Source organism: Schistocerca gregaria, chromosome 4, assembly GCF_023897955.1.
Source record: "Schistocerca gregaria isolate iqSchGreg1 chromosome 4, iqSchGreg1.2, whole genome shotgun sequence".
In the NCBI taxonomy this organism is placed as follows: Eukaryota; Metazoa; Arthropoda; class Insecta; order Orthoptera; family Acrididae; genus Schistocerca; species Schistocerca gregaria.
In genome coordinates this window covers 761,457,786-761,601,964 of record NC_064923.1, presented here as the reverse complement: position 1 = coordinate 761,601,964, position 144,179 = coordinate 761,457,786, and the positions used below count along the sequence as shown (strand labels likewise).

At 42.8% G+C, this 144,179-nt stretch overlaps 1 protein-coding gene across 1 annotated transcript; it reads right to left on the bottom strand.

Annotated features, from left to right (window-relative positions):
- Positions 1–40,142: 40,142 nt before the first annotated feature.
- Positions 40,143–127,998, bottom strand: LOC126267910 (heart- and neural crest derivatives-expressed protein 1). The gene is made up of 6 exons (XM_049973220.1): positions 127,952–127,998; positions 119,172–119,254; positions 118,481–119,017; positions 90,871–90,997; positions 53,020–53,234; positions 40,143–42,587 (listed from the first exon to the last, which is right to left on the bottom strand). The coding sequence occupies exons 3-6, from the start codon at positions 118,896–118,898 to the stop codon at positions 42,478–42,480; spliced, it is 870 nt and encodes a 289-aa protein (XP_049829177.1). The 5' UTR covers positions 118,899–119,017; positions 119,172–119,254; positions 127,952–127,998; the 3' UTR covers positions 40,143–42,477.
- Positions 127,999–144,179: the final 16,181 nt, after the last annotated feature.

Sequence of the window (144,179 nt, the reverse complement as noted above, 5' to 3'; positions counted from 1 at the left end):
AAAAATGCTCCTATCGGAGCACAAAAAAGGCACATAAGCCACTGCTTAAAACACTCTGACTGAAAACTGGGATATGAGCAGACTCATTCTATCTTCTTCAGAATATTTAAAAAAATTCTCAAAAATTTTGGCATGTGAGCATTTTTGCACTCTTTATAACATGCAACTCAACCCTCACTCCCACAAGCTGCCCATACTGTAACTGTCCAAAAATGTATGTTAGCAGACAGTATAATATCCCCTAGTAACAATCCTTATAACTTCCCTTTAATAATGTTGCCAAAGAAATTGGATGTGAGTGGACAACAAAAGTGGAGAGTGGTAGTAGACTACAAAAAGTTAAATGTATTGACAAAATACCAGACAGCTTAGAAAAGCAAAATACTTTTTCGTGTTGGACCTGACAAAAGGATACTACCAAGTGCTTATTGTCAAAAAAGATCATGAGAAAACCATGTTTAGCACACCCACAGGTCACTTTGAATATAATAAAATGGCCATGGGACTAAAGACTGCATTATCCACATTCCAAAGACTGATGAACACTGTATTGACAGGGATACAGAGTAACCAAATTTTCATATATTTAGATGATAAAGTCATCATGGGAACTTTGAGGAACATAATGCTTGATTAGAGGCAGTGTTTGAACAACTGACACAAAACACTTCAAAGCTGCAGATAGACAGCACTTGGTCACAACAGTCAAGATTAGGTATTTTGTGTATGATAAATTTATTAACAGGCATAACAATGTTTCATTCTGGCAGCATAATAATTCTGTAAATATTAGCAGTTGCAGTTTACTGTAATGTAATCACCTATTATGACAATCTCCTTACAAATGACCTGGGTAGTAAGTATTATATTCAAATGTTTTATGTTTTTTATGTTATACTTTTTGACATGTTCCACACCCACAAGAATCTTCTCAATTTTGCTCTATGGAAGTAAAACTGAATCTAATCTAATCTAATAGATAAGTGCAAATTTCTGAGAAAAGAAATCACTTTTTTGTGTCGCATGTTGACGGCCAAGGGACTTCAGCTGGATCCATCCAAAGTGGAAGCCATCAGGAAATACCCACAACCTCAAACGACAACACAGCTGAAAGCATATTTAGTCCTGGTGGGGTACTACCAGCATTTTTTAAGCAACTACATTGAGACAGCCAAACCGTTGTATGAACTGTTGAAGAAGGGAATTCCGTATAGCTTGGGGATTTAACAGAAAGGAGCTTTCCAACAGTTAAAGGAGAAAACAATTAGTCCACCTATGGCAGATATGATACGCGAATTGGGATGGAAGTCATTACAGCAAAGATGTTTTTCGTCGTGGCGAGATCTTTTTACGAAATTTCAGTCACCAACTTTCTGTTCCGAATGCGAAAATATTTTGTTGAGCCCAACCTACATAGGTAGGAATGATAATCAAAATAAAATAATAGAAATCAGAGCTCGAACAGAAAGGTTTAGGTGTTCGTTTTTCCCTCGCGCTGTTAGGGAGTGGAATGGCAGAGATATAGTATGATTGTGGTCCAATGAACCCTCTGCCAAGCACTTAAATGTGAATTGCAGAGTAGTCATGTAGATGTATATTACAGTACCCAGATTTTGAACAAGAGCATATAGTGACCACAGACGCAAGCCTATACGCTATCGGTTCTGTACTCAGTCAAGGACCAATTGGCAAGGATCTACCAGTAGCCTTTTTATACCAAACACTCAACAAAGCTGAACAAAATTACAGCACAGTGGAGAGAGAACTACTTGGGCCATGAAGTGTGCTCCCTGCCGCCGTTGGATAAGCAGCTGCAGCAGCAAGTCTTATACTCTTAGCTCACTTATTTGTTACATAGTTTAATTCTTAATTTCTTTGCATGTTTTTGTTATTTGCATTGTTTAATTCACAAATTTCAGGCGTATTACAGTATTTGAGAGTTGTAGCATCGCGTTTTAGTACCTGAATAGTATAAAATCGTGTAGTCTCCTTCTGCCGCCGAGCAGTGTGTCAGCAGTGCGCAAGTAGCAGCATTACTGCATTTACTAGGCAATCTTGTATTTTAATAATTGTTTCAATTTTGTGTCGAATTGTTTGTGCTCTCTGTAGATTAATTCAAACATTCTTTGCACAACAGTTTTTAGCATGGATAGGGACTGCAACTGCTGTGTTCGGATGCAGGCTGAGTTGGCATCCCTTCGCTCCCGGCTTCAGGCAGTGTTGGCTTCGGTCACACAGCTTGAGGCTGTTGCCAGTGGGCATCACTGTGGGGGTCTGGATGGTGGTTTGTTGGGGATGGCCAGCTCGTCCCTCGCAGCCCCCGATCAGGCTACGACGGTGGCTGCCCAGGATACTGCCCACATTGAGGCTGATCCCTCACCTGCGGTAGAGTGGGAGGTCGTCTCAAGGTGTGGCAGGGGGCGAAAGACATTCCAGAGGGCTGATCCAGTTTGTCTGACGAACCGGCTTCAGGCTCTGTCTCAGGCTGATACTGATCTTCGGCTGGACATGGCTGCTTGTCCTGTTCCAGAGGTTGCCCCTCAGTCTGCAAGATCCGGGCGGTCACAGAGGGTGGGCTTACTGGTTAGTTGGGAGCTCCAACATCAGGCATGTAATGGGGCCCCTTAGGGATATGGCAGCAAGAGAGGGGAAGAAAGCCAATGTACACTCCGTGTGCATACCGGGGGGACTCATTCCAGATGTAGAAAGGGCCTTCCGGATGTCATGAAGGTTACAGGGTGCACCCATCTGCAGGTGGTCGCTCATGTTGGCACCAATGATGTGTGTCGTTATGGATCGGAGGAAATCCTCTCTGGCTTCTGGCGGCTATCTGATTTGGTGAAGACTGCCAGTCTCGCCAGTGGGATGAAAGCAGAGCTCACCATCTGCAGCATCGTCGGCAGGACTGACTGCGGACCTTTGGTACAGAGCCGAGTGGAGGGTCTGAATCAGAGGCTGAGATGGTTCTGCGACCGTGTGGGCTGCACATTCCACGACTTGCGCCATAGGGTGGTGGGGTTTCGGGTTCCACTGGATATGTCAGGAGTCCACTACACGCACCAAGCGGCTACACGGGTAGCACGGGTTGTGTGGCATGGACTGGGCATTTTTTTAGGTTAGATGGCCTTGGGCAAGTACAGAAAGGGCAGCAGCCTCAAAGGGTGCGGGGCAAAGTCAGGACATGCGGGGGCCAAGCAGCAATCAGTATTGTAATTGTAAACTGTCGAAGCTGCATTGGTAAAGTACTGGAACTTCAAGCGCTGATAGAAAGCACTAAAGCTGAAATTTTTACAAAGGCACAGATGGTGTTTAGAAAGGATAGATTGCATGCAACCGACCTCCCGACTCAGCAGCATTAGTGGCAGAACAACTGAGAGAAAATTTGGAATACATTTCACATAAATTTTCTCAGCATGTTATAGTCTTAGGTGGAGATTTCAATTTACCAGATATAGACTGGGACACTCAGATGTTTGGGACGGGTGGTATGGACAGAGCATCGAGTGACATTATACTGAGTGCATTATCCGAAAATTACCTCGAGCAATTAAACAGGGAACCGACTCATGGAGATAACACCTTGGACCTACTGATAACAGACAGACCCGAACTTTTCAACTCTCTAAGTGCAGAACATGGAATCAGTGATGATAAGGCCATTGCAGCATCCCTGAATATGGAAGTTAATAGGAATATAAAAAAAGGGAGGAAGGTTTATCTGTTTAGCAAGAGTAATAGAACGCAGATTTCAGACTGCCTAACAGAGCAAACGAAAATTTCTGTGCCGACACTGACTATGTTGAGTGAAAAAGTTCAAGGCAATTGTAAAATGCATTTTAGACAGGTATGTGCCGAGTAAAACTGTGAGGCATGGGAAAAACCCACCGTGGTTCAACAACAAAGTTAGGAAACTATTGGAAAAGCAAAGAGAGCTTCACTCTAAGTGTAAACGCAGCCAAAACCTCTCAGACAAACAGAACCTAAACGATGTGAAAGTTAGCGTAAGGAGGGCTATGCATGAAGCATTCAGTGAATTCGAAAGAAAATTCTATATACCGACTTGACAGAAAATCCTAGGAAGTTCTGGTCTTACGTTATATCAGTAATTGGCTCGAAACAGCATATCGAGACCCGCCAGGATGCTGATGGCATTGAAACAGAGGATGACACGTGTAAAGCTGAAATACTAAACACCTTTTTCCAAAGCTTTTTCGCAAAGGATGACCGCACTGCAGTTCCTTCTCTAAATCCTCGCACAAATGAAAAAATTACTGACATCGAAATAAGTGTCCAAGGAATACAAGGAATAGAAAAGCAGCTGGAATCACTCAACAGAGGAAAGTCCACTGGAACTGACGGGATACCAATTCGATTCTACACAGAGTATGCGAAAGAACTTGCCCCACTTCTAACAGCTGTGTACCGCAAGTCTCTAGAGGAACAGAAGGTTCCAAATGATTGGAAAAGAGCACAGGTAGTCCCAGTCTTCAAGAAGGGTCATTGAGCAGATGCGCAAAACTATAGACCTTTATCTCTGATGTCGATATGTTGTAGAATTTTAGAACATGTTTTTTGCTCGCATATCATGTCGTTTTTGGAAACCCAGAATCCACTCTGTAGGAATCAACATGGATTCCGGAAACAGCGATCGTGTAAGACCCAACTCACCTTATTTGTTCATGAGACCCAGAAAATATTAGATACAGGCTCCCAGGTAGATGCTATTTTCCTTGACTTCTGGAAGGTGTTTGATACAGTTCCGCACTGTCGCCTGATAAACAAAGTAAGAGCCTACGGACTATCAGACCAGCTGTATGGCTGGATTGAAGACTTTTTAGTAAACAGAACACAGCATGTTGTTATCAACGGAGAGACGTCTATAGACATTAAAGTAACCTCTGGCGTGCCACAGGGGAGTGTAATGGGACCATTGCTTTTCACAATACATATAAGTGACTTAGTAGATAGTGTTGGAAGTTCCATGCGGCTTTTCGTGGATGATGCTGTGGTATACAGAGAAGTTGCAGCATTAGAAAATTGTAGCGAAATGCAGGAAGATCTGCAGTGGTAGGCACTTGGAGCAGGGAGTGGCAACTGACCCTTAACATAGACAAATGTAATGTATTGCAAATACATAGAAAGAAGGATCCTTTATTGTATGATTATATGATAGCGGAACAAACACTGGTTGCAGTTACTTCTGTAAAATATCTGGGAGTATGTGTGCGGAACGATTTGAAGTGGAATCATCATATAAAATCAATTGTTGGTAAGGCGGGTACCAGGTTGAGATTCATTGGGAGAGTCCTTAGAAAATGTAGTCCATCAACAAAGGAGGTGGCTTACAAAACACTTGTTCAACCTGTACTTGAGTATTGCTCATCAGTGTGAAATCTGTACCAGATCGGGTTGATGGAGGAGACAGAGAAGATCCAAAGAAGAGCGACGCATTTTGACACAGGGTTATTTGGTAACTGTGATAGTGTTAAGGAGATGTTTAGCAAACTCAAGTGGCAGACTCTGCAAGAGAGGGGTTCTACATCGCGGTGTAGATTGCTGTCCATGTTTTGAAAGGGTGCGTTTCTGGATGAGGTATTGAATATATTGCTTAACCCTACTTATACGTCCCAAGGAGATCACGAATGTAAAATTTGAGAGATTCGAGCGCGCACGGAGGCTTTCAGACAGTCGTTCTTCCCATGAACCATACGCGACTGTAACAGAAAAGGGAGGTAATGACAGTGGCACGTAAAGTGCCTTCCACCACACACCATTGGGTGGCTTGCAGAGTATAAATGTAGATGTAGATGTAGATTTAGAAGTACTTCAGACCTTATCGTTTGGAAGACATTTCAAGATAGTGACAGATCAGAAGCCATTCACATGGCTCAGTAGCATCTCTGATCCTTCTTCCCACTGATAAAGTTTAGACTGAAATTAGAAGAACATAACTTCCAGATTTTGTACAAAGAAAGCAAACAAAATAAGGCTGCAGACTTCACATGAAGCAGAGAGTGACAAAGCGACTAGAGCAATGGGAAGCACCATGAGTGGAGAAGATAACACTGTAGACACAGGCAGTGCGACAGACACAACAACCCAGGCCACCAGTGATGACTCACAGATAAGGCGAGGAGACAGCAGTGCCATCTGACTGTCAGAAACTCTGGCAGGGGAGCCGCGAAAAGGAGTAAACAAGGCCGATGTAAGTAATGAGGAGAAGCTAGTGATAATGAAGCAAATATACATCTCCAATTGGAAGACACCAGGGTATGGGTAGAAAATATGAGAGGGTAAAGCAATATTGTAGCTGGCTGAGAATGAAGGCAGACATAGCGACATTTATTCATGAATGTGAAAGTTGCCTGAAAAATAAAATTACACAGACGAAGACTAAGCAACCATTAGAGATAACATGCACTCCAGAATTTATATTTGAGAGATGTGATGTGGACATAGTGGGTCCATTGCCACAGTCACAGGCTGGTAACAAGTACCTTTTGACATTTCAGGATTCCCTGACAAAATTCATTGTGGCAGAGCCACTGGACAAACAGATACCATTGTGAGGAAGTTAGTAGAGAACATTATACTAAAATTCCGTATACCAATCACACTGCTGAGTGATGTGAGCTGTAATTTTGTGAGCAGCACAATGAAACATGTATGCAAACTGTTAAGAACTGGGAGGCTGCAAACAATGAGCTATGACTTGCAAACAAATGGAGCTCTGGAGCAAACACAAAGAACATTAACAGAAATGCTAAGACATTACGTAAACAGAGATCAAACTGACTGGGAAACGTACGTACCATTTATAACATCTGCATTCAATACAACCCCCATAGTGCTACAGGATATACGCTGTTTGAATTATTATTCACGAGAAAATGCAACCTACCAGGACTTTTGCAAAAGAAACTGGCAAATGTTATCTATAACTACCATGATTACATCACAAAGATATGCCAGAGGATTCAATTGTTACACCAAGAGGCCTGGGCAGCCACACAAGAAAGTAAAGAAAGGAATAAGATTCAGTAAGATAGAATGCAAAATCCAAAGACATTTAAGGTTAAAGACTTAGTGTTATTGTATAATGAGAGTTTTCAAAGGGGCAGATTGAGGAAATGAGACAGCCAATGGAGAGGACCCTATCAAGTGGTTGCTGTGAATGGACCAAATGTGATAATTAGGATAAAGGGACAGAAATGTAAGAAGGTATATGCAAATAGGCTGAAGGAATTTTTCTAATTACAATTGGCAGGAGTATGAGACTTGTGGGGATGGATAATCATTGGCAGTATGGTAACCAGCATAGTGCGACAAACAGAGATAGTGAGGGACATATGGTCACAATGATTTTAGTCTGCACCTGGGATTTATTATGACAACCAAAGAAAAGTTTGTTTGTACAGTACTACTTGGCATATAGTGACGTATTTTAACTTGAAGGACATATATGATAAGTTTGACAAGACCTGCCAAGCCACCAAGCTAGCAGTGTAAACCTGCATAACAAGATTACATACAGTAGATGTGGCCACAGTTGAGTGTGAACATGTGCACCAAGCCATAAAGTGGCATGTACAAAAAATAAGTAGAGTGAAAGAATTGATAGGGCAGTTAGCGAGATATGAAACCATCAGATGGAAAAGAGAAATTTTAAAAGATTTTGTTTAGCACTTTAGATGAGAAGGATGTGTCATTTTTCAAGGCTAACCTAGATGGTCTGGAGGAACAATAAGGGAATTACTAAGGCTGTCCAAGGACCAAGTGACTAGTTAAGGCCTCCCTAGTGAGTTTTAATCAGACAGTCAATGTGGTCGTGAAGCATGAGAAAATAATCACTGAAGGAATTCAAAAGATAAGTAAACATGTGGAAGATTATGAAAATAGTACATCTGAAAAGTTACAGCAAGCCTTAATTCTGATAATGGTGACTGAACAGTTTGTACAATTCACAGCAATGTGAATGTGGAAAGGGAATATGATTTGCTAAATATGGTCATAGTGAATACACAGAAAGGGTTGTTAGAGCCTTAATTAATAAACCCAGTACAGGTAGTGTGATACCCAGAGTTAATGAAAGATGATATGAAAGACAAGAGGTTCCCCATTGCGCTAACTGAGGGCCAGGTTTACCAACTGACACGTGTTGTGGATTTAGATTATTTTTTGCCGGCAGTACTTTAAGCTATGTTCTAAATGTACCACTAGTGGATAGCAATGAGTTTACTACATATAAGTTATGGTCATTACCTGCAGAAGTTGATGCAGCTAAGAGATTGTTTACATATATTACTCCCACAACAAAATTCTTAATAATCGACAAAGCCAAAAGGCAGTACACTCATCTGTCTCTTAAGCAATAAAATGTAAACGCATTAATAATAAGCATAATATATGTAAGCAGAGTTTTGCACTTACATCTACCTACGATCATGAGAGGTGCGAAGCATGAATGCTGCAGCCGGTTCAAAAGGTACCTAAGGATTGCAATAAAAAATACATAATTCTGAACAAAAGTATCTGGATGCAGATACAGGAGAATGAATGGTTATTCATGGCTCCCAAGGATGAAGGATTAACCATTTTGTGTAATGAGTTATAGCTGACCGATGTCATAGTATGCGGTACCAGCAAGTTAAAATGGAAAATGTAAGGGCTATGGAGCTCAGATTATGCTGCAAACAGAGTGTATGCTATGGACCAGTATAAGTAATGTAAATACAGTACCTGCCTTAAACATAGAAGCAGACTGTTGTATTACAGAAGATGAAAAACAAAACATCAGAAATACCTGTAATCTTACCTTTAGAGCTTGTAGTTTGTCAGCTGCAGGGCATAAGATTGATGAGTTGCAAGATGAAATTAATCATTAGCAAAGAGTGACCTTCAAGCGATGGTCAATGAGTGAGTATTCCACCCGGGGATACTCAGGATCCACTATATTATGTATAATTATAATTTTGTGTTGCCTGTGTGTTTATTGCAGATGTTGTAAGACTTATGGTAAGAAATTGTGTCAAATAGCCAGTACAGATTCTTGTACTAGGATTTGTGTAACAAATTCCATTGTTAATGAATTTGCCCCAGACACAAGTTTCAGACATAGCCCAACTTGGCAAACTGATTTGAACTGTGAGGAGAATGAGCTGGGCTCTTACAACACTAGGTTAATCCAGTATCCTGCATAAGGTGAACAATGACTAAGAAGGGCTACTCATTGTCTGCCAAGGAGGATTAGGGAGAATGATTCCCTCACCCCTATACCAGATTCCCCACAATTACGCACCGATAAATGATAAATTCCCAGCACAAACTGGACAATGATGTTTGCAGCATTAAAGTGCTGAATTATTTTATAAATTTGCAACTATGTTTTAAATGAAAAATAAGACCAGCTATACTTCTAATGATGTAAAAATGTATGTAATGTTGCCTAATCCTGTTGACAATGGAAAAACTGAATGATCACATGTAACAAAGTATATCATGTTGCATAATTCTGCTGACAGTACAGAATGAATATAAGAAATGGAACCAGTGATCTGATGGCACTACTGATGATGCAAACAGAGAATTTTACAGTCCCTGAGGACAGGTTCTAAAAAATTTTTTCAGGTGGGTGGGAGGTGTCAAGAAATCCACTAATAAGAGATGGAATATGGCATTAAATTCAAAGTTCCAAGCAAGGGAGGAAGACAGTGGAGGAGTTGTCACAGTGTGGCATTTATATAGTGACAGACTGGCGGCAGTAGGTACACAGGCTGAGTGCACGTCGAAACAGCCTCTGGTCAGCCAGCACATGCCGAGCTCACGTACAGCAACTCATGACAGTGGCACAAGCGCGTCGTGAGTCTTCCATGTGTGGTAATGTACACTCCTCATTGGCTATGAGTGTCAGAGGGAATGTTCTAGAAACACGATGAGAGTTATAAAAAGGGGGGGTTGCAGTTGGTAGTTATGTGGGATGCTATCCCTGTGCTGGGCAGAAGAGTTAGGGTCATGTCGGGATCGAGATAATACTGAGAAGACAGTCCCAGAACCACGAGATAGAAGGCAGTTGACAGAGTTACGTGAAGCTGCACATCATAACATTGTGCATTGAATAGAAGAAGCTAAAGTCAGTAGTGCCAGAAGTTAACTTCCAATGAACTATATTAGTCTGAGATCGATTAGACCTGAGTTTCCTTGTGCTGTACACCGAGTTCTGTGTCCCTGGACACCCTCTTTAGCTTGTAAATTCTTTACAGGGTGGAGTTCTGCAAGCTGCTTACATGAAATTCACCTATTGATTACATCAATCGAGGTAAGCCCTTGTAATTATAACTTGTCCTCCTCGCTCCCTCTCAGGAGGGCTCCTAATTGTGGTGTGTAACATGGTATTGTGTAACATAATTATGATGGTGCGTGAGGAACAGTGTGCTGTAATCAAATTTCGAATTCAAAGTTGTTATTCACACATGGACCTCCCTCTTCTTCAGCATGACACTGGCAGACCACACACTAGTACTGAAACATTTGCAACAATCCGATGCCTTGGTTTCACTGTCACTGATCATCCTCGATACAATCCCAACTTGGCATCATTCTATGTTTATTCATTTCCAAAACTTACAGAATACATTTGATGAAGTGGTACAGGCAGAGGTGAGGTTGTAGGTCCATGAATGAAGTCAATCATTCTACAGTGAAAGTATCGATATACTCATATCTTGGGAGAAATGTGTTCATCACCAGTTTGACTATGTTCAGAAATAAATATGGAGATGTGATGAGAAATGATGTAGAATGTTAATAATATTTGCTTAAGAGTTGTCACACAAAAATTTGATGGAATTTCTTTTCAGCACACTCTCATAGAACTGCATTCATCACACTGTAATCACCAGCCCACTGAAAACAAAAGCAGCAGAAGTGAGAGCCAGCCATATGAGTGGACTAACAGCAAATGTTGCCCCCTGTTTTATCACACTTGTCACCACAAGTAAGTGAGTGCTGTTGCTTCATAGTCGAAAAACTGTCACATGTACCAAAGAAAATAAATTATATCCCATCAAAACAGAGAAATGTTTCCCATATAGCACATCTCTTATAGCAATGAGTAGAAAAGCTATTTAAACTCAACATGGAATTGATCCATGCATAGAAAGCCTGCACATTGACCCCTCAAAAGGCCAGCAAAAATGTCCCTGTTAATGATGTTTGAAGCTATAGTTTATAGCAGTATATTGTATTTGCAGAAAATTTTCTCTCCCTTCTTTAAATAGGTCTAAAATACAAAAAGTACCAATTTTTCATAATATTTCAACTAATAATTCCTCTTCTGTGTGTTCTTGATGTAATCCAGAAAAACAACATGATGCATTTCGCTCGTATCAGTGCTTCACTGGACTTGGACTGCAGTTTTCTGCTGCCACTTCTTGTACTTTAAAGTGTACACCTCATCTGAAATTTAATGCCACCACCATGTAACTCAAGTTCCCGGCCAAACCAGTGTTTGACATTCTTTCTGCTGTGTCTTCTGTGAATCAGCATCTCCGCTATATGGTTGTAGTAATCTGTCATTTTCATCATATTGTCATTACTCCTTTTACATTATGTAAGCAATCCAAAGTCTCTTTTGATAGGATGCAGGTGTGGTTATGGATCACTTGTGAAAGATGATGCTGATGTTATGGTATCTGCAATATTCTACAAATATATGTTGCAATTTCTTAAATTTGGAGCAGTTTCCTTCACGTTTTCTATTCTCATGTCAGAAACATATGTGTTATACCTAGTTATGGCTATATTACTTTTTACCCACACTTGGCCACCTCCAATGCATTTTCTGTTCGTCAGAAACATATGTGTTATACCTAGTTATGGCTATATTACTTTTTACCCACACTTGGCCACCTCCAATGCATTTTCTGTTCGTTGATGAAGTTCATCTTCCATGTAGGAAGCTAGACAGAGTTGCCCAGTTGGTATTGATGCTGCTTTTCTCCAAATCATATGAATATCATCTTGATCAGTGTAGCCCCATCTTGCTAATTCAATCTTCGATCTACCAGATCCAGATCTCACTCTATTCAGGAACTTCCAAGTCGTTCATTCCTCATTGTAGCCACGAGGTAAAGTTTGAGAAACTCTTTTCCAGCCCTCCATAGTTGCAACCTAGCTTTTTCACCAGTGGGTCTAAGTGCTGCCGATGTTCTAAGGACCTCCTCCGTGACCTGAGATTGGTGCCCATGATGAGGATGGGTCCTCTCTGGTTCCACTATCTTTCTTTCATCATTTGCTGCTGTTTCTCTTTGAATAGGAGTTGGTGCTATTCCTGTGAGGGTGAAGCCATTCAAATGAAATGGATTTCAAGGAACGTTTCAGGTACCATAGAGAACTGTGCTCAGCTCTTTGCATGTGATGAATTACACCAAACAGGACATGCATACTCTGCTGCAGAATTGCATAATGTCATTGCAGAAGTTTATATAGTTTCTTGTCGACTACCCCACTGCCATTAAGCCATCTTCATTAGAAGACTTCCTGGTGGAAACTTTTGACTTGCAGTTCATGCAGTTCTTCTTGAAACTAAGAGATCTATCAAGTGTCACTCCAAGATGTTTTTAGGTCTCTCAGTGTTTCAGTTCAACATCTTTAATATATGACTAGCTTGCCTGTTTCTCAAATAAAAAGCACACACTTGTGTGTTTGAATAATTTGGTTTCATTAGGTTTGTGTCGCAGTATATGAAAAGTTGTTTATGGGCATTCATGAACATGTTCTCCACTGATTCACATACTGTGCTCTGGATGGCTAGAGTGAGGTCATCAGCATACAAAAAGCTTGTGCTACTGGATGCTATAGTTTGGTCATTCGTGTACATATTGAACACAATTGAAGCCAGCGCACTTCCCTGCAGAAAGCAATTTTTCTGTAATTTCCATTGACTACACAGTTTCTGAGTGATGGTAAAAAACCTGTGATTCTACAAAAGAGTGACAATGGGTCTAGTTAGGTTAAAATCCTTTATCAGGCTGTAGAGCTTGACAAGTAGTAACTGGTGACTGAAGATATCATATGTTGCTGCTAATCCAACAAATAGAACTACTGTCACATTATGAGCTTCAAATCCTTCTTCTATAAACTGTGTGAGATTTAGCAACTGTCCAGTCTAACTTTTTCCAGGTCAAAATCCAGATTGCTGAGGTATGAGTAAAGGGTCAATTACAGGCAATAGGCAATTTAAAATCCGTCTTTCCATCTAGGTGAAATAGTAAAGTTCTTTAGATTATTTCCTTCTTTGACAGATTTCAGGAAAGCAATCACTCTGCTGTTTCACCATATCTTTGAGATTTGGCTTACACAGCTGTCAAAAAGTTGGAGCAGAAAAGCTGTTAAGCCAAAGTGTTTGATTTATTCAGTTTGTATATCATCCAGTCCAACTGATTTTAGATTTTCTCTACATCTGGTAGCCTTCTCTAATCCTTTCAATCTGAATGATGTTGTTAGGTCACTACTCTCCTTTTGCTCTTTTTCTTTACAGTTTTGGTTTTTGTGATTTTTTGGTTGTCTTCCCATTTCTCTGTAACTGGTGTGCTACTTGACTGGTGATATTATAATGTGCAATGCCATTATTCAGATAATTTCTTAGGCATCTCAGAAGTCTCCAAACATTATGACTCTCTTTTTAAATCCAAATTTTCTATGGTTTTCATCCACTTATCCTTTTTAGTCTTCCTTATAGAGGAGACCTGACTGCTTCTTTGGAAGGATTTTCTTCAGGTAAGTTGCTGTATTCTGGGAGTAGAGTGGCTTGGTCTGACATAAGACCACTGATTTAAGATGTTTGACAGCTGCAAAGAATAGACATTCTCATGCATCTCTTTACAGCCATGGTGAATGTGTCATAGTATGCGGATACTGGTTCTGTAAAAGATACTTCAGTGTCTAGCAATTCTGCAAATCCTGCCCCGTTCGACTTCTTAAAATTAAATGTGCTCCGGAAAGATACTGCACAAAGTCTTAGATACAGAAAATAATTGGCACATTATTGGTGTATACAATGAGTTGGGTATTGCGAAAAAGGAAGATTTTACACATTGTTGGCTGGTATTGTTACTGATAAGTATGAGGTCAGGATTATATGCGTGCCTCTACCTGCTGCTGTTAAAAGATCCAGGTAATTTTGCATCATGGATTATGGTCAGGTGACACATTACTACCCATTGTTGCACTGCTGTCCCATTCTTGTCTTCATGATCATAGCCCCAAACAGTACTACGACTGTTGAAAAGGCCAATCATAACCTGTATGTTTATTTTGAAAATCAGATGGCTTGTTAATGGTGGTTTATAATGGGATGAAATGGTGGAATTAATATTGCATCTCCAGATAACTATTGACCAATATCACTTATACCCATAATATCAAAAATAATAGAAATATTGGATGCATAAACAGATGAGTCAAAATTTTGAACATAATGATATACTCACCTCCTCACAGTATGGTTTCAGATCCAGACTTTCTGCACTCAAAGCAGTTGAGAGTATGGTATCAAAAATATACAATTGTTTTGAAAATAAAGATATTATCTGTGCAACACTGTTGGACATCAGGAAAGCTTTCGATATGGTCTCCCACAATATTCTCATAAAAAAAACTCTACTACTAAGGAGTGAGAGAGAATACTCTACGCCTAATGAAGTCATGCTTGGACAATAGAAAACAGTTAGTTAAGGTAAACAATCAAATGTCAGAAAGTCTCCCAGTTGTAAAGGGCATACCTCAAGGATCTGTTCTTGGACCTTTCCTTTTCATTATTAATATAAATGACTTATTTGCAGTTTTATCATGTGATGCAGTGCTATATGCTGAGGACACAACACTCATCATGTGATTCCAATCTTGAAAATGTGCAATGCTGCATGGCGGTGGCAATGAAGAGGTGCACTACTTGGTTTGAGACAAATGTACTGCAGAATAATGATAGTAAAACAAGCTATTGTATACAATCTGAATGCTCCCAGTCATGATAATAAAACAGTAAAATTATTAGGATTTCATATAGATCAAAAGGGCTGGGATACCCACACAAAGAAGATATGTGCCAAAGTGGCACGTGCCATATACATTTGCTGTACAAGCTGAGGAGCAGTGTCAGTAAAGAACTTCTGTTATATGCATATCTTGCATCCTTCCACTCGCACCTGAGTTATGGCATATTATTATGGGGCAATTCCATAGGCTCAAAATTAGTGTTTAAATGACAAAAGAAAGCCTTAAGGTGCATAACCATGTCGACGTTATTTTAAGAAACTAAATATAATGACAGTGCCTGGCCTGTATTTTTACAACTGCCTTGTCTTCGTTAAAGAGAATCTGAGTAAATATGACTTAAGGAGAATACTTCATGACTACACATAAGAAGTGGACATACAATTAATATGCCATATACTAGGCTTGCAAAGACACATAACAGTTACAAATATCTTGCTCCTGTCTACTTCAACAAATTACCTGAAAATGCCTACAAAGTGCTGGTAAATAGATTTAAAACTAGTCTTTCGAGGTGGATGAAAAAAAAAGTACTTTACTCTGCTCAAGAGTTCCTTGAGTATGGACAAATAACCCACTTTCCTTATGAGAATGAACTATAAATTAACTGCAAACTATACATGTGCCACCCTGTGCAAGTATTTTATTACTTCTTCATGAGCTTATTGTTAATTAACTGTTTGATTATTTAATTGTCATTCACTGACATATGTAGCTCATTTATCTTGTAATTGATCTGTTAGGAAACTTCTTGTTGTTATTGACATTTGTACAAATATGTATTATAACCATCTTGGATTATTATAGCGTTGTTAATAATGTTTGTAATGTTTAAGTTTATATTATTACTATTGTTATTATTATTGTGTTAATACTGATGACACCAGCACTTCTGTTAATATGCTCATTGGTGGAATGATGTGCGGATGCATATGTGTGTGTGTGTGCGCGAGAGTATACCCACCCTTTTTTCCCCTTAAGGTAAGTCTTTCCGCTCCCGGGATTGGAATGACTCCTTACCCTCTCCCTTAAAACCCACATCCTTTTGTCTTTCCCTCTCCTTCCCTCTTTCCTGAAGAAGCAACCGTTGGTTGCGAAAGCTTGAATTTTGTGTGTATGTTTGTGTTTGTTTGTGTGTCTATCGACATGCCAGCACTTCTGTTTGGTAAGTCACATCATCTTTGTTTTTAGATATATATTTGTATTTAATGTGACAATTTCAATGTTGTTTTCCTCCATGACTGCTGTGGATACAGTCTGGACATCTTGGTGAGCAAACATAACACTTCCATATATGTTATGTGGTCACTCAATGGTGAGAAACCTTCCATATATTTTTGGTCTGCAAATGTCATAACTTCTAATCAATAAATGTGGGTAGTGACAGATACTGTTGATTTTCTGTGTTTTAGTCATCATTGCATTAGGAGCAGAAACCCACATTGGTGACTCTGATTTATTGCTTCTTCTGATCATCAAATATGTGTGGTCTGCTGTGTGTATGCTACAATGAACAATTGAGACTCTGCTGCTAGATAATTCTGATCATGTGTTGCCTACTTGCCCTGACATTTGACTGTGAATCACAGATGCTGTTAGTGACACAGAGGGTCAAGTGGTTTATCCCACCATATTTACATCTTGGGCCTGTTGCCCTTCCATTCATTGAAACTATGAAATTCTTGGGGCTCATGCTAGATAGGAAACATTCTTGTCCCTCCCATGTTTCTTACCTGGCAGCTCACTGTACGTGGTTCCTCAATGTCCTACATGATGTACTTCCTAGGGTGCCAATCAAACAACCCTCCTCCATTTGTACCGGTCCCTTTTCTGTTTGAAACTCGACTATGGGTGCTTTGTTTATGCATCTGCATGTCCATCCCTCTTACACCATCTCAACACCATCCACCATCATGGGATCCATTTGGGCACGGGCTGCTTTTACACTAGCCCAGTTGAGAGTCTGTATGCTGAAGCTGCTGAACTACCACTGTCCTACTGCTGTGACTTTCTCCTCAACAGGTATGCATGCCGTTTTTCTGCCATGCATGGCCACCCATCCTATGCCTCCTTCTTTGAAGATTCCTTGAGATGCCAGTATGGGGCATGTCCCTGTTCTCTGCTGCCTCCTGGAGTCCGCTTTTGGCACTTTCTATGGTGGCTTAACTTCACACTACCTGCAACTTTCCCAGTGAATCCTTCACCACCTTGGCTTCATGAAGCAGCCCATGTTAACCTTGGCCTTCATTCGCTTCCTAAGGACACTACTCCAGCCTCACTCTAGTGCCTTCAGTTTCATGACCTTCAAATTGAACTTCATGATAGTATCTTTGTTTACATTGATGGCTCTTGGACTGACCGTGGAGTCGAGTGTCCCTTCATCAATGGCACCCGTGTCTTTCAATATCGGTTTCTGGCACACTGCTCAGTATTTACAGCCAAGCTCTTCAACCTGTATCAGGCCATGGAGTATGTCCGGTGACACAGACAACTGTGTCCTCTGCTCAGACTCACTCAGTGCCCATCAAAGCCTATGTGCGCTGTACACCCCCGTTGCTTAGTGCAGAGGGTCCAGGAAAACTGTCTCTCACTCTTGGTGGAGCCACTGTGGTGTTTATGTGGGTTCCTGGTCATGTCGGTGTGCCAGGAAACGAGGCTGCTGCCAAGGCTGCAGTCCTCGTACCTCAACCTGCTAGTTCCTAGATTCCCTCTGATGATCTCTGTGTTGCCATCTGTCAGGAGATGCTGTCCATTTGGCATCACCAATGGTCCTCTCTTCATGGGAATAGGCTCCGGATTATTAATCCTCTCCCAGTGGCTTGGATTACCTCCTATTGGTCCTCCCACCAAACTGAGGTCATTTTAACTAGGTTGCGATTGGGCACTCCTTTTTTAACTATCGTCATTTGATAAGTGATGTTCCTCCTCCACTTTGTACATATTGCACCCAAGTTTTAACTGTCCACCAATTCCTGATGTACATTTTTTAACCTCTTACGTTCCCACTTGGATTTGCCATCTGAGTTATCAGACACTTTAGCAAATGACACGCAGGCTGCTGACCATGTTTTACTTTTTATCCGACAAAGCAAAATGGGAAAGGCCATTTAATTTTAAGTTTTGGACCTCTGTTTCTGTATGGTGTCTTTTTGGCCTTTCCTCCACATCCCTGTTTTTAGCTTGTCTTTTCTCTTATGTCATTTGTCTCTGACGTATAGTCATTTATTTATTTATTTATGCATTTATATTACCTGGCAAGATTAGGGCCTTCCGGCCCTCTCTTACACCTAACCAGGTATACTCAGATTGAACGAGTTACAGTTTCTACAGAACATTACGGACATATAACGTATTATGCAGTATTGATGTTAAAGAAAAAAAATAGAGATCATAACAGTAGTACAATGATAACTATAACAATAAAAAATAATTATAACAATCAAGAATAATATTGATAATAATAATAATAATAATAATAGTAATGACTATGTACATGAAAGTAAACATACTTTTCTTTTGTGAATGTCAGTCCTATTGTTAGTTGGGAATTTTCTCGTTATGTTCTTGCAGCTTGTGAGTTATTCTCATCGAGCAGAGACATAAGACGATAGAATGGGGTAAAAGAGATATATAAGAGATAGACAGCTTAGAGGAAGAGAAATAGAATGAAAAAATTCGAAGCTGTGATGGAGAGGAGAAAGAAAGAGATGAGAGGGGCACAACAATGGTGGCTATACCATCCCTAATATGTAATGTTTTGAGTTCCCTCTTGAATGTTGAGTAGTTCTGGATAAGACGCAGATCACAGGGAAGCGCGTTCCATAGTCGTATGGCTGAGATGGAGAATGACATGGAGAAAGATTTTGTGTTACGTAAAGGTACAGCCAAGATGCTAGACGTATCCGATCAGGTACTGTGATTGTGGAATGATGATAGGTGTTTAATGTGAGAGGATAAGTATTGGGGGCACCAGTGGCTAAGAAATTGATGAAGTAAGCACATCGTGTGGAGATCGCGTGCCTTATGTGGGCGTATCCAACCTAGCTGAAAGTATGAAGGACTGATATGATCATACAACCGAATCTTGCACACGTATCTAACGCAAGCATTCATCACTAGCTCGAGGCATCCAGAATTTTCACTATTTTTGCCGTGTTGAACTACATCACAGTAGTAAAGATTAGGCAAGACTAGTGTTTGGACTAATTTTTGTTTAACTAGAGTTAGAAATATTTTTCTAAATTTTTGAATTGCATGTAGGGAGGAGAGCGATTTCCGGCAAGCTGTGACTGTTTCTTCTTCCCAGTTTAGGTGTTCATCCAAGATTATTCCAAGGTCTTTTACTGTTTTTTGGTATGGTAGTTGGGTACCATTGAGGAGTATTTGAGGGACTGTTTTGCAAAAGTACTGGCTGATTAACTTTGGATGAGATATAAGTATGACCTGGGATTTCTTGGAGTTTAGTTTCAGACCTAGGTTCTGTGCCCATCGAGAAACAGAGCAAAGATCTGCGTTCATACTCGCTACTGCGTCAGCAATGTTTTTGGGGCTTGCACTTATGTACAGTTGGATGTCGTCGGCATATAGATGGTAGTTGCAGGAGTGAATCACTGAAGAAATATCATTAATGTACAGTGAGAAGAGTAGTGGACCAAGGATGGAGCCTTGGGGTACTCCAGAGCGCACGTTTTTCCATGATGACTTTTCTGACCCACAAATGACTTGATGACTTCTGTTTTTAAGGTAGCTGTCGAACCAGTGTACTGCGCTGTTTGAGAAATTCAGCTGTTTCATTTTAATTAGTAATATATCGAAGTCAACTGTGTCAAAAGCCTTGTTAAAGTCAAGCAGTGTTAGGATAGTAGCTTCACGTCTGTCCATAGCATGTTTAATGTCATCAGTTACTTTGATTAATGCAGTTGCTGTACTATGGTGCTTTTGAAAGCCTGACTGATATTCGTCATGGATGTTATGAGTTTTGAGGTAATCCGTCAGCTGTTCATGGACGATGTATTCTAGGGCTTTAGATATTGCAGGTAGTATGCTGATCGGCCTGTAGTCACCTGGCGACTTAGGGTTGTCAGTCTTGGGTATAGGTTGAATTAAACTTTGCTTCCACTCAGTAGGATATGTACTACTGACAAGAGACAGGTTGAAGATGTCTGTGATAACTGGAATAATAGTGTCTACGACGTTCTTAATCATGCCAATGCTCACTCCATCATTTCCTACTGCCTCGGAAGAGATTTTCATAATTGCCTTGTGTACTGTTTTAGGAAAAACTTGTCTCTCGAGAGATTGATATCTTGGGGCTGGTAATTTGTCGTTGCGTGGCAGTTTACAGCTGTTGGGAAGAAATCGTTTAATTCTTCTGCAGATGCTTGATAAACAGCATCAGATCTTCGCTTCCCTATACCGAAACTGCGCGGCTTTTTCCATAGTGCAGCAGGTTTTGATATGCCGCATATGACAGAGCGGGCATGTCTGATTTTGGCATTCCTCACGCTTTGCTTGGTTCTGTTTCTGAGTTTCCTATAAGCTTCGTACGCCTCGGGAGTTGGGTTACGCTTGAAGGCCCTATGTGCAGCATCGCGTTTATTCATTAACTGGCGTAATGCAGTGGTGAGCCACGGAGCGGTAGCTCTTTTTACCTTGACAGTGCGTTGAGGAGCATGTTTATCATACAGTGCAATAATTTTGCGATATAATTGCCGAATTTTTCTGTCTAAAGTCGGTTCATTGCTTATATCATGCCAAGGGATGTCTGAGTAATTCTTTTGAAGAGCGTCATGGTTAACATTTTTTAAGTTTCTATAGGTTACCAGGTGAGATTTTTCTTTGGAAGTATGCATTGAGTAATTTAAGAATATCACGTAATGAGCAGAGAGTCCCGGAGCGGATGTCTGATTGGCGCGGATTATTTTATCTGGTCGCTTTGTTGCTATTATATCTATGATTGTGTGGCTGTGTGGCGTGGGATGAGTTGGGTCCAGCGGTGTTAAACTCATATCATTGGAGTGGAACAGTCGCCTTAATTTTTCGGCAGAGGGAGATTTTAACTGTAAGTCGATGTTTGTGTCGCCCACAATGATTATGTGTTCATACTGTGTCACGAGTGAGGACAGGGCAGACTGAAAGGAGGACATGGCACCGACGTTTGGAGGTTTATAGATTACTCCAATTAGCAGTTTCTGATTTGATGTATTTATTTCGAAAAACAAGAACTCTGCTTCTCCTTCGGCCTTTGCATCCGATGTGCATAGTACAGTAGGTGTCAGATCAGAGCGAACATAGGCACCCACACCATCCCCGCATCTACCCTTAGGAGAGAGTAACCAGTGATTCGGATAGCGTCTTCGTGTTCTACAGTTTTGACTTGGGTGCCTATGACCCCAGTTTTTTTTTTTGCTCCCTAAACCAAAACAAAACCAATCTAAATTGCTATGTAATATTTGTACTTCCTCAGGCTCAAATAAACATAATACAATGACAGGAGAGCTAATACAAAAAAAGAAAAAAAAAAAGCTTCCTAACTTATAGTCAATCACCATTGCTCAACTACTGATGCTGTGTTAATATTTGTGTGATTCAAGTGATAATGAAAATAATCACAGTCATCAATGTCTTCTTCCATTCATTTGCTTTGATTTTATTCTGCAACATCAAGCTCATATTCAGCTCTGGTCAGATCTGTCTTGGATTTGTTTAAGTGTGACACAATGACAGTACTTTTGCATCTGAGGGCTGATGCATTACTTTGTACTTTATGTTATACATTTTGATGACTGCATATTACACATTTTTCCATATTTGTGAAGGTGTTTTCACATAGACAGAGTTTATTAGACTAACAAGCTGAATAAATCATAATCACAATATTATTCTGTGCTGAGCCGTAGAAGACCGTGGATCATTATACAAAAATATTCAGAAAATGTCTGTGAACAACCTCTGAAATTTTGTTGGTGCAGTCTGAGTTCATCTTGTACATGTAAATGATCTAGTGGATGATATGGGAAGCTTAGTAAGGCAGTTCTCGCATGGTGCTGTTGTATTTAAGGAAGTCAAAGTGCCAGAAATTTGTAGCAACATGTAAGAAGACCTGCAGAACATCAATACTTGGTGCAGGTACTGGCAACTGACCATCAACATACATGAATGTAATGTATTTTACATAAATTGATGACAAGATCCATTATTCTTTGAATTCATTACTTGTGATAATTCATTGTAAACAGTAAACTCTGTAAACTATCTAACAGTATCCACCCACAGTGAAAATATGTGTAAAAATAGTTTCAAGAAAAGCAGTTGCCAGGTTGATATTCATTGGAAGAATGCTAAGGACGTGTAATTCACCCAATATAGATTTTGTTTAATTGTTGTGCTCATTAGGCAAGCTGTGACATAATATTGGCTGTCCATCTGCCGTCCACCATTTGCTTTTCCATTACATAACTCTTTTGACTTTCACTTTATCTACAAACTAGTAGAGTTTCCTCTATCTTTTCTGTTCTCTTTTCACTGATCCCTCTGATGGATATGACATTAGGCTTTGTCCTACTTGACAGTGCCCTAACCACGTCTTTATTCTCTTTAATGTCTTCTTTAATATTTTCTTTTTCACCAACCCTCTAAACTCTTTCTGTCCAGCTTGCCTTCTTCATCCTCTTCTGTATTCACATCTTGAAGGCCTCCAGTCATTTTTCATCTTCCTTTCTTAATGTCCCTGTTTTTTCACTGTATAAAACCACATCCTACAGAAAACATGTTTTTTAGCTGTCTATTCAGTTTCCACACAATAACTTATTCTTCTAGTTGAATGCTTATTTAGCAACTGAAATTCTGATTTCAGTTTCTTTGGTTCATGGCATTTCTCCCTTTACTCAGATGGAAAAGTATTTGCAACTTTTTTACTTGTTCAGTTGTGGCCTCTTGTAATATTATGGTTCTCTTCTTTCACTGTGAACCAATAATAACACTCTTGATTTTATCACCCAAGTGGACCAAAACCAGCAAGTCCAAGCTAATAACCATGTGAAGATGATCAGTGGCTCTGAAAATGGAAGAGGTGGAGGGATCATTATCTCCTGGCATTGTCTGTACTGCAGTGATGTGACTGTCGGCACAGTCCGCTCCGTAATGGATGACTGAAATCAGCTGAGTATCTTACTGCCTATGTAGAAAGAAACAGGAAGCTGCCACAGGTGATGAATCCTCAATGCAGCATCCTGGCTGCCATGTTTTTCCCCCACTGGCAGCCAGCTGGCGACAGTGCTAGCAGGGAGAATATTTGTCCTCTGCCACGAGGCATTTATTTATGTAGAAATCTTGTGCAGGTATCACATGTTTGTATGTCATCATACATTTCATCAACCTCTTTGTCATCTGTGGACCTAGTTGGCATACAAACTTGTACTAGTAGGTATGTGTGGGCTTCATGTCTATCTTGGCTACAATAACGTGTTCAGTATTCTGTTGATAGTAGCTTACTCACATTCCTATTTTCTTATTCATTATTACATCCACTACTGGATTGCTCTTATTTAATTTTGTTTTATATCCCTATATTCACCCGACTGACATCCTGTTCCTATTGCTACCAAACTTCACTAATTCCCACTATATGTAACTTTAACATATCCACTCCCCTTTCTAAATTTTCTAACCTACCTGCCTGATTGAGTGAGCTAACATTCATTCCATGCTCCTCCTGACTAGTCCCTGTCCAGAGATCTGAATAGGGATCTATTTTACCCCCAGAATATTTTACTTAAGAGGGATGGCATCATCATATAACCATACAGCAGAGCTGCATGCCCCCAGGAAGAATTATACCTATCCCTATGAACCATGGACCTTGCCATTGGTGGGGAGGCTTGCATGCCTCAGCGATACATATGGCCGTACCATAAGTGCAACCACAATGGAGGGGTATCTGTTGAGAGGCCAGACAAACGTGTGGTTCCTGAAGAGAGACAGCAGCCTTTTCAGTAGTTGCCAGGGCAACAGTCTGGATGATTGACTGATCTGGCCTTGCAACACTAACCAAAATGGCCTTGCTGTGCTGGTACTGCGAACGGCTGAAAGCAAGGGGAAACTACACCCGTAATTTTTTCCAAGGTCATGCAGCTTTACTGTATGGTTAAATGATGATGGCGTCCTCTTGGGTAAAATATTCTGTAGCTAAAATAGTCCCCCATTCGGATCTCCGGTCGGGGACTACTCAGGAGGACGTCGTTATCAGGAGAAAGAAAACTGGCGTTCTACGGATCGGAGCATGGAATGTCAGATCCCTTAATCAGGCAGGTAGGGTAGAAAATTTAAAAAGGGAAATGGATAGGTTAAAGTTAGATATAGTGGGAATTAGTGAAGTTCAGTGGCAGGAGGAACAAGACTTTTGGTCAGGTGAATACAGGGTTATAAACACAAAATCAATTAGGGATAATGCAGGAGTAGGTTTAATAATGAATAAAAAAATAGGAGTGTGAGTAAGCTACTACCAAGAGCATAGTGAACGCATTATTGTCGCCAAGATAGACACGAAGCCCATTCCTACTACAGTAGTACAGGTTTATACGCCAACTAGCTCTGCAGATGATGAAGAAATTTATGAAATGTATGATGAGATAAAAGATATTATTCAGGTAGTGAAGGGAGACGGAAATTTAATAGTCATGGGTGACAGGAATTCGAGAGTAGGAAAAGGGAGAGAAGGAAACATAGTGGGTGAATATGGATTGTTGTTGTCTTCAGTCCTGAGACTGGTTTGATGCAGCTCTCCATGCTACTCTATCCTGTGCAAGCTGCTTCATCTCCCAGTACCTACTGCAACCTGCATCCTTCTGAATCTGCTTAGTGACTCATCTCTCGGTCTCCCTCTACAATTTTTACCCTCCACGCTGCCCTCCAATGCTAAATTTGTGATCCCTTGATGCCTCAAAACATGTCCTACCAACCGATCCCTTCTTCTAGTCAAGTTGTGCCACAAACTTCTCTTCTCCCCAATCCTATTCAATACCTCCTCATTAGTTACGTGATCTATCCACCTTATCTTCAGTATTCTTCTGTAGCACCACATTTCGAAAGCTTCTATTCTCTTCTTGTCCAAACTAGTTATCGTCCATGTTTCACTTCCATACATGGCTACACTCCAAACAAATACTTTCAGAAACGACTTCCTGATACATAAATCTATATTCGATGTTAACAAATTTCTCTTCTTCAGAAATGCTTTCCTTGCCATTGCCAGTCTACGTTTTATATCCTCTCTACTTCGACCTTTATCAGTTATTTTGCTCCCCAAATAGCAAGACTCCTTTACTACTTTAAGTGTCTCATTTCCTAATCTAGTTCCCTCAGCATCAGCTGACTTAATTCGACTACATTCCATTATTCTCGTTTTGCTTTTGTTGATGGTCATCTTATATCCTCCTTTCAAGACACTCTCCATTCCGTTCAATTGCTCTTCCAAGTCCTTTGCCGTCTCTGACAGAATTACAATGTCATCGGCGAACCTCAAAGTTTTTACTTCGTCTCCATGGATTGGGAGAAGGAAATGAAAGAGGAAGCAGTCTGGTAGAATTTTGCACAGAGCATAACTTAATCATAGCTAACATTTGGTTCAAGAATCATAAAAGAAGGTTTTATACATGGAAGAATCCTGGAGATAATAGAAGGTATCAGATAGATTATATAATGGGAAGACAGACATTTAGAAACTAAGTTTTAAATTGTAAGACATTTCCAGGGGCAGATGTGGACTCTGACCACAGTCTATTGGTTATGAACTGTAGATTAAAACTGAAGGAACTGCAAAAAGGTGGGAATTTAAGGAGATGGGACCTGGATAAACTGACTAAACCAGAGGTTGTACAGATTTTCAGGGAGAGCGTAAGGGAACAATTGACAGGAATGGGGGAAATAAATAAAGTAGAAGAAGAATGGGTAGCTCTGAGGGATGAAGTAGTGAAGGCAGCAGAGGATAAAGTAGGTAAAAAGATGAGGGCTCGTGGAAATGCTTGGGTAACAGAAGAAATATTGAATTTAATTGATGAAAGGAGAAAATATAAAAATGCAATAAATGAAGCAGGCAAAAGGGAATACAAACGTCTCAAAAATGAGATTGACAGGAAGTGCAAAAGGGCTAAGCAGGGATGGCTACAGGACAAATGTAAGGATGTAGAGGTGCATATCACTAGGGGTAAGATAGATACTGCCTACAGGAAAATTAAAGAGACCTTTGGAGAAAACAGAGCTACTTGTATGAATATCAACAGCTCAGATGGAAACCCAGTTCTAAGCAAAGGAGGGAAACCAGAAAGGTGGAAGGGGTATATAGAGGATCTACACAAGGGCGATGTACTTGAGGACAATATTATGGTAATGGAAGAGGATGTAGATGAAGATGAAATGGGAGATACGATACTGCGTGAAGAGTTTGACAGAGCACTGAAAGACCTGAGTTGAAACAAGGCCCCGGGAGTAAACAACATTCCATTGGAACTACTGATGGCCTTGGGAGAGCCAGTCCTGACAAAACTCTACCATCTGTTGAGCAAGATGTATGAGACAGACGAAATACCCTCAGACTTCAAGAAGAATATAATAATTCCAATCCCAAAGAAAGCAGGTGTTGACAGATGTGAAAATTACCGAACTATCAGTTTAATAAGTCACAGCTGCAAAATACTAACACGAATTCTTTACAGATGAATGGAAAAACTGATAGAAGACGACCTTGAGAAAGATCAGTTTGGATTCCATAGAAATGTTGGAACACCTGAGGCAATACTGACCCTATGACTTATCTTAGAAGAAAGATTAAGGAAAGGCAAACCTACGTTTCTAGCATTTGTAGCCTTAGAGAAAGCTGTTGACAATGTTGGCTGGAATACTCTCTTTCAAATTCTAAAGGTGGCAGGGGTAAAATACTGGGAGCAAAAGGCTATTTACAATTTGTACAGAAACCAGGTGGCAGTTATAAGAGTCGAGGGGCACGAGAGGAAAGCAGCGGTTGGGAAGGGAGTGAGACAAAGTTGTAGCCTGTCCCTGATGGTTTTCAATCTGAATATTGAGCAAGATGTAAAGGAAACAAAAGAAAAATTTGGAGTAGGTATTAAAGTCCATGGAGAAGAAATGAAAACTTTGAGGTTCGCCGATGACATTGTAATTCTGTCAGAGACGGCAAAGGACTTGGAAGAGGAGTTGAACGGAATGGACAGTGTCTTGAAAGGAGGATATAAGATGACTGTCAACAAAAGTGAAACAAGGGTAATGGAATGTAGTCGAATTAAATCAGGTGATGTTGAGGGAATTAGATTACGCAACAAGACACTTATAGTGGTAGATGAGTTTTGCTATTTGACAGCAAAATAACTGATGATGGCTGAATGAGAGAGGATATAAAATATAGATTGGCAATGGCAAGAAAAGTATTTATGAAGAAGAGAAATTTGTTTGCACTGAATATAGACTTAAGTGTTAAGAAGTCTTTTCTGAAGGTGTTTGGCTGGGTGGAAGTGAAACATGGATGATAAACAGTTTAGACAAGAAGGGAATAGAAACTTTTGAAACATGGTGTTACAGAAGAATGCTTAAGCTTAGATGGGTAGATCAGATTATTAGTGAGGTTGTTGTTGTTGTTGTTGTTGTTGTTGTTGTTGTTGTTGTGGTCTTCAGTCCTGAGACTGGTTTGATGCAGCTCCCCATGCTACTCTATCCTGTGCAAGCTTCTTCATCTCCCAGTACCTACTGCAACCTACATCCTTCTGAATCTGCTTAGTGTATTCATCTCTTGGTCTCCCTCTAAAATTTTTACCCTCCACACTGCCCTCCAGTACTAAATTGGTGATCTCTTGATGCCCCAGAACATGTCCTCCCCACTGATCCCTTCTTGTAGTCAAGTTGAGCCACAAACTCCTCTTCTCCCCAATTCTATTCAGTACCTCCTCATTAGTTATGTGATCTAACAAGTGAGGAGGTACTGAACAGAACTGGGCAGACAAGAAATTTATGGCAAAACTTGACTAAAAGGGGGGATAGTTTGAGAGGACATCAAGGGATCACCAGTTTAGTATGGTGGGAAATGTGTGTGTTGAGGGGGGGGGGGGGGGAGGGGGGACAAGTCAGAAGGATTTAGTTATTCAGAGATGAAGAGGGTCACACAGGGTGAATCAGCACAGAGAGCTGCATCAAACCAGTCTTCACACTGAAGACTGCAACAACAACAACATGTTGAGACAGCTACAAAATTATTGGAATTAAAATGCTATAAAATAACTGCAGTGGGAGAACTTAAGCTGGATGACCCTGCAAAAAGATTGTGATTTTGTGAATGGATTATGAATAAGGTGCATGACTGAGAGATTGACCAGCATCTAACTTTCTTTTTGGATGAAGTATGGTACCATGTAAGTGGACATGTTAATTCACAAAATAACCATTATTGGAGTTCAGAATAGTGTAATGTAATACACAAGCCACCCCAGTATGATAAAAAATATCAGTATGGTACACTATTAGCAGTGATGTAAAAAATTTTTTGGCCTTTCTTTTTTTGTCAGCTGATTGAGAGAGGAGCTGCTTTTATGACTTGTCAGCAGGACTCTACAGTGACACATGCTGACAATTTCTCATTCCAGGAAATTTATGAAGTGTTGCAACTTAGAATTATCACTAACAGCATACAAATGTTTTGGATAAGTAACTTATTTTGTAGCAAACCAGTGTTTGTGGTTCATAGTTCAGCCAAAGAACACATTACCCCTGAATTTCATTTTACATCAATGAAAATAAACATGCGTTTTCGAGAATTTTCGTAGGTACTATTGTCCTTTGTATAATGTATGGGAAATTTGTAGCATATTGGCATTAGTGACTTAGTTACTGTAGGAGATTTTATAACTAACATATTGTGTTACATCTAGTTTTACCTTAATGAGGAGTAGCCCCATATATTATCTGCATTTATTATAAATAAACTCTTTTTTTTTAGTTTGCTAACAAGTATAATTAATATAAAAACATTTTAGGAACCTAGAACCTTTTACCACAGATTTTTGTGTTGCCTTAATAGAAATCTGGTTTTGTGCATGTGATTCAATTCTTATAGGGAATTATTAACTTTTTAGCTCAATGGATTAAAAGATAATCGACAGCCTTCATTTAAAGTTATTTGTTCACTGTCTTGTAATATATTGCACCAGCCAAAATGCAACCCCAATGTGAATGCTGTTCTCAAACAGTGGATGAGTTGGTTGACATCCGTAAACTGCTAGAAATCATCCTGACTAATGTCAAACGATTGGCAACTGCTGCGAATCGATTTGTTGTAAGAGTTCCCAAGGGTCGTGTACCTGTGATACCTGTATCAGAGGCACCTGAAGCTCAGTCCTCTCTTGTGGATCCTGTCCCCTCTGCAGAAAGTACAGTATCTATCATTACTCATCCACTTGACTGCAAATGGTGTGTCAATGGTAGATCTAGGCGTCCTGTACAGAATGGAGGGGGACCAGGGAGAACTCAGGGTGTTGTACCGATACTTCTAACCGGCAAGTTTGAGACACTGTCTTTCCCTGAAACTGAACCAGTGGGACTCACTTCGCCTGCTTTTTGGAAACCTGTTAAATTTGGTGTCAGGAAGAGGCAAATGCAAAAGTGTAGGGGTCTATTAATCATTGTCAGGTCAAACATACAGCGAATAATGGTACCCCCTAGTGAAATGGCACCAGGGGCAGGAAAGAACAACATGATGAAAAGGCAATTCCGGCAGCCATTGAGGAACAGGTGTAACCAATTGCAGATTATGGCACACATTGGAATAAATGATGCCTGTTGCCTGGGCTCTGAGGTCATTCTTGGGTCATTCTAGTGACTGGCAGAGAAGGTTGAGAAGACCAGCCATGTGCATGGAGTTTCAATGAAGCACACAATTGGCAGCATTGTCCCCAAAACTGATAACAGCCCTTTGGTTCTGAGTCTAGTGGAAAGAGTGTATCAGAGACTTCAAAGTTTCTGTGACAAGCTCGGCTGCTACATCCTGGACTCCACCTACAGGGTTGAGAACTGTAGAACCCCCTAAATGGCTCAAGTGTGCCCTACCCATCAGAGTGTGTGGGGTGCACACAAGTGATTTTTAGAATAGGTGACTCTCCATCCAATCCAGATTTATCAATGTAAGATCAAAAGAAATGCATCCCTCAGGTGAAAATATTAAAACCCTAATGGTAAACTGCTGAAACGGTCACAACAAAGTGCCAACCTTTGAAACGCTCATTAAAAGCAATGAAGCTCACATAATACTAAGTACAGGAAGCTGGTTGATATCTGAAACTGACAGCAGTGACATTTTTGGAGAAAATTTAAGTGTATATCAAAAGGGTAGCCAAACGCGTAGTGGTGGTGGTGTATTTGTCGAGTAGACAAGAAACTCAAATCCACTGAGATAGAAACTGAAGTTGCACATGAGAATGTTCAGGCAAGACTCAGTATCAGGGGTGGGTGTAAAATGATAATTGAATCCTTCTATCGCCCACCAGACTCATCTCCTGATGTAACCGACAACCTTACAGCAAATCTTAGTCCACTAGTATGTAAGTTCTCCAGCCATTCTGTAATCATCAGTGGAGGCTTTAATTATCCAACAGTTAATTGGGAAAATTATAGTTTTGTTAGTGGTGTACATGATAACATATTCTGTGAAACTTTACGGAATGCTTTCTCTGAAAACTATCTAGAACAGATGGTTAGGAACCCTACCCATGATGGAAATATATTGGATGTAACGGCAACAAACAGAACTGACCTCTTTGAGGATGCCCACATCAATTCTGGTATCAGTCAACAAGATGTTGTTGTGGTAACAATGATTACCAAAGTACAAAGGACAACTAAAACAAGTACAAAGACATACATGTTCCATAAACTAGATTACAAATCAGTAGTGTCATATCTCAATGAGGAACTTCAAACTTTCAGCACAATGTCGGACCATGTAGAAAAAATCTGGCTGAAGTTTAAAAGAGTAGTTGACCATGTAGTGGACAGATATATACCCAGTAGAACAGTTTGTAATGGGAGGGAATCTCCATGATGTACAGTCACTGTAAAGAATCTTCTAGAGAAACAGAGATTACTGCCTAATAGGTGTAAAACAAAGAGTAGGACTATAGATAGAGATGTTGAATGAAACATGTTTAGCTGTCAAGACAGCTATGCATGATGCCTTCAATGACTACTGTAGCAGAATATTGTCAAGTGATCTTTCACAGAACCCAAATAAATTCTGGTTGGATTCAAAGGCTGTTAGTGGCACCAAAGATAATGTCCAGCCTCTAGAAAATAAGACAAGAAATGAAATTGAGGGTAGCAAAGCAAAAGCTGAAATGCTTAACTCCATTTTAAAATGTTCCTTTACAAAGAAAAACACGGGAGGATTGACCAAATTTAATCCTCATACCACTGAAAAGATGAATGAAATAAGTATTAGTGTCAGTGGTGTTGCGAAACAGCTAAAATCATTAAAATTCAACAAAGCTCCAAGGTATGATGGAATCCTTGTCAGATTCTACACTGAATTTTCCCCTGAGTTAGCTCCTCTTCTAAATATAATCTATTGTAAATCCCTCAAACAAAAATTCATGCCCAGTTCTTGGAAGAAGGCACAGTTCACACTCGTCTATAAGAAGGTTTGTAGAAATTATCCTCAAAACTACCGTCTAATATCCTTGACACTGATTTGCCATAGAATCTTAGCACATCTTCTGACCTCAAACAGAATCAGGTATGTTGAACAGAATGACGACGTCAATGCCAACAAGCATGGATTCTGAAAACAGCGATCGTGTGAAACCCAACTCACACTTTTCTCACATGACATCCTGAAAGCTTTGGATCAAGGCTTTCAGGTGGAAGCAGTATTTCCTGATTTCCAAAAAGTATTTGACTCAGTACCACACCTACCTTATTGTCAAAAATAAGATCATATGGGGTAGCAAGTAAAATTTGTGACTGGATTGAGGACTTTTTGGTAGGGAGGACGCAACATGTTATCTGGGATGGAGCGTCATCGTCAGATGTAGAAGTAACTTTGGGTGTGTCCCAGGGAAGTTTGTTGGGACCCTTGCTGTTCATCTTGTATATTAATGACAACATTAACATTAACAGTAAAGTCAGGCTTTTGCAGATGATTTAGTTGTCTATAATGAAGTACTATCTGAAAGAAGCTGCATAAGTATTCATTCAGATCTTGATAAGATTTCAACATGGTGTAGAGATTAGCAACTTCCTCTAAATGTTCAGAAATGTAACACTTTCCACTCCACAAAACGAAAAAACGTAATGTCGTGTGACTGTAATATCAATGAGTCACTGCTGGAAAAAAATTTGGAAATTTGTGGTAAGATATTATGGGACCAAACTGATGAGATCATTAGTCCCTAAGCTTACACACTATTTAATCTAACTTAAACTAACTAAGGACGACACACACACCCATGCCTGAGAGAAGACTTGAACCTCTGACGGGGGAGTTGTGCGGACCGTGAGAAGACACCTCAGATTGTGCGGCTACTCCGCGTAGCTCTGCTGGAATCAGTCAACTTGTACAAATACCTTGATGTGACACTTTGTAGGGATATGAAATGGAATGATCACATAGGCTGAGTTGTGGGTAAAACAGGTAGTAGACTTCAATTTATTGTTGGAATACTGGGGAAATGCAATCAGTCTACAAAGGTGATTGGTTACAGATCATTTGTGCAATCAGTTTTAGAATATTGCGCAAGTGAATGGAACCTGTACAAGATAGGACTAACAGGGGATATTGAATGTGTACAGACAAGGCCAGTATGAATGGTCACAGGTTTGTTTGACTCATCGGAGAGTGTCACAGAGATACTGAAGGAACTGAACCAGAAGACTCTTGAAGATATACGTTAATATCCCAAGAAAATCTATTAACAAAGTTTCAAGAGTCAGCTTTAAATGATTATTCTAGGAATATACTGTGGTGTCAACAAGTATGAACAACATATCTCCACCATTGCAAGATCTTTGGCTCTTTTACCTAACGGCCCGCACCATCTTGCTTATTCAGTTGACTAGCTGTAATGAGGACATTTGTACTTACCAATATGAAATATATCAACTCTTACAATATCAAGTGTGTTTCCCTTGGGCTGCAACCAAACAAAATTACCACAGAGGTGACCCCGCTGGCTTTGTTTACGCCTTCATTCATTCCATTTGGCCATGTATCGTGCCTCACAGCACGTGGATATCAAAGCGCCTGCACCTACAAGAGGACATTTCGTTGCTTCACCACCATCTGGATTCCACAACACCTTTCCTGCAGTTTTGTTGCCTCAACACATTCGCCACTTGACAGTGCAATATGCGACTGTAGACTCAGGCTTTGCCTCTCTAGTGAGTGTGCGTCGACCCATGAATTTTGCAAACGATAACGAGGTGAGCAAAGTCCCTGCATTTCATCATGCTAACATGGATTCTGCATTTCATGCACAAACTATGTATTGGATGCTGGCTGCCTGGGCAACTGTTACAACAGTGCCGTGTGCAACCTCGCCTTTCTAAGGACACTTTTTCATCTAATGGAGTCAAGATTAACACCGACAAACTGCAACTACACCAACAATCTGTCCTGTTCTTGGGGTATACCGTCTCAGCCACTGGTATATTCCCCCCCTCCCCTCCCCAAAATCGAACTTGCTATCACTCTTATCCATGCCACTCCCTACCACATACAAATGTCTCTGTTAGTTCCTGGGAATGATAAACTACTACCATCATCATTTGCCTGCACCAGCCGTCACTCAGGCCGCCCTCAGTAATGCCCTTGCTGGCAAGCAACCTTGAGGAATGCGCCCCATTCCATGGATCGAGCCAATGCGTGCAGCCTTCCAGGCCCTGAACTCTCTTACATGAGCTGTCACCTTCACTCAGCAAATCTTGGATGCTGAACTCTTCATCACCACAGATGCCAGTGACTCTGTGGTAGGCACAGTCCCACAACAATGCCACAACAATGTGATCATGCCACTTCAGTTCTTTTCGAAGAAGCTTTCACGTGCCCAACAAAAATACACAGCCTTCAACTGCGAGCTTTTAGCAGTTTATGAGGCAGTGAAACAATTCCACCCTGATATCGAGAGCTGACCTTTCCACATCTTGACCGACCATAAACCCGTAGCAGATGCATAAACAACTCCCCTTTCGACCCTCCCCCCTTCGCTTTTGGCATTTTGATTTCATCTCTCAGTTTTCTACTGACGCCTGCCATATCAAAGGCCCCAACAACATCATTGCAGATTTCTTTTCCCACATTAGTGCCACCCCAACAGTCATCGACCTTTCCAACCTTGTGAACCCACAGAACCAAGGGAAAGGATACACAGCAAGTCCTAAACAGCACCTCCACTTCACTGTCTTTCACCAAAGCAAAATTCGCTGGCGTCCTAGAGGAGGTCTGGTGGTGCAACTTCTCCACCGGCACACTACATTCTCTAGCACATCCTGGAATTAAGTCATCGTCACGGCTCATATGTGAACGATTCGTGTGGTGAGACATGAAGCACGATTCTCAGATCTGGGTCTGGAACTTCATCACCTGCCAGTGCAACAAAGTCACCAGGCACTCTGTTCCATCTCTCCACAAATTCATCAACCCATCTGGCCACTTTCGCCACATACATCTGGACCTCATCGCCCCCTTCCCCCCTCAGAGGGCATCCGTTATGTTCTTTCTTGCATCGGTGGGTAGAGGCCGTACTTCTCACCGACATAACCGCCTAAACCGTGGCAGAGGCTTTTGTTTCTTCTTGAATTTCCCGCCTCGGCTGCCCCGCTACCATCACCACCGAGCAAGACTGGCAGTTTGAATCAGCACTCTTCACCCAACTCGGCCAGCTGATGCAGATGTGGATGCAGAAATGGAGCCCTCATTCTTCCAATTTAACGCCACACATTTTTTTATATTTGGGAGCCATTAAAAGAAGAAGTCAGGAAATCAAATCCATGCACTTTAGATGAACTCAAGACTAACGTTCGTTAAGAAATGGCTGCCGTTTCTCAGAGTGAACTGCAGAGTGTAATGAGTAATTTTTTAAACTGGTGTGAGAAATGCTTGAACAACTAAGGGTGTCAGTTTCAGCATCTCCTTGCTTAATATACATGGGTAATTTACTTTTCTGACTCGCTGTAATGTGGATATTTGAACTTACCAATACAAAATATAATTAACTGACACAACAAACCATACTATATTTATTGCTGAGCCCCTGTCACCAGCGCCACAGTCATAGTACCTGGCCTCACTGGCAGGTCACACCATGAAAACAGTTGTGTTAACAACTGGTCACCACATATTCAGGGTGATTCACAAAAATATGCAAATATTTTAATATGTTATTCTACAAGTAAAAGTAAAAAAAAATGTTCATATAAACATGGGTCCGCAAATTTTTGGTTACAGAATTATGGCTAATAAATTTAGCAACTTCACTAATATGAAGCCATCACAAAACTGTACAAGGTTAAAGTAAAGCACGATTTCCCTTTATTTTGTTGTAATTCGGCATGTGAATCTAATAAAACATGTCCCAGACGTGTATCTGCAGTAATTTTCCAGAACATCCAGAGGAGCAAAGATGATTATACAAGTTAAACTTTTTATTTTCTGTTAAGAATGTAGAAACGTTTATGTCATTGTTGGCAACTGTTAGTGAGTTGTTTCAGTCGTTTCTTAACCTTGAAACGAGTTAGTTCTCTGTATTTTTCCGGGAAAGAACATAATAACAACAGTGTATTTAAGTGAAACCACATAGTAACTGTTGCAGCTTGTAGATTATTTATTAAATATGGATGCCTTTCAAATTTACAACAGAGGAATATGCCAATGTGATGTTTATTTATGACAAACGTGATGGTAATGCTATGGCTGCAGTTAACGAGTATTGTGTATGTTATCCAACTCGGAGGTTCCTTAATGCATGAACCATTAGTGGAGTATTTTCAATGTTATGGGAGACAAATTCTCTACCTAGAGTGGAAGAAGCGCAGTCGTAAGTGTATAGTATCTAATTGTGATGGTTTTGAAGGAGATAATATTAATATAGGCGAATAAATAAAAATATTTCCAAAAAACGAAAATTTCCGATACTTTTTCAACAAACCCCGTATTCACCTTAGAGAGCTCTTGTACCTTATTAAACCATTCTCAACCTCTCCTGGCAGAGAGTATCGTGTATCTGCTTGCAAATACTCTACTGTCACATTTTGGTGTATTTTTCATGGCAAGATAATACATGAACATAATTATTTCCAATTTATGAAGCATTCTGCAACCTCTTGTGAGGGCTAGCTTTTCCTGTTGTTCCATTCCAACTTTCTCTGTTGTAAACTTTCTAGTTCTAAAGCTTAAGGCCGTTGTAATACTCGGGGAAGCAGCTTGCACACTCCTGCTAATTTGTAGCAGATGATACCGTGCAGCATCTGAAAGAAGAATTCTAATCTGACAAATACACAATATGTGCTCTTATTAATTGTGGGGAGAAGAGAAAATAAATAAATGGTAATACTGGTATACATTTATTTCTTCCTTAAATGTTACAACGACATTACATAAAACGAGATATAATTTTACCCTGGATCATGAAAAACAAACAAGTAAAAAAGAGAACAAACGTACAACAGGTCAGCAGCATTTTTCATTCAAGGAACACTGCAGACCTCTTTCACAAGGCAAACATGTTCCTTTCCCGTGAAAATTCTATGTACATATATAACTGACAGACTCAAAACAAAAAATCTTTTTGTTTGCTGGCAATTAATCAGCTGAAGGTAAAACACTGAAACATGAAATCAGAACTTAAGCCATTCTGTGAAAAAATATGTGTTGGTACTCAGTTTGAGTCATTTGCTGTGGCTCTTCTACGATGTGAAGAAAAGACCGCTGTAGGCCTTCGTATATAACAAAACAACGCTATTGCTCTCAGAACGCTTTATGACTGAAGTGCTAATTTTCGATATATTTGGTTTCCTACTATAGTACAGATATCTTACATCTTTAACTGGCAGACAGAAACACTGCAAAATGGTTCAAATGGCTCTGAGCACTATGGGACTCAACTGCTGTGGTCATTAGTCCCCTAGAACTTAGAACTACTTAAACCTAACTAACCTAAGGACATCACACACATCCATGCCCGAGGCAGGATTCGAACCTGCGACCGTAGCAGTCGCACGGTTCCGGACTGCGTGCCTAGAACCGCGAGACCACCGCGGCCGGCGAAACACTGCAAAAATCTCGCTAGATGCTGGCGGGGTACCGTATTCACATACCGTACCTGCGCTACTACGCTTACCTATTGCGGTGGACACAACAGAGGCTGTGATCCCACTATTGCACACATTTCTGTATCGAAGCGATCGATAGTCTATAAATATTTACTGTACAAGCAACACACAGTTGGGAACGACGTCCAAGGTTGTCCCGATAATCACTTACTAATCAGAGCGCTTTTCTCTAGAATTATTCAAAAATTAGATGTGTGAAAGTTTATTTACGACGATTAAACATTTAGATGCGTAAACAGTCACTTCGAGTGAACGTTAGGGTTGCAGAACTCCATACGAGATGATTAGGAAGAAAAAGAGCTAGCTTGGCGATGTTTTTCAGTCACTAGCAGCGACGCAAAGATCTGAGATTTGCTGTCAAGAAAATCTTGGAACTATAAGTGGTGCATGGAAGTTGTATGTAAAGTGCTCAACCGAAGCGACTGGGCTGTGCGTGCCCCGCTGTGTTTGAAAACGACTGTACTACAGTCTCAATCAGTTAGCAGGACACCTTTACATGCTGCGAACGTTGGGACCGATGACCTCGCTGTTTGGTCGTCGCCCCCCTCCCCCCCCCCCACTCCCCTCCGCCCCTCACCCCTACATCACCAAGTCAACTAACTAATCAAGCTGTGAAATATTGATCCAAACATCCTATGTCAGTGATGTGAAGCTCTTGGGTTTCTAGTCGTTTGGCATCGTTAAGATACCCTTATCTTCTGGCGAAGGTTATATTCTTCCATCAGTGGAGCTCGTCATCATAGTGAATGACACTGTTTAATTCATTTATTAATTGTCCAGCTTTAATGAGAGATGCTTTGATAATCACAGACCGAGTATATCGGACAGATCTGAAATATGCGTAGCAGCTATAACAGGCAAGCCATGTAGAACAAGTGAAATGATATACACTCATGCTCATAAGTGAAGGATAATGCTGTTACTTGGTGAAACAACGCTCTGGTGGGCGGTTTGCGGGTTTAAATCACCTCACGGTATGACCATGCAGTGCATTTGACCTGCGATCGCCGTACGGTGGCGCTGGCAGCAGTCCACATATGCGGAGGTGTGTTGGTGCATGTCACAGGGCAGTGCAGCGAGTAAGTGTGCAGACGTTTTCAGACGTGCTAACGGTGACCGTGTGTTGAAAATGGCTCAAAGAGCACATATTGATGATGTTATGAGGGGTAGAATAAAAGGGTGACTGGAGGCTGGTCAAACACAGCAGGTCGTAGCATGGGCCCTCCGTGTGCCACAAAGTGTGATCTCAAGATTATGACAACGATTCCAGCAGGCAGGAAACGTGTCCAGGTGCTACAGTACGGGACGTCCACAGTGTACACCGCCACAAGATGACCGATATCTCACCATTAGTGCTCGCTAACGTCCATGGAGTACTGCAGGTAGCCTTGCTCGGGACCTTACCGCAGCCACTGGAACAGTTGTCTCCAAACACACAGTCTACAGATGACTGAACAGACACGGTTTATTCACCCGGAGACCTGCAAGGTGCATTCCACCGACCCCTCGTCACAGGAGAGCCTGTAAAGCTTGGTGTGAAGAACACAGTACATGGTCATTGGAACAGTGGTCCCAGGTTCTGTTCACAGACGAGTCCAGGTATAGTCTGAACAGTGATTCTCGCCGGGTTTTCATTTGACGTGAACCAGGAACGAGATATCAACCCCTTAATGTCCTTGAAAGGGACCTGTATGGAGGTCGTGGTTTGATGGTGTGGGGTGGGATTATGATTGGTGCACGTACACCCCTGCATGTCTCAGACACGACTATCACCAGAGTTACTAGAAGCAATCTTATGCAGATGGAGTGAATAAATATTTGACCAGTCTAGCAGCTATTATGTTCAGTAAGCCTATACTTCGTGATTCAGCTGCCCCTACCTATAGGCTTTATGCAACTCCCAATGTCTTAAATACCACGAGCAGTATTTTCATATTCTGTCCCCCGCTACACGCAGACTACCAGCGCTCCGGAAAAATAAACAGGACTTTTTTGTAAGTAATTTAATGTATTAAAATTTTGTGTTGGGATAGGTTTCCGGTAGAGGATGTGGTTTTAGACTTATTCAAGAAAATCTTATAAAAGCGACCTTCAAAATCGTTTTTCTTGAATAACTCTAAAACTGTGTCCTCCAGCGAAACCATATCCCAGTACAAAATTCAGCTACATTAAATTTCCTACCAGAAGATCCTCTTCACTTTTTCTGCAGGACTGATAGTTGGCGCGTAGGGAGCTAGTGAATATGAAAATCTCGCATGTGGCTTTTGAAGGCATTGCGGGTTGCATAAAACCCACAGCTGGAGGACTGATAGTTGGCGCGTAGGGAGCTAGTGAATATGAAAATCTCGCATGTGGCTTTTGAAGGCATTGCGGGTTGCATAAAACCCACAGCTGGAGGCATCTGAATCACCCTTTATGCTCGTATTATAGACACAGCCGTTAATATCCACAGAATGCTTCAGTAATCACCTTCAGACACTACGTGTTCAATAGGAAGTTGTAGATAACAATGAATGGGTTATCGAAAGGAGGGAACTGAGCGGCCAACTGCCAAAAAAGAAGGCGAAGAAAGAAATAGCAGGATTTAATGTTTCATTATGACGTGGTTATTACAGGCGGGACACACGCTCGAATTGGAGAAGCACAAGGGTGGCAATCAGCCTTGACTTTCTCAAAGGAACCGCCCTGGCATTTGTCCTGAGTCATTTATGAAACGCACCACCTCTCCCAGTAAGAAGAAAAGAATTTCTAGTCGACGCTGTTCGATCTAAGAGGCAGTGCAACCCTTATGTAGTTCATGGGGATAACGTCTGAGGCGCTTTAGGGCGACGAAATATGAGTTTCTACAGTCCAAAATGCCTGTTACATGAGGTATATTACCCATCTTTCAAATGGTTCAAATTTCTCTGAGCACTATGGGGCTTAACATCTGAGGTCATCTGTCCCCTAGAACTTAGAACTACTTAAACCTAACTAACCTATGGACATCACACACGTCCATGCCCGAGGCAGGATTAGAACCTGCGACCGTAGCGGGCTCCAATCTTTCAAAAGACATATTTCAGCACTGTAGTGTTCGAAAGAACAAAGGAGGGACAAATATACGATCGAAATTAGAGAAAGAGCATTGCTTTAAGGGGAAAATATATGGAAGGAAGTCAGCTCTTACTCCCTTGCTTGCCAGAAATGAAGTGATTCAGAGAAGCAACAACTAGTCTAAATGAGGAACCGCGTGTGTTGCTACAGATGTAAAACGCTGTACTAACTTTACACGACAGCTGTACAAATCGCTGTCCGTCCAGTCACATTCAGGTTTTGGAGATTTCCCTAAAACGCTTAACGCAAATGCTTGGATGGTTACTTTGGTAGGGCGCGATCTTGAATCCTAATCGTTGTTCCTGAATCAGAACTGTTAGGCTGGGACGAAAAGTTTCTTCCATCCAAGCTTAAATGATAGCCTGTACACAAATGACAAAATATACCGCTTCCAGGTACATAGCATTTATTTCCTATCTAGTATCGTCAGGAAGTAGAGTTTATGGCCGACTGGGAAACTGTTGGGTACTATGAAGCAACAACTGCAATACCATATTAATGTTTGCGTATCAGTGCCCCGTTTGTTTCGACAGGTGGAAGTTAACAGTGTGTCAAGGCGAGAAAAGAGCACTATGTAGAGAAAATACCTGCCCATATTCATTGTAGGTATAACGATAAACACGCTGCTGTCTGTCGTTTCAGTACTGAGTGCTCAAGGGCGCCCATACCTTGGGGCAAAGGAGGGTCGCCCCCTCCCCCTGCCACCTCCCCCATACCTTTCAGAGAGAGGAATAAATATGCAGCAGTGGTGTTTTTCTTTCAAGAAAATTGTTTAAAAGTAGCTAGTACGCAGGTATTTAACAGGGTAGGAACTAGACTTTTGTAATAGCTACTTGCAAGTTGCTATTCGACTTGCAAAAGATTACGAGTACTCCAAGCCCTAAGGTCTTGCCTCCCCATTCTTTCCTCCCCCTCCCACCCATACCACCCCCATTCCCCCGCCCCACTACAAACTAACTGTACGGGCGCTCTTATGAGCGATGGAAGCATAATATTAACAGCTGAAGCATTTGTGGATCAAATTACAGTTCTCTGGCTTATATATGCAGTACAGAATATTGCTAATTTTTGAAATGGAACATTTAACTATGAACGACTAAACTACTCTAGAAACCGGATAAACTAAGCGTTTGCGTTTGTGTCACGAGTGTGGTAACTACGCTTTATCGATACTGCAACGAACTGACCAAGTTTTTTGGGAAGAAATGGCAGTACGTAGGATGGCACATAAACTCATTCATTTGGTAGCCGTAACATGCAATTTAACACGACAAATGTGCGTATCGGAGTATATCACTATGATGGTGTAAGCAAGACTACATTCTGGCTAATACTCCGTGAGTCTTCCTCCGTAGTCATAACGCGACACTACAGGAAACTATATTTTCACAATTTCGTTTACGGATATCACAGATTTTCTGTAACTGATATTTACTGATCTGTTCTGTTATTTTTGTGGCTTCGAAAAGTCTAATTACAACTGTTGACTTTGCTACTGTGTATTTCAGAAGTTTTAGTAATGTTTCAGCGTCCTTATCACTGCTCGAGGAGCCTGTAGAGTGGTTCAAATTTCGGTCAACAGTCGCATACTACCGGAGACACACATGCAATGTGGCTGGAGATGCCACACAATCAGAGCGATCTCTTATTTGGACAAGAAATATGTTTCAGTAATTTTCTTCCGTTGTCTTAGGAGGAGCGATTTCAAATGGCAGCCAGTGACGAACGGTGTTGACAATCCGTCTGTCTTCCACACGGCTATAAGAACAACAACAAAAAAGTCTTGACAGTCAAAAGTACTTCACGCGGTACTCCGCGACTGCTCGCTGGGGCATCTCGCTCGGCTGGAGTGCTGCTCGCCGGCCACGCTCAGCGGTCGCTGGGCGGCCCCGACAGGCGCCACACGGCGTCGACGTCCGCGTCGTGGAGGCCGTCGGCGGCGAGGCGCGCCGCGGGTCAGTGCTGCAGCGAGTCGGCGCTCAGGGTCAGCGTGGTGAGCACGCCGCGACGAGACGGGTTCACGCCCAGGTTCTCCCAGTTGATCCACGACAGCCGCGCCGTCAGGTCTGCAACGGTTACGTACGAATACTGCTACACTCGTCTACAGCAGCTAACAAAAACTATAGTCGGAGTCACGAACGATGGCGGTCGAGTTTAGGCCTGTTCTGCGCACCTACGTCACGTAGGTCCCCGACAGCCAATGAGCGTTCAGTGCGTTCTGAGCGCTCTGCTGTGAATGGCGCAGCTAATGCGAGCATTAAACGTGACCGCAGCGAGTTGTTTAGTGAATTTAGATTCCATTCGTTGCGAGTTGCTATTGCTGATTGTGGCGGTAAGTGATAAATTCTGCATAAGTAGGTGAAGTAGTAAAGGAGTTTTGCTATTTGGGGAGCAAAATAACTGATGATGGTCGAAATAGAGAGGATACAAAATGTAGACTGGCAATGGCAAGGATTGCCAAGGAAAGCGTTTCTGAAGAAGAGCAATTTGTTAACATGGAGTATTGATTTAAGTGTCAGGAAGTCGTTTCTCAAAGTATTTGTATGGAGTGTAGCCATGTATGGAAGTGAAACATGGATGATAAATAGTTTTGACAAGAAGAGAATAGAAGCTTTCGAAATATGATGCTACAGAAGAATGCTGAAGATTAGATGAGTAGATCACATAACTAATGAGGAGGTATTGAATAGAATTGGGGAGAAGAGGAGTTTGTGGCACAACTTGACAAGAAGAAGGGACCGGTTGGTAGAACATGTTCTGAGGCATCAGGGGATCATAGATATAGCATTGGAGGGCAGTGTGGAGGGTAAAAATCGTAGAGGGAGACCAAGAGATGAATACACTAAGCAGGTTCAGAAGGATGTAGGTTGCAGTAGGTACTGGGAAATGAAGAAGCTTGTACAGGATAGAGTAGCCTGGAGAGCTGCATCAAACCAAGCTCAGGATTGAAGACCACAACAACAACAAGTAAGCGAGGGACATAATTTGCAGGTATACGCTTCATGCGGAAAGCACGCGCATGCGCGAACGCAACTGTTGCTTGGAATCGTCAACAATGCAATCCCACCGTCTGTGCTCCAACATGCGCGAAACGCCATCGTTCGTGGATCGGGCTATAACAAAAGCAGAAAGCTAACTGTGGCGATTCGGGTGAAGGGTAATTAATTTCTTTGCACTGTGTGGAAAGTTTTTTGTTATTAATGAGTTACATAATTAATTGATTGTTTGTTTATCTGCAGTCAAGAAACGAACAAATATTCCAAATCCACAGTACTGTTAGCACGCCTGTAGGGGAAGTAGAACAAGCTGGTGCAGCGTATGGACACCCACAGAGACTCTGAAATAGCAATTTTTATAGTAAGTCAGCTGAGCTGCTCGAGACGTATTATACAACAAGAACTAAATTTTAAAGGTGTCACTTAAAAGCTTAATATGCGGGGGTTGGGTGAAAAGTAGTGGCAACCTCTAATTCTTATATCGATTAGGAGTAGGTTTGTTTTAAGCAACTGTGTATCTGCAACTTATGAAGTGTGCATTCTGTGTTGCTTGAACTCCTTGATGTGTGGCAAGAAAAGTACAATTTTGTAATGTGCTAACTCTAAAAGAAATGCACACTATTTTTGCAAAAATACGGTTTTCATTCTGCATGTGTGAAAGTTTTACAGTGCGTAGATACATCCTTCCCGCTTGTTTTCAAACTTAGTTCAACCTCTTCCCATGAGTGGCGCGATCACAGCATGTCTTCAAGATGGCTGCTACACTTGACGTTGGTCAGAAGCGACGTGCTGTCATAGAATTCCTGTGCTGTGAAAACGAGACAGTGAAAAACACCCACAAGAGTTTGAAAAAGGTGTATAGAGATGCTGCTGTCGATCGCGGTACAGTTGGTCGGTGGGCAAGCAAGTTACGTGATGAAGGTGGGCTCGGGAATATTGAGGATTGTCCTCGCAGCAGCAGGCCTCGTACTGCAAACACTCCAGACAATGTGCAGGCAGTTAACAAACTGGTGACTGCTGACAGACGCATCACAGTGAACGAATTGTCACGCTACATTGGGATAGGGGAAGGAAGTGTTTGCAGTGTTGTCAGTAAAAGTAAAAAAAAGAACGAAACAAAACAAAAACCATGGAAGCGATCACAACACTTGGATGGACAACACTGAAACACCCGCCTTACATTCCTGACCTGGCTCCATGTAACTATCATGTCTTTGGGAAACGGAAATACTCTCTCCGTAGAACACGGTGTGAAGATGATGACTCCCTTGTGTACGCTGCCAAACAGTGGCTTCAACAGGTTGGTCCAGCATTTTACCGTGCCAGTATACAAGCGCTGGTTCCAAGATGGCGTGACGCAGTTAAGAGGGATGGAAATTATGTGGAGAAATGAAAATATTGTTCATAAAGTATGTATCTACACACTGTAAAACTTTCAAACATGTAGAATAAAAGAAGATTTTTTTAAAAAAAAACAGTGTGCACTTCTTTTGGAGTGACCCTCCTATATATGAAAAAAGCAAAAGAACATGTGGAAATTTTAAATTAATATAATATGAATATGTTTATGAAAGAAGTATGTTTGTTAAAAGCTAATTTATGCTTAGGGCACTTGTATTTGTGACATGTAAACGCTGTACGGAAGTCCCCCCGCAACGAAAGTGGCATGGCGCGATGTAGAAGGTGGGCTTGGGGGTCGAACTGAGCGGCTCCTTTGTGTGAGCGGCACGCAGTGTGTGGCTAGCCGTAGCACGGTACACCTCGATGCAAGCAATTGGAAGCTGCATTAGAAGGGATTTGTTTCGGATGAGGATCTGGCTATTATTTGGTATTCACGGAATAATAGAATGGCTCTAATATGTTGAAAATCCGACGCCAAGAAGAGAGTTTTTAGAGCATTCGCAACATCAAGAGCCGTGTGTACAGTTAGCCGCCATTTCGCCTGCCACTAATCTTCGCCACTGCTTCACAGACTTCATATGTTCAGTTAAGTAATATATATTGGTGTAGACCAGTTAATTTGTGTGTTGTTCCAATAACAATCACATAAAACCTAAATTCGTGTTCGAAACCGTAACTTCAATCCCGATCACGATCCTGCTTAAGATCCTCACCCAAGTGCTACTAAAACCGAGCAGCCTGACTTACATGAACAATTCTGGCACTCATGTGTTTAGTAGTGATTTTTTTTGTCTAAAGTAAAAGGAGTAGCAAAAGTTAAAGTAAGAGAAAAATTTGGATGCTTTGTTTATGGACTACTGGCTAATGGTTCAAATGGCTCTGAGCACTATGGGATTTAACGTCTGAGGTCATCAGTGCCCTAGAACTTAGAACTACTTAAACCTAACTAACCTAAGGACGTCACACACATCCATGCCTGAGGCAGGTTTCGAACCTGCGACCGTAGCGGTCGCGCGGTTCCAGACTGTAGCGCCTAGAACCGCACGGCCACTACGGCCCGCGTTTATGGACTACTCCAAGTGAAATTGTTAAGGTAGGAAGTTTAAGTACAAAAATTTAAAGATCAGTCAATAGGAAAGTGAAAACCTTAATTATTTAAAAGCTAAAACCATAAAAGTGAAGTTGGATAGGCTTTTGCTTATCCCTAGTTTATTATAAAAAGTAGTTTTGTAGGTTTACAGTGCAAGATTGCGTAAATATTATTGCCAAGGATACCTGCTTCACAGGTGATTACAGTACACGTACATATAAATCTTTAATGAACCAATTTGCAGTAGTACTATTAGAAGTGAAGTTACGCACATTTTCAAAGATAGTGTAGTTTTGGTACCCATCATGAATGGTTCCTTTTGAAGTTAATTAAGCCCAGTGTTGGATTTTATTATCTTGCAAAGTAAAATAAGCGAATGATTAGCTTTTAGAGATAGGTTTTTCTTTTGCAATAATCAAACAGCCTTGGCTAATGAAACTATACTAGTGTATGAGTCCCCATTTTATTGTCGTCCTATTAAGAAAAAAATGAACTATTACTGTTGCTAATGAAAACTGCGATATGTAGAGGAGCTTAAACAGTGTAGTTAAGATGTTATTCATCTTTATTTGTGGTATTCATGCCAGTCAGGATAGAAGCCCCTCATGTCAAAAATTAGTTCTGCACTTCATACAGTGATGTTTCAGTATTTTGATTAAGTAATACTATTGACTGTGCCCTTCATTAGTATGAGCTCAGTGCAATTTTGTTCCCCATAATTTACTGGTGTGTGTGTGTGTGTGTGTGTTATTGGTAACTGCTGCTACACACAGAACAGACTGCACTGTGTCAGTTTGCATCCTGTTTGCTATTCAAAGGGAAATCTCAACAAAAGTAACTTTAATAAGGACTACCCAATTTTCTCAAATATGTATTTCCAAATTGTGTGTAATATTATTGGACTTAACTGCTAAGGTCATCAGTCCCTAAGCTTACACACTACTTAACCTAAATTATCCTAAGGACAAACACACACACACACATCCATGCCCGAGAATGGACTCGAACCTCCGCCGGGACCAGCCGAACAGTCCATGACTGCACGGCCTGAGACCGCTCGGCTAATCCCGGGCGGCATATATTTCCAAATTGATGTGCCTACTTAGGCTGGCGACCGTTTATTATTTTTTCATTCACTTATAATTTTACCACTTCTGTTAACTCCCAAGGTTAAGGCTGGTTTGGTTTTACTGTTAACTTCACAAAATTCGAAATTATAGTCCGACACCCTTTTTTCCATTATACACACGCACGGTCGAACTTTGAAATCCTCTCGGAGGGCGTGTTTCACGGCACGTTAGTGTTATACGTAGCTTTTCCCGTGACAGAACTAAAGATTCAGCTATTAGGGAATAGAGTTATAAACACTGCCGTAACTTGAAGGATGTGCGCCAAAAGGCAGGGGCGCTGTCTGTAGCTAATAGCAAGTCAGTTGGGGCTGTGTTTGAGTCAGCTGTAGGGTGCACTGTCTGAAAGTGCGGGAGGTCAGTTCAAGCGCCTTAACAGCACGTTTAAGGATACACGAACAACGTGCGTGGATCAAGACAGAAGTGGCACGAGGTCGGAGTGCACGACATTGTTATCAGGGACTGTATGTGGTGCGTGTGTGGGACGCAGCGTTGCCTTATCGTGTAGTGGCGAACTCCGTGCCGGAGCTCCCGAGTACGAAGGGGGTGGAGATTTGGAACATCCACCGTATTCACCCGACAGAGCCCGGGCGATTACGACCTGGGAACCTCTTCATGATATGTGCTACGACACAAGAGAAGACGACATTCGCGCCATAGGGCGGTTCTTGCGAAACATCGACAGAGGCAGGGGAAGAATATCGAGATGCAGGGCAATTATATTGAGGGCATGTGGTACAGCGGACGCCTGTCAATAAAGTCTGATATGAATTATAGCAGTGTTGCCACTACTTTTTATCCAACCCATGTATACCACAGAACTGAAGGTCATCCACTCCGTAATTGTTGTAGGTAGATTGGCAATTAAAAGATAAGTATGATTTCACGATTATCTTCAAAGTTCATCTTTTTGTACACTATCTGACCAAGAGTATCAGGACACCTGTTACCCGACCTTAATATGCGGTGTATATGACGGCTTGAACTCTACTGGGGATGAAATTCCTTTACTTCAAGTCAATGATCACAAATGTTTTCATCATCAGACCTCCTGTTTCGGTCTATAATGCCAATCTTCAGACCTGTTTTATAAAACATGTCATAATATGCAGGAACCATAGTGGTATCGTCAAATGCTAAACACTAAATCAGCGCCAGCATCGTCAAATGTACATAAATATCAGTGTTTCGGCACCTTGTTTTAAAATGTGCACTTACTGTATTTCATTTTACATTTTATTATTACTGTTTTTAATTACCAATGTAAGAAGTGATCCATTGTATATCTAAAAACGTCAATTTATTTTTCATCTTTAAGTTTTAAATTCGATTTAAATATCTCCACTATCTGTTTCTTGTTTTTTCCCCTAATTTATTTTTATTGTGAACTGGCGGAAGAGCTCGCTGCCTGTACTAGGACTGCTGATATTTTAAAAAAATATCTGGAATCGGATATATCGATTTAAAAAATATGTAATTATCGGCCTCCCATACATGCCTCCGATATATCGAGAATAGCGTCGGTGACATCGACACCGACAGCAAAGATATCGACGTGACTGCCTATAAAATATCGGATGCACATTGTAAGCATACTGCCGATTTAAAGCTGTATATTTAAGTATTGATTTATTATTAGATATTCTGTACATCAACGAGTTAGCACCCTGCCTTTTCCTCTTAGAGCAAGAATTGAAAGGAAAACGATGCACTTTCATGCTTGGCGATAACCACTGTGCCAACAATGGTAAGTGCATGTAAGTGGCGCAATAAAAGGTGTCCGGTGGGTCCGTCGTTCGGTTTCGCCACATATCGGGTTTGTCTGGAACACTTCATGTCGACTTGCCTGTTTTTTTTCATTTTTTTTTCATTTCTGCCGATGCCAGCGACCTAGCAGTTGTACGAGTAGTGTCTAAACTGCGTGGTGAAGCTAAACGTTGCAGTTTCATGTTGGTAGCACCGAGCGCCGACTACGTCATCATTTCCCCCCCACACGTCTCCGCCAAAGACCAACGCTGTCATTTAGATTTTTGTTCATCATTTTCAGCAACTGTTTTCTAAGAACGCCGATGAGAAAAAAAGTAGTAGTGCTATTCTTCATATTGGAAAATCTTGTTATTCCATTCACACCCCTGCATCCCTTCCCCCCTCCCTCTTCCACTGCAATTGGACTTCTTTTGTGCCCAGGTACACTTTCTTCACGCAGTCAAAGAGAAAGATTGGACGTGATGAAATCTCGAAAAGTGGTAAGACTCCTTCACACTGTGAAAGTATAACTGGGCCTAGTTATGCAATAACGGCCCAACCACCATTTTCTGAACTTTTGCATTTATGTCGGAAAATGTGCCTGAAGGTGTGTACCATGTTATGCAAAATAGAACCAACTACTTTCTGTAATGTGCTGCCATCTAGAGAGTGCAAAACCAACTACCAGCGCTAGAATCAAAGGTGCAGTGATTTGCCATACGGGACAACGTCATGTCTACTGGTCCATAGGATGCAAAAACATGAGTTTAAAGGAACTGCACAACTTGGAAAGAGTAATGTTAAAAGCAAAGAAGACATATATTAGAACAAAGTAACCTTGCTGCAACTCCGTCAGATTAGAATCTTGAAGAGCAAACCCTTCTCTGTATTTATGAATACAGAATTAGGTCGGAAGTTTGTTGAAGTTGATGTCAGGAAAAGAAGAGCTGGCAGCTCAAAGTCTGCAATAACTTCTCATCGGTCCTGTTACCTTTGTGGCCTATTGAAAAACCTATATCACAGCCAAAATTGGGCGACATCGCATCCATTATGCATCTCATTCCGAGTGATGCTACCACGTTTAACAGTAATCTTTCAGTAGATTGTGGTATTATGGACGATATTGATGGGGGACGATGGGGAGCTGGACTTCACCTTTGAATAACATCGGATTCATTGTACAAAATGTATTATTTTTCTTGCCATTGTACTGTCTTACATTCATATTGTTTGGTAAATAATTGATTATGATGTTCGGTTTGTGGGTCGCTCAACTGCGCGGCTATCAACGCCCGTACAAATTCCCAACCGTTGCTGTTCAATCTCGCCACTTTCATGAATGATGATGAAATGACGAGGAAAACACAAACACCCAGTCATCTCGAGGCAGGTGAAAATCCCTGACCCCGCCAGGAATCTAACCCGGGACCCAGGGCTCGGGAAGCTAGAACGCGACCGCGAGACCTCCAGCTGTGGACGTAAATAATTGAAATTTAACGTATTAATGCAGCTAATATCACTATTGCCGGGTTTTTCACGCTCTTGATGCACACTGCCCGGTCCCTCAAAATACAACGCAAAAGATCCAAGCGCCATTTTAACATATTGAAGTAAGCAATAAGGAACCAACTCCCATTTGGGGCCTTTCCACCTACGGAAATCTATATTTATACATTTCTTCATTTTAAATGTTGGTATGTAAAATGTGCACTGTAATGACATTATCAGCTTGTCTACATTGTTCTTGTAGAATTTTATTTTCAATATTTTGCAAAACATGATGTAGCACAAAAATACGAGGGTTGGAACTTTACTAGTGGCAACTATTTATTTACAGCTCGTACAAAATAGATACGTGTTTCAAAGTTTTACTGACCTTCAAAGTAGTCACCAGTATTGTTTATAACCGGTTGCAGCGATTTGGAAGTCGTAGGATACTCTTAGCAGGGCCAGTTGTGTCGACAGTTCGAGCGGCGCGGTCTATTGCCCGACGAATTTGTAGCAGTTCTGAAGCCAATACCGTGAAGTGTTTCCTTCAGTTTAGAAATCGAGTTGAACTTGCGAGGGCTTAAGTCAGGGGAGTGCAGAAGGGGGTATAGCACTTTGCAGCTCCATCAGTCAAACAAATCAGTAACAGCTTGCACTGTACGTGTTTCCTTCAGTTTAGAAATCGAGTTGAACTTGCGAGGGCTTAAGTCAGGGGAGTGCAGAATGGGGTATAGCACTTTGCAGCTCCATCAGTCAAACAAATCAGTAACAGCTTGCACTGTACGTGCTTGAGCATTGTCCTGCAAAATGATGGTCAGGTCCTGCAGAAAGTGCCATCGTTTCTGTCTCTAAGCTGGTCGTAGGCTGTGTTCCAAAACTGAACAGCATAGAGGCAGAAGTGATGACACTTTCTGCAGGACTTGACCATCATTTTGCAGGAAATGCTCAAGCACGTACAGTGCAAGCTGTTATTGATTTGTTTGACTGATGGAGCTGCAAAGTGCTATACCACCTACTGCACTCCCCTGACTTAAGCCCTCGCAAGTTCAATTCGATTTCTAAACTGAAGGAAACACTTCACGCCATTCGCTTCAGAACTGCTACAAATTCGTCGGGCAATAGACCGCGCCGCGCGGACACAAATGGCACTGCTAAGAGTATCCTACGACTTCCACATCGCCGGCAACGGTTTATACACAATGCTGGTGACTACTTTGAAGGTCAGTAAAACTTTGGAACACATGTCTATTTGGTACGAGCTGTAAAAAAATAGTTGCCACTATTAAAGTTCCGAACCTCGTATAAATTTGTAGTTGGTTCCATATTTCATAACTGGGGCCAATTATGTTGTAAAGCTATCTTAAAAGACCAGCTACAAATATTTACCAAAAGTTTGAAAAAAATATAAAATGAAAATATCGACACGCGATATTGTCATTTTTACATCGATATATCGGGGAGAAAGACTTGGAGAAAGCTTTCGACAAAGTTGACTGGAATACTCTCTTTCAAATTCTAAAGGTGGCAGGGGTAAAATACAGGGAGTGAAAGGCTATTTACAATTTGAACAGAAAGCAGATGACAGTTGTAAGAGTCGAGGGACATGAAAGAGAAACAGGGGTTGGGAACGGAGTGAGACTGGGTTGTAGCCTATCCCCGATGTTATTCAATCTGTATATTGAGCAAGCAGTAAAGGAAACAAAAGAAACATTCTGAGTAGGTATTAAAATCCATGGAGAACAAATAAAAACTTTGAGGTTCGCCGATGACATTGTAATTCTGCCAGAGAAAGCAAAGGACTTGGAAGAGCAGTTGAACGGAATAGACAGTGTCTTGAAAGGAGCATATAAGATGAAGATCAAGAAAAGCAAAACGAGGATAATGGAATGTAGTCGAATTAAGTCGGGTGATGCTGATTAGGAAATGACACACTTAAAGTAGTAAAGGAGTCTTGCTATTTGGGGAGCAAAATAACTGACGATGGTCGAAGTAGAGAGGATATAAAATGTAGACTGGAAATGGTAAGGAAAGCGTTTCTGAAGAAGAAAAGTTTGTTAGCATCGAGTATAGATTTAAGTGTCAGGAAGTCGATTCTGAAACTATTTGCATGGTGTGTAGCCAAGTATGGAAGTGAAACATGGACGATAAATAGTTTGGACAAGAAGATAATGGAAGCTTTCGAAATGTGGTGCTACAGAAGAATGTTGAAGATTAAATGGATAGATCACATAACTAATGAGGAGGTATTGAATAGAAGTGGAGTTTGTGGCACAACTTGACAAGAAGAAGGTATCGGTTGGTAGGAGATTTTCTGAGGCATCAAGGGATCACAAATTTAGCATTGTAGGGGAGCGTGGAGGGTAGAAATCGTAGAGGGAGACCACGAGATGAATACACTAAGCGGATTCAGAAGGATGTAGGTTGCAGTAAGCCCTGGGAGATGAGGAAGGATAGAGTATCATGGAGAGCTGCATCAGATTCAGTCGCAGGACTGAAAACCACAACAGCAACAACACTTCGACGTTCTTGGAAAAAGTATTCGCCAACAGCCGTAGTCTGTACCGCTGACAGGTGTCCCGCCCACGGGGGGGATACAATGACAACAACAACAATAGGTCAATGAAGGGGGTGGGCGCCGCCGCCGACTGACCGCTCGTGTTCCACTCAGCGCGGTCGGCCGCCTTCACCTCGCCGCGCAGGCAGCGCTCCACGTAGGTGAGCGGGTCGCAGTCGGCCGCCAGCACCTCCCGCAGCAGCGCGATGTAGGCGATGGCCAGCCGGAGCGTGTCGATCTTGCTGAGGCGCTTCTCGTACGGGAACGTGGGCACGTGCACGCGCAGTTCGTCGAACGCCGAGTTGATGCTGCTGAAACCACAACAGGGGCCGAGCACAGGTTGATGGCGTGCGTCCCTCCGGCGCCAGCCACTTACACTCTACCCTTACCGTTAGCTTACTAGCGTCTAGCGGGCGCGAGAGCCACTCTGGGGCGCACCTGAAACTGTACAGAGCCGCGGGTGGTAGCTTAACCGCTCTCCACTGGAGCCTATTCCTATCCCTCGACAGCATTCCTACTGTATGTAACCTGACTGAGGTCGTGTGGCATCGGATGTTACGTGACCTCGGACGTCAGGAAAGCAATTCATATTCGTGAAGTCTTTTGCTACTGCGTATTTGTATCAAGGTAGACACGGAACCGACTCACAAAATTCCGCCGGTTGTTTAGTGATATTGTCTGAGTATTTTAGAACAAGTAAGGGGCCCGTGGTGCCTCGTTGCACAGTACTAATGTAATTAAGACTCATTCTATTCAAGAAAGATTTAGGGCTTGCAGCCGGTCGTCGTTAGCTTCTATACACGATATTTCGACTGGACAAGTGCCAGCCATCCTCAGGTGAGCCACCGAAGACTGACGAAGACGCCCTCCGTTCCGTAATATACAGCGTGCAGCGAGTATTCCGCGCATGCGTCAAAATCATATGTAGAGACGAACCACACCGCCCGCCAGCAGCGCCCTCGCCGGTGGAACTGCAGAACTCAGCTGTCTTCGGCATTGTCAATTGCCGCGGCCATCGGAGTACTCTGACGTCTTCGTCTAGAGCAGATCTTAAGAGATGACGCGGTTCCACGCATTATCTAGCTGGTAGCCATTGTCACGGCTGATAAGATTGTCTGTCATGCGAATTTCCACTGATTCTTTTATGACGGAGTCCCAAAAGGATGTTGCTGTGGACAAAATTTTTGTCTTGTCATACTCCATTGAGTGTCCAGTGGAAATGCAATGTTCAGCAATTACAGACTTGTTAGGTTGCGAAAGGCGAGTTGTGATGACCTCAACCCACAGGAAAAATAATTATCAAAATCTGAACTGTGAAATCATCCAAAATTCTAGTTGGAAAACCACATTCTTTCTTGTACTTCTCAATTAGTCACGATCCCACTTTGTTTATGAACTGAAAACTCTATTATTCTCTTCTTCAGAAACGCTTTCCTTGCCATTGCCAGTCTACATTTTATATCCTCTCTACTTCGACCATTATCAGTTATTTTGATCCCCAAATAGCAAAACTCCTTCACTACTTTAAGTGTCTCATTTCCTAATCTAATTCCCTCAGCATCACCAGACTTAATTCGACTACATTCCATTACTCTCGTTTTGCTTTTATTCATGTTAATCTTATATCTTTCTTTCAAGACACTGTCCATTCCGTTCAACTGCTCTTCCAAGTCCTTTGCAGTCTCTGACAGAAATACAATGTCATCGGCGAACCTCAAAGTTTTTATTTCTTCTCCATGGATTATAATACCTACTCCGAATTTTTCTTTTGTTTCCTTTACTGCTTGCTCAATATACAGATTGAATAACATCGGTGAAAGGCTGCAACCCTGTCTCACTCCCTTCCCAACCACTGCTTCCCTTTCATGTCCCTCGACTCTTGTAACTGTCATCTGGTTTCTGTACAAATTGTAAATAGACTTTCGCTCCCTGTATTTTACCCCTGCCACCTTTAGAATTTGAAAGAGAGTATTCCAGTCAATATTGTCAAAAGCTTTCTCTAAGTCTACAAATGCTAGAAACGTAGGTTTGCCTTTCCTTAATCTTTCTTCTAAGGTAAATCGTAAGGTCAGTATTGCCTCACGTGTTCCAGTATTTCTATGGAATCCAAACTGATCTTCCCCGAGGTCGGCTTCTACTAGTTTTTCCATTCGTCTGTAAAGAATTCGTGTTAGTATTTTGCAGCTGTAGCTTATTAAACTGATTGCTCGGTAATTTTCACATCTGTCTACACCTGCTTTTTTGGGATTGGAATTATTATATTCTTCTTGAAGTCTGAGGGTATTTCGCCTCTCTCATACATCTTGCTCACCAGATGGTACAGTTTTGTCAGGACTGGCTCTCCCAAGGCCATCAGTAGTTCCAATGGAATGTTGTCTACTCCGGGGGCATTGTTTCGACTCAGGTCTTTCAGTGCTCTGTCATACTCTTCACGCAGTATCGTATCTCCCATTTCATCTTCATCTACATCCTCTTCCATTTCCATAATATTGTCCTCAAGTACATCGCATTTGTATAGACCCTCTATACACTCCTTCCACCTTTCTGCTTTCCCTTCTTTGCTTGGAACTGAGTTTCCACCTGAGCTCTTGATATTCATACAAGTGGTTCTCTTTTCTCCAAAGGACTCTTTAATTTTCCTGTAGGCAGTATCTATCTTACCCCTAGTGAGATAAGCCTCTACATCCTTACATTTGTCCTCTAGCCATCGCTGCTTAGCCATTTTGCACTTCCTGTCGATCTCATTTTTGAGACGTTTGTATTGCTTTTTGCCTGCTTCATTTACTGCATTTTTATATTTTCTCCTTTCATCAATTAAATTCAATACTTCTTCTGTTACCCAAGGAGTTCCACTAGCCCTCGTCTTTTTACCTACTTGATCCTCTGCTGCCTTCACTACTTCATCCCTCAAAGCTACCCATTCTTCTTCTACTGTATTTATTTCCCCCATTCCTGTCAATTGTTACCTTATGCTCTTTCTGAAACTCTGTACAACCTCTGGTTCTTTCAGTTTATCCAGGTCCCATCTCCTTAAATCCCCGCCTTTTTGCAGTTTCTTCAGTTTTAATCTACAGTTCATAACCAATAGATTGTGGTCAGAGTCCACATCTGCCCCTGGAAATGTCTTACAATTTAAAACCTGGTTCCTAAATCTCTGTCTTACCATTATATAATCTATCTGATACCTTTTAGTATATCCAGGGTTCTTCCATGTATACAACCTCCTTTCGTGATTCTGAAACCAAGCGTTAGCTATGATTAAATTGTGCTCCGTGCAAAATTCTACCAGGCGACTTCCTCTTTCATTTCTTAGCCCCAATCCATATTCACCTACTACGTTTCCTTCTCTTCCTTTTCCTACACTCGAATTCCAGTCCCCCATGACTATTAAATTTTCGTCTCCCTTCACTATCTGAATAATTTCTTTTATTTCATCATACATTTCTTCAATTTCTTCCTCATCTGCAGAGCTAGTTGGCATATAAACTTGTACTACTGTAGTAGGTGTGGGCTTCGTATCTATCTTGGCCACAATAATGCGTTCACTATGCTGTTTGTAGTAGCTTACCCGCATTCCTATTTTCCTGTTCATTATTAAACCTACTCCTGCATTACCCCTATTTGATTTTGTGGTTATAACCCTGTAGTCACCTGACCATAAGTCTTGTTCCTCCTGCCACCGAACTTCACTAATTCCCACTATATCTAACTTCAACCTATCCATTTCCCTTTTTAAATTTTCTTGCCTACCAACCCGATTAAGGGATCTGACATTCCACGCTCCGATCCGTAGAACGCCAGTTTTCTTTCTCCTGATAACGGCATCCTCTTGAGTAGTCCCTGCCCGGAGATCCGAATGGGGGACTATTTTACCTCCGGAATATTTTACCCAAGAGGACGCCATCATCATTTAATCATACAGTAAAGCTGCATGCCCTCGGGAATAATTACGGCCGCAGTTTCTCCTTGCTTTCAGCCGTTCACAGTACCAGCACAGCAAGGCCGTTTTGGTTATTGTTACAAGGCCAGATCAGTCAATCATCCAGACTGTTGCCCCTGCAACTACTGAAAAGGCTGCTGCCCCTCTTCAGGAACCACACGTTTGTCTGGCCTCTCAACAGATACCTCTCTGTTGTGGTTGCACCTCGGTACGGCTATCTGTATCGCTGAGGCACGCAAGCCTCCCCACCAACGACAAGGTCCATGGTTCATGGGGGGGACTTCAAAGACATCTAAGACAATATCTGAAAGGAATTAGAAGAAGTGACAAAATTTCGTGAACCACGCACAATACTGTTAATAATCGCATGAACACTGGGGGTTTCACCATACATCTACCCACTTTTGAGTATAACAAGTGTCTCTTAATACTATGACTCGTAGCAATACAATATCAAAAACTTTTATTACTGGGTAAACAGTCCCTACGTGATTTGACATCTGGCATTTATAATTCCCGCTCACGTCAGGAAATGCACCAATACGGGAATAGCAGCTTTTACGTTATTGGTCAGAACGCAAGCAATTATGGCGGTCGCCGTAATTTTCGCGCGAAGCCATATTTCGCGACAAAATACTCTTATTAGTCACTGTCATATATCTAGTCTCATAACAATACATAAAACTACATAAAATAACTACAATAATTTTGACATGCAAAGAGAATAGGTTCTAATGAGAGGAAGAAGTTTATATTTACTGTTCCAACAATGACTACCAGCCATTTTTTAATTCAGTGATTGTAATTTTATTTTCGTTAGCACAAACCAAACATAAACTAAACAAACAATTTATTTGAATAGAGTTTGTAATTCTTATACTTTTAATAGAGAAAGAAAGTTTCTAGGTCAGGGGATAGGGTTCGGCGAAATCTCTTAACTTTTTGTTGCATACGAAGCGTTGCGTTGGGCAGCACGATGTCGGTGTGTTACGATGATGAGAGCAGGGTACAGACAGTTCCGCTGGTTAATTTACTCCGGCGAAACGCAAATAAAGTTCCGGCACAGCTGTATCATTAACCCCGGGTGATTAACAAACCACAAGACGCCAGTATACGACCGTTGTAGACATGTCCTCTCTTTCAAAGTACATTACGTAGACATCGCTCGTTGTTACACTTTATGCACTGTCCGTGACGCTATAGTCCATAATTACACAGTTCGTCACATTCATATAGTCTTAGCCACAAACACACAGTTCATAGAATTGTTCTTGTGTGTGAAGCACACCGTAAACAATGTCCACTCTGTTCTCGCATTTCAAATTTTGACAAGGTGTTCACTTTCACGACTTGATATAATGTGATATACAACAGTTCCACCACCCAAAAGCGATACCAGTAAAGTTCATTCGCATAAAAGCACAGTTCGTGTCGGCCACAACAAAGTAATGTTAGCGGCACTTTCACAGTCCGGTTTATTCGCTCTTAAAGTTCGCTGGCGATGGCATTACATACCGCAGTGGTAAAGAGAATTAACAATCTGATAGTTCGGTATCACTGTCCATACAATTACGTATGCTTTTCATAAAACACAGTACTATTTTCCCGAGCACGCTTCACAGACAGACCATCCACCGTCCCCTCTACTACACAACAACTTTTCGACTATCGATATCACTATCGATGTCCCCTGTCTATAGATGTTATATCGTTATCGTAAATTACATAAATCTTTATAAATGTTATTGACTGCCTTTTTCGCAATTAATAATATTCCAAAAGAGAACTTTACAAACTTTACCACAGGTACAAAGCAAGAAACATACTTATCCATTGGCAAACGAAATAATCACAATTACATCTTTACATTTAAAAACCACAGTAGAATGTTCCATAATCACAATTAGAAATGCCCATATGAACAATAGAAAATGAATCGAAATCTAAAGAAAACCACGAAAAAAATTTTGTATTCGTAATTAACAATACCTTCACAGAGTACAGCGTTGATGTTCAGTGCAACTTTCTCCTACTGTTCGCAATGTTTGTCCTATACATGACATGCCACACTGACAAGGTATTTAATAAATTCCCGCCTTCCGCAATACCAGATCGTCTTTCACTGATCCCAGCAGGTCGGAAATCTTCGATGGTGAACGGAAAATTACTTTCACTTCGAAACCGTGGAGGATTCTTACAATTTTGAAGGAAATGTTGCCAAAAAGGGAAGAAAAGCTAAAGATTTAGTAGGTGTGCTCTCTTCTTTCTCCACTCCCTGTTTTTTTTTTTTTTTTTGCTTAATTGCAAGTGCCTTGCTAATTTGCCGGGTAGAATGTCCACCCCCATGAAAACTGTCTTGGCCACAGCAACATCCTTTTGGGACTCCGTGATAAAAGAATCAGTGGAAATTCGCATGACAGACATTCTTATCAACAATGACAATGGTTACCAGCTAGATAACGCGTGGAACCCTGTCATCTCTTAAGATCTGCTCCAGACGAAGACGTCAGAGTACTCCGATGGCTGCGGCAATTGACAACGCCGAAGACAGCTGAGTTCTGCAGTTCCACCAGCGAGCGCGCTGCTGGCGGGCGGCGTGGTTCGTCTCTCTATATGATTTTGACGCATGCGCGGAATACTCGCTGCACGCTGTATATTACGGAACGGAGGGGGTCTTCGTCAGACCCCCCCCCCCCCCCCCCCCCGTTACCCTTCACCCTCTTGGCAAGTCCCCGGACTGGCACTGGCACACGCTACGTGGACTTTCGCGCGCCGGAGATCATCGCCATGTGTCTCGTGTGTGCCGTCGTGTTTAGTGTTCAGTGTTCACCGTCGTACTCCATCGTTCACCTGTGCCATCACCACTTTCAGTGTTTGTGCGTCGTGTCAACAGTTTGCAGTGTGAATTATCGTCGAGTGTGAACGGCTCCGTGTTTGTCTTTATGTGTCCACTGTTTTATTGCCCACCGTTCTGTAACTTATGTGTATTCTTTCTGTTTTTTTCTCATTGTGTATTCTATGGCTGACGTAGCATGCTGCTGACAGCCTGCCTGTTGCACAGGTTTTAAAATAACAATAAAGAAAAGAAACAAAAGTGTTCGTCAGTCTTCGATGGCTCACCTGAGGATGGCTGGGATTGTCCAGTCGAAATATCGTGGATGAAAGCTAACGACGACCGGCTGCAAGCCCGAAATCTTTTTGAATATTTAGTTCGCCGGGAAAATTTTAAATTTCACACAAGATTTATTCTGTTAGTTGCCACAATTGCCTTCGTTTCTGTAAAACCATCTACACAGCACTGAGAAACCAACATTTAAACGTGCAACACAAAACACACAGAGCCGTGCAACAGCGGCCCTCACGTGCTAGAATACTAAGCCGATTCTTCACCAGTAAATCTCCTCTGACGTGCAACTAACGCTGCTGGAAAAGCAAACCCGAAACTGAATCGAAGACTACCGAATACAAGCTCGAAGGAAAAGAATGAAGGAGGGGGGGGGGGGGGTGTTCGCGCTGTCAACAACAGGTCCCCAGAGTCAATGAAACAAGTCTGTTTTCAAAAGAAACAGGTAGCATATACAGGGTTGCAATTATTGACCTGTATGAAATAAAGTCGTCATAGCTTCTGAACGGTTCGCGTTAGGACGTTCACACTGCACGGTTGGCCGCGGGGCATGATGGGTATTGCACGGTTTGGTTTTGCGACGAAGCCCACTTTCATTTGGATGCGTTCGTCAATAAGCAAAGTGGCTCATTTGCCGGACTCACAATCCGCATTTGGCGATCGAGATCTCTCTTCAGCCTCAACGGGTGAGTGTGTGGGGAGGAATGTCCAGTCACGGAATAATCGGTGCGATATACCTTGATGGCACGGTGACTACTGAACTGTAAGTGAAGGTTCTGGAAGATGATTTCATCCCCATTATCCAAAGTGCCTCTGATATCGTCAAGATGAGGTTCATGCAAGACGGAGGTCGACCCCATCGAAGCGGGAGAGTGTTCGATGTCCTGGGGACGACATTCTGCCTCCTGTGTACCCAGAGGCCACTCGAATGTGCTTCGATTGGCCGCCATATTCTCCGGATCTGAACACATGCGGCTCCTTTTTGTGGAGCTATATTAAAGACAAGGTGTACAGCGACAACCCCAAAACCAATGCCAAGCTGAAGACAGTCATTCAGGAGGCCATCGACACCATCGATGTTCCGGCACTTTAACGGGCGATGCAGAATTTCGAATTCGTCTGCGCCTCATCATCGTCAATGATGGCAGGCATGTCGAACATGTCATAACCTAGATCTGAATATCTGTAGTTACGCTTACATGTTGGATAAAGCGTGTGCACGGCGCAGTTTGTAACGTTTTCTTTCATATAGCTTAATAACTGTCTCTCTGTACCATCGACATTTACAGTGTTGTGCACATATTTTCAGTGCAATACACGTGCAAAGATAAATGGGGGCAAGCAATTAAAACGTAACGCAGCTACTTCCTTGCGTGTCCTTGGTGACTACTCTTCGCTTGTACCACAATACTCGGAAAATATCCCTGATAAACGTACGAAATTTTCTCAGTGGGGTTCGTGATCGCCTTCAGTATACAAATGACGCTATACAGACCTCAGTGATTCAACATGTTGCAGCCACTGCAGAAGCAGCTACTTGCGTTCTGCAGACAAAGCTGAGCAATATACAGGGTGTAACGGAATGAGTGCAGACATTTCTATTGGTGATCGGCATATACGCCAGTATTTATGGCAGTGTTTACGACATTTGCAGACCAATGATTATAGCTACTGCAAGTCGCGGGTTTTTTGGTTGGTTACTACCTCCAGTATGTGTGCCAACAGCGAGTCATTAATGCTTATTTTTTCCCTGGAAACGGTTCAGCTGTTGAAGTGTGGTCGCACGGGAACAAAACGGTTAGTCTATACCGACAGGTATAGTCCACTTACAAATGGAGCAGTTACGACCATGCAGGAAACATCAGGACATAAGGTTTGTGACGTGTTTATGGGTAGGAAGGCTGCCCGACGCAGAGAAAAAAAAAAACCGACACAGTGATGTGTGTACGTATCAAGGCGCTACATATAAAAATGGCTGCACTTGCACCCGTTACACCCTACATATCGAAAAGGTACACGAAGGACATTTAAGTGAACAATAACAGCATGGCATGGATAACGAAATGAAAAGGAACCCTTTTGTTTTGAGAAAAATATATCACGTTTCTTGTATTTAATCTGACGACAGTCACTAGTCTTAGAATTAACCAGTTTGAGATGTGCCCCACATCCATTGCTTCTTTTATCTCGGTGGGCGACAGTCACTGGTTTTAAACTAGTGGCACCAGCTCGTCCACACGCCGCTCTAAAACACACTGACCACTCAGCTGCGGACGTGGACGCTTAAACAAAGAGAAGTCTAAAAATCTGTTTCAATCTTCATCTTTCATTACGACTGTCAGATAAAAGATTTGTTTGCATACTTACAGAATAATTTAGGAGGCAGCACACTAAAATGAAAAAAAAATCGTGAAACTGCACTGTAATACTATCCATTAAAAAGTCACGTTCATAATTCAGATTATCTAAGCCAGAAGGCTTGCGAGCAAAGCCTTCCGTTGTTTCCATGGTGTGAAATACACTACTTCCAGAAAACACTTTCTAACACATTTACAATTGAACGTTAACAGATTTTTCTTTTTCATGCGACTGCCACTGCGCATTTTACATCCACTTAATTTCCGTATTGTCAGTTTTTGTGGCTGCTCAAATGCAAAAAGTCATCTACTACTTTCAGTGCCTCATTTCTTGTCCTAATTCCCTCAGCATTCAGTTCAACTACACTCAACTACCAATTTGTTTCTCTTTTATGTTCATCTTGTAACCTCCATTCAAGAAAGTGTCCATTCCCTTCAAATGGCCATTCCTGTCTGTGGCACAATTACAGTGTCATCGACAAATCAAGAGATTCATATGCCTTCGCTCTAAACTTCAATTTTCTTTCCAAATTTCTCTTTAGTTAATACTGATTGCTCTACGTACCGATTGAGCAACTCGGGGGATACGTTACAATCCCATCTCACTCATTTTTCAATTACTGTCTTCTTTTCATATCCTTCAACTCTTACGATTTGAGTCTCGTTTCAGTACAGGTTGTAGACAGCCTTTCACTGCCTGTACCTTATCCCCTATAACGTCAGAATTCTGAAGGGAGTATTTCAGTTAATACTGTCAAACGTTTTTTTCTAAATCTCCTAGTGCTATAAACCTACGTTTGTCTTTCATCAGTCTGTTTTCTTAATTTACTCGTGGGGTAAATATTATCTCGCGCGTGGCACGTTCTTCTGGAATCCAAGCTGATCTTTCCCCCGGTCTGTTTCTATCAGTCGTACCATTCTGTAGATAAGTTTTCTTAGTAGTTGTCAAACGTGACTAATTGAACTGGTGGTTTGATAATACTGACACCTCTCAATACTGCACTCTTTGGTTTTGGTATTATTACATTCGCTTTAAATTCTGAGGGTATTTCGCCTTTCACTTATATCCCGAATATCACCTCGAACAGTTTTTGTGATGCTGTCTCCAAGAACTAAAGGCTTGTGTCCATTAGCAAGTAACTTCCGCAAGTAACTTCTGCACCTAGTTGCTCAGATGTGTACACCAGAACAAAAATTTGAGTGCGATTACTTCTGGACGTCCCTTCGACAAGTTGATTTCAGGAACTAGCAGAGGTGTTTGCACTAGAGGTGCGTCATGAGATAGGCAAGTGGAAGGTTACAGTGTCGTGGTTAAAAATAGAGCAGCCGCCCCGTTGTTGCGTTATGTTATAAAAGAAAAATTCCGACGAAAAACAAAAAGTTAAGGGAAAAAGGTAACAGTTGGTTGAAAAAATGGATGTGGAGGCGTAGATATTGAAGCTGTCAAGTCGAAGGATTGCTCTCTGATTAAAAAATTCTTGAGATATTGTATGCGAATTTGGAACATCTCTTGTCTGTCGTAGAATCAAATGTTCGAAAACAGGGTACAAAAATGCGGCAAGCTATATCAGCAAGAGTTGGCCTTTAATAGCTCTTCAAACTGGGAAACAATGTTTATTACTTTCATTCCAAATGTGATGCATTTATCTTCAAGCTAACATTAAAAATATCTGGTATAATTTAAAGATCTCTGTACTGCCATTCTACTTCCCCTTCAATCGAATCAAAGTAATAGGCAAATTCATTTCGCACTGCCTTGACTGTCGAAGGGTTAGGGGTTCCAATGGTACATTTCTTTAGGCCCATCAGTCTTTGCGTTACTGAACACACAAAACTTCTGCAACTTCGAGAAAAACTTTAGCTCGGGAAGTACTTGCGGCAAGATGCATGAAACTGATTCAACCAACTTGCGGAAGTTACTTCTATAAGTTGACAAAACTTGGGGAAGTCGACTTTCTGTGGGAGTTTCGAAGTCAAATAACTTGCAGAAGCACACTGCTTGAGAAAGAAAGTGAAGCAGCCAGAAGACATGGTCGGATGACAACGCAATTTCGTACATATACGAGTACACGCAGTCGGCGTATAAGTAAATGATAAGAAATGCAATTGTCTGTGAAAGGTAGAAAGGCCGCCGAGGTGCGTTAGCGTAGTTCGTGTTTAGTGTTGTTACCACGCCCGGTAGGACAAGATGTCGTGCGATCACTGTGAAGGACGTGAAGACGCATGCCACTCGTGTGAGACAGCGTTATCAGCACTCGAGAGAGTTTGAAAGTGGCCTCATAGTCGGTCTCAGTTTTTCCCAACTAGTCGAATCGTGCAATATCCAGATTTCTGGGGCATTCGGACGTGGCAGTGGCCCGATGTTGGACTGCATGGGAACGCGAGGGCAGACATACTCGTCGTCAAGGTTCCCGCCTACCACGTTCGTCCGCCACAAGGGAGCATCGACATATGAGCACCGAGGACACTGTAGCCGCTCCACATCTGCGCCTGCTATCCGAGAACAATTAATGAACCCCCTGCAAAGTTCTGTGTCAGCCCGCACGGTTGGCCGAATGTTAACAAGATCCAGACTAGTGAATTACTGACCCTCACGTAGGCCGGCGATTGCACCGCTACAGGAGAGGCTGCGTCTGGGGTGGTGCCGTGACCTTAAGGCTTGTGAGTTGGTGAATGGCATCGCACTGTGTTGGGCGATGCATCGCGGCTCTGCAGCACCAGGGACGACCATTGATGCTGGGGACCATTCTTCAGCGTTTCGGAGGGACACAGATGTGTTAGGTCTACCCCTGACGTCACGGTCTACAGAGTCATCGGGTGTGACTTCGGGTCACTGCTGCTAGTCATTGAGGCGACCCTGACAGCACAACGGTATATCTCGGACATCCTGCCTCCTGGTGTGTTACCTGTCGTGTGAAAGTCTCTAACCAGCTGCAATCGCTTACTAGTGGAAAGGCTCCGGAACCAGATGACATACATATAACATTCTATAAAGATTATGCGAAAGAATTTCCTCCCGTTCAAGCAGTAATTTATCGTAGACTGCTTGAGCAACGTAAGGCACCTGACGACTGGAAAAAAGCGCACGTCGTTCCCGTTTTTAAGAAAGGCGGTAAGACAGATCCACACAATTATACACCTATGTCGTTGACGACAATATGTTGTACAATTATGGAACATATTTTATGCTCGAGAATTATGATATTCTTGGAAAATGAACATCTCCTCTGTAAAAATCAACATGGATTCCGCAAACAGAGATCCTTCGAAACTCAGTTCGCTCTGTTCCTCCATGAGATCCACAGCGCAGTGGGCAACGGCGCTCAGGTTGATGCCGTGTTCCTTGATTTCAGTAAGGCATTTGACGCCGTCCCGCATTGCTGTTTCGTGAAAAAAATACGAGCTTACGGAGTATCGGAGCAGACCTGCGATTGGATTCAAGACTCTCTTGCAGACAGAACTCAACACGTCGCTCTTAACGAAACTAAATCGACAGATGCAAAGGCAATATCCGGAGTACCACAGGGAAGTGTGATAGGACAGTTGCTGCTTACAATATATATAAATGATCTAGCAGAAAGCGTCGGATGATCTTTAAGGCTATTCGCAGATGATGCAATAGAGTCTATACGAAAGTAGCAACGCCAGAAGATAGTAAGAATTTGCAGAACGACCTGCAGAAAATTGATGAATGGTGCAGACTCTAAAAGTTCATCCTGAACGTAAATAAAGTAACATATTGCACATACATAGGAAAAGAAATCCACTGCTGTACAGCTACACTATTGATTACAAACAGCGGGAGACAGCGTCTGCCGTAAAATATCTAGGCGTAACTATCCAAATGGTTCAAATGGCTCTGAACACTATAGGACTTAACGTCTAAGGTCATCAGTCCCCTAGAACTTAGAACTAATTAAACCTAACTAACCTAAGGACAACACACACATCCATGCCCGAGGTAGGATTCGAACCTGCGACCGTAGCGGTTCCAGACTGTAGCGCCTAGAACCGCGTAACTATCCAGAGCGACCTTAAGTGGAATGACCATATAAAACAAATAGTGGGAAAAGCAGACACCAAACTCAGATTCATCGGAAGAATCTTAAGGAAATGTGACTCAACCACGAAAGAAATGGCTTATAAGGCGCTTGTTCGTCCGATTCTTGAGTACTGTTCGTCTATCTGGGATCCCTCTGAGGTAAGACTAATAGAGGAGATAGAGAAGATCCAAAGAAGAGCGGTGCGTTTCGTCGCGTGATCGTTTAGCCGGCGAGAGAGCGTTACGGAGATGCTAAACAAACTCCACAAGAGAGGCGTTGCGCATCACGGAGAGATTTACTACTGAAATTTCGGAACAGCACTTTTCAGGAGGGGTAAACACATATTACATCTTGAGTATTGACCACGAGGAGAAAATTCGAGAAATTACAGCGAGTACGGAGGCTTACCGACAATCATTCTTCCCACGCACTATTCGCGAGTCAGATAGTGATACCGAAACTACCCTCCGCCACACACCATTGGATGACTTGTGGAGTATGATGTAGATGTAAGTGACATTCACCAACAGGACAATGCTCTTCCACACATGGCATGTGTGTCTATGAACTCCCGTGGCCACCTAGATCACTAGATCTCTCCCCGATAGAACACGTGTGGCAGCAGCTCGGACGTTACCTTGCACCAACGCCAACATACAGCATACCAGTTGTGGACCATTCTGCCTCAGAACAGGATACAGGAGATTCTTGATGCGATTCGGAACTGGATCAGTGTATGCATCCAGGTTGGGTTCAAATGGCTCTGAGCACCATGGGACTCAACTTCTGAGGTTATCAGTCCCCTAGAACTTAGATCTACTTAAACCTAACTAACCTAAGGACATCACACACATCCATGCCCGAGGCAGGATTCGAATCTGCGCCGTAGCGGTCTCGCGGTTACAGACTGTAGCGCCTAGAACCGCACGGCCACCCCGGCCGGCTATGCATCTAGGCCAGAGCAGGTAAAACACATTGCTGATAAGCGCTCTCATACTGCCAAGTTCTTTCTAAATTTTATCCGAATTTGTAAACACGGAAATAACATCAGACACACTCTCTCAGATTGTGTAGTTTCATTTCGTTACATGCTTCACTTTTTTTGAAAGGGAGCATAGCTTCTGCAAGTGAGTTGCGCAACTTTACTTGGTAGTGGACACACGCCTTAAAGCCCTAGGGTAGGTGGAATAAAATAACGCGTGGGGAAACAGTACGTATCAAGTTTTAGGGTGCCTAAAGCAGAAGTTCACAATTTTGCCACCAGTCAGCGCATACGTCATCATCCCCTCAGTCCTATTCTGGAACCTTGTGGCAGTCGGACACTTTCACCTGGAGAAAATGCGGCAAGTAACTTTTCTAGGTTTTAGATTTAAAATTTGTGTAGCTTTGGTTGAGTGTTAGGTGAATTTAAATCTATTTAAAGGTTAGATAAATCCCATGGAGAAAGACACCAAGCATGGTTAAAGTTTCAAACACACAAAACAGAAGAAAATACCATTAACCTCAAAATGAAAGGAAAAAACTCACACAAAATATTAGGAGAATTAAGTAAGGATTCCATAAAGACACAATGAACTCTATAGGATATAATTACCACAAAACCGATTCCAGGAACTACTATAAAATCTTTGAGAAACAACTATAACTGTATGAACACCCGACGCTAATACTAAAATATGAAGATGGAAGAATGGTACACAGCAACAAAGAAAATGCTGAAATCATGGAAAAAGCATTTAATAAACATTTTAGTTGCTACAAGCCCAAAGAACTATTACAAATCGACGTAAATACCCCAATTAAAACCGAACCTAAGAAATTAGGCTCCACAACTTTCCAACAAGTGTAAGAGTCCTCAAAGGGCAAAAAAATTATAAGGCGTGGAGAAGATCAGGTTTTTGTTGAAAAGTGGAAATATTCAAGCGACAAAGTCAGGATCTCCTTACACAAAGCCCTGAACATTGGACCACAGCCACCATGCACCCACTACACACGAAGGGTGATAAGAGCAATCCAGATAACTACAGAACAATCACTCCCTAGACTGCAGACACAAGATTTCATCCAAGACCATACCTGGAAGAATCAGCGAAGAGCTACAACAGGAGTTAGGGAAATACCAGGGAGGTTCCAGATCATGAAGAAACTGTGCAGAGCAGATCATTAGTTTAAAATTGATTATGACATACTACATGAAACGGAAAAAAATTCTTGCAATAACATTTGTAGATTTTAAGAAGGCATATGACTGCCTCCATTGACGTACTCCTTCCAAAGCTAATTAGGTGAATAGGATTTTCTTTTGCCAAAGCGAAGGTTCAGTTTAGGAAGAGAAATTTCTCGACCATTCCTTATAAAAACAGTCTTAAGACGGTTGAACTGTGCTCTGGAATACCTAATAAGAGACTGGCACAAGAATAACCCAAAGAACATGAGAATTGCAAGAGCTAAAAATGATATCAATTTGTACTACTTGGGATTTGCTGATGAGCTTTCTCTCGTAGCGAACAATGTACAAGAAACCAGGCAAGAAGTTAAATCACTACAAGACATAGCACAGAAAATTGACCTCAGGATATCATTTGGAAAAAAAAAAAAAAATCCTGGGGTATTGAAACTTCGTGGCAGATTAAAACTGTGTGTGGATCGAGACTCGAACTCGGGACTTTCGCCTTTCGCGGGCAAACGCTCTACCATCTGAGCTACCCAAGAACGACTCACGAGCCGTCCTCACACCTTCAGTTCTGCCAGTACCTCGTCTCCTACCTTCCAAACTTTAGAGAAACTCTCCTACGAACCTTGCAGAACTAGCACTCCTGGAAGAAAGGATATTGCGGAGACATTGCTTACCCACAGCCTGGGGGATGTTTCCAGAATGAGATTTTCACTCTGCAGAGATATTGCTACCTGACCCACCACTTGCAAAGAAAATTGCAATAGGAGAACAAGAAATCAAATTTGTGGATAAATTTAAACATTTAGATGAAATCGTAACTTACAATCGAGATGTGAATCCATCATGCCAAAAGTAGAAAAAAAAATGAACAAAGAAAATTACATTACCAAAAACGCATACAATAAAAAGCCTATCCATAGATGCAATATTAAAACATTATAAAACAGTTACACAACTAGAAATAACTTAAGCAACTGAAACCATCTTCAAAACAACTAATACAGCATAAATTGACAAAATATTAAAGATAGAAAGAATAATAATTAGGACATGCGTAAATAAACAATACCAAGTAAATGGCGTTTGGAGAATAGCTTCAAATGAAATAGAACCAGTAATGAGCACGATCAGTGAGAAATATGTTTCATTCTTTGGACATCTGATGAGAAAACCAGGAAACAGAATTAGTAAGGGAATAACAGAAAAATTGTGGAAAAATAAGAGCAACTACAAACGGATTACAGAAATTTGGGAAGATACACGAAAACTCCAAATTACAATAGACGACTTAAAAAAAACAGGATAGAGGAAACTAGAATACTGCAAGATACACAAACCAGGCTACAAACGAAGATCAATGAAAGGGCTACAGGAAGAGTGATCTCGAGCGTAGAAAGAAAGAAAATATCTGAAAGAATGAAGAAATATTGGGCAAACAGAAGAGCAAAACACCATACATGTAATAACAAATTATAACAATCCCTGCATAACTACGCACTATTGAATTTCTTATTGAATTATTATTGAACTGTATTGTACGATTGAATAGTAACAACCTGTATGCACTTTTTCATAACTGACTAGAGTGGTCAAAAGAAGGCCATAAAATGAAAATAATAATAAAAGTTAGATAAACTCGGTATTGGAAATGGTGCCTATGAGCTTCCAATTTCCTTCTTAATCTCCATGATTTTTGATGTTTGTGTTATCTGTATATAGTCGAAAAAGAACTAAAGCAATGGGGTAAAAGTACGCTTGTCCAGTGGGATAGAAGTTCACAGTGCGCAGTTTTGCCCTATCAGGAAACAACACACGTCAAAAAAAGTTTTGCCTCACCCCGGTTCCCAGAACTCCTGAAGACAGACGTTAACTGTGGATATTGTATCACAGACACAGTGCCTAAGACTATTCAGAGGGGTCACTAAAACCGCCCAAAGATGTAAACAACCATGCATGAACAGCGCCTATTAGACGAAGGAGGTCCGACAGCCGATCATTTCCAGTCATTCCACCAAAAGGAGGTACACTGCTCGTGTTGTCTGTAGTTCAACCATGCCTAGACGCTCAATACCACCGTTCAATTGCGTCCGCATTGTTACTTTGTGCCAGGAAGGGCTCTCAACGAGGGAAGTGTCCAGGCGTCTCGGAGTGAACCAAAGCGATGTTGGTCGGACAAAGAAGATACAGAGAGAAAGGAACTGTCGATGACATGCCTCGCTCAGGCCGCCCAAGGGCTGCTAACTAAGTGGATGACCGCTACATGCAGATTATGGCTCGGAGGAACCCTGACAGCAACGCCACCATGTTGAATAATGGTGTTCGTGCAGCCATAGGACGTCGTGTTACGACTCAAACTGTGCGCAGTAGGCTGCATGATGCGCAACTTCACTCCCGACGTCCATGGAGACATCCATCTTTTATACCACGACAACGTGCAGCGCGGTACAGATGGGCTCAACAACATGAAGAATGGACCGCTCAGGATTGGCATCACGTTCTATTCACCGATGAGTGTCGCGTATGCCTTTAACCAGACAATCGTCGGAGACCCGGTTAAGCTGAACACCTTAGACACGCTGTCCAGCGATTGCAGCAAGGTGGAGTTTCCCTGCTGTTTTGGAGTGGCATTATGTGGGACCGACATACGCCGCTGATGTCATGGAAGGTGCCGTAACGGCTGAACGATACGTGAATGCCATCCTCCGACCGATAGTGCAACCATAGCGACAGCATATTGGCGAGGCATTCGTCTTCACCGACGACAATTCGCGCCCCCATCGTGCACATCTTGTGATTGACTTCCTTCAGGGCAACGATATCGCTCGACTAGAGTGGCCAGCATGTTCTCCAGAATGAACCCTATCGAACTTGCCTGGGACAGATTGAAAAGGGCTCGTTATGGACGACGTGACACACCAATCACTCTGAGGGATCTACACCGAATCACCGTTGAGGAGTGGGACAATCTGGACCAACAGTGCCGTGATGAACTTGTGAATAGTACGCCACTACGAATACAGGCATGCATCAATGCCAGAGTACTTGCTACTGGGTGTTAGAGGTACCGGTGTGTACAGCAGTCTGGACCACCACCTCTGAAGATCTCCCTGTATGGTGATACAACATGCAATGCATGAGCAATAAAAAAGGCGGAAATGATGTTTATGTTGATCTCTATTCCAATTTTCTGTACAGGTTCCGGAACTCTCGGAATCGAGGTGATGCAAGACTTTTTCGAAGTGTGCATTTGAGAACTTTTACCTCATCACCTGTACTTTGACTCGTGTAGTTCCTTCTAGCGTATTCAAGAATTTCTACTGGTGTTTACTTACCTTACATGACTCACTATTCACATTAGAGAACTTATATTAAGTTTTATTTCCTGTAATTTTTCTTTCGCGGGTAGTGATTTTTTTTCAAACATACTTACCTCTTAAACACACTTCGAAAATAATCGCGTCTCCCATGGTTGCAACTTTTTCTAGAATCCGACCGAGAACACCAGTTCGACAGCCATTACTGAAAATGGGAGCTCAAACGACAAGCATCCAAAGCTAACAGGTTCTCAGAGTCTGCCTAAAGAAAACGTTTTAAAACCGGTAAAGCTAGTGAGCACATCGAGGGTTCACAAAAACTTTTTTTTTGTAGGCCGAGAAAGCAGTACTACAGTACTGCATTTCCGTCGGTAAACGTTTTTTCGGCCTTACTCTCAGATCATTGCGACAGTTACTTTTCGAATTCGCCGAAAAGGAAAAGTTCCTAATTTGTTTTTTCACGTATTTTTTAGTAATTTGTTTTATTGCCTTCAGTAACCACTGCATACTCTTGCCCCAGACTGAAATACTTTTGCCCGACAAGATGGAGTAAGAGTGCGCAAAATTATTTTTTAGGAATACTTTTGTTACTTCTCTAATAGTAACTTTATAAGAATGAAACCCTTATACAATGTTACCAAGATGAGAAACTAGGTTTTGCGTGAGCAACTGCTGAAATATTGCTGCAAATTTTTTAAATATTTAGTCAAACAAAAATGCGTACTTTTATTACGCTCTTATGTGCAGGAAGCGCGGTTTACTTCAGAATATACACGACACAGTCACACTGATGTGACCACCTTTTATGTTCGGCGCCAACGTGCAATAACCACCCACAGGCGAGAGTTGGCAGCACCAGCAGAGGAGGGAACATAAAGCGTGTCGGGGGACACGGGGAACAGAGCGGCCGTTCTCGTAATGCGCAAAAGGCGCGATTTATCTGACGTCCAAAAGAGCAGATGGCCGTTCATGTGCAACGTCTGAAAGCAAACGCCGTGCAGCAATTGTCGAAAGGGCATTCCCTGAGTGATCTCGTCATTCCGGAAGGCATATTGGACCAACACAACTATACATCTACACTTGAGGACCATGACTACCGCTACATACAGTTTGTTTCTCTCGACACGATGGTATCTACCAGCAGGACAATGCAACGTGTCGCACCGCTCGCAGAGTACGTGCGTGGCTTGAAGAGCATGTTCTGCGTGAGATTCACAATTTGTAATTCGCCTGTACTTTTGCAAGGCATTCGGTTATTACTGCGGTTTGAAAGAAGGGTTATGTGTGGAAATTTGTATGTATGATAACACATATATATTTTTTTGTAGTATCGGTTCTGGGACGATAGCAGCGGAACGTGGGAGCGGTCGGACTTCATATAAGACCCGCTCAGCGGCAGCCGTAGCCGCCATCGGCAAAGATCGTGCTAAGAGCGGGAGCTGGCCAGCATGGAGAACACAGAAGGCTTCTCAGAAGAAAAACCCTATTGTCACGGGGGTAAACAGCGTGGTACATCTGTTTGTACGATGGTTCCTTGGCAGTTTAATATGAGACGTATAGGCAGTTGATTATTGTGTCGTGATCTGTCAAGTTGCAAATATCAGTCCTTGACCAACTTGGGTCTACACCTATGGGATTCCGAGTTTGTAAGTTAAGCAGTGGATTTTAATCGGGGAATCCGTGTAGGAGGTCCTGAACAGCATCGTAAAATGCTAGTTTGGATATTAATCTGAAGTTTACGGTTACTGACTAAGTTTCAAAAGTTGGGAGTCGAAATAGAGTCGTCCAATCTAGTAATTTCGCGCTGTGTTAAATCAGTAGCCAGCATTTGGAAAATTATTTGAGAGAGAATTATTTTACGAGCTGTGGATCATCGAAAAAATTGCTACAGTGCGTAGAAATCGCTGATTTAAGACCGGAGCTTATAGTAGAAACCTTGTCGGACAATTATCGATGTTGGGTTGAGTCTCTAATATTGTAAACAATGGTCCGTTTCTGTTCTATTGAAATTGGCAGTGGGAAATGCACTGACTGGTTAGCCCCTTACTAGGCGAGTGATTGCAATTTGTTGAGTTAAAGCTGCGTGCACTGAGATAAAAGTGCTGCTTCATGGTCTCTGTTAATTTATAATTGTGAGTGAGCAGTAAGCTCGATATAGTGATAAAAATGAATCTCGATAACTGCTAAACCGAAAGGTGGCGAACCTGCATCTTACAGCGAGATAAGCCCAGAAGACGTGAAGATTGGACTTATTGGTAAACACTGGACGTTACAGGAACCATTGTAGTAAAGTTGAAGAAAAGAGTGGCCACGCTGCTGCTCCCTTATGTTCATGTGACGAGTGACCTTTTATTTTTTTGCCAGATGGGGACTAAAGTGGATTTGCCATACGTCCACACCTGGAGACGCATAGTTTTGATTTGTTTAAATTAAGGATCATCGTGCTAATGACATTTAGGATTTTTGTCTCAGTTATTTCTGCATGCATTACCGATTCGTATGGGTATAATTTTGAAAGCACTCGATCATGCATGATCTGCTGTATTGTTGTTGAAGAAAAAATGTTGCAATAAAACCAAGGTAAAAAAATTGATTCCCCTCTTTTAATCACCATTGAGATCTTTTGACCCCCAGGGACGAACTATAATCCTGAGCCTATGATATAAAAATAAAAAAGAAGGACAAATAAATACAGCACAATGAGATTATAAAGATTTTAATGACTTTTAAAATTGAAGAATGGTGGTAAAGTTTGTAATCGAGAGTTATGGAATGTACGCCTTACGGCAGTAAGATTAAAGACAGTGAAAGCATTGATTAATGTCCTAAAGAGATTCTTTGTGGAAACAGTTTGATATTAGGATACATAATCGCTGATAAACATTGCGAGCTTATCGTTGATTGGCAACGAATTACAACTCTGTTTATAGAGACAAGCTCTAAAACATCGAAAGTAACATGAGGAAAGGTAATTTTACAATTGAAAGTGTGAGATTAGTTATTTACTTAATTGGTATTGCTGATATATTTTATAATATTATAACTCTGTGGATGATCATACATTTTTTACTTGTTTTGCGAAGTTTGTTTTATTAGTTGTGCTGAATATATTCTTATAAATATGTTGTAAAGTTAGAAATGCTATTTGTTATTTAAGAAAGAGAGTACGCATGGAATGTTAACATTTTGTAAGTAGACACGCTGGTTTAGTCCACAGAGTAGAAATATCTCTGGAGTGAGCTTTCAGAAACGCAGAATTGATTTTGTGTTGTCAACATACGTTGCCACAATGGTCACATGATCTCGGGATGCCGTAGATTTGTCCGACATTTGTCCTATAAATTTTGAATGTTGTCGTATCGCTATTGATATTAGGATACATAATCGCTGATAAACATTGCGAGCTTCTTAAGTGCTTCCCTTCGTAAGTGCTGTGGATTTAGTACAGACGTTTTGCAGGCACCATAGCAGTTTAGCCCTGATATTTGAAATAAATTGGGCTCTTAGATTTGTAGAGCAAAATGAACGAGCATGACGTCACAAAAGCTTCACGTCAGCATGTATTTACAATGTCTTTCACGTCACATCTCGTCAAGTCGCTAACACAGTACTGAACGGCGAAATTGGGGTTTAGAGTGACTATCCCCAATATGCATAAAATGTTATAGTATCAGAACTGAGGAGCTGACAACGACAAAATTTGTCAATGGCCGAAGCTAACTTTATAACCTATGTTCTTGATCAATTATGTTTGGTAAATTACTGATAAGTGAGACAACGTTTCAAAACATCAACAATTATTTGCTAGGGAAAATATGTACATTCATAAACATCAAAGAAAGCTTCAAACGAATTAATGAAGCCTGTTAAACTTATCCATTATGTTTTTTTCTTACGTAATTAATAACGTCATAAACAACTGTATTTTACTCCTTCATTAAAGCTGACTTTTTTGCTTAAAATGTCATATGGTGGAATTTGCTTCGTCTACTTATGTTCTTATACATATACATTGTGGGCGTCAGCGCCATTGTGTTTTCGTAAAACCTAAATAACTTTTCGCCTTCAGATATACGACCTCGGTTGTGTAAGAAAGTGGAAAAAATATCCCAGTCGTCATGGAACATCTCCAATTTGTCACTAAAACAAAGCGCTATTATAAAATAAGGATTATGAAGAAACAACAGTACAAAATCCACTATCATAAGGAGAATAAGCGCGGCGAAAATAGGTTAACTTAAGATGTTAACAGACTGGTACCGTTAAAATTTTCTTCCCGAGAAGCCTTGAGGTACCGTGAAATGACGTGACGTTCCGTTAACGCCCTTTGCGAATGCCTCCATTCGAAAGGTATTGTAGAATGTTTTGGTGTTATGTGACGAGATGTGACGTTACCTGATGGCGGACGCGAATTGGCGCTAAACAATCGACGTCGTCCCTAGATCACGTGACAATTCCAGTTTAATGTTGACAACATGCGCAGGACGCAATGCTCACTCCAAAGATATTTCTACTCTATGGTCTAGTCAGGGAAGATATATTGTCAAAGAGTGTAATAAATTGTGAATGCGTTATCGCTGGGAGTGCGTGCGCGTCAAAAAAGTAGCAGTTTGGAGTCGCGAGAAGACGATCGGTGTCGTTGGTTGTGTGTATTCGCCAGAGTGACTATGCAGAAGTGCGGAAGTCTGTTTCCGAAGTGCGGAGCAGTGAAAACTGAAATGGTTGGTTTGACGGATGTTTAATATGGGCTATGTGTATGGCATTTATTGGGTACGGTACAAATGCAGCAAGAGTAATTCACGTAACATCAAGACTACCGTGAGCCCTTGTTATTGGCTATGGTGTGGTAAGAAGATCATCCTGTGCCCTATTTTACTGCTAAATGAAGCAATTCGACAAACCAAAGGCATCACGAAGTGAAGTAAGATCTACACTTCTTATAACTAGAAGTTTAATAGGCTGACCAGCGTAGTTGGAATTTTATTGCTTAAATGACATTGTTGTCGTGCATATTGTTACGTAAATAATTTTTCTAAGTCATCATCCAAGTAGTATCCATCCTATTTCTTTGTATGAACCGAGATAATGAGAAAATGAACTGAAAATGACGTGAATGTTAAATTATTAGATTATCAAACCTAATTTTTACAACTTTTGGACAATTACATAATTATGAAATCTTTGACTGTAGTATGAATAATGCCAGAAATAGAATGATGCAAAAGCCAGTATCAGTTCATATGACAAATTGCCTGTTGGCATCTGTCTCGGGCTCTTCGGCCGACGTTCGTCTGGTGATTTTTCTGACGTTTCGCTAGCACTTCATGAGTATAAACATCTAGTTGTGTTTCACAAGAATGATGTTTTCTAAATCCATGTTGACTGTGTGTCAATAGACCGTTTTATTCGGGGCAATTCATAATGTTCGAACACAATATATGTTCCAAAATCCTGTTGCATATCGGCGTTAATGATATGGGCCTTTTTTTTCATCAGGACAACGCACCGGTGAACAAAGCCCTCGCAACATTGGAAACCCTGCGTCACTGCGGGCTCGAATTGTTACGTCATCCACTACGTTCTCCAGATTTGGCTCCATCAGACTTTTTTCTTTTACCAAAGCTAAAAAAAGACCTCAAAGGACGACGATTTGACGATGATGCAGTGACTGATGCTGTGAACGCTTGGTTGGACTCGAAATCGAAGCCCTTTTATTTGAATGGTTTTTAGAAGTTATCTGAACGTGCCTGCAAGTGTATTAGTGTACACAGGTATTGTGAGGGTAAGTCAATTTTTATACGCAATTTAGTTATATTTTTGTTTATTTTGGTAGTATGGTCGTTTTGCGTTGATGACGTATGTTTTGTTTATTTTGTGTTATATCTTTGCAATTTTCAAGCTGCTAGGTTAGTTGCATTATCGCTGCCGTGCTGTTAATCATGGCTGCCCCGCTGTCTATTTGCACCAAAGAAGAGCAACGTTCAGCTATCCGTTTTTTGTGGTCGGAAGGTGTATCAGGGGCCGAAATTCATCGAAGACTTTTGGTACAGTACGGGAAGAATGTTTTGCCACAATGGAGTGTCTACGAATGGATTTAAAACTTCCGAAAGGGTCGCAGAAGTGTTACGCACGATGAAGGAACCGGACAACCGTTTACCACCACAAATGAAGAAACCATTCAGCGTTCACGGGAAATGATTCTCTTAGACAGACGATTTTGACGAAGTGGCACATCGTCTGCAAATTAGTCACGGTTCTGCCTACGAAATCATCTACAACAGACTTGGGTTTCATAAAGTTTGTGCAAGATGGGTCCCAGAACAACCCACACAGTTGCATTAAGAAACGCACTTGGACATCTGCAAAAAATATTTGGACCGCTACGGTAACAAAGGGGACAACTTCTTAGACAGGATCATTACTGGTGACAAAACGTGGATCCTTCATTACGAGCCGGAGAGTAAACGGCAGAGTATGGAATGGAAAGATCCAAATTCGCCGTGCAAGTAATAGTTTAGGACCCAACCGTCCATAGGAAAACTGATGCTTACGGATTTTTGGGACGCACAAGATCCGGTAATGGAATATTATGGGGAAAGGTGATCAACAATAAATAGTGTACGTTACAGTGAGATGCTTAATGCCAAGCTAAAGCCTGCAATTCGAAGCAAACGCCGAGGATTGCTGTCAAAAGGTGTTGCACTGTTGCTCGGTAATGCCCGTCCGCATACTGCTGCCCACACCGCTGAAACGCTCCAGAACCTCAAATTTGAGGTAGTGGACCAGCTTCCCGGCCAATAATGCCATACGATCATTCATTTCATTTCATCCTCCATGTAGTTCCGATCTTTCCCCTTCTGACTATCGCTTATTTGGTTTACTCAAACAGTCATTTAGGGGCTGTCGATTTGCTGACTCGCAGCTCAATCGAGAACCTTCTTTTATAACGGCATCAGGAAGCTTGGACGACGATGGACCAAGTGCGTTGAAACTAAAGGAGAGTATGTCGAAAAATGATGTTCCTGTAAGTTCCCTATTTGATTACAAAAAAATTTATAACTACTTTGCGGATAATAATTGACTTACCCTCGTATATTTAAAAAGTAATTGGTATTATGAAATTTCTATCATTATTTATTTGTTAGGCTAGAAACTTTTCGAACCCCCCCCCCCCCCCCCTCCTCCACGTATTGTGCTGTCAGCCGACTGGCGGCGCGTCCTCTGCACGGAGGTAGCGGGCAGCGATGCGAAATTAATGTCAGTAGCGGGCTGTCCGTGACAGGAACACGGCGCGCCCGCTGCGTGGGAGTGCCAGGCAGCTGGGGGTGGGGGAGGTGGCGCCGGCGCCTGCGTGTGATGGCCCGTCGTGGCAAGGCGCGGCGCGGCTGGCAGTCCACGCCCCTCTGCTGGTATTGATTTCCTGCTCCCCACATCCAGCGCAGCGTTAATTACAACTCTCAAACTACGGACGGAGCCACAAAATGGTGTCCAGTGCTGGTGAAGCGTGGCCCCCCTACAGACCTCAAATACGATAACAATATAAAAAGTTATGGATTTGGCATACAAATGGCGATGATCTTCCTCCTCCTCTTTGCGTTGGCGTCTTCTTAATCCTCCGTTGTTCTTCCCTTTTCTTCCGATATTCCTTCATTGTTTCTATATGTTTCTTTTTCCTGTCTTTAGACCACTTTGTTTAAGTTTACCTTTCCTTCCTGACTCGGAGTCCTTTCCCCTGAAAAACTCTCTTTCGAATACTTATCTTATGTTATTCCTTTCCGAGTCTTTTCCGATCCTCCTGAATCAAGATGGTTGTTAATATCTTTTCTCTGAGATATTTGGAGATCGGCTTCGAGAGTCTATTGTCATCCATAGAAACTAGTACGTTGTCCTCGATGGTGAGTGTTCATCGGAGGTGAGGGTATCATCTGGAGTGCTCCAGGGAAGTGCGGTAGGTCCGCTGTTGTTTCCTATCTACATAAATGATCTTTCGGATTGGGTGGATAGCAATGTGCGGCTGTTTGCTGATGTTGCTGTGGTGTACGGGAAGGTGTCGTCGTTGAGTGACTGTAGGAGGATACAGTATGACTTGCACAGGATTTGTGATTGGTGTAAAGAATGGCAGCTAACTCTAAATATAGATAAATGTAAATTAATGCAGATGAATAGGAAAAGGAATCCTCTAATGTTTGAATACTCCATTAGTAGTGTAGCGCGTGACACAGTCACGTCGATTAAATATTTGGGCGTAACATTGCAGAGCGATATGAAGTGGGACAAGCATGTAATGGCAGTTGTGGGGAAGGCGGATAGTCGTCTTCGGTTCATTGGCAGAATTTTGGGAACATGTGGTTCATCTGCAAAGGAGACCGCTTATAAAACACTAATACGACCTATTCTTGAGTACTGCTCGAGCGTTTGGGATCCATATCAGAACGAATTGAGGGAGGTCATAGAAGTAATTCAGAGGCGGGCTGCTAATTTGTTACTGGTAGGTTTGATCATCACGCGAGTGTTACGGAAATGCTTCAGGAACTCGGGTGGGAGTCTCTAGAGGAAAGGAGGTGTTCTTTTCGTGAATCGCTACTGCGGATATTTAGAGAACCAGCATTTGAGGCTGACTGCAGTAGAATTTTACTGCCGCCAACTTACATTTCGCGGAAAGACCACAAAGATAAGATAAGAGAGATTAGAGCTCGTACAGAGGCATATAGGCAGTCATTTTTCCCTCGTTCTGTTTGGGAGTGGAACAAGGAGAGAAGATGCTAGTTGTGGTACGAGGTACCCTCCGCCACGCACCGTATGGTGGATTGCTGAGTATGTATGTAGATGTAGATGCAGATTCTGCAAATATGTGTAAAAAGTAGTAATCTCCTTTTCCTTATTGTTTATAATGTGAAACTAGTGGACTATAGCTCGAAAAAATATCATTTCAGACCACGGTTGCCAGGTATCCCATTTAGGTGCGATTGTCCCGAATTCCCGGCTGAAAACTCGATTCCCGTTTAAACCGTTCGGTATAGGTAAAAATCCCGGTCACACAAAAAAGGTCAATACTTCATATGATATTATGGTCTCCACCTGAAACTGTTCATTGTGATTTTAAAATTGAGGAGTAGTCTTGTAAAATATACTTAAATATGAAGTTCTGCTTTTAATTTTAGTCACAGAGCTAAGCTGACAAGCTTGATTCAACAGCTGTTCTTTTCCAGTTGCGAGTCAGAAGTGTTTAATGGTTCTCTTGAAGAACAACTGTGTAGTGCTGTGCAATTTCCTTTCTCTATGACATCCTAGGTTGTCAGTAAAAAAAGATCGTGTCAGATAATCCAAAAGAGAAGCGGCCAGTTACTTGCAGCTTGATTTAGACTGTTTTGACAAATGAGTTGACTTTGAAAAGAGCGTGTACAAAGCTTTCAAACCATTTTAGTTAACAGATAAACAGTGTATAATTTCAGAATTCAAAGAAGTGACTTCTCCATATGAACTTCATGTAGACGAGGATTTGATATTCGAAAATGCGTGCAATCAAACATCTTTTTCAAGAAAGAAGAGGAAATTTTTTTAAGATGGAACAGACGATAAGTGGATGAAATAAAATGGTTCAAATGGCTCTGAGCACTATGGGACTTAACATCTGAGGTCATCAGTCCCCTAGGACTTAGAACTACTTAAAGCTAACTAACCTAAGGACATTACACACATCCAAGCCCGAGGCAGGATTCGAACCTGCGACCGTAGCGGTCGCGTTGTTCCAGACTGAAGCGCCTAGAACCGCTCGGCCACTCCGGCCGGCAGATAAAAATAGTTACACTGCCAGCAAGGCATTGAAGAAGAGACTCTTTACACACCAAAGATTTGTTCTCGAGTGTTCAGGAACGGATGAGTTAACCTTTTCGTGATTAATTAATTATAATATCACACATTGTCGTAAAATCTGGTTTTCTGCTTTTGGAATGGATACCAAGTGAGGCCATGTTGCTGAATTTCGATTGTTGTTCATAGCTTAGTAATTATTTTACGATGCACGTCAATGTTTCCCTGGACTCAAGGAGGAATAGTTGGTTCCATAAATTTATTCCTTCTCGAGTCCAGCGAAACGTATGCGTCTCCTTTAAAAAGACTTTTCTACTAGGGATTAGAATCTGTAAAAATAAGGAAGTAAGTATCATCATTATGTCGAACAAATTCCAAAATAATAAATCAGTTACAGTTTTGTCAACTGTTCACCACACGAAAGGTATAAAATTCGTCACAAGAAAAAACAGAGCCGCTACAACCTACCCCGCCCCCATAGCAGAGAACACAGCTGGGATGGGAGCCGTAGACCAGTTTGACCGGCGGAATGAAAGATATGCTACTAGCAGTAGGTGGTTTTTGGCATCGTCGTTTTCATTTGGGCTCTGCGATAGCAGAGAGATTCATTATGTAGAACTGTAATAATGGAGGAAAATGTGAACAATTTACTTTTCACCTTGCGTTTGTGAGGCAGACCTCAACTGGAAGAAATATAAAGATACGGGGAAACCAAGCATTCGTCACAAAACAAACCACGAGTTTGTGGAGTTTTTCATTTCATGTCGAATGATAAAAACAAAAAGAGTAATGGAATGTAATCGATTGATGTGATGCTCAGGGAATCAGATTAGGAAACGAAACACTTAAAGTAGTTGATGAGTTTTGTCATTTGGGCAACAAAATAACTGATGATGGACGAATTAGAGAGGATATAAAATGTAGACTGGCAATGGCAAGAAAAGCGTTTCTGAACAAAAGAGTAGTTAATATTGTGTATAGATTTAAGGGTTACGAACTCTTTCCTGAAAGTATTTGTATGGAGTGTAGCCATGTGTTGAAGTGAAACATGGATGATTGGATGACGAGTACTTTAGGGAAGAAGGGGATGGAAGCTTTTGAAATATCGTGCTACGGAAGAATGCTGAAGATGAGATGGGTAGATCATTAATGAGGAGGTATTTAACGGAATCAGGGAGCAAAGAAATTCGTGGCACAACCTGACTAGAAGAAGAGACCGGTTGGCAGGACATCAATGTATCACCAATTTAGTACTGGAGGAAAGCGTGGGGGTAAAAATCGTAAATGGAGACCAAAAGATGAATACAGTAAACAGATTCAGAAGATGTAGGTTACAGTAGTTGCTCGGAGATGAAGAAGCTTGCACAGGATAGAGTAGCGTGGCGAGTTGCATCAAAGCAGTCTCTGGACTGAAGACCACAACAACAACAACATCAAATCAAGGGAAATGAAATAACATTACAGCACCGAATAAAATATACAAATGTAAAAATTTTGACACAAATATTAACAAAAGATAAATAGAAATTACCTACACGCACTGACCGTAACGCAACACCATTAAATGAATTTCAAAGTGTTATATCAATAAATATGTGGACAAATCTGTATTTTAGTAGGAAATAGTGTAAAAAAGACAAGAAATACCTTTAGTGAGCTTATCTATTGCAGACGGTAAAAAATTACAAAACCGCCGAAATAGAAGGTGCACAATGCACAACTGAAACAATTAAGCGATATCTCGCGCATTAGGTGCCAAATAATGAGCCTGTTGTCTTCAAACAGTTGATATATTCGACCACAGACCGCAGTACCACACAGACATGGGACTTTCATATCTCTTTGAACCCAGGGAAATAATTATGTAGGACACATATGTCTTACTGATAACGAAACGATTAACTCAAGCGTGGCTGCTTGACCCCTGAAGATGATCTACCATCGATCGTCTAACAACGACAACCGAAGAAAAAAACGTCTAAAACAGGAACAACATGGAAACCGAATGTCGTTGATTAAAGGTTTACAGTGTAGATGACGCTACTGCTAAATCAGAAGCAATGGACCACTAAGTTTTATCGTTTAGGAAACTGTGAGAAACTTCTGGGGCCTTAGTCCCAAGAACTTGCACTTCATATACACTTCTGTAATAAGACTTATGATAATTCCTCGGGCTTCAGTACGGTGGAATAAAGTAGAACAAAAGATGGTTGCTAAGGACCTCGAGAAGGTGCAGAGATTGGTCTACATAGACTTAATAGGCGGTATTAGCAGCACGCCCACTGCTGGACATGCATCCATGACATATTTGAGCTAGAATGTAGGCAACAACAGGGTCATTCGTATTAAAAACTGGAAATCTGTAGGATATCAAAAATCCCGCACTAATAGAATGAATGTAAGTACAGGAATGATTGTAGAAATGCAGGCGGACTGCACAATGACTTCCAGCTGCTTCGATAAATATTTCAGTGTAACAACAGGAAGTAGGGGGCAGGCGAAGAAGGAATCATGACATCTTTCAAGTGGCATACTCTGGTCTACTGGCGGGTCGGAAACAGAAGACGGTATGATGGTTACAGTAGCTGCACCTACCCGCCGAGCCATCTGCAACCGCTTGCACATTTGCGTTTCGCGGGTAGTCTAGCTTCAGGTATCGTCCGCAACCGACCAGGCGTTCATCGTTCCTGTGTGCACGTATATCATTCGGACACACAGATACTGTACTGATGAATTCTAAAGTACGTTGCTCGATCAGGGGGCAGCCTGCAGAACATTCGATTTAATCTCAATAACGACACAAAGCAAGCTAATGGTGCCAAAATGTTTAAAGAGAAGTTGTGTAATCCTAGGCTACCCTCCTCTCCCCCTCTCTCTTTACCTATCATCTCCTCCTACCCTCCCTCTCTCTGCAGATCACCTCCTTCCCCCCCCCCCCCCACCACCCTTTCTGTTCATTTCCTCTCCCCTCTTACCCATACCCCTGGCCTTCAGCCTTGTTCAATGTTATTGCAAACGAAACCTTCCTTGAGAGTTGAAGTCGCTTAAAATGAATGGGTAAATCAGCCTGAATCATTGATATACGGGGTATGAGAGAGAGACCTCTCCAGCTGCTGAAACTTTGAGGGTAGTAGCTTCAATTACAGTTTTTCGCAAAGATTTAAGCTTTGAATGAGTACGATTAGAAAGTTTTGGACGGATTGGATTCCGTAGCGGTATTCTAATCATAATCCGCAAATATACGAGGGTTGGAACTGTAATAGTGGCAACTAGCTATTTACAGCTCGTACAATGTAGATACGTGTTTCAAAGTTTTACCCAGCTTCTACGTAGTCACAAGCATTGTGTATAACCCGTTGCCAGTGATGTGGCAGTCGTAGCATACTCTCAGCAGTGCCAGTTGTGTTGACAGTTCGAGAGGCGTGGCCTATTGCCCGACTGATTTGTAGCAGATCTGAAGCGAATGCCGTGAAGTGTTTCCTTCAGTTTAGAAATCGAGTTGAACTCACGAAGGCTTAAGTCAGGGGAGTGCAGTAGGTGGTATAGCACTTAGCAGCCTCATCAGTCAAACAAATCAGTAACAGCTTGCACTTTACGTGCTTGAGCATTGTCCTGCAGAATGATGGTCAGGTCATGCAGAAAGTGTCATCACTTCTATCTCTAAGCTGGTCGTAGGTTGTGTTCCAAAACTGAAAAGCACATCGTGTGAAACAACAACAGAAATCAATGTGCGACGCACAACGAACGTATTCGTTAGGACAGTGCGACGAAATCTGGCGTTAATGGTCTATGGCAGCGGATGTCCGACGCGAGTGCCTTTGCTGTCAACACGACATCCCCTGCAGCGCTTCTTCTGTACTCGTGACCATGTCGGTTGGATCCTAGACAGCTGAAGAACCGTGGCTTGGACAGGTAAGCCCCGATTTCAATTGTTAAGAGCTGATGGTAGGATTGTAGTGTGGCGCAGACCCCACGAAGCCATGGACCCAAGTTGTCATCAAGGCACTGTGCAAGCTGTTGGTGGCTCCATAATGGTGCGAGCTGTGTTTAGATGGAATGCACTGAGTTCTTTGGTCAAACTGAACCCATAATTGACTGCTTATGTTCGGCTTCTTGGAGACCATTTGCAGCCGTCATTGACTTCATGTTCCCAAAAAACGATGAGACTTTTATGACTGACAATTCGCCATGTCAACAGGTGACAACTGTTAGCGTTTGGTTTGAAGAAAATTCTAGACAGTTAGGGTGAGTGATCTGGTCACCCAGATCGCCTGACATGAATGGGACGTAATCGAGAGGTCAATTCGTGCACAAACTCCTATACCGGCAACATTTTCTCAATTATGGACGGCTATAAAGGAACCATAGATCATCAGTTCTGCGGGTGCTTTCCAGCTGCTGCAGTACGCCGGTCAAAAGGAGATCCGATACAATATTAGGAGGTGTCCCATGAGTTTAGTCGCCTCAGAATATGTAGCCTTTTTCCGTTCGAATGTTCACCAGAGTACCGTGTACAAATTTGAAGGAAGTTGATCAAGAGATTTTCGAGGTTTTTGGTAACAAATTTTCCCCTGTATATGTTACGTATGTACTTAAGTATTTAATTGATGAAAGGAGAAAATACAAAAATGCAGTAAATGAAGCAGGCAAAAAGGAATACAAACGTCTCCAAAATGAGATCGACAGGAAGTGCAAAATGGCTAAGCAGCGATGGCTAGAGGACAAATGTAAGGATGTAGAGGCTTATCTCACGAGGGGTAAGATAGTTACTGCCTACAGGAAAATTAAAGAGACCTTCGGAGAAATGAGAACCACTTGCATAAATATCAAGAGCTCAGATGGAAACAGAGTTTTAAGTAAAGAAGGGAAAGCAGAAAGATGGAAGGAGTATATAGAGGATCAATACAGGGGCGATGTTCTTGAGGACAATATTATGGAAATGGAAGAGGAGGTAGATGAAGATGAAATGGGAGATATGATAATGCGTGAAGAGTTTGACAGAGCACTGAAAGACCTGAGTCAAACCAAGGCCCCGGGAGTACCATCTGGTGAGCAAGATGTATGAGACAGGCGAAATACCCTCAGACTGCAAGAAGAATATAATAATTCCAATCCCAAAGGAAGCAGGTGTTGACAGATGTGAAAATTACCGAACTATCAGTTTAATAAGTCACAGCTGCAAACAACTAACGCGAATTCTTTACAACCGAATAGAAAAACTGGTAGAAGCCGACGTCGGGGAAGTTTGGATTCTGTAGAAATGTTGGAACACGTGAGGCAATACTGACCCTACGACGTATCTTAGAAGAAAGCTTAAGGAAAGGCAAACCTACGTTTCTAGCATTTGTAGATTTAGAGAAAGCTTTTGACAATGTTGACTGGAATACTCTCTTTCAAATTCTGAAGGTGGCAGGAGTAAACTACAGGGAGCGAAAGGCTATTTACAGTTTGTACAGAAACCAGATGGCAATTATAAGAGTCGAGCGGTACGAAAGGGAAGCAGTGGTTGGCAAGGGGGTTGGACTCTCTCCCCGATGCTATTCAATCTGTATATTGAGCAAACATTAAAGGAAACAAAAGAAAAGTTCGGAGTAGGCATTAAAATCCATGCAGAAGAAATAAAAACTTTGAGGTTCGCCGATGACATTGTAATTCTGCCAGAGACAGCAAAGGACTTGGAAGAGCAGTTGAACGGAATGGACAGTGACTTGAAAGGACGATATAAGATGAACATCAAAAAATGAGACACTTAAAGTAGTAAAGGAGTTTAGCTATTTGGGGAGCAAAATAACTGATGATGGTCGAAGTAGAGAGGATATAAAATGTAGACTGGCAATGGTAAAGAAAGCGTTTCTGAAGAAGAGAAATTTGTTATCATCGAGTATAGGTTTAAGAGTGAGGAAGCCGTTTCTGAAAGTATTTGTATGGAGTGTAGCCATGTATGGAAGTGAAACATGGACGATTAATAGTTTAGACAAGAAGAGAATAGAAGCTTTAGAAATGTGGTGCTACGGAAAAATGCTGAAGATTAGATGGGTTGATCACATAACTAATGAGGAGGAATTGAATAGAATTGGGGAGAAGAGGAGTTTGTGGCACAATTTGACTAGAAGAAGGGACTGGGTGGTAGAACATGTTCTGAGGCATCAAGGGATCACCAATTTAGTACTGGAGGGCAGCGTGGAGGGTAAAAATCGTAGAGGAAGACCAAGAGATGATTACACTAAGCAGATTCAGAAGGATGCAGTAGGGTTTTGGAGCATATACTGTATTCAAACATTATGAATCACCTCGAAGGGAACGATCTATTGACACGTAATCAGTATGACTTCAGAAAACATCCCTCTTGTGCAACGCAGCTAGCTCTTTATTCGCACGAAGTAATGGCCGCTATCGACAGGGGATCTCAAGTTGATTCCGTATTTCTAGATTTCCGGAAAGCTTTTGACACCGTTCCTCACAAGCGACTTCTAATCAAGCTGCGGAGCTATGGGGTATCGTTTCAGTTGTTCGACTGGATTCGTGATTTCCTGTCAGGAAGGTCGCAGTTCGTAGTAATAGACGGCGAATCATCGAGTAATCCTGAAGTGATATCAGGTGTTCCCCAGGGAAGCGTCCTGGGACCTCTGCTGTTCCTGATCTATATAAATGACCTGGGTGACAATCTGAGCAGTTCTCTTAGATTGTTCGCAGATGATGCTATAATTTACCGTCTAGTAAGGTCATCCGAAGACCAGTATCAGTTGCAAAGCGATTTAGAAAAGATTGTTGTATGGTGTGTCAGGTGGCAGTTGACGCTAAATAACGAAAAGTGTGAGATGATCCACATGAGTTCCAAAAGAAATCCGTTGGAATTCGATTACTCGAAAAATAGTACAATTCTCAAGGCTGTCAATTCAACTAAGTACCTGGGTGTTAAAATTACGAACAACTTCAGTTGGAAGGACCACATAGATAATATTGTCGGGAAGGCGAGCCAAAGGTTGCGTTTCATTGGCAGGACACTTAGAAGATGCAACAAGTCCACTAAAGAGACAGCTTACACTACACTCGTTCGTCCTCTGTTAGAATATTGCTGCGCGGTGTGGGATCCTTAGCAGGTGGGATTGACGGAGGACATCGAAAGGGTGCAAAAAAGGGCAGCTCGTTTTGTATTATCACGTTATAGGGGAGAGAGTGTGGCAGATATGATACACGAGTTGGGATGGAAGTCATTACAGCATAGACGTTTTTCGTCGCGGCGAGACCTTTTTACGAAATTTCAGTCACCAACTTTCTCTTCCGAATGCGAAAATATTTTGTTGGGCCCAACCTACATAGGTAGGAATGATCATCAAAATAAAATACGAGAAATCAGAGCTCGAACAGAAAGGTTTAGGTGTTCGTTTTTCCCGCTCGTTGTTCGGGAGTGGAATAGTAGAGAGATAGTATGATTGTGGTTCGATGAACCCTCTGCCAAGCACTTAAATGTGAATTGCAGAGTAGTCATGTAGATGTAGATGTAGATGTAGGCTGCAGTAGGTACTGGGAGATGAAGAAGCTTGCACAGGATAGAGTAGCATGGAGAGCTGCATCAAATCAGTCTCAGGACTGACGACCACAACAACAACAACAACAACAACAACAACAACAACAACATGTACTTATGTATAAGACGTGTATGGAAAATGTGTAACCGGTGTTCATCCAAATATTCATTAGAGTATCGTGTAAATCGACCAATAACTTTTCGGCGTCTTCGGTTACATTTCCCGTTTATATACCACACATATATTTATATATCACGTGTGTAATGAAAAATATATCACCTTTGACCGTCTGAATGTCCATTTGAGTATCGTGTAAAAATTTAAAGTGAATCGGTCAAAAACGTTTCGAGATTTTTGGTGAAACTGTTCCAATTTATACATTACATACGTACTTATATGTTACAGATATTTAAAAAATATACAAACTGTGTCCGCCCGAATTCTCATTAATGTTCAGTGTAAAAATTTGAAGTAAATACATAAATTACTTCTCGAGCTTTATGGTAACAACGTTAAAGAAAGACTTGTCTTTATATAACAGCAAAAATTAAGGGGATCCGGACGTGTTTCACCGTACTAACGTTGCTACACATTTATCAAAAACTATTTGTTCAAACCAAATGAAATTTGAAACTTGCATAAGATGTCATACTTTCTTCAAAGTGTATTACTTATTTAACTGTAGCATTATTATTTCAGTAGAAAGCCACAGAAAAGTACGTGTCATAAAGAACTAGCATTTGAAAGTATATAAATATTTGTCACAACTTTCATTTGATTGCCATAATTCTAGTACACTTAGATGATAATGATGTAATTACTTTCTGTACGAAGTTTCACTAAAAAACAGTATACGATAAGTTCCTGAAATCATGTGTTTACTTGAAAACACCTCAAGCACGTAAACAGAGCGCTGAAGTAACTTACCTGCACTCGGTTAGCACAAGGGTTACCAATTTAATGAACAGTGGCCAAAGACAAAGCCGCGATAAAACAGCTGAACTGACAGCAGGCAGACGGGAGCCTGTCATTGTTTGGTTAATGTTTTCTCTTTCCGAACATTATGCGTCAAAGAAACAGAAAAGGTAGACATTGTTGTTCGGAAAGGACTAGGCTACAGTTTAACACAATAAAAAAATTCGTTACTTCGACGGATTATCACTTCATGGATCCCCCTTTATTAATCAATTTTGTATACGAACTTCTTCATTGCTGATAGAAGGCATATTAGGGACTTTCTTGTTACTTTAATAAACCAAAGAACACGAAAACGCTGAGATGACGCAGTAAAAGGTGGGTGGACGACGTTAGAAAACTTGCTGGAGCAACTAGGATGAGTGTAGCTGAATTCAAAATGCGTGTAAAGTCTGCAGGACGTCCTTATCCAGTGGTGCAGATGAAAAGGCTCACATACCGTACAGATGTTTCCAAAGCACCAGTACAGGTGCAGGGACTAGAGGGATGCTCTCTACTTGGTTGTCTAAAATATTATATAATTTTTGTTGTGCAAATGTTTACAAGTGCATTGCGAATGTAGCTACGTTTCTCATAGAGAGCTGGCAAGCGAAGGCAATGGTAGCAGCAGCAGCAGCAGCAGAGCGACACAAGCGAGATTCTGAGGGCGAGAAGTGCTCCTCACTTTTTGCCGCCTGACCTCAACATGCGCTTGCGCTCCCGGATGTTGGCGGCGTGCCGCTGGATGCGGTACGGGCTGCCGCCGCCGCCCCCGCCGCCCCCGCCGCCCCCGCCCGCCGCCGGGTAGAAGCCGCCGCCGCCGCCGCCCGCGGAGACCGAAGAAGGGCCGCCGGGGTCGTCGCCGGCGCCCTCGTCCGCTCCTGCGGGATCCCCACACACTCTGCTGTACATCCACAAACACTTCCGTTACAGCACCGGGCAGAAATCGTGGAAATTATGTGGTGTGCGAAACGTAGGCACGAATGTAACTTTCACACGATGTACGTCATGCGAAGGACAATCAAGCAATTTAAAATCCAAGACGTTACGATAGTCTATATTAAACCGACTGAAAGTCCAGATCCGCATTCGCTGTTTACTATGTTTTTTCCTGTTTGACAACCAGTTTCATACTCTGGTGGTATATCTACAGATCATATCTACATATACACAGAGTCGCCAAAGAAACTGGTATAGGCATGCTTATTCAAATACGGAGTTATGTAAACAGGGAGAATATGCCGCTGCTGTCGGCAACTCCTATGTCGGACAGCAAGTGTCCGGCGCAGTTATTAGATCGGTTACTGCAGCTACAATGGCAGGTATCAAGATTTGAGTGAGTTTGAACGTGGTATAGTCGGCGCACGAGCGATGGGTGACAGCAACTCCGATGTAGGAATGAAGTGGCGATTTCCCCGTACGACCATTTCACGAGTGTACCGTGAGCATCAGGAATCCAGTAAAACATCAAATCTCTGACATCGCTGCGGCCGGAGAAGATCCTGCAAGAACGGGACAAACGACGACTGACGAGAATCAGTCAACATGACAGAAGTGCAGCCCATCCGCAAATTGCTGCAGATTTCAATGCCGAGCCATCAACAAGTGTCAGTGCGCGAACCATTCAACGAGCATCATTGATATGGGCTTTCGGAGCCGAAGGCCCATTCGTGTAACCTTGATGTTTACACGACAAAAAGCGTTACGTCTCATCTAGGCCTTTCAACACCGACGTTGGAATGTTGATGACCGGAAACATGTTGCTTGGTCGGGCGAGTCTTTTTCAATTGTATCGGGCGGATGGACGTCTACGGTTATGGAGACAACGTCATGAATCCATGGACCCTGCATGTCAGCAGGGGAGTGTTCAAGGCGGTGGAGGCTCTTTAATGGTGTGGGGCCTGTGCAGTTGAAGTGATATCGGACCCATGATACATCTAGATACGACTCTGACAGCTGACACGTTAGTAAGCATCCTGTCTCGTTACCTGCATCCATTCATGTCCGTTATGCGTGTGTTGAGCAAAGAATCTGCATCAAATTTTGTCAAAAGCTTGGTGATTCTGAAAGCGAAACAATTTGTAAGATTCAGCAGGTGTTTGGAGAAGATGCATTGGGTGTAACATAAATTAAGGAGTGCTTCAACCGATTCAAAAATGGCCGCACATGAGTGAAGACTGGCCAGCGTTCTGGCAGGCCCCAAACTGCTCGGAGTGCAACTGTTGTTGAGAGGGTGCAAGATTTGGTGACGGCAGATCGTCGTTTGACTATGCGGGAGATTGCCCAAGAGGTCGCAGTGAGTAAAGATTCTGCACATGCATTGTTGTGTGATGATATGTACATGCACGGAGTGGCTGCGAAATTCGTGCCCACGTTGTTGTCGCCGGATCAAAAAGACCTCTGTTTTGATGTTGCACAGGACTTTCTGGACACCACCAACATTGATCCTGGGTTTCTGAACACCGTGATAACCGGAGAAGAGTCATGGGCGTACGGGTACGACACAGAAACAAAAAGACAGTCTTCGCAATGGAAGCATTCCAAGTCTCCAAGGCCGAAGAAAGCGCGTCAGGTGCGAAGCAAAATCAAGGTGATCCTGACTGTCTTGTTTGATGTTCGGGGAATTGTGGATAACGAAGACGCACTGGAAGGACAAACAGTGACAAAGGAGTACTATCAAGTTGTTCTCCGGCGACTCCGTGACGCAGTTCGGCGCAAAAGACCAGACATGTGGGCGGCGAAAACCTGGCAACTGCATCACGACAGCGCCCCGGCGCATTCATCCCACTTGATCCAAAATTTCTTGGCCAAACATGGAATTACAGGCGTTCGCCAACTTTCCTACTCTCCAGATATGGCTTCTTGCGATTTCTAGTTGTTTCCAAAATTGATGACGCCACTGAAAGGATCTCGTTTTCAGAGTAGAGAAGAGATAATGCGGAACACGAGGACGGAGCTGAACACCATTCCACAAGAAGACTTCCAGAGGTGTTTCCGGCAGTGGAAGGGTCGGTGGGCTGAGAGTGTGTAAGCACAAGGGGCCTACTTTGAAGGGGATTAGGGTCCGAACCCCGTCAAGTATTCGAAATATTTTTTCTGGCCAAAGATCGGATTCTTTTTCGACAGGCCTCGTAGTTTCATTCTGTATGTAGATATGGCCTCAAGATATACACTCCTGGAAATTGAAATAAGAACACCGTGAATTCATTGTCCCAGGAAGGGGAAACTTTATTGACACATTCCTGGGGTCAGATACATCACATGATCACACTGACAGAACCACAGGCACCTAGGCACAGGCAACAGAGCATGCAGAATGTCGGCACTAGTACAGTGTATATCCACCTTTCACAGCAATGCAGGCTGCTATTCTCCCATGGAGACGATCGTAGAGATGCTGGATGTAGTCCTGTGGAACGGCTTGCCATGCCATTTCCACCTGGCGCCTCAGTTAGACCAGCGTTCGTGTGGACGTGCAGACCGCGTGAGACGACGCTTCGTCCAGTCCCAAACATGCTCAATGGGGGACAGATACGGAGATCTTGCTGGCCAGAGTAGTTGACTTACACCTTCTAGAGCACGTTGGGTGGCACGGGATACATGCGGACGTGCATTGTCCTGTTGGAACAGCAAGTTCCCTTGCCGGTCTAGGAATGGTAGAACGATGGGTTCGATGACGGTTTGGATGTACCGACACTATTCAGTGTCCCCTCGACGATCACCAGAGGTGTACGGCGAGTGTAGGAGATCGCTCCCCACACCATGATGCCGGGTGTTGGCCCTGTGTGCCTCGGTCGTATGCAGTCCTGATTGTGGCGCTCACCTGCACGGCGCCAAACACGCATACGACCGTCATTGGCACCAAGGCAGAAGCGACTCTCATCGCTGAAGACGACATGTCTCCATTCGTCCCTCCATTCACGCCTGTCGCGACACCACTGGAGGCGGGCTGCACGATGTTGGGGCGTGAGCGGAAGACGGCCTAACGGTGTGCGGGACCGTAGCCCAGCTTCATGGAGACGGTTGCGAATGGTCCTCGCCGATACCCCAGGAGCAACAGTGTCCCTAATTTGCTGGGAAGTGGCGGTGCGGTCCCCTACGGCACTACGTAGGATCCTACGGTCTTGGCGTGCATCCGTGCGTCGCTGCGGTCCGGTCCGGTCCCAGGTCGACGGGCACGTGCACCTACCGCTGACCACTGGCGACAACATCGATGTACTGTGGAGACCTCACGCCCCACGTGTTGAGCAATTCGGCGGTACGTCCACCCGGCCTCCCGCATGCCCACTATACGCCCTCGCTCAAAGTCCGTCAACTGCACATACGGTTCACGTCCACGCTGTCGCGGCATGCTACCGGTGTTAAAGACTGCGATGGAGCTCCGTATGCCACGGAAAACTGGCTGACACTGACGGCGGCGGTGCACAAATGCTGCGCAGCTAGCGCCATTCGACGGCCAACACCGCGGTTCCTGGTGTGTCCGCTGTGCCGTGCGTGTGATCGTTGCTTGTACAGCTCTCTCGCAGTGTCCGGAGCAAGTATGGTGGGTCTGACACACCGGTGTCAATGTGTTCTTTTTTCCATTTCCAGGAGTGTACCTCCAGGGTATGAGACCGGTCGTCAAACAGGGGTAAACATAATAAACAGCTCATGCAGATTTGAACTTGCACTCAGTTTAATATAGACTGTTTTACCATGTTATATTTTAAACTGTTTGATTGTCCTTTGCATTATGCACAAGTTCTTTAGCTGCAGTTGCCGAATCTATAAAGTTATTTGTTTGACATGACGTGTCACTGCCACGTAACATAGCTCGGTGAAACTTGGACCATACAGTATAGTACAGAAGGTAACTGAAAGAGTACACAATGAGGGGAAGAGAAATGACAGTTTTATTCAGAGACAATAATTTCAGTCAAGTCGCCGCGATTTATGACGGCCCGTGGACATTACAAAAGGTGGGACACGGGTCTGAATAGGGTGTTTGATCACTGTGGAAGGCAATCCATTCCCTGCACCCTGCTCCTACGCTGACAGCAAGGCTGGTAAGCTGGTAAGGAGTTGTTGTGGTACGGCGTTCCATTCCTCCACCAGCACAGTAGACAGCCGCCGGACGGTCTTCGGTGAGTGTGGTCGTGCTGCAGTACGTCTCTGCAACGCAATCGACGCGTGCCTCGTGGAGCTTAGACGGGGTACGGGCAGGGCAGTCCACGCGTCGTATTTCGTTCCGACGGATACCTCCGACTGCACCAGTGAACTCCCGCACTGGCGTCCACAACAGTGACGTCACGGTCTTAAGCACCCCTGAAAAGAGACCCGTGGGGAGTTACAGCGGCGCGAAACTGCTGGCCGGTGAGTGGCCCGTATCCGACGACTTGGGGCTCAGTACACCCGTGCTACGTTACGCCGCCGTAACATGTGGACCACACAAACGACCACGTTGGACAATATTCCTTAGCTCATTACGTGGAACGCTACCCGGACTGAATCTGCTCTCATCCGACGAGAGCACACGGCGCCACTACTCGTTAGCCCAGTGGCCGTGCTCTCGGCTCCAACGTAAACGGTGCCGCCGATGTCTGGCTGTGAACGCAACACAACGTACTGGTCACAGGGCAAAGACATTATCCCCAGCCAGCCGGGGTGGCCGAGTGGTTCAGGGCGCTACAGTCTGGAACCGCGCGGCTGCTACGGTCGCCAGTTCGAATCCTGCCTCGGGCATGGATGTGTGTGATGTCCTTAGGTTAGATACGTACAAGTAGTTCTAAGTTCTAGGGGACTGATGACCTCAGATGTTAAGTCCCATAGTGCTCAGAGCCATTTGAACCATCATCCCCACGTTATCGCCGTGCCACTGTCGAGCGTGAGATTACGGGCCTTGCAGTGCTATTAAATGTTGTTGCGATTGCACCCGCTGTTTGACTTGCATTCCTTCTGTGCTGTTGCAGTTAATATTCTGTTGCAGTCGAACGTGTTCGAGCGTCTACCCTTCTTCGGGTAGTAGTGCCTGTGGTTTGGAGGGCTCCCCACGCACGTGGGACAATGTTGTGAGCAATACCAAACTCCAGGGCTACAGTCGCCACACCTCGTCCCTCTTCCAGTTTCCCACTGAGTCTTCCCCGGTTGGTCATCCAAATCTTGTCTCCGGGCATGTTGTAGGAAGGACACTATCGCGGTACACCATAACCGCTCACTGAGTCACACACACACACACACACACACACACACACACACACACACACACACACACACACACACAAAGAGTCCTTTCCCGTTCCTTTAAGTGCCTCGTACTGTGGGGACCGCCTCATTCGGAACTACAGTCACGCTCATCTCACGCCATGCCACTTACTTTATCTATATCGTCCTAGAGTTTTTCAGAGCAGTGTAATATAAAACTGCAGGACCCCAAAAATTAAATACGACATTGCAACAGTACTTCCGGTTGGTTTAAATGTTTTAACAAAAAATAAGTGGCGCTAAATAATAAAGCTGGAAAGTCAAAAATCGGTCAGAATCTGAAAATGTATGTTAAAATCACTTGTTACAAGTTTCAACATGATCGGAGCAATATTTTGCTCAAAATCAGAGATTTTACGAAAAATCGAGGTATTTGACTTAGAAACATGAAAATTCGAATGAAGCGTCAGTTTGATATAAAACCCTAAGTATGTGACACCATTAAGCTACCTCCAAAAGTTTTCGAGTTTTACTGAAAGCTAAATTTGGAACAAAAATGTCGCTATTTGTAATAGATTAAGTATAATTTACATTAATGATAGAAATTTTTGATTATAGCACCTTACGAAACCCACTCAATAACAGAGCCAGACTTTGATGCACATGCCAAACAATACAAGGTCACTTAAATATATAGCTCAGAGTTCGTGTTCTACTGTAGGTTCCGATCTAAAAATTCTAGACGTCAACGTTTACATGTAGGTGAGCTAAAACTTTTTCTGTGATTAAAGACTACTTAAATCCATTCATACAAAAATTACGAAGATTCTAAATTAATACACAAGAGTGTTATAAAAGCGGCCATTTTGAGGCTACTACCGGGACATAGAGCGGACGACGGCAGGTGCTCTCTTGGCCGTCCGCTGCGCCAAGTGTATAAATACGGCCTGAGAGGCAGCGACTTCACGTCGCACCCAGCTACTGCACGGTCCGCGTTAGTCAAACGCCGGCTTACGAGCGGCCTCCGGTGACGTCACAGCCAGGCTGCAACTAAACGCATATTTACAGTGTAAGTAGGATGGGAACTCGCGAGGATTGTACAGCGTCCTGGATCGCTTAAATTTCGCTGAAGTAACTGTTTGTGCTCCGCTCGCCATGTTAAAAAACCGCGTGGCAAGTGGTGACTTTATTTTCCACTTTTCTGGCGAGCAATTAACTTTGACTATCAGAAGTCAGGGCAAAGACCATTTAATGGGAACTTACCGTAGAGGCCGCCGCTGAACTGCTCATAGTGCTGTTTATGATAGAGATATCATATTTATTATTAGCATTATCATCAGGAATATTACTGTGTTGTGCATGTGAAAGTTTATGGAACTCAAAATCTTCATTTATAATCATAGTTCCTGATCCCGCTGAATAAATAGAGAATAGAAATATGTCTTTCAGTGGGCAAGACAAGAATTTAGACTTGCAGACTGGAAACTTGGGTCAGTATGTTCTCCATCGCTTTCCGTCTGACCACGTAAATAGTTTTCAGGCTCTTGTAAAAGACGGCCCGGCCGAAGTGGCAGAGCGGTTCTAGGCGCTTCAGTCTGGAACCGCGCGATCGCTACGGTGGCAGGTTCGAATCCTGCCTCGGGCATGGATGTCTGTGATGTCCGTAGGTTAGTTAGGTTTAAGTAGTTCTAAGTTCTAGGGGACTGATGATCTTAGAAGTTAAGTCCCATAGTGCTCAGAGCCATTTGAACCATTTTGTAAAAGAGGGCGCCGCCGCCCCACAGGGCAGTATAAAGGTGAATGACGTTAATGTTCCTTCACTTAGTGATTTCCCGTGATTAAAATGATATTAAGAAAGAGGTCCTGAAAAAAAGCAATTATACTAGTCACGAGGGTGAAGCAAATTTTTTTTCACGTCTTGAGATTTAGAATTGTAATGTAAGCATATTCGTCCAAAAGTTAGTTCCCCCTTTTCCCCCATCCCCCAGATACGCCACTCTAATAGCGTCTCACATAGCTTCAGGAGTTGATAATAGCTTCGTTTCGACGAGGAAGACGGTCCACAAGTTTCTTCAATTATACCATACCCAATTGAAGCTACTCGTTGACTATTGAACCCTGTAAGTCTACCAGATTGCTGGGATGTTGACCGGTGCGTTTTATCCGCTCTTGCAAGTAATTGCAGACATTTTCTATGGCAGTAACATCTGATGATTTTGCGGTCTAGTCGAGATGCGATAGGATGGGCGTGTGACTGTCAAACCGGAAATGCATTTTTGCTGCCCTGTGAACACGGCTGTTATCACCTTGGCAGAAGGAGTGTTGCCAGCTTACTCATCATGAACACCGAGAAGACTAGGCATCACTCGGACGCCAGGAACGTTGAAATGAACATCGTGATTCACGTTTACGAAAAAAAGCCCGAAATATCGCAAAATCGCATCCAGCCAGAATTACACTCCGTACAGGCCTCACTGGGCCGCCGGTGTACTCGACCCGTTGCCTTCTTTGACAAAAGGATAATAGCGGCTTGTCGGACCACACTAGGTGCCCCCAGTCAACTAGTCTTCAGGTTCTGTGTTCTTTGGTCCGCTGAAGATGTGCAACTTTACGGGTCGGTATGAGCAATGGCATCTAGCGAAGTGCCCGCCTCCAAATGTCCACTGTATGCAGTTCTCTTCAGAACGTTCGCTCGGTAACTGGTTGTGATGGACAGTAGCCCTTCCTGTCGGGTTTCAAGCCGAGTGCCTTGGACGAGGCGTGACACTTGCCTCTGGCCCCTGTCGGTTAGGAACACTTTACGACCGCTGTTCCTACACGCCTGCGAGCGGTGTTCTGTTCCTTCTCGATACGCAGGGCCAGTGGTCGTAGAACAGCGGGCAGCATGCGACCCATATCGGCTATTCGTGCTGCCCGCGGTTATCAGCCGTATTTTATAATAATATGCATTGAGCAACTAACAGACGAATCCAAGAACCTCAACTAACGTCAAGAGCTTCTTAAGAGTGTAGTTTTCGGGCACAGCAAAAAACAAAATTACACTGGAGAGCCAAAAAAATTGATATACGCATGCGTATTCAAATACAGAGATACGTAAACAGAATACGGCACTGCCGTCGGCAACGCCTGTATAAGACAACAACTGTCTGGCACTGTTGTTAGATCGGTTACTGCTGCTACAATAGCAGGTTATCAAGATTTAAGTGAGTTTGAACGTAGTGTTATAAATCAAATCTCCGACATCGCTGCGGCCGGAAAAAAGATCCTGCAAGAACGGGACCAACGACGACTGAAGAGAATCGTTCAACGTGACAGAAGTGCAACCAGTCCGCAAATTGCTGCAGATTTCAATGCTAGGGCGTCAACAAGTGTCAGCGTGCGAACCATTCAACGAAACATCATCGATATGGGCTTTCGGAGTCGAAGGCTCACTCGCGTAACCTTGATGACTGCATGACACAAAGGTTTACGCCTCACCTGGGACCGTCAACACCGACAATGGACTGCTGATGACTGAAAACACGTTGTCTGGTCGGAGGAGTCTCCTTTCAAATTGTATCGAGCGGATGGACGTGTATCGGTATGGAGACAACCTCAAGAATCCATGGACCCTACATGTCAGCAGGGAACTGTTCAAGGCGGTGGAGACTCTGTAATACTGTGGGGCGTGTGCAGTTGGAGTAATATGCGACCCCTTATACGTCTGGATACGACTCTGATAGGTGACATGTACGTATGCTTCCTGTCCGGTCACCTGCATCCGTTCGTGTCCATTGTGCATTCCGACGGGCTTGGGTAATTCCAGCAGGACAATGAGGCTCCACACACGTCCAGAATTGCTAGAGTCGCTCCAGGAACACTCTTCTGAGTTTAAACACTTCCGTTGGCCACCAAGCTCCCCATACACGACCATTATTGAGTATATCTGAGATGCCTTGCAACGCGCTGTTCAGAAGAGATCTCCACCCCTTCGGTTTATGGACAGCCCTGCAGGATTCATGGAGTAAATTCCCTCCAGAACTATTTCAGATATTACTCGAGTGCATGCCACGTCGTTTTGTTGCACTTCGGCGTGCGTACGGGGGCTCTATACGGGATATTCAGCGTACGTACAGGGACAGTAATATTTAGATGTGCTTAACTTTAATTGACATTGGTGAAATCGGTCTGAGCGAAATAAATCTGGCCGCTTATCTCTCGGGCAGATGGGTAAGTAGCGCAGGATTTGAGAGAGGGAAAGTTTGACTGTCTTTCTAACTCAGGGTCGTGCGGGACTCGTACCGACCTTCTGCTTTGGTACCGATTTCGACACGGAAGTTATATGGATTCTTTAATTAGATAGACAGTGATCTAAAGCGATAATTACTGTAATTGTGGCGAGGAATATGAAATTAAATTTTGGTTACTGTAACACAATGCAATGAGTATAAGAAAAATTACATTTAAAACAGTTAGCAAAATTTGTGATCGTCTGTCATGCTGCATAACGCATTTAAATATAAGTGCAATTTCTGCTATTAATCAGTAATCAGCCGCTCACACAGACAACACGACAACAGTTCGTCAGGCAATTACAGCAGCACAGTTCTCGGGTCACTGAGCGTGGCAGCAATCTGAAACACAGAACAGTCAACACAGTGTTCCGAATGGTACCGACTTTCAGTTATTAGTACTTGGGCGCTTCTATTGTGGGGCCGAAACATACCAAATTTATTGGATGTGAGGTCCGCCAGTTATGCAAAACACCGTTTCTTCTCAGTACCTAAGCATGTTTCGGCACCACTGTGCCATCATCAGTGGGTTTTCGTTTTTATTTATTCTGCAATATCAACATTTTTGTTATATGATTATAAAATTATGCGTATCTTTAGTTAAAATAACAGATCGATTCCTTTTGTAAATACTTTTACATTTGTCGTGCATGAATTTTCTGGATCACTTGTGTGTTAATTACAACAGGTAGCTTGTCATCTGCAACCAAACGATGTTGATAAGAAAGCTTTTGTTGGGTGTTAAACTATCTGCTAGAATATAATTTAGTTTGTCGCGATGTTTTCGCGCCTATATTCGTTTTTACTTACGTTTTCGTGTGGCATGCACTTCCATTCCTCGCATCATACTGAGGTTTTGTGATGCATACGTAACCATAACAAGTATTTTCCACAAATAACGTAGTAAAACGTTTTTCACCTCACCAAAACACAGTGTGATTGTGGTACTGTGGTTTGTTATGTGTCCCAGGCCAGTCAGTGTTCATTTGTTCACCCAAGTGCCACGCGTCAAGGCTGCCTCCATTTAGCCCAGAATGCTTTAAAAAGATAACACACAAGTTTCTGGTGAGTGGGCACCGTTTTCTGACCTACGACAGATATTTGGCAACTGTAGAGAAAAGAAGAAATGTAAACACGGCCTTTGTTGCTAAAGATTTACACAAGACTGTTGAATAAGCTATATCTATGTATCCTTTTCCTGCAATTCCAGTGCAGACGACTGACTTGTTTGATTTTAAAGGTGCAGCTGAAACATTGTTGCCTCCGCAGACGTATAGATTTCCAAATGCAAAATCACCAAAGCGTTCCGTACTCATCTACCTGAAACAGCTACATAAAAATCCTTACTCTAAAGACAAGAATGCAAAAATGTCAATGTATGTAAAAGAGGATAGACTGTGGCAGATGTATGCCATGTCGTAGTTCATCTGAAAGAGCAGCCATGTTTATCAGTTGCAAAACAGGGAGAAAAATGTCACCATTTCTTCCTCAGCACAGGGAGTTTTAAAGTAAACTTAAGAAACGGGCCTCGATCCTGAGAGAGTTCTTCTTGAATTTAATTGTGTTATTCTTTTGTAAAAATCATAAAATAAATGTGATCCGCGCGGGGTAGCAGCGATGTCTCAGGCGTCTTGTTACGGTTCGCGCGGCTCCTCCCGTCGGGGTTCGAGGCTTCCCTCGGTCACGTGTGTGTGTTGTCCTTAGCGTAAGATAGTTTAACCGAGGTTAAGTAGTGTGTAAGCTTCGGGACCGATCACCTCAACAGTTTGGTCCCTTAGGATCTTACCACAAATTTCCAAAACAAATGTGGAATGCAGTTTGTTGACTACAGTTCTAGTAGTTAAAATACTACTGCTATATTCCTGTACTCGTATTACCAGAAATAAAACCTATGCCTGTGTATCAATGCCATTTGAAACCAAAACCAGATAAAAAAGTTCTTAATAAATTATTCATTTTCTAATTTGCAGTTATGGAGTCGGAAACATAATTCCGTAGTATCAGAATACCGTCTCAGTTTGATGTGATTTGATTCTTCCAACAAATCTGAGATGTGGCACTTGGAACCTTTCCAGTTTCCATTATTCAATTAATAATAACAATGTACCAGCTGTTAGTTGATTTCTTCGTAACATCAAGCTTTTCAACAGCTGTGGATGCATAGAATATAAATCAAATTAGTTGGTAATAATAAGACTTGTACATATGGGTCCCGAGGTGCCTCCCGACACTCGGTATTGGCTCTGGAGCAAAAACTTTCACGATTGCTGCGTTGAATAGTCCGCGTAGAACACCAACAAGTGGAGAAACTTCAATCAGGATATGTACATGGCCACGATCAAACGCAGTAGCTCCTTCCAGCCTTTCTACACTACTGGCCATTAACATTGCTACACCAAAAAGAAATGCAGATCATAAACGGATATTCATTGGACAAATATACTATACTAGAACTGACAAGTGATTACATTTTCATGCAATTTGAGTATATAGATCCTGAGATACCAGTACCCAGAAAAACCACCTCTGGCCGAAATAACGGCCTTGATACGCCTGGGCATTGAGTCAAACAGAGCTTGGATGGCGTGTACAGGTACAGCTCCCTATGCAGCTTCAACACAATACCGCAGTTCATCATGAGTAGTGACTGACGTATTGTGACGAGTCAGTTGCTCGGCCACCATTGACCAGGCATTTTTCAATTGGCAGAGATCTGGAGAATGTGCTGGCCAGGGCAGCAGTCGAACATTTTCTGTATCCAGAAAGACCCGTACAGGACCTGCAGCATGCGGTCGTGCATTATCCTGCTGAAATGTAGGGATTCACTGGGATGGTTCGTTCAAATGGCTCTGAGCACTATGGGACTTAACGTCTGAAGTCATCAGTCCCCTAGAACTTAGAACTACTTAAAACTAACTAACCTAAAGACATCACACACATCCATGCCCGAGGCAGGATTCGAACCTGCGACCGTAGGGGTAGCGCGGTTCCAGACTGTAGCGCCTAGAACCGCTCAGCCACTCCGGCCGGCTTGCAGGGATGGAATGAGCCACGGGTCGTAACACATCTGAAATGTAACGTCCACTGTTCAAAGTGTCGCCAGTGCGAACAAGAGGTGACCGAGACGTGTAACCAATGGCACTCGATACAATCACGCCAGGTGATAGGATGCCTGTCATCTCGACTGCTAGTGATACGAGGCAGTTGGGATCAAGCGCGGCGTTCCGTATTACCCTCCTGAACCCACAGATTCCATATTCTGCTAACAGTCATTGGATCTCGACCAACGCGAGCAGCAATGTCGCGATACGATTAACTGCAATCGCGATAGCCTACAATCCGACCTTTATCAAAGTCGGAAACGTGATGGTACGCATTTCTCCTCCTTACACGAGGCATCACAACAACGTTTCACCAGGCAAGGCCGGTCAACTGGTGTTTATGTATGAGAAATCGTTTGGGAACTTTCCTCATGTCAGCACGTTGTAGGTGTCGCCACCGGCGCCAACCTTGTGTGAATGCTCTGGAAAGCTAATCCTTTGCATATCACAACATCTGCTTCCTGTCGGTTAAATTTCTCGTCTGTAGCACGTCATCTTCGTGGTGTGGCAATTTTAATGGCCAGTAGTGTATCACGTCTCCACGTCTGGCGATCTTACTGCGCTGCTTCCTTACAAGTGACTGGCGCACACACGACACTTCACTGCCGTAACGTACGTCGGTGTTGGGGGGGGGGGGGGGTCACATTTCCGCCTAGTACCGTTTCTACGTCATCTACAGCACTAAAAAGCGACAAGTATGCTATCTTGGGGGGGGGGGGGGGTAGCTTGTATTTTGTATGGTGAGCGCAGCAAGGCTACAAAGACATTACATCAGTAATAACGGGATCCCCCATCGTGGGTGTCGAGTTACTCGGAACAGTGCGTGCAGTTTGCAGCTGCAGTGCCACTGGCGGGGCCCATCTGCCGCGCGTGCTGCGGGTGGCGGCAGCGAGGGGGGACGCGGGGCGACACCTGCCACCCGCTACCTGCTACCAGGCAGCGGGGGCAGCCGGCGACCGGCTCACGTCACTCCCTCGTCAGTTCCCCGTGTTGTTGTTGCGGTGGTCTTCAGTCCTGAGACTGGTCTGATGCAGCTCTCCATGCTACTCTATCCTGTGCAAGCTTCTTCATCTCCCAGTACCTACTGCAACCTACATCCTTCTCAATCTGCTTAGTGTACTCATCTCTCGGTCTCCCTCTACGATTTTTACCCTCCACGCTGCCCTCCAATGCTAAATTTGTGATCCCCGTGATGCCTCAGAACATGTCCTACCAACCGATCCCTTCTTCTTGTCAAGTTGTGCCACAAAAACCTCTTCTCCCCAATCCTATTCAATACTTCCTCATTAGTTACGTGATGTACCCATCTGATCTTCAGCATTCTTCTGTAGCACTACGTTTCGAAAGCTTCTATTCTCTTCTTGTCTAAACTATTTATCGTCCATGTTTCACTTCCATACATGGCTACGCTCCATACAAATTCTTTGAGGATCGACTTCCTGACACTTAAATGTATACTCGATGTTAACAAATTTCTCTTCTTGAGAAACGCTTTTCTTGCCATTGCCAGTCTACATTTTATATCCTCACTTCGACCATCATCAGTTACTTTGCTCCCCAAATAGCAAAACTCCTTTACTACTTTATGTGTCTCATTTCCTAATCTAATTCCCGCAGTATCGCCCGACTTAATTCGACTACATTCCATTATCCTCGTTTTGCTTTTGTTGATGTTCATTTTATATCCTCCCTTCAAGACCCTGTCCATTCCGTTCAACTCCTCTTCCAAATCCTTTGCTATATTCACTAAATTGCCATAATAAACGTTAACAGACATAATGACAGCAACGTTACTAAAAATATCGTGAATGTGTGGCACTATAATGCGGATGTGCTACTTAGAATTTCTCCTATTCTTTATTGTAAATGTGATAAATATGTCTTATTCTATACATCTTCATATATTACACTGAAGAGCCAAAGAAACTGGAACACGTGCTTCATAGCGTGTAGCCCTCCCCCCCCCCCCCCCCACCCCCCCTCGAGCACGCAAAATGGTTCAAATGGCTGTGAGCACTGTGGGACTTACCTTCTGAGGTCATGAGTTCCCTAGACTTAGAAGTCCTTAAACCTAACTTACCTAAGGACAGTGCACACATCCACGTCCGAGGCAGGTTTCGAACCTGCACCGTAGCGGTCGCGCGGTTCCAGACCGAAGCGCCTAGAACCGCTCAGCCACGCCGGCACGGCGCGAGCACGCAGAAGGGCTCGCCTAATGTCTAAAGTAGTGCGGGGCGGAACTGAAGCCATGAATCCTGCAGGGCTGTCAATAAATCTGTAAGAGTGCGAGAGGGTGAGGATCTCTTCTGAGCAGCACGTCGCAAGGCATCCCAGTTATGATCAATAATGTTCACGTCTGGGGAGTTTGGCGGGCTGTGGAAGTGTTTAAAGTCACAAGAGTATTCCTGGAGCGACTCTTTAGCAGTTTTGGGCGTGTGGGGTGCCGTATTCTCCTGCTGGAACTGCCCAAGTTCATTGAAACGCACAATGGACATGAATGGATGCAGACAGGATGCTTACGTACATGTCACCCGTCAGAGTCGTATACAAACTGCACACGCCCTGCACCATTACAGAGCCTCCACCAGACTGAAAAATCCCCTGCTGGCATGCAGGGTCCATGGATTCAAGAGGTGTCTCCATACCTGTACACATCCAAACGCTCGATATTAAAATGGTTCAAATGGCTCTAAGTACTATGGGACTTAACATCTGATGTCATCAGTTCCCTAGACTTAGAACTACTTAAACCTAATTAACCTAAGGACATAACACACATCCATGCCCGAGGCAGTATTCGAACCTGCGACCGTAGCAGCATCGCGGTTCTAGATTGAAGCACCTAGAACTGCTCGGCAACAGTGGCCGGCCCCGATCGATATGAAACGAGACTCGCCCGAACAAGTAATATGTTTCCAGTCATCAAAAATCCAATGGCGGCGTTGACGGACCCAGGCGGGGCGTACAACTTTGTGACGTGCAGCCATCAAGGGTACACGAATGGGCCTCTGGCTGCGAAAGCCCATATCGATAATGTATGGTTGAATTGTTTGCACGCTGACACTTGTTGGTGGCCCAGCCTTGAAATCTGCATCAATTTGCGGAAAGGTCGCACTTCTGTCACGTTGAACGATTCTCTTCAGTCGCCAGAACAAAAACATCGATGTGCAGACACCTGACGTAACTGGATTGAAATGCAGAACGCGGATAATTCTCTTGTGTCAAAAATCATCAAGGGTGGCGAAACTCGGTGTTATCAATACGAATCTACAAGAAAACGACAAAGTGTAGAAATTCACATGAAGGCTCAACACTTTGTCGACATAACCGACGTTCAAGACAGTGTAAGGCGTGAGCTGAACACCACCCCACAGAAGAACTTTTCTGACGGTTTCACCTGCTCGTATGAACGTTCTGTGCGTTGTACCCACGTTATGTCCGATTATGTAGAACACATGAAGCATTAAACCTACCATCTTAATTTTTCTCAATTTTTTATTAGTCCAGCCTCGAAATTTTTTGGATTGCTGGATTATGCGCCCTACGCGAGGGCTGTGGTGAGACGAAGTACCCCGCTCACAGCCGTCTCAATGTTAATGTGGTAAGCGGGCCGGAGTGGCCGAGCGGTTCTAGGCGCTACAGTCTGGAACCGCGCGACCGCTACGGTCGAAGGTTCGAATGCTGCCTCGGGCATGGATGTGTATGACGTCCTTAGGTTAGTTAGGTTTAAGTAGTTCTTAGGGCACTGATGACCACAGCAGTTAAGTCCCATAGTGCTCACAGCCATTTGAACCATTTTGTTAATGTGGTAAATAGGTCAATGTTGATAGGTCAGGCCATAGTATTGGCACCAACTGACGTCCATCCAATCTGCTGCGATCTGTCCTGGCGCTGGTGCAGTGTGGTCGCTGCATGACATGTCCACCGTCAGACCGTTTAATGCGCTGGTAAGAACAAAAATGCGCTGTGCCTGTTCACAGCATAAGTAACGCAGTCCTTTTAGATCTACATCTATATTTACGTCTGTACTTCGTAAGCCACTGTGGCAGAGGGTACATCTTACTAATATAATCGATTTTCTTTCTTATACCATTCAAGTATTTCGCTTATGTTGATGATGTTGACAAACTGTGTAACTAGGCTCTGTTTGTTACATGAGTAAATATTCTTTACGCTGTAATTATAATATGAACTGAAAATGTTATTCTGTATCTAACATGATGCAATGATCCAGTTAGAGATATGTTTTATCTATGTCAAATTTCGTCAAGACAAAGGAGTTCATGTTACCGAAACAAGAGAATGTGAATAGCCGTATTGGCAAGAAGACGCTCAGGTGTTGCAGACGCAATGTGTAGAGATTTTTACAGTGAAGTATTTTGGTGACGAATTAGGGCTTGGTCTGTGAGGAATTTCGGATGTGGTTATTCAGAGATCCTTTTGGTTGTACTTCGATATGTGAAGACGGCGTGAAGTCTGTCAAATAGTAGTTTTGTACGTCGCAGTGTTACTTAAATGGAGCTTGTTGCTTTGTTAAACACGAAGGTTGTTAAAAGATTACGGTCATGAATCGTGGAATACGGAAGTTTAATAAGTGAGAATTTCTTATAAGAACTGTGAACTGTGGTAACTGGATGCTGCAGTGTATCGAACTATGATTTGTTCTTCTCGGACGAGTTAAGAAGAGATTAAGATTTAAAACAATGGACTTAAGTTTAAATAGACGGAAGCGAACCGACTGTACAGCCCATTCTAACATTTTGTCCGTTGTTTGTGTGGAATAAAATAAATTTTCACGCTCTGATGAAATAAACTTGGAACGGGAATGTACTGTTAACTTTATTAACCGTCTATTGTAGCGTCCGTCCCGTCGCTGTTGAGACTTTCAGCACATCGCAAATTGTAGAACGGTGCACTTAGAGCGTGAAATCCATAACGCCGAATTTTAATTTGTTTTTAAATATGGGAGGTACGACGTTACCAAGATCGTCCATTTTGTCTTGCTGTAGCGGCGGTCGCAGATTTTATTGCAACACCAGCGAGGCTACGTCATCCCAAGGTACGTGTTCTCTGATATCTCTCTCCTCTTTGACGAATCTCAGCCACAGCTTTTGGGAACTTTATACGTAAATATGTATTTACGGAAAGAAGTTGATAGATACTAAAGCTGAATCAGAATTAAAGCTAGTAAAAGAGTAAAAAGGTTATCACTTTCGAGAAAAACTGATTTGTAGTTAAAGATAAAAAATAACTCATCTACTGAGGAAGGTTACGTGACATGTCGAGAGCGAAGTGTGTGGTTGACAGATGGGCAACAGCATTCGACAACCACTGAAACTGAGTAGCATGCAGTATCGTTAATTTTTCCATGCCGATATCTAAAACAGAGACGAAAATTGCTACTATTAATCAAGAGGTTTTGAAGTGACAGATACTGAAAATCGTACAGAATTACTTCCGGCAACCGTCTGCTGTCACTAAGGGCCGGCTACTGTGGCTGAGCTGATCTAGGCGCTTCAGTCCGGAACCACACTGCTGCTGCGGTCGCAGGTTCGAATCCTGCCTCGGGCATGGATGCGTGTGATGTCCTTAGGTTAGTCAGGTTTAAGTAGTTCTAAGTCTAGGGGACTGACGACCTCAGATTTTACGTCTCATAGCGCTCAGAGCCATTTGAACCATTTTGCTGTCACTAATCTTTATTTTTCTGTTACGTTAGAACTGTGGCACATCGTGTACTATGGCTGAGAGAAAGCATACGTGTTCTACGTGCTATTTACGCCCAAATCGGACAGATTAGGAATTGAAAATAGCATTTTGGAAGAAAATCTGTTTAGTGGAGAACAATGGCAGTCACTAGGAGTATGCAGAGGTATAGACATTGTATGTGTCCTCGCACTTCTTATCTTATTTTCATCGCTACGCGAGATACAATATACGACGGCGGCTGGATAATCCGTAATGGCCGCAAAGTCTTCTTCAAACACAAGTACTCTAAATGAACCGAGCAGGGTTTCGTGATAGCTACGTCGTATTTCTTTGAAGAATCCCCTCTTAAATTTCTCGAGCACTTCTGTTACACTTCCGTATGAGCTAAACCGACCTGTTACTATCCTAGTACGTTGTCATTGAATTGGTTCCATACATGTTGCCATTCCTGCCTGATGAAGTTATTACTTTTTGTTATAATATTATCTTAAGTTTATTCACGTTCAAATCGCCTGTCATTCTTTACACCAAGTGAAAAATTTATCTATGTTTTTCTGAGATTTCTTACGATCTCCCAGCGACGACATCTTCCTGTAAACATCATCAAAGCCAGGGAACAATGTTGGAGTGCTACTGATCTTATCCGATAAATCGTTTGTGTATTCAAAACATTAGAGGTCCCATTACGCTTCGTTGGGGCGCGCCCGATATCACTTTCATTTTTGTGCAACATTCGCCTTGCAGCATAAGGTACTGGATTAGCCATACATTCATGAATCCAATCGCATATGCGCGAAGTTACTCTGTGTAGTTGTAAGTTGGTTAGTAGTCGACCATGTTGCACAGTGTGGAACGTCTTTCGAAAATCTAGGAAGACCGAATCCAACTGTTCTCCCTCATCTAATGTTTGCAAGATGTTGAGTATGAGAAAGCAGACCGTACGCGAGCGGTCTCTGCGACAGACATCACTCACCTCACTGTAAAGCTGGTTTTACTCTTTATGACCAAAATCGTCTACTCATTGTTGGTGAGCGTGATGCGCTTGCTCGTAAATCAGCAGATCAGCAGCCAACCACATCGCGAATGGATTAGTGGCGTCAGTGGTCAATAGACTGTGACGTGTGTGGAGTTCCGACATCTTGAGTATGCTGCTGACTGCGCATGCCCAGAGATGGTAGACTGTGGCTTAGCTTGCTAATATAGGAAGTTAACCTATTCTTGCCGACTCCACCTTCTGTCAAAGTAAAGGATTTTGTGCCATAGCAATCTTTATTCTGTTGTTGGCTATGTTTTCGTGACACATAGTGAAGGTTGCTCACAGCCTGGTATTTTTCGTGCTAGTATTTTTTCACAAGAGAGAGGAAATATCTGAAAACAAAAAGGTATTTACGTTTCAGAGTACCTGGCAAGGAAAAAGTCCACACTGTCCATAAACAAGAACGTAAATTTGATCAACGTTTTCAATGAAAACCGTTTCAATAGCGAAAAGGTCATTTCTGTTTAATGAAAAAAATAATTTTCGATATTATTTGACACGTAGGAAGAAAAAAAATACAGAGGATAAAGAAGGGCACAGTTTTCTGCCTTCTAAATATTGTCTGATGTGTTTGTAAATATATATTTTTTCGATTAAATAAATTTAGATGATTTGAAATGTTTTGACGATACCTTTTCTTTCTTTTATTTCCCACGGGTGTGGAGAATTTACCATACGATCTTTGTCAAGAATATTCACTATGAACTTTGCTTTTGTTATTAGTAATCTACCGTAGCATTCTTGTTCCTACATTTTATTACAGTATTTCGAGTCTTCGAAAAAAGGATAGTCGCCCATAAAGCCCCTTCCACCGTTCAGGTGGCAAACTGCACAGAAGCCAATCTCACAACACGCGTCATTTTGGTGCTGCTGTATAAACGGAAACGACCACTCGTGACAGATGAGAGCAAAGAGCAGTCGCGACACTACCGCCCCTAGCGGCAAGAAAATCATTCGTCGCCTGACGTCAGATAAGTTTAATATTTGTTTTCTGTTATTTTTCTACCTAATTTGCGGAATAGCTACTATGTTTCTGAGTAGCAAGCGTTAGTACAATAATCACAAAATAAATGTGAAAAGATCCAAAGCTAATGAATGAAATGACATTATCTACAATTTCTTGCTGAAAAAATACTCTAGGAATTGCATGCAATTGTAGCTACTCCCATTCAAAGCAAGCTAATGTAAACACAATATTTCAGCCATTAGAAACGTATGTATCTTAGTTTTAAGTATCCTAATGATTGGCACTTTCCTCGACAAACAGCAATATTGCGCGAATTCTAAAGATTTACTCATTCTTGCGCTTCGCTCGTCTTTCCAACTAATGAATATTTGTTTAACATAGTTACTTGTATTTTGGAAATATGGCTGTGTTGCAAAATTTTGACGTTTGCTGTTCTGATGTAAAACAACTGCAGAATTGGTTTCTTTTGCTTAGGGAAAGAGTTTCATTGCTTTTGTCATTTTATTATCACTCCTGCTTGATAGTTTTTCTCTTCAGCTAGAACTATTGTGGTTTAACTGGTATTTTAAATAATGTAAGTGGTGCATTCCACACAAGTTTTCTAGTATTTTTACGGATTTATAAACTGGTATGTTTAATAGTGTAGCGGACAAAACTTCACCTTACTGCGTAGATGTGTGACGTCTTTCAACAATTCATCATATCTTCTGCTGTTTCGTATCTATTTCTTATTATTAAAAGGAAACGTTATTCTTCAGTAAATGGCTTTAGATTACAAGAAAACTGTTACCAAACATTCCTGTAATGTTCTGTTTCACACCTGTCAAGGCCCTTAGGAAATCTATAGAGGGTGATCCGTTGTTAGTGGAATCCACACAAACATATAAATTAAAAGTGTCACTAAAATATACTGCCGAGAATACTTAGAAATAGATGAAAACAGTCGTAAGGGTATTTTATTTTTCGCACTGAGAGATTAGATTTCGTATTTACAGGATGTCAAAGCGTCTACAGAACATTGTTCAAAGCGTCCTGAACTGAATTCAGAAAACTGCTCTGTCCTTCTGCACAAATACCGTCGCACGCGTTGGAAAATCTGAGGCATTACCTGAAACGTATTTGCAGCAGCCACTACTTCGTTCCACAGATTTGTGTTAGATCTCTGCGAGAATACATGCTCTCTGGTGGTAAAGGACGTGAGACCTAGAGACCGTGCTGGCAACACAGCAGATCCTTTACGTCCAGTCGTCCTGCCAGGGTAATGTTCATTCTGATAGTGAGCCACAGCAAGTTGACAATGTGCAGTGAAGCAGCCACATGTTCTGTCACGTTGCCTCCGGTAGACCAGGAAGAACGGTCCGAATAAACTACAAGCGAGCGACACGTCGTAATCGTCCAAGCAGGTAATCACCAACGATTCCTGCTAAAACACTGGTGGAGAACTGAATCTGGGAATGGACCTCCAAAGTGGCGTGTGGTACTTCGTCAGCCCAAACAAGGTAACTGTGTTGATTGAAATGCCATTTATGGCAAATGTTGCCTCCTCCATTGTCATTACTTTACAGAGCATTTGTCTACCTGTGACGTGTTGGTTCAGCAACCAACCACGGTGTTGAAAAGCAGGATATGGTTTCAGCTCATGAAGAAACTTCACATGGAAGGGATTCAGTGACTGTTCAGTACTGATATTCACACACACTGCTGTGATTGTCAATGTCGCACAGGAAACCTACGAGTACTAGTTTTCGTAAACGAGCAGCATACGTACGAGCAGTACTAGCACAATTCTGAAGTTCCTGACCGTAAATAAAAACCATATCACTCAATTCATCATGTCCATAATCTATCCTCTTCTGCCAACCAGAGCAAGTAACTGACGAAATTTTTATAGCCCATGCCAATGCGCTGCAGCGGTGTGTGCACATAATACCAACGACGTTGCCATAGCTCACAAAGCTTTTTCGACAATATGTAGTAACGGCACTCTAAGATATATTTTTTGGTGCAGATTCCACTAGCAACATTTATCAACTAGGTATTACGGGTAACCCTGTACCACTTGGCGCGCTGCTGTCTCTGTGTATTACAAAAATCAGCAGGTGTGTCGCGACTGTACGTGTACAGCGATCCTCATACACTCAGCATTTATTGCGCAATAATAATGTGTCAGCCAAATGCACGAAAATGTGAGGCCGAGAGCGGCAATATTGATGTTCGGACGCATCAGTTACTGTTATGACACTATGGCAGTTTCTTCTGACGTTGTGGACAATGAGGTACTTGGCGTTTCCTACACAGTCAGCAACTTAATTTCTCAAAGTACTATATGTTTACATACTCCATCTCACTCCTTGATCTTTTGTCAGTCACTTTTTTCAGCGAATTGAATTTCTCTATGTCTCGGCAGAAAGTGCGTTTTATTCCGCAATACTACCCTTACACAGTACAATGTACACTGAGGCGATAAAAGCCATGGCAGTGATATGCACATAAACAGATGGGGATAGTACTGCTTACGCGAGGTATAAAAATGGCAGTCTATTAACGGAGCTGTCATTTGCACCAAGGTGATTCACGTGAAAAGGTTTCCGACGTGATTATGGCCACATGACGGGAATTCATTGGCTTTGAACACGGAATAGTAGCTGGAGATAGCCGCACGGAACATTCCGTTTCGGAAATCGTTAGGGAATTCAGTACTACGAGATTCACAGTGTCAGGAATGTGCCGAGAATACCAAACATCGGAAATTACCTCTGACCACGGACAGCGCAGTGACCGACGGCCTTTACTTAACGACCGAGAACAGCGGTGTTCGCGTAGAGTTGACAATGCTAACAGACAAGCAGCTTTGCGTGAAATAACCGCAAAAATCAATGCGAACATACGATGAATACATCCGTTAGGACGGCGCGGCGAAATTTGGCGTTAATGGGCTATGGCATTAGAAGACCGAAGCGAGTGCCTTTACTAACAGCACAACATCGCCTGCTCTCCTGGACCCGCGAACATATCGATTGGACTCTAGATGACTGGAAAACAGTGGCCTCGTCAGATGAGTCCCGATTTCATTTCGTAAGAGCTGGCGGTAGGGTTCGAGTATGGCGCAGACCCGACGAAGCCTTTGACTCACGTTGTCAACAAGGCACTGTGCAAGCTGTTGGTGGCTTCGTACCTAGGTGTCATTTTTATGAAAAATGCGAGTCTTCTTATTTCTAATTAGTATCGCACAGAAAAATCCAGTTTTCATTGAAAATATAAATTGTTAGTTACTAATATTTTATAAAAGATCGTTTAAATTTTAAAAAATTACAAGTACAATTTTCTTCATCTTTATGTATTTTACGTTTGACAAATATAGTCGTAGAACGTGCTCCTTTATTAAATTATTTCTATCGGTCAGGAGTGAAACCCAGATCACCCACGAGGCAACGAGCCCCATACCACAGAGCAACATTGACCTTGATGTAAGGGTATTAAAGATCCTCGGTTAACTTCTAAGTCCATTTTCACGAGAAATTTTGTAGAGGTGCATTTAATTGCTTTGGTTGACTGGTGAATTTCATGTACAATAAACACAAAAACCTACAAAAATCTGATTGCTTTCTGGTCTCCAGGTGAGTGCACTAGACTGACTTACTACGAGCAGTCGATTGCGACAAGAAAGTCGCTCGTGTACGAGGCACGTTCAAAAAGTGAGTGTCCTACATTTAATATTTTTTTAGAAAAAATACATTTGAAAAGAATATGCTGGATATTGTTGATACACTTGTTGACTTTGTTTCCAGATTATCGCCATCCCGATCAGTGCATCTAGAGAGCTGTGGCACAAGCTCCTTTATGTCCACCAGCTGCTTCCCCAACTTCAGAGCCTTTTTCTGCACTTGCTCGTCGACTGAAATTTTAATCCTACTCATGTGTGTCTTGAGGGAGGCGAGAAAAAATTATAATCTGAAGGTGGCCAAGCTAGGACAATACGCGGGGTGGGGGGGGGGGGGGGGTGGGGGTTCAAAACATCCCAACCAGATCAGTGCAAGAGTGCCTTGGTGACTAAGGCTGTGTGATGACGGGCATTGTCGTGTGACACCTTTAGTTCTGAACGCTCTCTTGTATTTTTTAGTGTTTCACAATCGTCTCCCCCTGAGGCAGAAATTCGGCCAAAATGATGCGTCTTCATTCCCAAAACACTGAGGCCATGTTTTTTTTGTCCGAAATTGTGGTTTTGAATTTTTTGGCAGATTTCGAATTGGTATGACGCCTCTGAGACGACTGTCTTTTTGTCTCAGGCCTGTAATGAGTCACCTTCATTTTATCTCCAGTTATAATAGAGCTCAGAAAATTCTCGCCTTCCAGTTCGAGTCTCTCAAGAAACTCTCGGGCACTACTAATCCGATTTTACTCGTGCTTTTCTGTCAGCTGTTTTGGAACCCAGCTTGCGCATAGGTTCCGGTAGCGAAGCGTTCCTCTGAGTGCCTCGTATAAGACAGTTCTCGAGAGTTGTGGAAACATCGCAGTAATTTCACCCACTGCTAATCGGCGAACCTTTTCTTCAAATTTTTTGCACCAACTCATCTGTTTAATGGAAGGTCTTCCACTCCTCTGTTATTGATTCACTACACTCCCTACACCACATAAAGACAGTCGTACAGTTCATAATACCTTCGTCGTAAACCGTTTTGATTTGCGAAAAAATTTCGGTAGGTGTCATTCCTTCAGCGGCAGCTTTCACGCAACTGGATACTACAACATGAGTTTACGTATTACCGTATTGCTGCGATGCTCGCTCAGGATGCCTATTCTGTATCTTTACGCCATTGTGCCGATCGTTTCGGTACTCAATAGCACCGAACGGTCTAGTACTCGAATTAGAGTCTCTGTGTTATTCAGTATGCATTTCGGTAGCGATACCGTTCGGGTCTAGAGAACCAAAGCGCTGTTGTCGGTTCGTGTCGCGCAAGCCAATCAACACCAGTCCCCTAGAACTTACTTCTTAAACCTAACTAACCTAAGGACATCACACACATCCATTCCCGAGGCAGGATTCGAACCTGCGACCGCAGCGGTCGCACGGTTACGCATTGAAGCGCGTACAACCGCTCGGCCACACAGGCCGGCCATTACTGAGGAAGTGCGGTCTTACATGCAAGTAATAAGGAATATTGCAGAAAAATCTTAACTTACACGAATAACAATGTCTCAGAACGTGTTGCATATATGAAGAGGAAAAACAAATTGCGTCTACTCATGCGCGAACTCGTGACGTTAAGTATCACATGCCTGCGCTCGAACCACTTGGCCACGTCAAACAATAGAAGCGCAGGAACGTAGCCTGACTTCGTTTGCCAAACGGTGCTGTGTAAGTCATTAATGTGTGATAGTTTGGAAGTTTTCCAGTATCAGGGTTCACATAATTGCTTTCCAATGTTACTTGAAAGTTGCAAACACGTTTCGATAGTTACTAACTAACCTATTTGTGGGAAAAAGTACACAAAGGCACTAGTAACGTCAGGTCACATTCATATAATATGCGTAAGCAGAACCGTTGTCTTGATATTTAATGATCTTTAAGCTCTTATTTGCATGAAAATAACACGTATTTTGAGAGAATATCGACCGAAATCGTTTTTATTATGTAATCATTCACAGCAACAACCTAACCTAACCATATTTCTAACAAAGGAAAACAGTCTATTACGAACTCACTTTCCAACTGGATGCGTCCTCATGTGATTTTTTAGTAACACAATCACTAAATCCAAAGCTAGAATAGCTAAATATGTTTAAAATAACAAATTATAGGTCTACATAAATCAGAGCTTACTCAGAGCTTACTCAGAAGCTTACTGAATAGGATATTTCTATAAAGAACCGAAAATGACATCACTACCGAGACCAGCCTACTACACCGATCGGTATGAACGATCAGGGGATCCCCCACTACCACTCAGTGTTGCCAACACTCAAAAGAGAAAAAAAAACCACAGCCTGTTACGGTCGCAGTACACTTACACCTCGAACGTGTCTCGTGGAAGGGGCTCTAGTGGCGTAATGTTCTGAGGTGAGGCTACAAGTCTCAGAAGCTTACTGAATATATTTCGATAAAGAACCGAAAATGACATCACTACCGAGACCAGCCTACTACACCGATCGGTATGAACGATCAGGGGATCCCCTACTACCACTCAGTGTTGCCAACACTCAAAAAAGAAAAAAAAGCCACAGCCTGTTACGGCCGCAGTACACTTACACCTCGAACGTGCCTCGTAGAAGGGGCTCTAGTGGCGTATGTTGTGAGGTGAGGTTACAAGTCTCAGAAGCTTACTGAATATATTTCGATAAAGAACCGAAAATGACATCACTACCGAGACCAGCCTACTACACCGATCGGTATGAACGATCAGGGGATCCCCCACTACCACTCAGTGTTGCCAACACTCAAAAGAGAAAAAAAAACCACAGCCTGTTACGGTCGCAGTACACTTACACCTCGAACGTGTCTCGTAGAAGGGGCTCTAGTGGCGTAATGTTCTGAGGTGAGGCTACAAGTCTCAGAAGCTTACTGAATATATTTCGATAAAGAACCGAAAATGACATCACTACTGAGACCAGCCTACTACACCGATCGGTATGAACGATCAGGGGATCCCCCACTACCACTCAGTGTTGCCAACACTCAAAAAAGAAAAAAAAGCCACAGCCTGTTACGGCCGCAGTACACTTACACCTCGAACGTGCCTCGTAGAAGGGGCTCTAGTGGCGTATGTTGTGAGGTGAGGTTACAAGTCTCAGAAGCTTACTGAATATATTTCGATAAAGAACCGAAAATGACATCACTACCGAGACCAGCCTACTACACCGATCGGTATGAACGATCAGGGGATCCCCCACTACCACTCAGTGTTGCCAACACTCAAAAAAGAAAAAAAGCCACAGCCTGTTACGGCCGCAGTACACTTACACCTCGAACGTGCCTCGTAGAAGGGGCTCTAGTGGCGTATGTTGTGAGGTGAGGCTACAAGTCGCTACTGGCACGTGGACGGGGCACCGACCTGCGAGTCCGAGGTAGTGGATGCCGAGGTGGTGGTGCGGCCCGTTGGCGGAGCTGCTGGAGGAGCAGACGGCGGCGGCAGCGGCGGCGGCGGCGGCGGCGGCGGCGGCCGCGCTGCGCGCCGCGAACGCGCACGACGGCAGGTCTGCCAGCTCGTCGTCGCTGCCGTCGCAGGCGTCGCGGCCGCCCGACTGCGACAGGAAGTAGCCGGCCAGCTTGTGCGCCGCCTGGTGCTGCTGGCCGTGCTGGTGGCCCGCCTGGTGCTGGTGGTGCTGGTGGTGCTGGTGGTGGTGGTGGTGCGGCGACGAGCTGGAGTCGGCGCGCGTCACCTCGACGACGCCCCCGCTGCGCGGCTGCGAGGAGCCGGGGGACGTCGACGACGCCGGCAGCCGGTAGCCCGCGCTCTGGCTGCTCGACATGGCGCTGCTACTCTTGCCGCTACCTCGCCTCACACGCTAAACCTCTACTGCGCAGCAACGCCCTCTGCTGCCAACTCGTGCATCTGCCGATAAGACGCCAATTTCACTGCTACCGAATCCTGCACAGAAATATTACGAACCTCTTTCACTGCGAAACGTGAACTAGCCCGTACAGCAAACTTACTGTCGCTTACTTATATAGCGCAAACCGACGACAATTATCAGCTACCTAACAATTGTTTACCGCTCGCTCCAGTGCAGCTCCAACCCTACCTTCGAAGCCTCACGCTGCGAAATCTGAGTCTTCTTCGCGACAATTCTCACGCCACTACGAGCTCCATCTTCCTGCGAATCACCTGAAACAAATGCATATATTGTACTTAGTATCCTCTCTCCCTCACGACCAGAATTCCTTAAATAATTCATATCCAGTAGAAAAATCAGCTTAAAAGGTCTTAAAATGGCTCAAATGGCTCTGAGCACTATGGGACTTAACATCTGAGGCCATCAGTCCCCTAGAACCTAGAACTACTTAATCCTAACTAACCTAAGAACATCACACACATCCACGCCCAAGGCAAGATTCGAACCTGCGACCGCACCTGTAGCGCGGTTCCAGACTGAAGCGCCTAGAACCGCTCGGCCACTCCGGCCGGCTTTCAAAGGTCTGATTATTTTACGAATGAGTCGATGTGTTAAGTATTTCGCGTTGAGCGTGTAAAATCTTGAGTACATAAAACTATAATTATGTCGGTTTTATTAGTTTCGAATTAATCATCCATAGATAACAAAAAAACTCAGAACAAAAACTGGTAAATCAGAAAAACAATAACCCCTTTATATGGTTATGTAAAATCTTTTTGGCAAGGAATGCATTGTGACAGATCGTTTGTTATACGCTTGATCGTAGTAATAGTAAGTTATAAAAGCAAGGCCATTAACTGCAAATTAACAATAAAATTTCCTGTAAATATTACGGTGTAAATTTTATTTTTTACGTGATACCAATATTTACAGTTCAGTCGTCGTTTTCTGCTCTACCTTTTAAGGAAAACTGTGCGGCTGGTGCCGGCGGAGGTTCGAGTCCTCCCTCGGGCATGGGTGTGTGTGTTTGTCCTAGGAGGATTTAGGTTAAGTAGTGTGTAAGCTTAGGGACTGATGACCTTTGTCCCGTAAGATTTCACACACATTTGAACATCTTAAGGAAAAGCTAGTTTTTTACGCCTCCTGAACTACTGTGGTACACTGCAGTAATTTTGCAGCTGCATTTAGTGCTATATGCGGATGCTGTCTGTAAAATGTGTTCCTAATTGAGCTAAATAAGTAATAACCTAAAACGTTGTGCTTTGTGCTGAAGTTTTACTGCATGAAATGCGAAGATGTAGAGAGCGACAAAGTCTATTCCCTTCATTATTTTCTGCGGGAATCAGAGAGAAAATATTAGAGAAGATTTAAAATTATGTGTGAACCTTGTTGCAAGTCGCTAAGTGCTCTAATTCCTAATTACTGGGCGTATAAAGTCTGGATTATTTGGACGCGATGAGTTAAGCCGCCACAAGACATATAAAGTTATGAACTTTAATAATTATCTTACAGCGTTAAGACTTTATTGTAAGATTATAACTCTTTCTGAGAAGATTGTGGCAGCAATTAAAATTTTTAAATGTAGTCAGTAATCGTACAAATACTGACAATAAAGTCATTGTCGCCCCTGAAATCCGTTAGATACACAATCTGCCACAAGGATTCGAGGATTTTAACCTTTTCCTAATATAGACGTCCAGCATTCTGACCACAGACTGTGTTGTTAAAACTCGACTACGCAGCTTGTGATCTTTTCCTTCCAGCTATAAAGTCTCTATCTTACAAAAATGACGTACAAAAATTGGAAATCATTTATGGCATATGTACACTGAGGTGAAAAAAGTCATGTGATACCCCCTAAAAACCTGAAGCAGCTCGGAGTGGCATGGAAACCACGAGTCGTTGGAAATGTTGAGTCAAGCTGTCTCTAAAGCCGTCCAAAATTGCGAAAATGTTGCCGGTGCAGGAGTTTGTGCACAAATTGACCTCTCGACTATATCCCATAAATTTTCAATGGCAATCACGTCGGGCCACCTGCGTGGCCAAATCTTTTTCTCGAACTGTCCGCAATGTTCTTCAAGCCAGTCGTGAATAATTGTGGCCCGTTGACATGGCGCATTGTCGTTGGTAAACATTCCATCGTTGGCTGCCAATAATCTTCAGGTAGCCGAACACAACCATCTCCAGTCAATTATCGGTTCAGTTGGACCAGAGGGCCTGCCGGTGCGGCCGAGCGGATCTAGGCGCTTCAGTCTCGTAACGCGCGATCGCTACGGTCGCAGGTTCGAATCCTGCCTCGGGCATGGATGTGTGTCTTGTCCTTAGGTTAGTTAGGTCTAAGTAGTTCTAAGTTGTAGGGGACTGATGACATATGATGTTCAAATGGTTCAAATGGCTGTGAGCACTATGGGACTTAACATCTGTGGTCATCAGTCCCCTAGAGCCTAGAACTACGTAAACCTAACTAACCTAAGGGCATCACACACATCCATGACCGAGGCAGGATTCGAACCTGCGACCGTAGCAGTCACGCGGTTCAGGACAGAGCGCCTTAACCGCGAGACCACCGCTGCCGGCACCTTATGATGTTAAGTCCCATAGTGCTCAGAGCCATTTGAACGATTTTTTTTTTTTTTTTTTTGGAGCAGAGGACCCAATCCATTCCACGTAAACACAATCACACCATTATTGACCCACCACCAGCTCGCACAGTGTCTATTGAGAACTTGGGTCCACGGCTTCGTGAGGTCTGTGCCACTCGAACCCTGCCATCAGCTGTCACCAACTGAAATGAGGACTCATCTGATCGGGCCACCGTTTTCCAGGCCATTAGGGTCCAACAGATACGGTCACGAGAAGCGGTGTAGCCGATGCTGTGCTGTTGACGAAGGCACTGGCTTCGGTCGTCTCCTGCCAAAGCCCACTAACGCCAGGTTTCGCTGCAGTGTTCTGACGGATACGTTCGTCGTACCTACCACATTGATTTCTGCGGATATTTCATGAAGTGTTGCTTGTCTGTTAGCACTGAAAATTCTACGCAAACGCCGCTGCTCTCAGTCGTTAAGTGAAGACCGCCGGCCACTGTGTTGTCCGTGGTGTGAGGTAATGCCTGAAATTTGGCATTCTCGGCTCACTCTTGGGTGTGGATCTCAAAATATTTAATTCCCTAACGATTTCCGAAATGGAATGTCCCATGCGTCTAGCTCCAACTACCATTCTGTGTTCAAATTCTGTTAATTCTTGTCGCGCTGTCATAATGAGACCGGAAATCTTTTCTCACATGAATTATCTCAGTACAAATGACAGCACTGTCAATGCATTGCCTTTTTATTCACCGTGTATGTAATACTAGAATGCAGAGCTGCATGGAGAGCTGCACCAATCCAGTCTCCAGACTGAAGACCACAACAACACATGCGATACTACCGCCATCTGCGTACGTACATGTCGCTAACCCACGACTTACGTCACCTCAGTGTATACTTCCTCTAATCATGCCAGAAATATGTGTTTTTTAATTTAACTTCAATAGGTACAGAACCTGAAACAATGGATTGAAGTTGGTGTTACAGCCAAAACTTGGACTCAGGTGTCCTGCATAGTAGGCAGATGTGCTAACCACCACAGCACCACGCTACTGGCACACCTGCTTAGTAACGAGGAGACCTGCGTTCAAATTCCAACTGCGCCACAAATTTTAATTCATTGCTTCAACTTCTGTCCTTGTAACAGATAAAGTTGGGACACATATGTCTTCAGGAAAATGTATCTTTTAATTTAATTTACGGCCAGAGGTACGCAATTTTTTTTTGAAATTTATTTAATTTGTTCACCTCATTTTGCAACGTATCTTCCCAAAAATGCGTATAGGATTGCGTATATTACACATAAGCAAAATAAGGTTTCTTCTTTATTTTGTCAACATTTGACTCTTAACATGTATGATATTTGAAATCTCTGTCTCCTAGAAAAATCACGTAAAAATGCTGAAATTCGCATGTGGTATAGATCTCTGCAGTGTCTCTAAGCTTGTCAAAATCTGTTCTAAATTTCAATTAGGCACACAATGACTTTTTTCTTGAAATATTCGAAAATTTCGCGCCCTGTTAAGTCCCCTTCTTTAGAACTGGCAGTGGCAATCCTTGGCGCAGCAGAAGTGGCAACACAGTGGGAGCCCGGTCCATTCCGCTACCTGTCAGACGCCGACTGCTTTAGGCCGGACTACAGAAATCCACCGACGTAACAGGCTAAATAGTGTTGGTCCGAGGGTTCTTTTGATCTTAGATGGGTTCGTGGGTTCTTTTGATCTTAGATGTCAAGCACGTACCTTAAACAAGGCCATACAAATGTAAGGCACCATTATATTTTTTATAACAGTTTAGTGTGGAGGCCGCGTCACAGAAGCTGATTTCTGCTCCATTCACTCTTGTCTGTACGGGACAAAATGTTGCTACTTTATTCGGGATGGAAATTAGTGGTAAGTTCTAGGGGACCAAACTGCAGACGTCACGCTATTTACTCTAAGTTAATCCAACTTACACTAAGGACAACACACAGACCCATGCCCAAGGGAGGACTCGAACCTCCGACGGGGGTAGCGGCGCGAACCGTGGCAAGGCGCCCCAGACCGTACGGCTACTCTGTGTGGCTCGGGATACAATGAGCACGAAGTACCTATTTATCAGATTAACATAGGTTTGTTGATGGAATAGTTGTTTAAAATTGAATATCTGTCTACAATCGTCGGAAATATATTACGTAGACAAGGATGTAATACACAGGGTGTTTGGTAACGTTATTTTCTGAAATTTTCAAAATACTAACTGGGGGGGAATATTTATTTAGGCGTTTGGTTGCAGAATAAATATGCTAGAATAAGGTCATTTTCTATCGCTGGTGCTAGTTTGCAGTTTTTGCCAAAGGAGTGTAGTTGTATCGGATCACATAGAGAGCCTTTGGATGACATGGTAAATACGTTTATAAATCAGGTTTAAAAAGTCTTCAGTATTAATTGAAATATTTCTAACATTATTGTGGACACTTTTTAACTGAAGAGGATTGTCACGAGTTAACAGTGAACTAGAGTAAATTCACAACCTGTGCAACAGGCTTTGGATGAAGTAGGAAACCACCGTAGTGTACAACAAAAATATTAATATAGCTGTTATATACAAGGACATGGAAACTGTTATTCCAAAGCAGTTACGCCACCTGAGAGTATAGATAAAACAGGAAAAGAAAAGTGAGCGACTTCTTACATCTCTGGAGGGGAAGTATTCACGTAGGTATGATGAAGCATGAAGTAGGATTCTGAAGATTAGGGGACCATGCACTAGCGTTATAACGCGTCAGTTAGATAATGCGTCCATTAGAAGCGGTCAGCGTTCAACACATCACGAACAGCGGCGGAGGGATAGTACAGTTACTATAGGACGCTTTCGTTACTGTTACGGTGCGCTGTCGTGTCTGAGAAGCGAAGCTTTGATAAGTAGTAACAAATTTCACCACCCACAATTTGTTTCAGTCTCTCAGAAGTTCTTTCTTATGTAAGCAAAGCACTTTCCGCAAAATTCGAAATTTTGGAGTGTAGATTCTGTTTTTTTTTTTTTTTTTTTTTTTTTGCTTTGACGAAGATTTTTATGAATACTGCGCATTTTTCATCTAAAACTGGGCATACGTCCCAGCGTTCGTAAATGAGGAAGAATTTGTATCTCCCGCTTACGCAAAAAGCATTCAGTCCACAAAAGACGGTAATTAGAATAGTGTTTGGAATTCACACAGGTACATCTTGCAGGTATCTCTTTAAGCAACTGGTAATGTTGACCACAGTGTCACAGCATATTTATTCACTTATAAAATGACTTATCAATAATCAATTTAAATTTGAGAGTAACAGAGATGTAGTACAACACTACCAAGAAAAATGATGTACGTTACCGTTTAATGAATCTGTCTTGGGCACAGAAGGGGATTAAATTTGAGCTGTAAATCTCTTTGACGAACTACCCGTGGAAATAAAACGTTTGACAGGTAGCAGAAACGTTTTAAAATGTGGATTAAAGGTGTTCCTCCTTAAGAACTCCTTTTATACCGTAGAGGAATTCTTGAGCAAGAATAATTAGTAACTTTTAAAGAAAGAAAACCTGTAAATGGCCAGTATTGTCATATAAATATATTTTTAGTTCTATGTAAGTGTTCTATGTTTGCTGCGTTGACACGTATCCACATCATAATGTTAATCGCGAATTTTATCTATGGCACAAACGCTTGCGAGGGTGGTGTCAAATGTTTGGTATACCAGGATTCTGCGCGTCGTCCAAAACAATTATGTTTGCTCGTAGAATACAATGTAAATGCTTTATGAAATAGAACAGTTGATAATATAAGCATGTGTCGCTGAACAAAACAATAGTTTATACGCTTTACTGAGAAATGCCGTCTATAGGACAACAATGACTCGAAGGTTACGTGCTTAATTATCAAACTATAAATCGGTTATAGGATATTTTCGTCTCTTATCGTTTTCTTTACTTCTGGCTGTACTCGGTTGATGTCAAAATTAGCAGACAGCTCCGTGATTGGGAGCCCACATTTAACTGTAGGTCCTGTGATAACTGAATGGTTAAGTCAGTTCGGAGGTCGGAGGAAGGCAATGGCATAGCACGTCCCATAGAACACTAAGGCGTCCAAACCTTCCTTCAAGTTAAGAACAGGTGTATCTTATAATAGTGTAACACTGTTTATTATATTGTAATAAAGCAAGGAACATGAGTAAAGTCTGTTTGCTTAACCAGTGAAAAATTACGTTTGGACCTATGATGACGGAATAAAGCGAATCAGCAGGTGATGTAAAATAAAATAACCTACTAACATTAAAAGACCCTCATAAATGTATCTGAAAACACATGGGATAAGAAGCTTTATTTCATCATAACAAACTTCACTAAGATGGCACCCTATACTGATACAAGAAACAACGAACAGGTTCAAATGATTATCGCAAAAACTTATATGAAATATAAATTACCTATGTATGCGGTTTCTTTGCAGCTTCGTTTCATTCTCAATCAATTCAGCACCTTCAGGGATCGCACACAAATCCTGCCGTGGTTATTTGATCAGTATTATAAACGGTGCAAGAGGACTTCGCAGAGAGAATGACCACGAACATAAGGAAAAAGCCCAACAACGAATTACTATTATTTTTAAGTTAAAAATAAACTTATTCCTCGATGAAGTTTCTAGTAGCCCACTGCACATTGGCTCACATTTTTCGGAGAGGGGGCAGATTCGATGCCTGAAGTAAATCCTTGATAGCCTCCAAAACATGGATCTACGACACATAAACAGTTCCTTGAACTCCAAACGTATCAGAGCAAGAAACTTACTTAGATATGGATACAGGTGGAAGTCAGACGGTGCTAATTCGGATGAAAAGGATGTATGTTCCACCGATTTGAATCTCAACTTCCGCATTCCTCACAATACCGAAGCACATTATTCTATTGCCCTGAAGACAGATGACTTTCTTATTTTGTCTCACAGGTACCTTCTCAAGTACTTACTTTTATCCGGGTTGTCTAGAAGACTAGTTTAGTGTTCGTCAGATATTACTTTATCTTAGTAAGGCGACCAACAAGAACAATATCTTTTGAAAACATTAACCATCATTCCAGTATATGATGGCTTATTTTTGTTGTTGGGCCATCGGGTTCTGCCGATGCTTTGACTGCCGTTCGTTTCTGATCTGAAGTTGTAGACAGTATTAAATCGATGCACAGAATCTATTCATTTTAAATCACTTCAAGCACTGCCGAGAAATTCGTTCTCCCCATTTTCTTTAGGTCGGCATTCAACGAATCTTGCACGATCCACTCCCATACTTTCGGCTCAAATGCTTATGGCTTATACATGTCACATCTTCAGTCAACGAAGACCCAAAACGATGCTATGTTATTTCTCGATTTTTTCGCCTGTGGTGGCGGTTTTCTAACGTCACGTGTATCAGTTTCAAGACAAGTACGGACAGATTTGAACTAAGGCGTTCATGTCATAACTGGATGAACTTCCTTAACAGATAACCTGGCAAAACAAAAACAGCACAGTATTCCAATTTACATATTTGAAAGAAATTCTTCTTTAAAAAGTCCAATAAACGAAGATTATTCCGTGGATTAACTTGATATCAAGCTACATGTGTCATCATAGCGAAAGCAAATATTAGTTGATATTAACGGCATATTTCTATGGTATCGAGTTAATTATTTCTAATCCGCGTAACAAGTAATATCGCCTACAGACCACTGCAGTATTTAAATCCGAATAGAAGACGAAGTGAGGGGAATGTGCTGCGTCGGGTCCAAAATACTCATGGCAGACGAGGCAAGAACATAAAAAGCACAATAGCACAGACACACACGCCATTCCTCGCTAAAAGATGTCTTCTACTACTAAAGTTGGACCTTAATTTGAGAAAGAAATTTGTAAGTATGTACGCCTGGTGCACAGTATTGAGTGGCAGTGATTCATACGCTGTTTGGGATGTGGTGCTCCATACGAATGCTGAATGTTAAGTGGACTGATATTATAACAAATGAGGAGGCTCCCTGCAGAATCGCCGAGGAAAGGAATGTGTGCGATACACTAACTAGAAGAAGCGACAGGGCGACAGGTCGGGTGTTGAGAGATCAGGAAATGACTTCCATGTCGTAGAGGGCACAAACTACAGGGAAGAACAGAAATTGGAATTTATCCACAATAAGTTGAGATTAGTAGGGTGGCACTGGAGAGGAAGTTACTGCGGGCCGCAACAAACTAATCAGAAACTGATGAAAGCACCACGAAGTTCAAAGAGAACCATCGTGGATAACATGACATGTAGTGATGACTACCATGATGCAGTTAGCAGCTTGACATAGACAAAGAAGAGAGTGAGCGAACAAGCGAGCGAGCGAGCGAGAGAGAGATACCTGCTGGGGCGCTGGGCACGTGGTGTTGACGGTTCGCTTCCCGGGCGGCCACTGACGGGCTGCGGCAGCTTCAGCAGGGCGCCTCCCTTCACCCTCACCGCCCCCACCCCAGGGCGGCGCCTATTGGCCAGGCTGGGGGCGGCTCCACCCTCCCTCTGCCGTCACAGGTCCAGCCGGGATTCACCGTTTCCAAACAAACAAGCCGAACGACTCCCCGCCAACTTGCGTTTTCAGTCGATTTCGCTGGGAAAGGCCGCGGCCTTCTGCCAAACGTCTCACTCAGTGTAAGGCCCACATGTTCGTTTCCGCTACATTTACATGAGGCTCACAACACCAGATTTCGTAAACCGATTTCCCTATACCGTTTCTGGTTGGCCATGCAGACACTCAATATCGATTCTACAAATGCGGTTCTAGCTGCTGGGTTTACTGATCCACTATCGATTTTCCCTCTCGTGTAACCGATTTTGAAACATACTTGGGGTTCAGATTACGAATTGTATTTAAAAATTTTCGGCTGAATTAGGTGCAGAGACTTTTTGTTCAATGAAGGAGAAAAAGATAAACTGAACATGAAGTCCTCTACTTCCGGCATTTAACTGAAGGGAAACAGACACTGCGCTGACTTAATGATAAACTGGAACAGCTGATTTCCACAGGCCATACACTTTTTGGAATCTTCCTCTCGGGTCTGCTCCAAGTGGCTTTCGAGAATTGCAGTGTTGGAGTACATCTGCATACTAGGAAAGATGGAAGGTTTTTCAATGTCAGTCTTCTGAAGAGTAAGACAAAGCGCTGCGAGATAGTCGCTCGTGAACTCCTGTATGCTGGTGATGCTGCAGTTGTTGCGAACTCCGCAGAAGAGCTACTATCAAGATTCAATCACGCACGCCACCTATTCTCGATGAGTGTAAACAGCAGTAAGACCGCAATTATGGTTCAGGGTGCTAACTTAAAGCCGAATATCACACTAGATGGCACTACTCTGCAAGTCGCAGATAACTTCTGCTATCTTGGATCTACTATAGAATCAAACATGTCTGTTGACAAGGAAATTGATGCTCACATTGGAAGAGCTGCGACAACTTTTGGCAAACTCTCTACACGTGTTTGGAAAAACAACAAACTCTCTTTGACCACCAAAATTCTTGTATATCAAACTTCTCCTCAGCATCCTTTTGTATGCATCGGAATCATGGACTACCTATGCCAAATAAGAACGTCGCCTTAATGCTTTCCACATGCGGTGCTGAGATCCATCGTCGAAGCACTTGGAAGGACCGAGTGCTATCTAAAACTAACTACAACAGTAGCTCAGCTGTCTTGAAGCAGTGACGAATCCCCTGGCTGGGACACGTCCACCGTATTGATCCTGACATATTACCACGTGAGGTGATGCTTGTAGACATCTCTATAGCCAAAAGTGTGGTGTCACCGCCAGACACCACACTTGTTAGGTGGTAGCCTTTAAATCGGCCGCGGTCCGGTAGTATACGTCGGACCCGCATGTTGCCACTATCAGTGATTGCAGACCGAGAGCCGCCACACGGCAGGTCTAGAGAGACTTCCTAGCACTCGCCCCAGTTGTACAGCCGCCTTTGCTAGCGATGGTTTACTGACTAAATACGCTCTCATTTGCCGACACGATAGTTAGCATAGCCTTCAGCTACGTTATGTGCTACGACCTAGCAAGGCGCCATTATCAGTTACTATTGATATTGTCAATCATGTACCGTCAAGAGCGACGTTCATCATTAATGGATTAAAGTTAAGTATTCCACCAGCTACGTCAGTTTTTCTAAATTCTAATTTGCTTGTCATGTTCCAGACCTCACGCCAGCCTGCGTGAGCTAAAACGCGTGCCATTAGGCCTCCTCTAGTAACACGGAGTTGGCTCTCCTGCCAACCACAACAAAAAGACCTGTAGGACGTCCTGTGTTGAGGTTCGAGGACTCCTGTAAACGCGTTATGGAGAGCTTTGGAATCGACACAAACAGATGGGAGGCACGGGCTAGCATGAGACCAGAGGCGCGTGATGGTATATCATCTGGAATGTCGAAGCACCATGAAGGCTTGATAGACAGATTAAGGCAGAAAAAGCTTCGCAATGCTACCACTGCTCCTGCCTCAGCACCCAGATACACTTGTGGCAATGGCACAAGAGATGCCGTGCTGCCATTGGCTTGACAAGTCATATGAAAAAATGCAACCCGTAAATACACAGACACTGCAACAATCATCTACGGAGATGTTGTGTGTGTGTAAAACAACTAACGCCGGCCGCGGTGGCCAAGCGGTTCTAGGCGCTACAGTCCGTAACCGCACGACTGCTACGGTCGCAGGTTCGAATTCTGCCTCGGGCATGGATGTGTGTGATGTCCTTAGTTTAACAAACTGCCTATTGGCTTCTGTCTCGGGTTCTTCGGCCGACGTTCATCTAATGCTTTTTCTGACGTTTCGCCAGCACGAGTGGCTGGCATTGTCAATGCTTACCCTCCATTGCCGGTGGTGAACTGGAGCCGAGCTCGCGGTCGCAGAGTATATGCACCTGGCGCGCCAACGTCCGAGGGCTTCTCCGCGGTCAATTTCGGTGCGGTTCTCCTCTTGCTACCTGCGACGGTCGTTCGCTGCAGTACGGGAAGCCAGGATCCGTTGACCTTAAGGCTTTCCTCTTTCTTGTTCAAACTGTTCGCGTGTTTTTGTATTTCTACAGCTTCTCTGAACAAGCGCGTGTGATAGTGCTTCTCTACAGCCAGTACTTCCGTGTCGGCGAATTTTATTACGTGGTGGATCTCATTCAGTGCGTGCTCTGCCACGGCCGATTTCTCCACCTGCCCCAACCTGCAATGTCGCTTAAGCTCTTTGATGCTGGTGTTGATGGATCGTCCAGTCATTCCGACATAAACTTTTCCGCATGTGCATGGTATACGGTATATTCCCGACATTGCAAGTGGGTCTCTTTTCTCCTTCACCGACCTAAGACACTCTTTGATCTTCCTTGTCGGTTTGAAAATCGTCTTTACGCCATGTTTGTGCAATATACGGCCGATTCTGTCCGTTACTCTGGGAATGTATGGCAGAAAGGCCGTACCCTACATTTCTTCTTCTGGTTGCTTACTTCGCCGAGTGTTTGGCTCTGTTACACTCCTAATATAATTTTTGGAGTACCCATTGCTCCTCAGGACAGTTTCCAGGTGTTGCATTTCTCGTTTGACGTGTTGCGGCTCACATATTCGTCCTGCTCTCGTTACGAGCGTACTAATAATGCCTCTTTTCTGGCTCGGGTGGTGGTTTGACAGCTTGTGCAGGTATCGGTCCGTGTGTGTCGGTTTTAGATACACGCTGCGTCCCAGGGTTTCACCGTCCCTTGTGACCAGCACATCTAGAAATGGCAGTTTTTTGTCCTTTTCTACTTCCATGGTAAATGTTATGTCGACATGGAGGCTGTTCAAGTGTCTTAGGAAGTCACCGAGGTGTTCTTCACCATGGCTCCACACCACGAAAGTATCATCGACGGACCTGTACCACACCTTAGGTTTGCAAGTCGCCGAGTCCAGTGGCTGTGCTTCGAATTGTTCCATGAAGAAGTTGGCCACCACTGGACTGAGAGGACTACCCATAGCGACGCCTTCCAGCTGTTCGTAGAAATCTCCATTCCACGTGTAATAGCTCGTGGTCAGACATGCATGGAAGAGCTTTCTGATATCCTGCGGGAAAATGGAACCGATCCAGAGCGTCACTGAGTGACACTTTCGTAAATAACGAAACAACATCAAAGCTGACCAAGATGTCGTTTGGTGCAGGTTTCATTTTCTTCAGCTTCTCAATGAAATGTCCTGAGTCCTTAATGTATGTGGGTAAGACCGACACATACATTAAGGACTCAGGACATTTCATTTCATTTGGCGAAACGTCAGAAAAATCATTAGATGAACGTCGGCCGAAGAACCCGAGACAGAAGCCAATAGGCACTTTGTCAACAACTGGCCACGAAAGCCTTAACAATTTTGTCCTTAGGTTAGTTAGGTTTCAGTAGTTCTAAGTCTGGGGGACTGATGACCACAGATGTTAAGTAGTGCTCAAAGCCATTTGAACCAAGCCAAAACAACTGACGATCCGAAAACCAATATTTCACCAGCCTAGCAAAACCGCTTCGGGACTTTACACGTGAACACCACAGCGAAAAACGAGTTTCCAAATTCGGTTTTCGTCTCCCGGATGTTGAGTCTTCCGTAAACGTGGTGTACGGGACAGTGACTAACTTGGCGGCGGCTGCAATTATCGAATGTCGGCAGATTAAAGAACGAGCATCCGATAACGTCACTCCAAACTCCAACTCCCCTCTCCCCGCTCCCCCCCCCCCCCTCCCCACACTTCCGTCCCCCATTCTCAGTTTATTCTTATTCATTATTCCGCCTGCTCATTCCGGGTGGGCGTTATTGGGAGCCATAAGGCAGTATTTAAAATCCTCTCTTCACACAGAGAGATGAAAACATATACAACAGTTATTTAAAAACATAACAAATTTGTTACATAACATCTATATTTACGTACTTACTTCGCAAGGGGTCTGACAGCCGATCAGTTCCAGTCATTCCACCAGGAAGGAGGTACGCGGATCGTGTTGTCTGTAGTTCGATCGCGTCCGCATTGTTACTTTGTGCCAGGAAGGGCTCTCAACAAGGGAAGTGTCCAGGCGTCTCGGAGTGAACCAAAGCGATGTTGTTCGGTCTTGGAAGAGATACAGAGAGACAGGAACTGTCGATGACATGCCTCGCTCAGGCCGCCCAAGAGCTACTACTGCACTGGATGACCGGTACCTACAGATTATGGCTCGGAGGAACCCTGACAGCAACGTCACCATGTTGAATAATGCTTTCCGTGCAGCCTCAGGACGTCGTGTTACGATTCAAACTGTGCGCAATAGGCTGCATGATGCGCAGCTTCACTCCCGACGTCTATGGCGAGATCCATCTTTGCAACCACGGCACCATGGGGCATGGTGCAGATGGGCCCAACAACATACCGAATTGACCGCTCAGGATTGGCATCACGTCCTCTTCACCAATGAGTGTCGCATACGCCTTCAACCAATCGTCGGAGACGTGTTTGAAGCAACTCGGTCAGGCTGAACGTCTTAGACACACTGTCCAGAGAGTGCAGCAAGGTGGAGGTTCCCTGCTGTTTTGGGGTGACATTATGTGGGGCCGACGTACGCCGCTGATGGTCACGGAAGGCGCCGTAATGGCTGTACGGTACGTGAATGCCATCCTCCGACCGATAGTGCAACCATATCGGCAGCATATTGGCGGGGCATTCGTCTTAATGGACGACAATTCGTACTCACATCATGCACATCTTGTGAATGACTTCCTTCAGGATAACGACATCGCTCGACTAGAGTGGCCAACACGTTCTTCAGACATGAACCTTATCGAACATGCCTGGGATAGATTTAAAAGGGCTGTTTATGGACGACGTAATCCACAAATCACTCTGAGCGATCTACGCCGAATAGCCATTGGGGAGTGGGACGATCTGGACCACCAGTGCCGTGATGAACTTGTGGATAGTGTGCCACGACGAATACAGGCATGCATCAATGCAAGAGGACGTGCTACTGGGTATTAGAGCTATCGGTGTGGTCAGCAATCTGGACCACCACCTCTGAAGATATCGCAGTATGGTGGTACAACATGCAATGCGTGGTTTTCATGAGCAATATGCCTCGTGATGACTGGGTGTTGTGTGATGTCCTTAGGTTAGTTAGGTTTAAGTAGTTCTAAGCTCTAGGGGACTGATTCCCATAGATGTTAAAACCCATTGTGCTCAGAGCCATTTGAACCATGAGCAATAAAAAAGGTGGAAATGATGTTGATGTTGACCTCTATTCCAGTTTTCTGTACAGGTTCCGGAACCCTCGGAACCGAGTTGATGCAAAACTTTTTTGATGTGTGTACTTTTAGCGCTTTTCAAAACCAGAGAAATCTGTAAGTATGTGTGAACCGTGTCAGGCTGGGGCCAGTCTGCCTTTTCATTCCTTTTATTACCTACATCTACATCTACATCTACATCTACATACATACTGGGCAAGTCACGGTACGGTGCGTGGCGGAGGGTACCCAGTACCACTACTTTGTCTGTGTGCCTCCATATGAGCCCTCATTTCTCTCATCTTCGTGCTCCTTACGCGCAACATTTCTTGGCGACAGTAGAATGGTCCCACCGTAAGTTTCAGATGCCGGTTCTCTGAATTTTCCCAATAGCGTTTGTCGAAACGAAAGTCGCCTTATCACCAGGGATTCCCAGTTGAGTACCCGAAGCCTCTCCGTACCACTTACGTGTTGTTCGACCCTACCAGTAACAAATATGACAGCCCGTCCTCTGAATTGTTTCCATCTCTTCCATCAATCCGACCTGGTACGGATCCCCAAACACTCGAGCAGTACTCAAGAACAGGTCGCTCGAGCGTCCTATATGTGGTCTCCTTTACAGGCCAACCATTCTTTCCAAAATTCTCGCAGTAAACCGAAGTCGACCATTCGCCCTTCCCCACCACAGTTCTCGCATGCTCGTTCCACCTCGTATCACTTAGCAACGTTACTCCCAGATATTTAAAAGACTTGACTGTGCCAAGCAGGACACTCAGAACGTAGGCTTCCGCTGCCGGTGTCATAGTAATTAGAATTATTCTGGATTATTATGCCGCGTCATTGCTAAAAACTAACAATAATAAACTAAAAACGAAGTTTCGGCAGCAATGCAAATGGCCTTCCTCAGCGGCACGACTGGTTTTCAATGGGGATGGGTGCTCCTGTTTATTACAGACTATCAATGTCTGACGTCACTGTTGTAAAACTTTTAATTGGCCCTCTAATATGATAGGCTAGTCATGACGTAAGGGAAGATGGAAGGAAAGAGGCTATTCGTGGATGTCTATGACGCCAACGATTGGTAGCTGTCCGCCAGTCAGCTTTCGGCTTCTGGTCGGCACGTTTTCCTCCTGGTGTGCGCGGAAGTGGACTGACAGTCGTGAGAACAAGAGTAGTAATTAGAGCACGCACGGAGCATTTAAACAATCATTATTTCCCGCTCCATAGGTAAAAGGAACAGAAAAAGTCGAAATACACTACTGCCCATTAAAATTGCTACACCAATAAGAAATGCAGGTGATAAATGGGTATTCATTGGACAAATATATTATACTCGAACTGACATGTGATTACATTTTCACGGCAATTTGGCTGCATAGATCCTAAGAAATGAGAAATCAGCACCCAGAACAACCACCTCTGGCCGTAATAACGGCCTTGATACGCCTGGGCATTGAGTCAAACAGAGCCTAGATGGCGTGTACAGGTACAGCTGCCCACGCAGTTTCAGCAGGATACCACAGTTCTTCAAGAGTAGTGACTGGCGTATTGTGACCAGCCAGTTGCTCGGCCACCATTGACCAGACGTGAGAGATCTGGAGAATGTGCTGGCCAGGGCAGCAGTCGAACATTTCCTGTCTCCATAAAGGCCCGTACAGGACCAGCAATATGCGGTCGTGCGTTATCCTGCTGAAATGTAGGGTTTCGCAGGGATAGAATGAAGGTTAGAGCCACGGGTCGTAACACATCTGAAATATAACGTCCACTGTTCAAAGTGCCGTCAATGCGAACAAGAGGTGACCGAGACGTGTAACCAGCGGCACCCCATACCATCACTCCGGGTGATACGCCAGTATGGCGATAACGAATACAAGCTTCCAATGTGCGTTCTCCTCGATGTCGCCAAATACGGATGCGACCATCATGATGCTGTAAACAGGACCTGGATTCATCCGAAAAAATGACGTTTTGCCATTCGTGCACCCAGGTTCGTCGTCGAGTACACCATCGCAGGCGCTCCTGTCTGTGATGCAACGTGAAGGGTAATCGCAGCCACGGCCTCCGAGCTGATAGTCCGTGCTGCTGCAAACGTCGCCGAACTGTTCGTGCATATGGTTGTTGTCTTGCAAACGTCCCCATCTGTTGACTCAGGGATCGAGACGTGGCTGCACGATCCGTTACAGCCATGCGGATAAGATGCCTGTCATCTCGACTGCTAGTGATACGAGGCCGTTGGGATCCAGCACGGCGTTCCGTATTACCCTCCCGAACCCACCGATTCCATATTCTGCTAACAGTCAGCAGGAATGTCGCGATACGATAAATCGCAACCGCGATAGGCTACAATACGACCTTCATCAAAGTCGGAAACGTGACGGTACGCATTTCTCCTCCTTACACGAGGCATCACAACAACGTTTCACCAGCCAACGCCGGTCAACTGTTGTCTGTGTATGAGAAATCGGTTGGAAACTTTCCTCGTGTCAGCACGTTGTAGGTGTCGCCACCGGCGCCAACCTTGTGTGAATGCTCTGAAAAGCTAATCATTTACGTATCACATCATCTTCTTCCCGTCGGTTAAATTTCGCCTCTGTAGCACGTCCTCTTCGTGGAGTAGCAATTTTAATGGCCACTAGTGTACCTGGTAAAGTGGTACGTACCCTCAGCCATGCACTTCAGAGTGCATATATAGATCATTTAGTCTACACTGTTGACTAAGTTTCTTGACGTAAATCTTTAAATACAGCCTTGTTTCTTCTTTCATTTGCGAAAACCATTGCAAAGAGCGTAAGAAACGATGTTTTCGACAGACGCCATGTCAGCAGTTCTTTAAATATCGGCATGAGAAACTCATAGCAAGGAATAAAGAAGCAATATCTGCAGATGATGGCTGGAACTCGAAGCTTTTACAGTGAGCCTGATGATAGACATTAAAATCAGCCGCGATTACTAAAAAGTGCTTAAGGCTCTGGAGCGAAACTTCAGCAACGCTAAACAAAGAGGGGTGGAACGATTTATCTTTGTGGTTCAGGCGGCGCTCCGCCCAGTGGACGCAGTAATTGCGCCGTTTGCCAGCAGGAGAGGCTGTTGGCAGCAGGCGGACGTCACTTACAGCGGTGCTTTGCCGCCGCCTGCGGGTGACAGTCCCGCCATGGCAGCGGTTGGCGGGCCCCCAGCGTGCTTTTGCGGAGGGCGTGGCCGCCGCTCGCCGGCAGCCAATCGCCTGCTTCCCCTCCCGTACGCCCCGCCCACTATTGGCGCGCGCTTCGATGCGGATCAATACTCTTGCGGCTGGGGCGCGGCAACGGAGGGCTGAATACAGATTTAGGATAATTTTCCACCCGCCAGTAAGTTTCTCTCTTGGAAGTAACTGGGTATTACAAATGAGATACGTTATACTGAAATCAAATAAGGAATGAGGAGCGGTAAAGATTACGTTTCACCTGACAATTCTCTCCTCCTTTCTCTCTTTTTTTAGAAAGTGTACGAAAGGAAACTGGCTTCATTCAAAAATATTCTTTTTTTGTTGCTTTACAAGATGCGTTTCGAGCCCTCTGGGTGGATAACATGTTTATTTACATGTGTTTCGTATCTTTCGAGATGTTATAGGAAAAGAAAGTAGTTTGAGAAAATCCTGAGGAAAAGTTGTCTGGAAGTGTGATCCGACAAGTATTTCTAACAGTAAGGTCCAGTTTAGCGGAGCTTCTATTGAGCCAAGACGGTAAATCCCGCTTGAGGATACACATTTGTATGTGGAACCAACATAGTTCAGGAGTACGGTGTGCAAGGAATTAGACGTACACGGGGTCTCTTATTCGATGCTAAATTCATGGAATATATTTTGACATATGGCTGGGCCGCTCAATGGCTGCGTGTTATTGTACAAATCTAAATGTACGGGGTTCAACCTCTGTCAGCACTAAGCTTTTTTTTTTTATTACTTCATTCACCACAAACTGTGTCCAATTACTGTAAAGAATTCCAAGTTGCATCTTTACGGAGTCTAAACTGGGCTCTGATCTGTAGCTTCTGCCATAACTTGTTGCGTAAGTCAGTACAAAATAGTCTTATTCATCACGGATAATGTCGTACGGTACCCCATGATGTATTTTAAGTGAACTATAAATACAAACAGTTGCGACCAGTCGTTTATAAAATATTTATTTCATTTTCATTAATTACTTTTCTGTCTTTTCAGACTCATCTACAGGTGAGGCATGCAGAAGTTCACATATATGTGTATTTATAGCAATGTGCTTGGGTCTTGGAGGTTGTTCTACTGTGAGAAGAAAATATCAAACACTTTAATGGATTACATTGTATCGAAAACAATGGTCTTTACTTTCTACGACGGTATGACGCCTTGGAAGTTAATAGCCAACTCTGTGTTTATAAAACAGTAATGTCTGCCAAACAATGGCAGTGGAAAGTGCCAGGCAGATGTTAACATACGTACTGCCCATACTGTCACATATAGTACACCCTAAAACATTCGTTTTTCGCCTCAGTTTCTCTTACAACAACACACGAAACGATTCATTAGATGGTTTCGTATCCTTTTGCTACAGAGAAGCAATCTTCAGACTCAGAATGACGAAAAAGAATGACCATCTAAAGATGAGCCTCAAAAGGCATGAGACCTAATTATGAAAATAAAGCAAATATTTCATAAATAACTGGTCGTAGCTATCTGCTTTCACGTTTTAAAACCAGTGCAGAGGTTGAGGGAAGGCGTGAGCACTTCATCTCCAATACGATCGCGCCTGCTGAGATGACAACATTACTTCTACTGAGGTGCGCTGACATTCTTAGGGGCTTGCATTATATTTCAGTGCTGAAATTCTTTAGCTCTGTAGCAAATGTTCGAAATTACTGAAATGACTGTAACTAGGAGAAATGTGTTTCTGTTTACCATGTAGTTCAGCACAAAATAACGGTATCCGTTTTATGCAGCTGCAAATTAACCTAACATGTTGAAACTTCTCCTATGAATGTAAATAATGACAGTGCTGGAAAAACTCTTAATTTATTTGATTTTCAAACAGCTGATTAAATCTCAACGTACTTAGTTTTATGTTTACTTATTCTGATCATCACTAAACTGACACAATACTTTAGCGCAACGCAATCTGACTTCCAATAATCCCTACAAAAGAATGGCCCTGACTAACAATAACCTACACCTTTCATGAATCACTTACCTCACAAAAATCATTACTCGAACTACTGCAATACAGCGAGCGCCAATACTGCAAGCTAAATAAAAGATTCAAACTACTGAAGGCACTAACTACTGATAGGTATAGTTAGCAAATGAAAGATTTTGGTAGGGAACAAACAATGTATTTACCTTAATAGTATTCAAAAGTATATATATATATATATATATATATATATATATATATATATATATATATATATATATATATGACGGACACACGTCCAGATCGTCCGCTCTCAAAACTCTGGCATCTCACATCCACCACTGCTGGCGGATCACCTCAACTTCGCAACGCTATGCGCTGTTCACATCCAACTGCCCAACACTACAATAGGGAATGTTCCAACAATGCCAACCTGCCACAGACTGTACACAGCGCAGTCAGCGATTTTCATACAGATCACTACGTGGCGTTACCAACATAAAAATCTAAACAGCCTACTTAGAATGTTTCACCTACGCACATTAGGCCTCATTACTTCTGTGTAAAATAAAAGATCTGTATATACGCCTACACTCTGCAAACCACTGTGAAGCACATAGCAGAGGGTACGTCGCACTGTGGGCCTACTAGTTACTAGGGCTTCTTCCGATCTGCTCACTAGCGGAACGAGGAAAGATTGACTGCTGATGCGCCTGTGAGCGTGCTGTAGTTACAGGAATCTTCTCCTCCTGATTCCTACGGGAATGATGCGTACGCGGTTATTATGTGTTCCTAGATTCATCACTTAATGTTGGTTCTAGAAACTATCTGAGAAGGCTTGCTCGGGATAGTCTCCCACGGGGTCAAACAAATCTGTCGTCACTCGTGCTGTCATTCTCTGTATACATTCAATATCTCCTGTTGGTCCCGTCAGGTACGGATCCCACTCACTTGAACGATATTCTCGAATGGGACTCACGAATGTTTTCTGTGCAATTTCCGTTGTCGACTGGTTGCATTTCCCTAGTATTCTACCTGTGAACTGACGTCTGCCACCCGCTTTACCTACGACTAGCCCCCCCTCCCCCCACTTTCAATATTTTAATGAGTCTACCGATTCCAGCTGTGACTCATTGGTGCTGTAGCCACAGGACACCACGTTCTTCCGTTTTGTGAAGTGCACAATTCTACTCTTCTGAACATTTGAAGTGAGTTGCCAATATTTGCACCACTTTGAAATCTTATCATTATCTGACTGAATATGTGTGCAGTTTCTCCCAGGCAGTACTTCATTACTGACAGTTTCAGTATCTGAGAAAAGCCTCGGATTACTGTTCACATTGTCTGCACGGTCATTAATCACAACATGAACTGCGAAGGTCCCAACACGCTCCCCACGACCACACGTGAAGTTACTTCTTCTTGTGTCAATGTCTCCCATTCAAGATAAAATGCTTTGTCCTCCCCACCGAGAAATCCTCAGTTCAGTCACAAATCTTGCTCTTCTGTGATCTCTTCGAGGCCTTCGATTGTGCAGATCATTTTACTCTATTTGAAAAACTCGAGTTTTATGGAACTGATGGCTTTACACACAGCTGGTATGAATCATGCTTAACAAGAAGAATACAAAGGCTGTGCTGAATAATTCAAAAAATGTCGGGAAGGTAGAAAATTTTTATGACTGAGGTAAAATCATAAATGGAGCCGCACAAGATTCAATTCTGAGTTCACTCCTATTCCTTATGTATGTGAATGACCTTCCACGTAATATTCAATGAGCAAAATTGGTATTTTTTGACGACGATACTACTGTTATAATAAATCACACTAGAGAGAAAGCAAAAGAAGAGTTACTTAATTATACTTTCCTACAATTATTAAGTGGTTGTCTGAAAATTATGAAGAAACGTACTATATTCAATTCTTTACAACAAATAGAGTCATACCAACAGCTGAAGTAGCACATGATAATGTGTTCATTAATGTTAACTTCAACCATATGTACAAATCCTGTAAACTGACTCGTTCAACATCATTCCGATAAAAGAATCGTTCATATGATGTATGCAACATGTAGTTAAACAACTAACTTTTGCTACATATGTGTGCAGTTATTATAGTAAGCGTGGATGTGGTACTGAGTCAAATGCTTTAGAGAAATCGAGAAATGCTTTACGCTCCCGTGACTGACTTGATCCATGGCTGTCAGGATGTCATGTTATTGAAATGGGAATCGGGTCACACATGATCGATGTTATCGTAATACACACTGGCTGGGATAGAGGAGGACGTTTGAAAGTAGGCTGTTTAGGCTTTTATGTTGGTAACACTGATTGTGCTGTGTGCAGTATGTGGCTGGTTGACATTGTTGGAAATTCGCTATTGTAGTTTTGGGCAGTTGGGTGTGAACAGGGGCGTAGCGTTGCGCAGTTGAAGGTGAGTCGCCAGCAATGGAGGATGTGGGGAGAGAGATGGCAGAGTTTTGAGAGCGGACGATCTGGACGTGTGTCCGTCAGAAAAACGAAATTTGTAAGACTGGATGTCATGAAATGGTTTGTATATTATGACTTTTGAACACTATTAAGGTAAATACATTGTTTGTTACCTTTTATTTGCTAACTATGCCTATCAGTAGCTAGTGCCTTCAGTAGTTAGAATCTTTTATTTAGCTGGCAGTATTGGCGCTCGCTGTATCGCAGTAGTTAGAGTAACGAAGATTTTTGTGAGGTAAGTGATTCATGAAAGGTATAGGTTATTGTTAGTCAGGGCCATTCTTTTTTAGGGATTTTTGAAAGTCAGACTGCATTGCGCTAAAAATATTGTGTGTCAGTTTAGTGACGATCAGAATAAGTAAAGTTTTGCTCGACGATTGCTATTGTGGGTTGTATAATTTCTTGGGTAGTATTTGGGATTTCAGGATTTCCTGTCAGTTGCACTTTTGCGACGTTAGTTGTGACACCCAGTGGAACTGAAGTATACATTCTTTCACATTAAAAGATATCAGTTTTGCGTGAACAACATATCTGTGTTTTTGTGCGAGATAAGTAAATTTTATTACTCGAATATCGAAGCTCCTAGGGAGCATACATTTCACAACTGAGAATAACAGTAATATCACAAATTGAGTCCGCCTTGATGCAAAACACCTTGTTATTCGTTTATTTCTTTATTATCCCAGACTAGTTTCGGCGACAAATATCACCATCATCAGTGGGGCTTTTTTAATCCAAATCATGCACAAAATGATATGGTTTTACCAACACAGTAAAACATTAATACATTTTTACAAATCGTCTTTTGAAATATAGTTTTATATTGATACTTGCATACTACCTTATTTATTGTATGCTAGAGCGTTTTTTAAGCAATTATTGGAGCTGTTTGTGAGATATTTTCTGTGCTCATTTTTTCTGTTGCCGTCTTTTTACTTAGTGATCATCATGTCATCTGCAACTGTCAGAGGCTGTTAGTAAACAAATACTCAAAGGTGAACTTCGTATGTCAGCAGCATATACTTGGGGTTGTGGTAGAGTTGTGGAAACCAATTATTTTGGTTGCAGATGACATTATGTTCGCTAAGTAAAAAGACGGCAACAGAATAAAAGAACACAGAAAATACGTCACAAACAGCGCCAACAATTGCTTAAAATATGCTGTAGCATACAATAAATAAGGTAGTATGCAAGTATCAATATAAAACTATATTTCAAAAGACGATTTGTAAAAAATGTAATAATGTTTTACTGTGTTTGCACAACCATACCATTTTCTGCACGTTTTAGATTAAAAAAAAACACTGATGATGGTGACATTTGTCGCCGAAGCTAGTCGGGGATAATAAAGAAATAAACGAATAATAAGGTGTTTTGCATGAAGGCGGTCTCAATTTGTGATATTACTGTTTTTCTATGCAAACACGGACCAAATGGAAGATTCCAAGATAATATTATTATTATTATTATTAATTGGGAAGAGATGAGTACACTCTAGTAAGGGAAACTTCCCATCGCAAACCCCTCAGACTTACTGGTAAGATGGCCCAGTGGATAGCCCGCGAAAAACTGAACACAAATTAAGCATGAGAATTGGAAGAAAAAAAGCAAAATCGATACAGTGGACGGTTCAAGCTCAAGATGTGCAACATCGAGCAAGGCAGAATAACCATGGCGTTGTGACTATGTGATCACGGTGTTGGGGTGCGAAGGGGGAGATCAGTGTTGAAATATTCTTCGTGTCACTTTTTATGAATTCTCCGACCGGTAATTGACGTGTCTGTTCGCTGAATCCAGGTTTATGTTTGTGTACTGGTGTAACGTCCGTCTGTAACAGCGACATGTAACGAAGGGGCCTCCAGAGGTACATACCTCCTATTTGTCATACAAAACTTATACCCATTGCTTTCCGTTTTGGAAGTTTTAACTCTTGAATTCCTTTCTTGTAACATGGCTCACGCCCATTTATGTGTTGTTTTCATTTCTGTGAGAGGTCTATGCGACATCTCGCCTGCTCTCAGTATTCATCATATTTACTTTCTACGATAATATATTCTTACCACATGAGTCATATTGTGTAAACAATGTATGGTTTGACAACTGGAAAGTCTACAGAAGAAGACGAGACACGTCAGTGACCGGACGGGAAGTTCATGTTGTTGTTATGGTCTTCAGTCCTGAGACTGGTTTGATGCAGCTCTCCATGCTACTCTATCCTGTGCAAGCTTCTTCATCTCCCAGTACCTAATGCAGCCTACATCCTTCTGAATCTGCTTAGTGTATTCATCTCTTGGTCTCCCTCTACGATTTTTACCCTCCACACTGCCCTCCAGTACTAAATTGGTGATCCCTTGATGCCTCAGAACATGTCCTACTAACCGATCCCTTCTTGTTGTCAAGTTGTGCCACAAACTCCTCTACTCCCCAATTCTGTTCAATACCTCCTCATTAGTTACGTGATCTACCCATCTAATCTTCAGCATTCTTCTGTAACACCACATTTCGAAAGCTTCTATTCTCTTCTTGTCGAAACTATTTATCGTTCATGTTTCACTTCCATACATGAGTACACTACAGAAACGACTTCCTAATACTTAAATCTATACTCGATGTTAACAAACTTCTCTTCTTCAGAAACGCTTTCCTTGCCATTGCCCGTCTACATTTTATATCCTCTCTACTTCGACCATCGTCAGTTATTTTGCTCCCGAAACAGCAA

Bases quoted from the DNA above. Each gene is read 5' to 3' on its own strand.
- LOC126267910 (XM_049973220.1), bottom strand. From the start codon at position 118,898: ATGTCGAGCAGCCAGAGCGCGGGCTACCGGCTGCCGGCGTCGTCGACG. The intron at 90,998-118,480 runs GTCGGTGCCCCG...CGGTCTCCGCGG, and splicing joins CCACTACCTCGGACTCGCAG to GCGGCGGCGGCGGCGGCTTC. The intron at 53,235-90,870 runs GTCAGGCGGCAA...TTGTGGTTTCAG, and splicing joins GAGCGCAAGCGCATGTTGAG to CAGCATCAACTCGGCGTTCG.